A 144,179-nucleotide genomic window follows, 5' to 3' on the forward strand; every position below is an offset into this window, starting at 1 on the left:
TGCTCCCACAGTCCAATGTTCCTTTACTTCCATAACATACATCATACTTACAATCATGTGTCCAAATCCATCTTCCCCACTAGAGTGTAAGCTATGTTCCTGTCCTGAGCTTGATGCCTGGAACACAGTGAGCTTTCCTTAAAATTTTGATAAATGGATTAAAGAATAAATGCTTTTAAAGAATAAACATTCACATATATGCTGCTTAAAAGCATGGACTCTGGAATCAGTCTGCTGGGTTCATATCCCAAATTCCCAAGTTATTAGCAAGAAGACAAATTACTTAACTTTTTGTGTCTCAGTTCTCCCTTTATAAATGGGTATAACAATGCTATGTACTTCTCACAACTTGGAGGCAGTTATGACAACTGAACTAATTAGTGTGTGTAAAGCATTTAGGATGTTGTCTGGCACACAGTAAACACTCAACAAATATTAGTTATTAGTAGTATCTCATTTACCTGTGTCAAGAGTCCCAGAAGGAATTATAAATAGTTAGTAAATTGAGTGTCCAGAATTTGAGAATGGGGTAATGAATTTGAGAATGAGGTAAGGTCACTGTCTTGAGATGGAGCTACCAAAACTCAACATAAAAAAGCAGAACCTCAATCCTCAACTGGACTAGTCCTTTCTGCAGGGATGAACTGAATATAAGCTGTTGTAGATAAAGTTTTGGGAACCATCCAAATGAATCAATGTTGCAGGATGCATCTTCAGTTCCGGATTCCAAGGTTAAAGGAGATAATGTACATTAAGAGCATTAATGTTTGTGGTTGTAATTAATAGTAGACTAATTCTACTACCCAATCAATGATATCGTAATATGACTGTATGAAGCAACACAATTGTTTTTAATCACAAGGACCTATCAGAAGGGTTGAGGAACTGAACTGTTTATCCAGACCAGTTCAATCAAGAGAGATGCTCACAGGAGACAAAAGATATAAAATGCATGGAACAAAGTTTTTCCTGACAACTTTGCAAACACCTAGGTTCTAATTGTCTATGCTTATCAAGCCAGTACTTCTACATCAGTTTTTCAGATACCAGGAAAATAAGTAACTTGGATACTAATCACTAGAAAGTGAATAAATGTGTATTAATTTAGTCAGTCTTCAAATACTTCTTCAGCCCCTAGTATATAGTAGGCACCAGAGTGGTGATTTAGTAGTAAGTAGTTCATGCTCTGGTGTTACAGTCCAGAGGGGAGACTGACAAGGAATCATATGATAAAAACCTCTTGTGCTAAGTGCCATATTAGGCTAGAGCAGTGGTTCTCAACCTTCCCAATGCCGCTACCCTTTAATACAGTTCCTCATGTTGTGGTGACCCCAAACCATAAAATTATTTTTGTTGCTTCTTCATAACTGTAATTTTGCTACTGTTATGAATCATAATGTTAATATCTGATATGCAGGATGTATTTTCATTGTTACAAATTGAACATAATTAAAGCATAGTGATTAATCACAAAAACAATATGTAACTATATATGTGTTTTCTGATGGTCTTAGGCGACCCCTGTGAAAGGGTCATTTGACCCCCAAAGGGGTCGCGACCCACAGGTTGAGAACTGCTGGGCTAGAGGATTAGAAAAGGCTTTTCTGACACTTTAAGGGGAGCTAGGTGTTAACCAGATAGTGGAATGCAGGGAAAACTTCCAGACAGAAGGTGGTAAGGAGCTCAGGAGTATTCCAGGACCTGAAAGGCCAATGCAGATTGGAAAAGATTGAGGGAGAAAAAGGCCACATGAAATGAGCTTGGAGGCTGTGGAGGCAGTTAGGGTTTATTTTGAGTATAAAGATAAAATTAGACATAATGATATTGTGCTTTTTAAAAATCCTTCTGGTTGCTAAAGAATTAATTGGAGAAAGGAATTAAATTAACAATGAAAAGACCAGGTAGGAGGATTTTGCAACAGTCCAGTCAGGGGATAATGATAACTTGAATAAGCATGGTGGCTGTAGACAGAAGGGGACAAATTTATGATATTTAGAAAATAGTGTTAGAGAGTGAAAGAGGCTTCTTTCACATGGTGCCTTGGTGTAAAACCCAGCAACTAGTGTTGAGGAAAACAGGTCTTTATTTACTGTATTCTAACCTGGGGAGGGCAGCGAGTACTTCAGCTCAGAGCCCTGTGATCCCATGCGACCTAGAACTTCCCTTGTTCCCCAAAAGGCTAGAAGCCAAGAACATGCCCAGAAGTTTCCCATCCCTTATCTGTCAGCTCTCTCCTTCAGGATCTGGGGTACAATGTTGTTACAGAACCCCACAGGTTGTTCAGTTATGAGGGGCCTGATTGCCCGCCACCAGAAGCATAACTCTCAACACCAGAGTTTGGTGAAAAGATAAAGGATTGTTTATTTAAAAATTATGCAGATTTAGATCTGTGGAGTTCGCAACTTCCTTGCAAAGAAAGCATGGATCTCTCCTCTACCTCTCTGCAATACTATGTGATTCTCTTTCTCTCCCATTCTCTTTGTAAACCGCCTAATTCTCCTCCTCTACCAGTGCATGGAACTCTCTTTTCTCCCTCCCCTCTTTCCTCCCTCCCCTCTTTTCTCCCTCCCCTCTTTTCTTCTTTTCCTTTTTTCTTCCTCTCTTTTCTTCCTCCCCGAATGTCTGCTGCCCTCTCCTTAAATCCCTGACTGTGGCCTGTGATGCAGTAGGCATGGTAACTTGTTCTGACCATTCACAGAACCTTCCACAGGCCTTGCTTGTTCACTGCTCATTATTCCTTGGAGCTGTGGAAGAACCAAAGTCATTTACATAATTAAGACCCTAGTTACCAGCCATATACATGCAACAGCATCTTGAAAGCTGTTTCCCTTCCCCTATCCTCCAAACCACAGACTCTGGGGTTTTCTGGGGGACCCCACTCTGTAACAATTCTCCCCTCTCAAACTTAAGACCCTTTATAATCTTATAAAGGACAATGCGGAAAGGTCTCATTCTCTTCTAGCTGCTTCCTGCTGTACATGGCCCTCATCCTACCTATCCTTGGGTCTAAGAATCCCTAATAAGAGTGGGGGTGTGGAGGGGATGGAGGCCTTCCCACATGGGAAGGATCTTGTGGAGTCCAGGTCAGTTGGCTGTCCCCAGGCAGCAGCATGCTTGGTTTCCAAGGGTTGGCACTACTGGACAAGCTGACATCCTTATGTACTTCAACCACTTAGTTCAGCCAAACCATTGGGTCTCAGGAGGCAGCAATGCAGATAGGCTTAAGCAAGGCCTACATGTATAGACAATCACTCAAGCAATGAGATCATAGACTTATGCCTTATGAAAACAGAAGGAAGAACACACATGTTAATTCACACAATACAACCCATAAACCAGTCTCTAAATATGCGAGACTATCTTATTGTGAAGATATCCAGTGACAAGGCATTTGAAATTCTTCTTGCCTGTAAATTAAGCATCCTTGATGGTACAGACCTAGTTTAACTTCCAGGTGAAAACAAACTTTAAACAAAAATAAACTTAAAGGCAGCTGCACTAGTTTTAGTCTAATATTGAGCATTGTGATTTTTCCTGTATTACTATTTTTCTCTTTAAGATTACCCTCCTTGTTGTTAAAGGAACTGCAATAAGTCAAGTTTTAATTCAGCTTGTTTGTTTGCATAAATGCAACAAGAACAGCAATTGATCACATATAATCCTTACGTCTGTTTTGCTGGAACTTACACAAGGAACCTTCAGGTTGACTTTTAGTCTACCCTTCAAAGCACAAAACTGAGCCATGCACCTCACACCAAGCCTTGCCTGTAAACACCTGCTTTTTCCAAGTGCCTTAAGGTTCCTTCTAGCCATCTTTCAGGAAAGCAACCTCTGTTCCTTCCCTGGAAAGATTTTCATGAACCGCACAACCAATCAAGGTATCAGGCTTTTTTTTTTTTCCCTGTGGGTTTTTATGAGCTTCTAATGTCAATTCCTGTCCTCAGAGCTTTCTGGTAACAACCAGAGCCCAGGTATGCCATTTAGGCATGCCATTCCAGTCAAAATTTTGGTTTAACAAAACCTTTAACAACTGGTCTTATTAGTTTTATGCAAAGAACCTTATGTCTTTACTTGCTCCTTCAGAATGCCAAACTCTGGAGGGATCAGGTAGGGAGAAAAATATACCCTGTGAAGGAAAATTCTTGTTCTTTTAATATTCATTAGAACTGCATTACCATGCCTTATACTTTCTTTTGTTTGCTTTCCTGTTTGTGACATTTTAACTTTCCCTGTGAAACCTCAATTTTCCTTTCAGAGCATATACAGAGCAATAATCCAAAAACACAGAAAGCTAGGTGCTCTCACCAATATGTCTACTGGACTCCTAGAGAGATGTGCCCTTCCAAACAGACAGAGCTCTATAAACCAGATGGCACCTTACAGCACCAGATGCCTTATAAACATACAGAGCTGTATAACCAGATGATACCTCACAGCACCTAAAACCAGAAGATGTCTTTAGTTCTAGTCTCTTGGTAGAGACATGCTCACTTGCCCAGGCTGAAATGCTCATCAGCCCTGAATGACCCTTCCTGGATCCCAGGTGGCTAAGTCATTCTCCCTGACTGGTTTACAGATGACCTTTCCTAGATCACATTGGCCAAAAACAGATACAGAGAATTCCAGAACAGAACAGAGGCACCCTTTTTGCCTACCAGTTCACTAACTGGTCTCTTGGCAGAGGCATGTTCTCTCACCAGTCTACAGACGACCTTTCCTAGGTCTCATTGGACAAAACCAATACAGCAGTATAGTAACCATAAAATCAGACCACACGCAGTTGAGGTTTTCTCTTCCCAGGTTTAAAAACTTTCACAACTTTTCCATATATTTACCCATTCAGATTTAACCATAACTCATTTCCAATTCTTGTTCTTTTCCACACTGTGAAGGACTATACAGTCAAACTCAGTATTTGGCAGCGAAAAGTTCCTAGATTTGCAGAGATATATTGCAGTTTTCTGAAGCTTAGACCTTGCAAACATCCTGTCATGCAGCAATGACCTGAATGTCTAGACATATACCATTTTACAAACAAAGCACATCACCTGAAGCGCATACCTAACCCACCATTTTGCACACTTCAAAGATGGCAGCATTCATATGTACCACCCACAAGATGGTGGAGGACTTATATGACTCATCCACCATGGTGGAGCACTTACCTGGTTTAATCGGCTTGCTTCAAATTGGGAGGCTGCCTGAATATACTGGGTTCCATGGTGGGCTCTGGAGGGGGAGACCCACTCCTCCTCCTGCAGGGGTGGAGTCGTTGGCTTTGTGGTCACTTCAGAGGTCATTACCGAAAGGGATGGAGGGAGGGAAGTCCCTTGCATCTGCAGAGAAGTGGGTACTGCGGAAACCACTCCACCTGTGGAGGGGGTGGTGCCACAGAAGCCATCTCCACCCACAGAGGGGGCGGTATCATGGAAGCTGCCTCCACCTACAGAGGGGGTGGTGCCACGGGAGCCACCTCCCCCTGGGCGCAGTTTGGTGCCAAAACAGCTCCCTTTGTCTGCAAGTCTTTTCCCCCTGGATTCAGACCGTTAATGAGGTTTATTTCCTCATTCTCTCTTTCTTCTGGTGTTTTACTATCAGGAAGGGGCTTCAGGACCACCTTCTTTCCCTGTACCATTACTTGGTTCTCTAGCCCTATTAAGGACTCATTATACAACTCTACAAATATATTTATATAGTGGGCCTCTTCCCATTTTTCCAGTTGCTGGCAGTGCCTTTTCAATTGCTTAATGATACAGCAACTCAGGGAACCATTCACAGGTCACATTTCCTTACCATCCAAAACATACTTAGGCCAGACATTGTTACAATAATAAATCAATATCTTCTTAGACATAGGATAAAAACAGTACATATTCCAATTTTCCAAAATTCTCCCCAGTGGGCTGCCCTCAGGGGCTTGCCCAGAACTTCTTTTTTTGACCCAGAGATACAGGCCAATGGCTATAACCAAAAAAGTCCCAAGGACTAGAAAACATATATACCACTTAGGCATTCATAATTTCATTATTCTCAGGAGTACTCTTGATCAGACAAATAAATCTAGCACCCATGATTCCATTGTTTCAGAAATGCTCAGAAATAAATTTTCCGCCAAACGATCTTACTTCAATCCCTTTCCAGTTATGTTTTCTTTTCACCCTCCAGGCATATTTAGGCAGCTGGCACCCTTAGAAGGTGTCTCCCTCAGGAGGTCAACCTGCCACGGGCAATTATTGAAGCCCCATCTGGGTCACCAAATTGTTATAGAACCCCATGGGTTGTTCAGCTATGAAGGGCCCAACTGCCCACCACCAGAAGCATAACTCTCAAAACCAGAGTTTTGTAAAAAGAAAAAGGAATGTTTATTTAAAGATTATATGGATTTACCCCACCCCCTGCTCCCACGGTCAATGCCCATCCTGTTGTCCATGTCCATCGGTCCTTTATGCTTGTTCTTTGACTGGACCCTTCCCCATCTTTTCCCCATTATCCCCCTCTCCCTCCCCTTTGGCCACTGTCAATTTGTTTCTTATTTCCATGTCTCTGGTTCTATTTTGCTCATTTGTTTGTGTTGTTCATTAGTGTCCTGTGTTGGGTGAGATCATATGGTATTTGTCTTTTGCCATCTGGCTTATTTCACTTCACATGATACTCTCTGGTTCCATCCATGTTGTCTCGAAGGGTAGACGTTTCTTCTTTCTTTCTGCTACATAGTATTCCATTTACATTACATTTCTAATCTCATTTCATCCTCATGAGAGGCCAGGAGGAAGGTAGTCAGAGTGTGAACTTTGATCTCAGGCACAGAATTATGTCATGCACTTAGCTGAGGGATTCTGAGGCATTCCATGGCTCGGTAATTGGGGCAATGGATTGCATATTGTTTCTTGAGTCTCCTTTGGTGCCAATCAGACCAGGATCCAGAGTCCTCAAGAAGACCATGGGGTGTTCATGCTCCCACCATGAGTCAGGCTCCTGCCTTAGACCCTGCTCTCTGACTCTTCTCCTGCTCTATACCACTAGTGCCCAGGCCCCCAGCAGGCCTGTAGCAGACCATGACCTTCACTTACAGCTGGGCCGGGCAGCTATGCCTTCTAAAAGCCTGTTCTCTTCCAGGGGACAGGAGCCTGCTTCAGGCCTCACCCGGAGCTGGAATGGCATTTTCTATTCCTTGATGAAAACTCTGGGGACCCTCATAGCTGGGCCCCACCGGAAAAAAAAAAAGGATTATATGGATTTAGATCTGTGGAGTTCTCACCTTCCTTGCAAAGGAAGCATGGATCTCTTCTCTACCTCTCTGCAATACTATGTGATTCTCTTTCTCTCCCTTTTCTTTGTAAACTGCCTAATTCTCCTCCTCTGCCAGTGCATGCAACTCTCTTCTTTTCTTCCTCTCCTCTTTTCTTCCTCCCCAAATGTCTGCCGCCCTCTCCTTATATCTCTGACTGTGGCCTGTGACACAGTAGGCATGGTAACTGGTTCTGACCATTCACAGAACTTTCCACAAGCTTTGCTTATTCACTGCTCATTATTCCTTGGAGCTGTGGAAGAACTGAAGCCATTTACATAATTAAGACCTTAGCTACCAGCCATAGATATGCAATGGCATCTTGAAAGCTGTTTCCCTTTCCCCATCCTCCAAACCACAGACTCTGGGGTTTTCTGGGGGACCCAACTCTGTAGCAATGTCATCAGCCTCCGTATAACAGTTCAGGAAAACATGTGCCATGTTGCACTGGATCACACATGGTTCTCCCTGTCCCTTCAAAGCCACATGGATCTCTCCTCTCTGCAAACTGCATGGTTCTCCCTATTCCTTTTACCTCCTTGCAAACTATGTGGTGCTCCCTACTCTCTCTCCAAACCTTGTGGATCTCCTCTCATCTCTTCTCTTCTCTCTCCCCCGAAAAATGGTTGCTGCCATATTTTTAAATTCTTGACCATGGCCTATGGTGCAGTGGGTGTGGTTTTGACCATTCACAGAACCTTCTGCAGGCTCTGTATACTCTTTTCTCACTAGTCCATAGTCAAACCCCCCCCCCATCTCTTTGGGGCCTTGGGAGAATCAAAGCCATTTGCATAACTGAAACACTAGCTACCAGCCATAGTTATGCAAATGCATCTTAAAAGCTGCCCCCTTCCCGCCCATCCGTGACCCATAGACTCTGGGGATTTTTGGGGGGGGGGGAGGGAACCCTGTCTGTAACAATAGCATTACTAGGACTTGGTGATTGATTGGATGTAGGGGAGGAACTTGAAAGAGCAGTTTTAGGATTCTGGCTGTAGGAATTGGGTTGAAGTGTTGCCATCCAGTCACTAACATGAACAGGGTGAAAGAGAAATCAATTAAATGTGACTCTGTGTGTAAATATAGATGTTATGAGATAAACAAGCATTCAGTTTGAATATGTTAAGTTTAAGAAACATGTGAGATTTCTCAGGGAAAATGTCGGGTGGCCACTTTGATTTATGGCAATGAAGTTTAGCAGAGAGGTCTGTATTTCCTGGACATTTGGAGGTCATTGGTGTACAAAAAGCATTTAAAGCCTTGGATTAAGTAGGTCACCTAGGGAGAAAAGTTAGAAAAGAAGCAAAGAGAACCATCAGTTTCATAAGTCAGGTTCTTACAACATGTCAAGTCTAGGTGTGTTAATAAGATCGGGTTTCTGAACAGAAATGACTTGATGATCAGTTTTTCATCCATAATGATTCCAGTAAGGCAGTTAGCCAAACAAGCAGCAAACCATTCCATGTATGAGAACTCATTTCTAAAACACAACATATATTATTATCCCCATTATACAGAAGAAAAAGGAAGACTATGGAAGTTTAAGTGATTTGGTAAAATTGCAGATTCACTGAGTGACAGACAGGACTGAGACTAAATTCTGGGCATGTAATTACAGTAGGAACTCTTTCCACCCTTCAAGAATAGATCCCTACAGTCATCACAAGCTTGTTAAGAAATACAGAAGTCCATTATCCTGGTCAGGAGACCTAGAACAAAGAAAGTTATTAGGCAAAATTAAATTACAAACTTGTGGGAAGATGTGATCACCATGAACTCAAGAAGTGAATAAAGTCTATGGGTGTGTGGACTGTGAAGGCAAAAAAGGAGGAAGCGCAGTTGAAAGGGAGAGGTGGAAAACCTCTCAGATTTAAGGACAGAATGAGTAAGTTTCAGAGCACACCAGGATATAGAAAAGAACCAATGACAAATGGGCTTCATTTCACAAGTCTACTTGAATAGATTGGTGGTGGCTCAACACAGAAATTTAGCAAAGCCTGCCGAAGGCAGTAAATAAGGAAGTGGGGGCAGAGCATTATGGCTACCTTTCCCAGACTAGAGGATCTGTGGTGGCAACAAATAAAAACATATTTGGATAATCAAAGTCAGATCAGATTATTTCTGTCTAGAAAGTCAGGTCCAAAATATTGAATTTAGCTTAGAGTCCACAAAGAGTCTATAGATTGAAGAAGGAGGAAATATCTTGAAATCTCCAGGAAAATTTATATGTTTCTGGAGGTGTGCTGCCTAAAGCAAAGAAGGGGGTAAAAACTGGAATTCCAGCAGAAAACTAGAAAGCTGTCAGCTTGATGTAAGTTAGTGGCTTTTCAAACTCTTTTTTAAAGCTGGAAATTCTTTCTAAAAATTAAATCTTACGTGAAATTCCAATGTATAAAGCAGGGGAAAAAAAGACGTTTTTATTAGGACAATTTATTTTATAGTTTTAAATGTATAACATATGCTTATAAGGTGAACCAAAAGATAAAGGAAGTTGGTGAAAAAAACACAAAAGTTTTATCTCCAGGATGATAAAAGAGAGAGTTGCATTCTCTTATTAGCTTTAACATTTAAGCATTCAATCTATTTCTGAGTTTTATTTTAGTTTTATAGTAGCAAGGAAGCCCTGATACAGATTGATTCTCATAGATCAGTACTAGTATATGGTAATTTTGGTTTTTTTGTTGTGTGTTTTACAATTTGCCTACAGTCACGGGGTACTCTTCAATTAAACTAATCAAGAAGAACGTGTTGTAGGAATTATTTTTCTTCGTAAGAATATGAATATCAAGAAGCATCCAAAGTAATAAGTTTGGAGCCATGTATGGTGTGAGGTGATCATGATTGGCCATAGTATAGGCTATCTGTTACTGTACAATCACCATGGTATGAGAAGACCAAATGCATAAAAGAAGATCTTGAGTCTGGCCAGACAGTAAATGAAATGCAGTGTGCCTGCACTATAATAGTGTCTAAGGTTACAGTTTTGTATAAGTGGATGTGCACAGACTGAAAGTGAAAAAAGAGAGTTGTACTGAGGCAGGGGGAGAGAAAGAAGTGACAGATCTGAGACTTTTCTAGCTATAGAAGATGTCTTGTAATTTATTTAGTAACAGGCATGGGTTAACACAGATCATTTACAAACTAAAAGAGCACTTCCATTTTGTAATACGAGGTCTGTCTGGAAAAAGTCCAGCCATTGTTAATGTAATGAGAATGGTTTGCTCAACATTGATGTAACCTGGCAGCCAAGGAGAGTGAACTGAGATGCGCATGCGTGAACAATGACATCTTCACTATACTAGTCAGCAGTGGGGGTAGATGCCATTGAGTAAGTGTGTGTACTGTGTTGTCATCGTATTTAAAATGACTGAGCGAGCAGAGCAATAAATCTGCATGAATTTTTTTTGTTAATCTTGAGTATTCCTCCTCAGAAACTATTCGGATGATTCAGAAGGACTTCAGGGACAATGCAATGAGTGCAGTGCAAATAAAAGTGTGTCACAAATGCTTCAAAGATGGTTGAGAATCTGTTGACAGTTATCCATGTTCTGTTAATATTCTGGTTATTTGCTTAGTTTTTCTATTTTTGAGATTCTTTTGTTGATAGTTGTGAGTTTGTTGTCATTTTATTATTTTTTTAAATATGTTTTATTGATTATGTTGTGATAGTTATCCCCATTTCTTTTCCCTTAGTTCCCCTCCACCCACTGACCCCTCCCTCTCCATTTGTCCCCCCAACTTAGTCCATGCCCATTGGCTGGGAATATAGTTCCTCTCAACATCTTCTTGTCTACTCCACTCCCTCCTACTATGCTTCTTAATTTCTGTATCATCTCCCTCCCTTACCCTCCTCCCCCCTCCCTGTTGACCTCCCCCCCATAATGTTCCCCATACCTATAATTCTTTTCCCACTCTTGTTGCCTACTTAGTTTGCCTTTGTTTTGGTTCCTTAGCTCCTGTTGTTGGTTGTTGTGATACAGTTTTCATTTTAATGTTCATACTTTTGATCCTCTTTCTCCTAAACAAGTCCCTTTAACATTTCATATAACAGTGGTTTGGATCTGATGAACTCCTTCTGTTTTACTTGTCCTGGAAGCACTTTCTCTGCCCTTCTATTCTGAATGACAGCTTTGCTGGATAGAGTAATTGTGGTTGTAGGTTTTTGCTTTTCATTACTTTGAATATTTCTTTCCAGTCCCTTCTTGCCTACAGAGTTTCTTTTGATAAAACAGCTGAGATTCCTATTGGGACCCCTTTGTACATAATTCTCTTCTTCTCTCTTGCTGCTTTTAAGATTCTCTCTTTATCTTTATTTTTTGGCATTTTGATTATAATGTGTCTTGGTGTGGTTCTCCCTGGGCCCAGTTTTTTTGGAACTTTCTGTGCTTTTTAGGCCTGTAAGTCTATTTCCTTCCCCAAGTTAGGGAAGTTCTGCTTCATTATTTTTTCACATAATTTTTCAATTTCTAGTTCTTCTTCACCTTCTGGCAATCCAATGATTTGGATGTTGGCCTGCTTATAGCTGTCCCAAAGGTTTCTGAGCCTCTCCTCATTTTCCTCACTTTTTGTTTCCTCTTTCTGCACTGGTTGACTGTTTGTCCCTTCCCTATGTTCCAATTTGTCGGTTTGATCCCTGGTTTTCTTTCCCTCACCACTGGTTTCGTATGTGCTTTTGTTCATTTCAGCAGGACTAGCCTTCATCCTTTCCCCATCTTGTTTAAGATCTGCTGTTAGGTCTGTAGGCATTTTTATAACCAAAGCTCTGAACTGTGACTCAGAAAGGTTTCCTATCTGCTGCTTCGTTAGATTAGATATTTGCTGTCTGGTCAGCTGCATCACCGGGATCTCTATCATGATCTGTGCCATCCTGACAGTTTTGTGTTTACCTTTGCTTCCTGGGCAGGGCTGTCACACCTCCTACGCTATAGGGGGTGGAGCCCCATGCACTCGTCACAACCGGGTGACCCTTCTCACTACGCTGTGGCATTTTGTGTGGGGGTGGGGGTCCAAGATGGATTCCTGCTGTTCACTTTCTGCTGAGAGACTGGGAGCCTTCTCCTCTGTCCCCACCCTCTCCGGGCCTCCCAATCCAAGGCACTGGGGGTCTGTCTTCCCTGGCATTGGAATCGCAAGCTGACAGGTCTGGTCTGTAGCTGAGGGTGCTCCCCAGGTGCTTCTTGCCTCCCCTTAAATATGGGTGTCTGTGCTTACCGCTGTCCTGCTGCCATCACCACTGCTGCCGCCGCCAGCACAGTTTGACCTCTCTGCCCCGACTTCGCCACTCTTGCCCGTCTGGACAAGCACCACTTCTTTATAACTTTATAAATTGAACTTCCATTTTTTTCTGGAACTTTTGGTTATGTATGGTTTTCTGGTAGTTTTATTTCTTCTTAGTTGTGGAGGGAGATGGAGCATGTCAGTCTAGGCATCCATCTTGCCGGAAGTTTGTTGTCATTTTTTTAAAGTATATTTTATTGATTATGTAGTTACAGTTCCATTTTTTTCCCCTTTGCTCCCCTCTGCCCAGTATCCCCTTTCCCTCTAGCAATCCCACCCCACTTAGTTCATATCCATGGGTCATGCATATAAGTTCTTTGGCTTCACCCTTTCCTATATTATTCTTAACTTCCTCCTGTCTATTTTGTACCAACCAATTATGCTTCTTAATCCCTGCACTATATCCCCATTTCTTCCCCCACCCTCCCAGCTGATAACCCTCCAAATGATCCCCATATCTATGATTCTGTTCCTGTTTGATTTGCTTAGTTGTATTTTGTTTTTACTTTTTAGATTCAATTGTTGATAGTTGTGAGTTTGTTGTCATTTTAGTGTTCATAGTTTTGATCTTCTTTTTCTTAAGTAAGTCCCTTTGACATTTTATATAATAATGGCTTGTTAATGATGAACTCCTTTAGCTCACCTTGTCTGGGAAGCACTTCATCTGCCCTTCCATTCCAAATGATAGCCTTGCTGGTAGAGTAATCCTACTTGCAGGTTGCCTTTCATCACATTGAATACTGCTTGCCAGTCCCTTCCTGTCTGCAAAGTGTCCTCTGAGAAATCAACTGATAGTCTTACAGGCACCCCACTGTATGCAACTCTTCGCCTCTCTCTTGCTGCCCCTGGGACTCTCTCTTTATCTTTCACATTTCGCATTTCAATCATGATGTGTCCTGGTGTGGTCCCCTCTGGGCCCAGCTCACCTGGGACCCTTGTGCTTCCCGGACCTGTATGTTCATCTCCTTCGCAAAATTTGGGAAGTTTTCCTCATTTTTTTCAATTCTTGCCTCCTCATTCTGCATTGGTTGACTGTTTGTTTTCTTTCTTATGTTCCAAATCATTGATTTGAACCCAGGTTCCTTCCCTTTACCATTGGTTTTGTGTGGATTTTTCTTCGTTTCGTTTAGCATAGCCTTCACTTCTCTTATGTGTCTGCCATACTCAAGCATATCTGTCAAGCCTGTGAGCATCTTTATCACCAGTGTTTGGAATTCTGCGTCTGTTAGGTTGTCTATCTCCTCATCTGTTAGGTTGGCTATCTTCTCATCATTTAGTTCTCCCACTGGAACCTTGATACACTCTCCCTTTTGGGCCATATTTCTCTGTCTCCTCACTCTGAGAGGCTCCTGTGCTTGTTTGCCTCCGTGTCCCAGGTAGAGCTGTCACTCCTGTTACGTTGTAAGGGGCAGAGCCTTAGAGATTCATTAGTGCAGGGTGACCTGTTTTATCACATTGTGGTGCTGTATGTGGGGGAATGGTCCAAGAGGGAACAATGCCCACCCAGCACTTGCCCCTTTTCCAGGCACCTCTCCCACTTCTGCACAAAACTGGCACTCCTCTAGCTGCTGCCCTAGACGTTGTTTCCAGAGTGGGTGGGTCTGCGGACGTTCTAGGACTGTGGGGGCCCTTTAACCAAGTGGACTCTGCTGAGACACTGGCAGTTTCTGTCTCGCCCCAACCCCTACTGGTCTGCACAGTCAGAAGCAATGAATGAGGCTTGATTTCCCCCAGTGCTGGGACCATGAGATTCGAGATCCAGTGAAGAGCTGGGAACACTCCCCCATGTCCCTCCCAACTTTTTAAAACATGTGACTGCGCTTTCTGCTGACCTGCTGCTGCCACCGCTGCTGCCACCACCACACCTCATCCTTTTGGCCCCGGCTCTGCCCCTCCTACCTGTCTGCGTGAGTATTTCTTCTTTATATCTTTGTTTGTTGGACTTCCATGCAGGTTGATTTTCTGCAACTTCTGGTCATTTCTAGTTTTGAGGTAGTTGTATTCCTTCTTAGTTTTGCAGGGATACACAGCATGTCTGTCTTTGCCTCCATCTTGCCAGATTTTTGTTGTCACTTTAATGTTCATAGTTTTGATCTTCTTTTTATAAAGTAAGTCCTGTTAACATTTCATATAATAATGGCTTGGTGGTGATTAACTCCTTTAGCTTTACCTTGTCTGGGAAACACTTTATCTGCTTTTTTTTATTCTAAATGATAGCTTTGCTGGATAGAGTAATCTTGGTTGTAGGTCTTTGCTTTTCATCACTTCGCTTACTTCTTGGCAGTCCCTTATTGCCTGCAAATCTTCTTTTGAGAAGTTAGCTAATAGCCTTATAGGAACTTATTTGTAGGTAACCCTCTTCTTTTCTCTTTCTGCTTTTAAGATTCTCTCTTTCTCTTTAACCTTTGGCATTTTAATTATGATGTGCCTTGGTGTGGTCCTCTTTGGGTCTAGCTTGTATGAAACTCTGTGCTTCTTGGACTTGTATGTCTATTTCCTTCACCAAATTAGGGAAATTTTCCTTATTTTTTCAACAAAGTTTTCAATTTATTGCTCTTCCTTTTCTTCTTCTGAAACCCCTGATTCAGATGTTGGTATGTTTAAAGTTGTCCCAGAGGTTCCTAATGCTTCCTTACTTTTTTTTTCTTCAATTCTTGTTTTCTCATTCTATACTGGTTGACTGTTTATTTCTTCCTTATGTTCCAAATAATTGATTTCAACCCCAGCTTCCTCTCTTTCACCATTGGTTTCATGTAGCTTTTTCCCGATTTCACTTAATAGAGCCTTCATTTTTTCCCCTTATGTATTTGCTGTGCTCAATTATGTCTGTCAAACTTGTGAGCATCTTTAAAATCAATGTTTTGAACTCTGTGTCTGTTAGGTTGGTTACCTCCTGGTCGCTTAGTTTTCCCACTGGAACCTTAATCTGCTCCCTCTTTTGGGTCATATTTCTATGTCTCCTCAACTTGAAAGCCTCCTGTGTTTGCCTCTGTGTATTAGGTAGAGCTTTTGCACCTGTTACATTGCAAGGGGCGGAGCCATAAGTATTTTTCAGTGCAGGGTGATCCATTTCACCACGTTGTGGTGCTGTATGTGGGGGAGGGGTCTGAGAGAAAACAATGCTACTTGCTCAGCACTCACCCCCTTTCCAGGCACTTCTCCCACTTTCTGAATGGGACTAGCGCCCCTCCAGCTGTTGCCCTGGTTGTGGTTCCCAGAGTGGGTGGATTTCCTGACATTCTAGGACTGAGTGGGCCCTCTGAAAAAAATGGACCCTGCTGAGAGACCGGCAGTTTCTTCTGTAACTCCAACCCCCTCTGGTTTTTACAGTCAGAAGCAATGAGGCTTTATTTTCCCCAGCACCAGAACCATGAGCTGCACTGTCTGGTCTGAGGCTGGGATTGCTTCCCAGGTGTCTCTCCTGACTTTTATAATGTGTGACTGCACTTTCTACCAGCTGGCCACAGCCACTGCCTTGTTGCCATGGCCACTGCTGCCACACCATGTCCTTCTACCCTGGCTCCACCCCTCCTACCTTTCTGAATGAGTATTAATTCTTTATATCTTTGTTTGTTGGACTTCCATGCAGTTCTATTTTCTAGCAGTTCTGGTTGTTTTTCATTTTGAAATAGTTGTATTCCTTCTTCTGGTTGTGGAGGGAGGTGAAGTGTGTCTATCTAAGCCTTCATCTTGACCAGAAGTCTAGATAATAAATCTTTAGGGGTAGCAAAAACTATTTACACTCTTTTCTTTTTTAAAATGTTTTTGCTATTTTTAAATTTTAATCTTGTATTTTTTTCCATTACCACTTAGTCCACTTATACCCCTTTCCCCAAAGCAATCATCACACTGTTGTTCATGTTCATGAGTCCTTTTTCCTTTTTTCTCAGTTCCTTCACCCCTTAATCTCCCCACCCCTAGTTGTCATCCTGCTTTTCATTTACTGGTCTGTCCTCAGTTTCCTTGTTAGTTCAGTTTGTTCATTAGATTCCACATATGAGTGAAATCATATGGTATTTATTTTTCTCTGAGTGGCTTATTTCACTTAGCATAATGTTCTCCAGTTCCCTCATACTGTCTCAAAGGGTAAAGCTTTCTTCTTTTTTAAGGCAAAGTAGTATTCCATTATACAAATGTCTCATAGTCGTTTTATGCATTCATCTGTTGATGGACAATTGAGCTTCTTCCATATCTAGGTGATAGTAAATAATGTGTAATGAACATAGGGATGCTTATTTTTTTTTTGACATAGTGTTTTGAGTTCCTTCAAATATATTCCCAGAAGTAGGATCGCTGGGTCACAGGAAAGGTCTATATATTTTTTTGAGGTATCTGCATGCTGCTTTCCACAGTGACTACACCAATCTGCATTCTCACCAACAGTTCAAAAGAGTTCCCCTTTCTCCACATCCTCTCATGCACTTATTTGATTTATTGATGATAGCCATTATGACAGGTGTGAGATGATATCTCACTGTGGTTTTAACTTGCATTTCTCTGATGATTAGTGACATTGAGCACTTTAGCATATGTCTCTTGGCCATTTGTATCAATCAAGTAGTTTCTTGGAATCTTTGGGTTTCTCTATGTACAGTATCATGTCATCTGCAAGTAATAACAGTTTTACCTCTTCCTTTTCTTCCTAATTTGGATACCTTTTATTTCTTCTTATTGTTTGATTGCTATGGCTAGGACATTCAGTACTATATTGAATAAGAGAGATGAAAGCAGACATCCCCGTCTTGTTCCCAGTCTTAAGGAGAATAATTGAATTTTTTCCTTATTGTGTATAATGCTGGCAATGAGTTTGTCATATATGGTCTTTATTATGTTTAGGTATTTTCCTTCTGTTATCATTTTGCTGAGAGTTTTGATCATAAGTGAGTGCTGGCTTTTATCAAATGCTTTTTTTGCATCTATTAATATATGTATTTTTTCTTTCATTTTGTTTATGCGATTGGATCACATTTATTGATTTGCAAATTTTGTAACAACATTGCATTTCCAGAATAAATCACACTTGATCATGGTGTATGATCTTTTTGATGCATTGTTGTATTTGGTTTGCTAATAATATTTTGAGGATTTAAGCATCTATGTTAATCACAAATACTGGTCTATAATTTTCTTTTTTAGTAGCATCTTTATCTGGTTTTGAAATTAGGATAATGCTGGCCTTGTAAAATTAGTTTGGGAGCCTTCTCTCCTCTTGAATTTTATGAAATAGTTTGAGAAAGAGGAGTATGTGTTCTTCCCAGAATGTTTGGTAAAATTCACCTATGAAGCCATCCAGTCCAGGGCTTTTGTTTATTGGGAGTATTTTTAAATGACTACTTCAGTTTCACTAAGTGTAATCTGTCTATTCAGGTTCTTTGAGTCTCCCTGATTTAGTTTTGGGAGATTGTATCCTTCTAGGAATTTATCCATTTCATCCAGGTTGTCCAATTTGTTGGCATTTAGTTACCCATAATATTTTCTCACAATTTTTTATATTTCTTTGGTGTCTGTTGTTATTTCTCCTCATTCATTTATGTTTTTATTTATTTGTGGTCTCTCTTTTTTTCTTGATGAGTCTAGTTAAAGGTTTGTCAATCTTGTTTATCTTTTCAAAGAACCCGATCTTGGATTCATTGACTCTTTGCATCATTTTTTAAAACTCAATTTTGTTTATTTCTGCTCTGATCTTTATTAATTCCTTTCTTCTACTCACTGTAGGCTTTCTTTGTTGTTCTTTTTCAAGTTCCTTTAAGCATGAACTTAGACTGTTTATTTGAGATTTTTTGTTGTTGTTGTTTTGAGACAGGCTGGTAATGCTATGAATTTCCCTCTTAGGATTGCTTTTCCAGTGTCCCACTGATTTTGGGTTATTGTGTCCTCATTTCCATTTGTTTCTTTCTTTCTTTTTTTTTTTTTAGAGAGAGGGGAAAGGAGAAAGAAAGGGAGAGAAGCATCACTGTGTGGTTGCCTCTCACTTGCGCCCCCAACTGGGGACCTGATGTGCAACCTAGTTATGTGCCCTGACTGGGAATCGAACCAGTGACACTTGGCTCGCAGGCTGACACTCCACTGAGCCACAGCAGCCAGGGTTCATTTGTTTCAAGGTATGTTTTTATTTCTTTCTTGAACTCATTGTTAACACATTCACTGTTCAATTACATGTAATTTAGCTTCAATATCTTTGTGTGTTTTTCAGTGTCCTTGTGATTGATTTCTAGTTTCATAGCAGTATGGCCAGAGAAGATACTTGATATAATTTCAGTCTTCTTAAAATATTGAGATTTGCTCTGTGTCTTTAACACGTGGTCTATCCTGAATTTCTAGTCAAGATGGAGGCATAAGTAGACAAGCTCTGCCTTCTCACACAACCATAGAAATAATTACAACCAGATCTCAAAACTAATAATACCCAGAAAATAGAGCTCTATGGAAGTTGGACAACCAACGAATTATAGAATACACATTCATCCAGATAGGTAGGAGGGGCAGAATCATGGAGATGGCAGAGAGGCACTATAGCATGGAAAGGAAACAGCAGCATAAGAATGCCAGAAGGAGAAGAGGAAGAGCAAGAAATTGAAAACTTACTTGACAAAATAATGAAAGAAAACTTTCCTAATTTGGTAAAGGAAATAGACATACAAGTACAGGAAGCACAGAGAGTCCCAAACAAGTTGGAACCAAAGAGAAACACACCAAGAATCATAATTAAAATGACAAAGGTAAAATATAAAGAATCATAAAAACAGCAAGAGAAAAGAAGAGAGTTACCTCCAAAGAAGTTCCTGTAAGACTATCAGCTGATTTCTCAAAAGAAACTTTGCAGGCAAGAAGGGACTGCCAAGAAGTATTCAAAGTGAGAAAAAGCAAAGACCCACACCAAGATTACTCTATCCAGCAAAGTTATCATTTAGAATGGAAGGGCAGATAATGTGCTTCCTAGACAAGGTAAAGGTAAAGGAATTCATCACCACCAAGCCATTATTATAGGAAATGTTAGAGGGACTTATTTAAGAAAAAGAATATCAAAACTATGAATATTAAAAAGGCAAAAAATTTACAACTATCAAAAACTGAACCTTAAAAAAAAAAAAGCAAACAACTAGAACAGGAACAGAATCATAGATATGGAGGTCATTTGGATGCTTACCAAGTGGGAGGAGGATGGGAGAAAATGGAGAAATGTTGCAGGGATTAAGAAGCATAATTGGTAGAAACAAAATAGACAGGGTTATGTTAAGAATAATATAGGAAATGGAGAAACCAAAGAACTTACATGCACAAGCCTTGGACATGAACTAAGAAGAGGAATCACTAGAGGGAAGAGGGGTACCAGGCAGAGGGAGGCAAAGGGGGAAAAGTTGGCACAACTCTAATAGCATAACTAATAAAATATACTTAAAAAACATGTGGTCTATCCTAAAAAATGTTACATGTGCACTTGAAAAGTACATATATTCTGCTGCTCTGTGGTGAAATGCTATAAAGATATCAATTAAATCCATTTGATCTAGTGTGTCATTTAAGTCTACTGTCTCCTTGTTGATTGTATCTATACGTTGAAGTCAATGCAGTGTTAAAATCCCCAACTAAGACTGTGTTTCTGTCAATCTCTCCCATTATGTCCATCAGTATTTGCTTCACATATTTAGGTGCTCCTATATTGGGCGCATAAATGTGTACTAAGGTTATATCCACTTGTTGGATTATTCTCTTTATCATTAAGTAGTGTCCTTCTTTGTCTCTTATTATCATCTTGGTTTTAAAATCTATTTTATCAGATATAAGTGCTACTACCCCAGATTTATTTTTCTTTCTGTTTGCATGAAATATCTTTTCCCACTCCTTTTAGTCTGTGTGTAACTTTGAATCTGAGCTAGGTCTCTTGGAGGCAGCATATCCATTCAGCTACCCTATATCTTTCAGTTGGAGCATTTAAGCCATTTACATTTAAGGTGATTATTGATAAATACATTATCTATATGCATTTTTTTGTTAGGCCATTTTCCTCTTTCTTTTTTTCTCTTTTTCTTTTCTCTTATTAAAGCAAACCCTTTAACATTTGCTGCAGTACTAGTTTGATGTCAACAAACTCCTTTAGCTTCTTGTCTGGAAAGCTCCTTATTTCTCCTTCAATTTTAAATAATAGCCTTGCTGGGTAAAGTAGCCTTGGTTGTAATTATTTGCTTCTCATCACCTTGACTATTTCACACCACTTCATCTGGCCTGAAATATTTCTGCTGAGAAATCAGATGACAGTCTCATAAGTGAACCCTTGTATGTTACTACCTGCTTTTCTCTTGCAGCCTTTAGTAATCTTTCCTTGTCTTTATGCCTTGTCATTTTAATTATGATGTGTCTCAGTGTAAGCCTCTTTGGGTCCAACTTGTTTGGGACTCTCTGAGCTTCCTGGACTTATGTGTCTTTTCCCTTCACCAGATTACAAAAGTTTTGAGTCATTATTGCTTCAAATAGGTTCTTGATCCCTTGCTCACTCTCTTCTTCTGGCTTTCCCATGATGCAGATGTTATGCTTCATGCTGTCCAAAATGTTTCTTAAGTTATTCTCATTTAAATTTTTTTTTTGTTGTTGTTGTTGTTGTTTTTACTGCTTTGCCTGGGAATTTTTTTCTACCCCGTCTTCCAAATTACTGGTTTGATCCTATGTTTCATCTAACCTACTGTGTGTTCCTTCCAATGTATTATTTGTTTCAGATATTGCATTTGTTATTTTGGAGTGTTCCTTTTTTATGGTTTCTGTGTCTTTTTTCATGCTGTTGAGTACCTTTATAATCATTACTCTAAACTCTTTATCTGATAAGTTGCTTGTCTCCATTTTATCTAACTCTTCTGGAGAATTCTTCTGCAGTATTTGCCTGTTCTTTAACTTAGGGTCTGTTTCTTTGTATTTTCCTTTTGGCTACTTCCTTGTATTTGTTTCTATGTGTTAGGTAAATTTACAAAGACTCTGGTGTAGGTCTTAGTCAGACACTGCTTGTGACTGGCCCTGGTCAACCTGTTTGGAGCTATCAGCAATCCACAGCATGTGGTTCCCTCTACGGGGCCTCTCTGTGTGTGGGAAGAACCAGGCTATGCACTATAACTGGCTTTTATCAGCTTGGGCCCCTGGGAGGGTCAGCTGAAGTCTCACAGTGCTCCCAGAGATCCACCTTAGTTATTAAACTAATCAGTGATATAACCTCTAGCTGTACTCAGCCACCTGGCTTAAGCTCCACAGCATAGAGTAGACTAATACTTGTGGGAAGGATTATTACTTACCCTCAGGCGGATGCCATTCAGAGAGGAATGCTCTGCCTGAGAAAGATGACTTCTGTAGTATGTGGAATGACTCAGTACAGAGGTCCTTTGGCTGTTCCTTTAGTTCTCTTTCTAGATCTACCAATTCCAGACTCTCCTCAAGTGTCTCTAGCCCACTTTACCCTTTCTCTGCCAGAGACCTAGGTCAGTGGCTGCAAACAAAATTTTGTGTGTTGGCCCTTTAAGAGGCTCTCTACGTCTGCAGCCATCTCTCCCTGGCAGACAGAAACCCTGCTGCTTTTTATAGCTGGGTGTTATTTGGGTTCCTTTCTGGCACTGGTGATGTAGGCTGGGGAACCCTGCTTGGGGTTTAGACCCCACACTTCTCAGGGGGAATTCCCTGTCCCCCCACCACAGCCACTGAAATATATCTGTGAAACTTTAGCTGCCTTCCATGTGAGCCCAGCCAGACCTCTTGTGCCTCCTCCACACTCCCTACCAGTCTCATTGTGGTGATGTTGTTTCTTCTGTCTGTCTGTGGTTATAAGGCTAATAATGTTCAGTTGGTTATTCAGGATGATTTCTGTACAATTTAGCTGTAATGCCAGATTGGTCCTTGGAGGATGTTAGTGTGGCTTCCACTTCCTCCTCTGCCATGTTTGATCTCCTTTGAATATCAATTCTCCATTTTTCTTGCTTTTAAAGAAGAAGAGTAGAAGATCCAAACTTTGCAGTTTTTTTAATCCTTTATCACTCTTGTCATGTGATGTGCAGCTGTCCAGTCTTAGTGAGTTAAGTTTTATCAGCTCTGCAAGAACTCCATTAACCTGGGATTATATCTGAGTAAAATTGGATGTCCGCTGATCCTTTCAAACATGTGTCCCAGGAAAAGGGTGTGAGTTGTAATCACAGAAGGCTCTGCAGAGCACCATTCACCATGTGCTTGCTGCTCCCTGCATTCCAGCCACTGGTCTTCCCTGTGTCTGTTCGTCAGTCCCAGGAGACTCAGAGGGAGAAAGAAAGGGGTGTCCTTGTGATTGCGACCGGCTCTCAGTGGGGTGAAGGAAAAGGACTTAGGAGAACAGCTGAAGCAGCTACTGCCGCTTCTGCAACTGAGGCTGCCAATTCCCTGGAGCTGGAAGTGTCGAAGAGGCCATGTCTTCAGGATTGTGGCATGTGTAGCACAGCACTCGCCTTTGGCATTGAGACTGAGCACTGGAACATAGCTTTTTTTTTTTTTTATGTTTAATCCTTACCCAATAATATATTTATTGATTTTAGAGATAGAGAGAGATGGGGGGAGAGAGACATCAATGTGAGAGAAACATCAATCAGTTGCTTCCCATATGCGCCTCAACCAGGGACCAAACTCAAAACCTAGGTATGTGCCCTGACCAGGGATCAAATCCACAACCATTTTGGTGAATGGAACAATGCTCCAACCAACTGAGCCACCATACAAGGGCTTTTTTTTTTTTTTTTTTTAAATAATTTTTTATTTTTCAATTACTGTTGACATACAATATTATATTAGTTTCAGGTGTATAACATAGTGATTAGACATTTATGTGAATTATAGGTACCAATAAACCTGGTACCTATCTGACATCATACATATTCATCACAATATTATTGACTATGCCCTGGCTGGTTTAGCTCAGTGGATTGAGCGTCGGCCTGCGAGCTAAGTGTCGCTGGTTCGATCTTCCAGTCAGGGTACATCAGAGAAGGAAAACTCTGACTCCAAAAAACCTCCGCTGCCTTGCGGCATACCTCTTCAGGGGAAAGGCTAAGGGAGTAAACCCCGACAGAAAATCCGGAGCCGGAGTCCCTAAGGCGGTTTGACGTTATAGTCAACACCAGCAACTCCTGCGGCGCACCTGAACCCAAGCTGTATTGACTCCGTCTTTCCCTTGGATCCTTCAGCTGTGAAGAGAGGGGGGGTCTGCTGCATGGGCAACAGCAGACCCTCCATATTACCCTGCCCAGGCTCTGTAGCTTCAGCGTCATCGCAAGATGTCGATTCAACACGGGAGGAGACAGATACTACCATGTCACTCCCGAGTCGGACTGCACAGCCATTCTCGGCGGTGCAGATAGACTCTTAAGAAGCTACACCATCGTCTCTCGAGACGGACGGCTGCCGACGATTATTGACTATATTTTCTATGCTATACTTTACATCCCGAAAACTATTTACACTTACTGAAATATCAAACTAATATTTTATTTTTAAAGTTACAATTAGTAATTGTAATCCTATGGAATTTAAATTAGTAATCCTGTTATGTAATTTAAGAATCATTATCTCACTTTTCTTTGATTAATATTTGATTAGCTCATGTTAAAGAAACTAAATTAAATAGACAGTACAAATTTGGATAATTAAATCCCTTTAAACATTTAAACTTACTTATAAATTTGAGTCAATTTTTATTTTAAACATTTCAAATGCCTGCAGAGCAAATTTATAACTTAATGAGTACTTCCCCAAGTATTTAAATAACTTATAAATCTAATACATTAACTACATAAAGATGGCAAGTTAAATCTCTTAATCATTCCAATTCTTTGGAAAAAAGGAGTGTTATTACTGTAAGAAATGAAGGAATTGGAAAGAAAAGATAGTGTAATGGAGCATGCTGATATGACTCCTTAAAAATGTGCCGTAAGGAATTGGTACTACAAGGTCTGGAACTGTGATTCTCTGAAATTAGAATCACAGACATCCTTCAACATACATATGCCCAAACCCCACCCAAACCTACTTAATCTGATCTGCTGTGAATATTTTGAAAAGGCTCCCCAATTCCTGATGTTGGCCACATCTCCGATTCCCCCACCAGAACCCCATGCCTTACACCATCAGCTTGCTTATGAATCAGTCTGGAGTGCAGGTAAGAGATGTAGATTTGATAGTAATCACCTAAATAGTGTCTTCCTTGTAAGCAATTCCATGCAGCAAATGTTTAGAGTAGAGCACCAAGGCTTGTGAGGGGGCAGAAATAAGAGAAGCCTAAAAAAATTATGGAATTCTATATCTAACTATGACTTAGACAAATAATAAAGTCATAAAACTTACTTCGCACTTAGCACATATGAGAAACAAAGGCCTGAGTTTCTACTTCCTTTCCTAAATATGCATAAATATTTATTATCAAATGCCTTAGAATAGAAATATGGTACTAAAAACCTACATTTGAATTCTGAAAAGAATGTAGTGTGGGTTTAACATATTCATTTCAGGGTTCAGGTAGGAACTTTTTCAAAGGGGCTTTTGTTCTAAATGACAAAACAATTCAATTAGTCTCTTCTTTTCTTCTTCTTTCTCTCTCTCTCTCCTTTTTCTTTTTTTGTATGGCCAGCACTGAATGAGGCACTGTGGAAGTTATAGGTTATTGAAGAAATTCAGGTGATCTTCCTTTCCTCCAGACTGTTCAATTTAAGTGAGGAGATGAGTCTAACTCAAACATAATAACAAAAATTATATGAGACCACGTACAATAAAATTCTAGGTAGATTGTAACAATCTGTAGGTTGAGTAGGAGACTGAACAAGGAAAGTTTCTGAGATGCTTGGAGGGGCAGGTTGGGCTCCACAAAGATGCAAAGACATTAGTTGATGTTCACAGAATCAGTAGGACAGCTAGCCCAATACAGACACAGAGGCCTCCGTATACCTTAAACAACAGGTCCATTAGAGAAATATCCAAAATTATGAGACAGCTGACCACATTTTTCATAAAAATATAAGGACACATAGTCTAACAACAGGAATGAATACTTTTAATTAGGGCTGTCCCAGAAAATCTAGAACATATGGTTACTGTTTTTACAGGCCAAGAATATCTTAACTACAAGAGAGGGCTGAATTGACCAATCCTAGGTAGACAAGAAACAGCCACACCAAGCAAGAAACTGCTGAACTATTTCCAAAGTCTTCAGGTCATCAGTTAATGTTCTTCATGAAAGTTTCCGTTAATCTTTTCAGGTAAAAGTCAGTGCTTGAATAATATAAGACAAACTGGAGAACTTATATTTAGATTTCTCAAATTACATTCTTTAATATTCTCTTAATTGCCTCAAATAATTTTTGTAGTAGGCAGGGTATAAATAATAAATGCAAAAATGTTTCTACCACCTGGAGTAATAAAATAAAATTCAATTTATAGTTAGATTTCTATAAGAAAAAGAGAAAGTAAACATCCCAAGAATTTCCTAGGCATCTTATCAGAGACCCCATTTATACTGAAAAATATAATTTAAAAATACCAAGATTGTTATATGTAATTTTGCCCTTTATTTCCCTGATGTTTTTCTTGCTGTTTTAATAGCTTGCTGTCTGAAATAAAATACATGCCAGAAGCTTCCTTATCCAGTTTTGCAATTAAATAATCTTAGCAATTATTGGAAAAGAAACAGTTTTAAGGGCTTAAACTCAAGTCTTGGCAGGTTAAAGAAAACATCTTCCATTTCACCTTTCAGTGAATCCCAGAGTTCAGAGATCACTTGCCAACTCATTCTGAATATTATCAAGGATATACACATTTTTCTCCTTTTATGGTCAGTGAATATATTGACCAAGGTGATGTGATAATCATTGTCCTAAAACAAAAACAAAGCCACACATTTGAACAACGGTCCTTTGTTTCTAAAACAAAATCTTATATATGTCTTAAAATATATGTATTTCTGATAAAAGCAAAAATATATGTTTTTAATGAGACTTCCTGGATACTAGGCGTGTTTTTTTCCCAATATTCTATTTGTTCAGGTTTCAAAAAATCTGGGTACATTTAAAGACAGAGCTCAACTTTCATTAGTTAGAGTTACTAAAGAAGGGGAAACACACAAACACACAATAGAAACGGAATGTTTTGCAACCATTAAATTAAAAAATTGTATATTCAGCCTTAAAAAGAATGAATTCTGACACATGCTATGACATGGATGAACTTTGAAGACATTATCCCAAACTAAATAAGCCAGACACAAAAGACAAATACTCTATTATTCCACATATATAATGAGATACCTGGAGTAGTCAAATTCATAGAGACAGGAGTAGAATGATGGTTGCCAAGGGCTAGAGTCAGAAGAGAATGGGGAGAATGTAACCATATTTAATGGTTACAGCGTTTCAGTTTTGGAAAACTGAAGAGTTCTGGTGGTGGATGGTGGTGATGGTCGCAGGACAATGTGAATTTCTTAATGCCACTGATCTATACACTTAAAAATTATTAAGATGTTTTGGAGAATCCTGGTCCATGTGGCTCAGTGGATTAAGTGCTGGCCTGCAAACCATAAGGGTTGCCAGCTGGATTCCTGGTCAGGGCATATACCTGGGTTGCAGGTCACATCTCCAGTTAGGGGCATGTGAGAGGCAACTGATCCATGTTTCTCTCGCACATCATGTTTCTCTCCCTCCTGTTCCCTCTCTAAAACGAAATAAATAAAATCTTTTTAAAAAAAGATGTTCTGGAGATTAGAGTGGGTTCCCTTTTCATTTTGATGATGGTTTCTTTAGCTGTGCAGAAGTATTTTAATTTGATGTAGTCCCATTTGTTTATTTTTCTTTTGTTGTCCTTGCCCTAGGAGATATATTGGCAAACATAATGCTATGCAAGATAGCTGAAATTTTACTGCTTATGTTTTCTCCCAGGAATTTATATAGCATTGCAACTTATATTTAAGTCTTTTATCCACTTTGAGTTTATTCTGGTGTATGGTGTAAGATGGTGGCCTAGTTTCATTTTTTTCATGTCCCTGTCCAGGTCTCCCAATACCATTTATTGAAGATACTGCCTTTACTCCATTGCATGCTCTTGCCTTCTTTGTCAAATATTAGTTAACCATAACATATGATCACACTTATAAGTGGACTCTAATAAACACAAACTAATGAGCAAAATAGAACAAGGGGCATAGAAACATGGACCAGGTTGACAGCTATAAGAGGGTTGGAGGGAGGTAGGGACTGGTTAAATGAAGGTGAAGGGAGAGGAAGCAAGCACTTACAATGAGGTAAAGATAGTTTATTCAATAAGTGGTGATGGGAAAATCTGATAGATATGTGCAGAAAAATAAAACTAGACCATCTTCTTACATCACATACAAAAATAACTTCAAAATGGATCAAAGACTTAAATCCTAAGTACTCAATAAATGCCGATGGTGACAACTATTTTCCTTGATTCCTTATATAAGTAAATATCAATATATTTTAATATTATTTAATTATAATAATTGCAAAATTTCTTGAGTGTTTACTATATACTGAATACTAGTCTAAGTATTAAAATCCTAGCAAACCTATAAGATTTTATATATGAGGAAACTAGTTTCAGAGAAATAGTTTGATCTCCATGACCAGTACTAAGTGATAGATTTGTGATATTAATCACACCAGCCTGGCTCCAGGGCCCAAACCTTAAAGCAATAGTCTAAAGTAATAATTATCAACCTTTTTCATCTCATGGCACACATAAACTAATTACTAAAATTCTGTGGCACACCAAAATATGTATATTTTGCTGATCTGACAAAAAAAATTGATATAATGATACACTGACAAGGATTTAATCACCATAATCTATAAAGAACTTATATGACTCAATACTAGGAAGGCAAATAATCCAATTAAAAATGGGCAAAGGACCTGAATAGAAATTTCTCTATGGAGGACATACAGATGGCCCATAGGCAAATGAAAAAATGCTCAACATCACTAGCCATCAGAGAGAGGTAAATTAAAACCACAATGAAATACCACCTCACGCTGGTCAGAATGGCTATCATTAATAAATCAACAAACAACAAGTGCTGAAGAAGTAGAGGAGAAAAGGGAACCCTAGTGCACTGTTGGTGGGAATGCAGACTGGTGTAGCCACTGTGGAAAATGGTATGGAATTTCCTCAAAAAATTAAAAACGGAACTGTCTTATGACTCAGCAATTCCACTGTTGGGAATATACCCTAAGAATCCTGAAACACCAATTCAAAAGAACCTCTGCACCCCAATGTTCATAGCATTGCTACTTTCTATAGTCAAATGCTGGAAGCAGCCTAAGTGCCCATCAGCAGATGAATGGATTAAAAAACTGGTACATTTACACAATGGAATACTATGCAGTAGAAGGAAAGAAGAAAGTCCTACCTTTTTCAGCAACATGGAGGGAACTGGAGATGAAATAAGCCAGTTGGCAAAAGCCAAATACCACATGACCTCACTTATAACTGGAACCTAATGAACAAAATAAACTAAGAAAAAAAGTAAAACCAGAGACAGGGAAACATGGAACAGACTTATAACTATGGGAGGCGAGTAGGGAGGAGGAATGGTGGAAGGAAAGGGAAGGGATTAGTCAAAGAACATGACTCATGGACATGGACAATGGAGAGGGGATTGACTGTGAGTTGGGTGGAAGGTGACAAAAGGAAAAAAAATGGGACAACTGTAATAGAATAAAGAATAAAAAATTAAGTAGAGAAGAAAGTATGCTAATGTAAGTCAGCACAGTGCTGGTCACAGATACAAAAAGTGGTTTAATAAATCTTAGCTATTAAGAAATAGATATAGCCCTGGCTGATATGGCTTGGTGGATTGAGCACCGGACTGTGAACCAGACTGCAAACCGAAGGGTCGCTGGCTTGATTCCCAGTCAGGGCACATGCCTGAGTTGTGGGCCAGGTCCCCAGTTGGGGGTGTACTAGAGGCAACAACACATTAATGTTCCTCTTCCTCTCTTTCTCCCTCCCTTTCCTTCTCTCTAAAAACAAATAAATGAAATAAAATAAATAGGTATAATTTTGATTTATTCACAGCAGATGGCTATTGTTGTGTTGGCAATTGTCACTTTTTTTATTTGACAACCTAAGAAAAAAGAGGTCAGTGTTCTGCCTAAATAGTGAGGTATTGTATATTTTAAAAATTCTTGTGGCACACCAGTGTGCTTTTTGCAACACATTGGTTGAAAAGCCCTGGTCTAAAGTAGCATTTTGGAAAACAAAAGAGGTATTGTAAGTATTATTATTTTCATAGGTAAATCTCTTTGCTCAATCTTTCATTTCTTCAGTAAACATTTATTAAGCACTTACTATGTTCCAGGTAATGTGCCAAGTGCTAGAGATTAATAAAACTATAGGATATGGTCTTACAATCCAATAAAGAAAGAAAGTAATGAAAGATACATGAAGAAAGTGTGATAAAATACAGTCAGGCCACAAAGAAGGCTCAGTTCTACCTGGAGTGCAGCACTATTTTTTCTCTTTGTATTCTCTGAGAAACATTTCAACTTTTTTATTTCACTGGTATGACATATAAATAGATTGGGCAACAGAGAAAAGTAAAATAGGTATCAAAAGATATTAAGGATATGAGATACAAAAAGATATATGGTGTACATTATTAGCTACAAGGAGACCAGCTAGAAAGTCTGGGTCACAAGGTTGGGAAGATTAGGAGATTCAGAGGGAAAAAGTGATAAAAAACAAAGTAAGCAATAAGCACTATTTAGTGCATATAGTAGGATAAGGTACAAAAGAATTCATGTTCATGTGCTTTATTGTTACAATCTAGCAGAGAAAAGAGGTACAAATAAGAAACATTTTAAAGAAATAATTTATACAGACAAATTAACATAATGTAAAAGATATATGGGTAATAATCAGGGACCAGGCAGAAGAATAAAAAAAATAAGGTCCCAGAGATTTGGGGTCCAATTTGGAGATAAAGGAGGGATAATGTTGACCAAGAGGAAAAAGGATATTGTGAACTGGAAAGAGCCACAACAAAGCCCTGGATATTGGAACAGAGTCCCAGAAGCCTCACATGAGAACTTTAAGAAGGAGCAAGCAGTGAGAGTGACTATACAACAGGTGACTATTCACAGATGACATGGAGGGAATCAGGAGAATGAGAAATTTCTATAAGTTCACAAAAGGACAACTAAAAATATACTTCCAAATTGTATGAATTTAACTTTGCTAGTCATAAAAAGGGGAACCACTACAATTGTGTGGATCCAGCTAGCCAAAAGCTGAACTTCAAATAGGTCAGGTATTTCTTTTATGAAAATATGGTCAAACAGAAGAGCTCCAACTTGTCATAGAGCACTGACTCTGGACTCTGAACTAGATATTTAGTAACTGACAAGAGCTAAGTTTGAACATAGTGTGGGAAAGGAGTCAAAATGGAAAGTCTTCTTGGCAAAGTCTAACAATAACAGCTCTCACATGTACATGTCACTGTGCCCCAGGCATGATACTAAGGGATCTCTAAAGGTTCACTTATTTCATCTTCATGATCCTGCAGGAGGTGGAAAGTAATGCTCCTGCTGCCAGAGCTCAGGCCCTGAACCACTGCTGCCCTGTCTTTCTACTGCTTTGCAATGGACTACATAAAATTATGTCTGTTCTTGGAATAGAGGGGCAATTTGTTGCATATACTTGTATGACTACAACATAGCAAGCATTTTCCAACTGTGATCTATCCAGCCTCAAGAATCTGTTTTAGCCCTGACTGGTGTGACTCAGTTGGTTTAGTGTAGTACCCTAAAGTGAAAGGTCACCAGTTAGATGCCTGGTCAGGACACAGCCTAGGTTTTGGGCCAGGTTCCTTGTTGTGGGCATGCAAGAGGCAGCTAATCGGAGTTTCTTTCTAGCATTGATGCTTTTCTCCTCCTCTTTTTCCCTCCCTTCCCCTCTCTCTCGAAATAAATAAGTGAAGTCTTTAAACAGTAATCTTTTATTTTAATTAATTTAAAATGAATTTACTTATAGCCTGCCACATGAAGGATTTGAGACCAAAAATATATATATTGTATATGTTTAGAGGTGTACCCAGGAGCTGATGCTAGGAGTGCAAAAGAACTACTCTTGGCAAACATTGAAGAATTGCAAAAATTGGATGAAGGTGGAGGCATAGGTAAACATGCTTCATCTCCTTGCACAACCACAGAAAGAATTACAACTAGACCTCAAAAGAATAACACCAAGAAGTTTCAGAAAATCAAGCTGTGTGGAAGTCCGACAACCAAAGATTTTTAAAAACCACATTCACACTGATGAGTAGGAGGGACAGAAACACAGAGACAGGCAGAGAGATGGTGGCAGCAGAATGGCTAGTCCTACATTCATGTGTGATGGATAAATTTCAGGAGGGATACTTTGGGAGCAAGCAATCCGAGCTCCAGGCAAAACTGCACAGCCCAGGGTTCCAGCACCAGGAAGATAAATCTCCATATCTTCTAGGTGTAAAAAACAGTGGGGCTTGGGGTGGCAGAAGAAACTGTTGGGTTTTCAGAATATTCCACTTAAAGGGTTGGCATGGACGTAGAATGTACATAGATCCACTTTCTCTGGGATTCAACACCAGGGCAACAACTGGAAGGGCACCAGACACATACAAGGAGTCAGTGACATGACTGGAAATAGGGCCGGTGCCAGGCAAACCTCTAGAAGTCAAGGAGCAGCATTGTCCCTTCCCTGAGCCATTCCCCGACACAGAGCCACAAAGCAGTGAAGCAGGTTGCCCCACCTTAGCGATTACCTAAGGCTCTAACCCACACAATTTACAGGTACTTTTTCTACAATAGACCATGGTACTAAGACAGGGAGTCATAGCAGCTCTACCTAATACACAGAAATGAACACAGGGAAGTTGCCAAAATGAGGAGACAAAGAAACATGACCCAAATGAAAAAACAGAACAAAACACAAGAAAAAGAACTAAATGAAATGGAGATAGCCAACCTATCAGATGCAGAGTTTAAAAACTGGTGATCAGGATGTTCAAAGAACTCATTGAGTACAGCAACAGCATAAAAAAGATCCAGGAAGAAATGAAAGTTACCCTAAGTGAAATAAAATATATATACATACAGGGAACCAACAGTGAAGGGAAGGAAGCCAGGATTCAAATAAATGATTTGGAACATAAGGAAGAAATAAGCATTCAACCAGAACAGCAAGAAGGAAAAAGAATTCAATAAAACAAGGATAATATAAGAAACCTCCAGGACATCTCCAAATATACCATCTGAATCATAGGGATGCCAGAAGGAGAAGAGAAAGGACAAGAAATTGAAAACTTATATGAGAAAATAATGAATAAAAACTCCCCAAATTTGGTGAAGGAAATAGACACACAAGTCCAGGAAGCACAGAGAGTCGCAAACAAGCTATACCCGAAGAGGACCACACCAAGACACATCATAATTAAAACGTCAAAGGTTAAAGATAGAGAGAATCTTAAAAGCAGCAAGAGAAAAGCAGAGAGTTATCTACAAAGGAGTGCTTATAAGATTGTCAGCCGATTTCTCAAAAGAAACTTTGCAGGCAAGAAGAGACTGGCAAGAAGTATTCAAGGTGATGAAAAACAAGGACTTACAACCAAGATTACTCTATCCAGCAAAGTTATCATTTAGAGTGGAAGGGCAGAAAAAGTGCTTCCCAGACAAGGTAAAGCTAAAGTAGTAGTTCATCACCACCAAGCCATTATTATAGGAAATGTTAAAGGGACTTATCTAAGAAAAAGAAGGAGACCAAAACTATGAACATTAAAATGGCAACAAATTCACAACTATTAACCACTGATTCTAAAAAACAAACTAAGCGAATAACCAGAACAGGAACAGTATCATAGATATGGAGATCACTTGGAGAGTTATTTGCTGGGAGAGGGAAGGGGGGAAATGGGAGGAAAAGGTGCAGGAATTAAGAAACATAACTGGTAGGTACAAAATAGGGGGATGTTAGAACAGTATAGGAAATGGAGAAGCCAAAGAACTTACATGCATGACCCATGGATATAAACTAAGGGGGGAGTTTGATGAAAGGAAAGGGAGTACCAGGTAGAAGGGGCAAAGGGAGATAAATTGGGACAACTCTCATAACATAATCAATAAAATATATTAAAAATATATGTTTATAGGAAGTGGATTCTGAATGAGGTAATTTCCATAGATGGTATCATAAAAAGTATTCTTCTGAATTTTGAAAATGATTGAAAATAAAACCACATAGAAGTTATTAACTAGAGTTAGTTCCTCAGACAGACCACTGTTTATTTACAGCTCTAGAAGCCTAAAACCTTCATAATCAAGATACATGCTCATCTGGGAACTCAGCAGGTGTCAATTCACAACCCAATATGTTCCCTGAAAGATAATGAGTAACTATAATATCAGGCATGAAAGAATAAATATTCATTTTCTGACAGTCAGAAGTGAAGGTAAATTTAAAATGTCAGTTGCATTTCATCATAACTGATGAAAATGTGTTAGTTTCCTGTTAACCTGTTAAATAAACAATCTAAAAACATACAAACACACTGAAAAAGAAGACTAACAACAGCAAGTGTTGTAGCACAGTAAAAACTACAGTTCCCTAGGAACAATAAGTAAGTAGTGCTTAGAGTGCAGTGACAATGTTTAGTGTTTGAGCACAGCTTTTCCGGCCCTGGTACAATTGCTTGTTTACTTGTTACATGTTATAGGCTGAATTGTGTTTCAGCCAAATTCATATGACAACTTTCTAACCTCAGCACATTCAACTCCTCAGAAAGTGATTGTGTTAGAGATAAGATCTTTAAAAGGATAACTCAATTGAAATGAGGTTATGAGGATGTTCTTAATCCAATATAACTGGTGTTCTTATAAAAAGAGGAAATTTGGACAGACACACACAGTTTGATGATGTAGAGACACAGGGAGAAGGTGGCTATCTACAAGCCAAGGAGAGATAACCTGGAAGAAACCAGCCATGCTGACATCTGGATCTCGGACTTCTAACCTCCAAAACTGTGAGAATATTAATCTCTGTTCTTTTCAGCCACTTCGTCTGTGGTACTTTGTTATAGCCCTAGAAAACTAATGTGGTGTACCTTCCACTAGACTGTGAGCTCAGTGGGGACTGGCCTGTGTCTGGATGTCTTCTTCTTCCTTGTATCCTCAGTACATATCATGGCTGGATGCGCAGTAGATGCTTAATACATATTGTTGAATGAATGTTGTTGACTGTAGCTGGATGTCTTGATTTATTTTACTGGAGTACAAACTTGTAATGATTACCAAAAATGATCAAAAATAATTTTTCCCTTTATCAAAAAGTGCCTTTATGTTCACATTTTTTAAAATAATGCCCATCCATTGTGAAAAAATAGAGAGCAATGTAAAGAAGAAAAAAATCACTTAGAACCTTGCTGCTTAGAGATGACAATTTTATGTCTTAAAATTTTTAGTCTTTTTTTATGCAATCACATATTTTAACACAGTAGAATAATACCTCATCACTTACCATGTTCATTTTCCCACATCATTGAAAATTATCCATAAACATTTTAAATACCTATAAAATATATATCATGTGGATCTCTTATCATTGAAATCCTCATTTTCAGATGTGCAGATGTTTCTGATTTTTTTCCACCATAATTAGCACTGCAATCTTTGTGTGAAGAAGTTTTTATCCACTTTTCTAAATTCTTTAAAGAATGATATCATAGCACTATAATTATTGATTCAAAATGCATTACCATTTGAATCAATTGTTAAGGCAATTGATTGTCTTTTTAAAAAAAAATAAGCCAGTTTATACTCTCACAAGCAGTCCATGAGATTTCTCACCATACTTTACCTTTAAGTATGAGTTTTACTAATTTTGTTAAATTTGATAAGATAAAATGGCATCTAGGTGTCATTTTAATTTTCACTCTTTGAATATTAATGAAGTTTTCCATTTCTCTCCATGCATGAGCCACTTTTAATTTTGTCTTTTGAATTGTCTGTGTGTGCCTTTTGAAATGGGCTTTTCTGAACACTTTTTATGAAGTAGTTTTCTAGCTAAGCCCCTGCTGCAATATTGCCTGCACTTCAAAAGGCCAACACATTCTAGAGCTGTCCTAGAATCTTATCACTGGCTGCTACAGTATAAGGACATCTTCAGTCTTCTGAATAGACAGAGAAACTTGTTCTAATTATTCCCCTCCTACTAACAAAATTTTGTTACTTCAGGTGCATATGAATATATTTAACTTAACCATCTAAGTCTGAAAACAGGATTTTTTTTTTTTTTTTTTTTTTGTGGAATGAGAAGAAGTTCTCAATTTTTTAAAAAAAGTTTTTTGTGTGTGTGAGGAATGTAGGTAACTCTCTACTTACAACACAATTTTGGTATAACTGTGCCTATTTCTCAGCTGCATTTATTAATTCAAGACAGAGGAAATTACAGTAAAAATACATGTATTTGTCAACTGGTTTATTATAAAATTCACAATCATAGTAAAATAAAATGTTGTGCCTTGAATAAACCTTACAGGTCTTTAATCAAAGGCCTATATGTTCAAACCAGGGAAACTTCAACATTATTGTTTTTAAAATTGGTGGTTAGTAATAGCTCAGTTTTAGAGAACTTGACTAGATCAGTCAGATTTTGCAGCGATATGAGTGATAATGAACAGCTGAGGGAAACCAGTCAAGTATCATGCATTAAAGATTATATAACTCTTAATGCTTTCATCTGCTTCTTTTTGATGTCCTCACTTAGCTGATTCTTACTATCCTCACTCTCAGTGTCCTACTCACAGTGGAAGAGGTGTCCAGTGCCTTTCCAAGGATAACCCTTGCCCCTCCCTCCCTCCTTTCTTCATCCTCTCCCCTCACACCTCCGGATGTCATCTGTTTCTTCCCTGTCTTGTGTACTCATCCTTCCCTTTCCATCTGTTCCTCAAACCAAAAATACATTCGACTTTCCTTTTTTTAAAAAGCTTCATTCTAGGCTTTTCTAGCTATCATTACCTTATTTGTCCCCCTTCCAAACTCATTGAAATTTACACTGTGTTTTTCTTTGCCTCCAATTTCCTTCCTAAACACATATGTTAAGGTAACTGCTGCTTTGACTCTAACCCCACCTCCAATTAGGTTTGCCTGTTCTTGAACTTTGTATAAATGGACTCATAGTGTATACTCTTTTGTGTCTGGCTTATTTTATGCATTTATTCTTTTTTATTGTGGTAAAATACATATGACATAAAATTTACCATTTTAACCATTTTAAGTATATGGTTCTGTGGCATTAAGTACATTCACATTGTTGTACAACCATCACCACCATTCATTTTCAGAATTTTTCCATCATCCCAAACTGAAACTCTATATGCCTGAAACAATAACTCCATTCTCTCCCCACCTCCATCCTAGTAACTTCTATTGTACTTTCTGTCTCTATAAATTTGTCTATTCTAGGTACCTTATATAAGTGGAATCAGACATTTGCCCTTTTGTATCTGGCTTATCTCAATTAGTATAATAGCTTCAAGAGTTATCAATGCCATAGCATGTATCAGAACTTTGTTCCTTTCTAAGACCAAATAATATTCCACTGTATGTATATATCACAATTTGTTTATCTATCATACACAATGGACATCCACTTTTTGGTTACTATGAAAGTACTGTATAAACATTGGTAGACAAATACCTTTTTGAGTCCTGATTTCAATTCTTTTGAGTATATTCATATACCTAGGAGTAAAATTGCTGGATCATATGGTATTTCTATGTTTAACTTACTGAGAAATTGCCAAACTGTTTTCCACAGTGGCTGGGACATTCTACTTCCCCAGCAATGCACTTCTCTATATTCTTGCCAACACTTGCTCTTCTTCTTCTTTTTTAAAATAATAGCCATCTTAACAAGTGTCATTTGGTATCTTGTTGTGGTTTTGACTTATATATTTATTCTTAAAATGCTTTCCGTCTTTGGTTCCTGCCTTCATATTGCTTTCTTGTTTTCTTCATTCTCCTTGGCTGACCCTTCTCTCTCTGCCTCTTTAATGTGGGTTTCTGGGTTCCTTTTCAGAATCTCCTGCTTTCTTTGCATACTGTCCCTGGAGATTTTATCCATTCCCATGATGGAAGAATTATGCCCATGCTGGTAACTATCAAATTTTGCATTTCTATTGTTGGTACCTCTCTCTGAGCACAGTATATACCTTTATTTTTTTAAAACTCTTACCAAAATTACTTTTATTTGCATTTCTTACAGAGAGAGTGAGTGGTAATTCATGGCACTAGGTAATTTGTCCAGATACGAAAGCTGTCTTCTGTAAATGCCTTTTTGAAACATCTGCTCTCATAAACTCAAGATAGATCTGCTCAGCACAATTCAATACAACTCCTTTAGTACTTTATAAATGGAATTTTCTTCTACTTGTATTCATTTCCCGGGGCTTATGGACCCATTCATATTCTCCATATTTAGAATCAAAAGTTCCTTTCTAACATGTATAAATGACTCATGAACATGGACAACGGGAGGGATATGATTGTGGGAGAAGGAGTGGGCTGGGTGGGGGGGAGCAAGGAGGGAAAATGAGACAACTGTAATTGAAAAACCAATAATAATAATAATGATAATAATAATAATAATAATAAAGTTCCTTTCTGAAGAGATCTTAATTTTAAGGTAAAACATTGTCCTAGTTCCTGAATTCCCACTTTCTTTTCACTCTTGAATATGTATCTATGAAATCTGAAGAAGATATAATCCCGCTGATTGTGGAATGTGGCAACCTGCCTTTCAATAAACTGAGGATTATGGGGAAAGAGAGATGCAAACATCTGTCCAATAGAATGACCCAGGCATGTTGTAAAATTATTCAGAATTATTCCCGGTAAGTGTTCTGTGGGGTCCTTGCCTCCTCTCTTAATTTCTTTACGCAGACGAACACTGCTTACTTTAAAATGAGCAGTTGGTCCATTTGGCAAGTGACTCAGAATTAATCCATTTGGTGTTTTACGATCTTCATTAATAATGATCAGATCCGTGAAATCTCTTAAGATGCACTGTGGAATAATTTTTTTCAGAGCCAGTCCTCTTCTGTAATAAACATGGGAGTTTGGTATAACCGTTGAGAGCTGTTCACAGAGTCGTACTGTTCTCCCATGAGGTCTATCTGATGTTGTAATGAGAATCTTGGGAGAAGTCTGTCTGTTGAAGTAAGAAGCAAATTCATCTGCAGCTTCATCATAAGCAACCTCTTCATCAGTGGGGTCTACTGTGGTTTCATCATATACTTGCTGGTTGTCAGTGGTCTTGGGTATAGGTTTTGGTGGAGCCTTATCACCAAGAGCCTCTCTCTCTTTTTTAAGTTTTTTCTTAGCTGCCAACTTTTCCTTTTGCTGCTGCTGTTTCCACCGCGTGAACATTAAGTGTCGCCGCTGTTTGTTCTTGACCTCCGAAATGCTGAAGCCTGGAGGAAAGGCAGACACTTTTTGGGGTTGGACTTCGCCTTCCGTCGCCCCATCCTCAACAACTGCCGCCTCTTGAGGTTCTTGGGTAGCACCTTTGCGTTTCAGGCCTTTCTTTCGGCTGCCACCAGTCTTCTCCATAGTGTTTGCTCCCCGGCGTCTGTACGGACACGGAAACAGCCAGTATATACCTTTAAATCATCACTTTTGGAAAAGAAGACTGAAGTTTGAAACTTGGTTAAAAATATAGACACAATGGTCTTTGTTGCTGGTGAATGGGATTGGGCCGGGATTAAGGAAGACTTCCACATTCATTTATTGTGGTCGAAAAACAACAAAATTTAACATCATAATCATTGTTTTAATAGACTTTATTTTTCTTTATGAGCATTATCATTTCACAGCAAAATGAATGGAAGATACAGAGACTTCCTGCTTACCCACTGCCTTCACATATGCATTGTCTCCTCCACTCTCGAAGACTAGTACATTTGTTGCAATGAATGAACCTACATTGACACATCATTATCACCCAGAGTCCATAGTTTACATTAGGGTTCGCTCTTGGTGTTGTACATTCTATGGGTTTAAAAAAATAAACAGTGACATGTACTTACCATTATAGTATCATACCAAGTATTTTCACTGCCCTACCTATTTATCCCTCTCTTTCTCCTAACCCCTGGAAACCACTGAGTTCTTTTGTTTACTCTCTCCATAGCTTTTTACCTTTTCCAAAATGTTATATAGTAAGAATCATACAGTTTGCAGCCTTTTCAGATTAACTTATTTCACTTAGTAATATGCATGTAAGTTTCCTCCATGTCTTTTCATGGCCTCATAACTCATTTCTTTTCAGTGCCGAATAATGTTCCATTGTCTGGTTGTACACAGTTTATTTATTCATTCACCTAGTAAGGGACATATTGGTTGCTATAATCAAAGGTGTTCTAATCAACTGCGTGTAGTTTTTTTTCTGTGAACATAAGTTTTCAACTCATTTGAGTAAAATCAAGGAATGTGACTGCTGGATTATATGGTAAGTGTATATTTAGTTTTGCAAAAAAGTGCCAAGCTGTCCAAAGAGGCTATACCATTTTGATTTCCACCAGCAATGAATGCGAATTCCTTTTGCTCCACATCCTTGCCAGTGATTGGTGGTGTTAGTGAAAGACAGAATTGATAAGCTGGACTTCATTAGAATTAAAAACTTATATTCTCCAAAAGATATTGTCAAGAGAAGGAGAAGAGAAGTCACATATTAGAGAAAATATTTATAAAATATATATCTGATAAAGGACTGTTAACCAAAGTATACAAAGAACTGTTAAAACTTAACAGTAAGAAAACAAAAACAATTAAAAAGGGGCAAAGACTTGAACAGACACCTCACCAAATAAGATACCAAGCTGGCAAATAAGCATATGAAAAGATATGCAACATAACATGTCATAAGGATACTATAAATTAAAACAGCATTCAGATACTTCCACACACATAGGCTTGCCATAATCCATCATAACAATTTTTAAGTATACAGTTCAGTAGGATTAAGTATATTCACATTGTTATGCAACCAATCTCTGGAACTCTTTTAACCTTGAAAAACTGAAACTCTATACTTATTAAACAATAACTCTGCACTTCCTCCCTCTTTGCTTCCCCCTGGCAACTACCATTCTACTTTCTGTTTCTTTGATTTTTTGACTACTTAGTTATGTCATATAAGTAGAAGCATACTGTATTTGTTCTTTATAACTGGCTTATTTCTCTTAGCATAATGTCTTCAAGGTTTATCTATGTTGTAGCATGTGACAGGATTTCCCACATTTTTAATTTTGAAAACTATTAATGTTTTCAATTAGGTCATATATATTATGGCCCTGGCTGGTTTAGCTCAGTGGATTGAGCGTCGGCCTGCGAGCTAAGTGTCGCTGGTTCGATCTTCCAGTCAGGGTACATCAGAGAAGGAAAACTCTGACTCCAAAAAACCTCCGCTGCCTTGCGGCATACCTCTTCAGGGGAAAGGCTAAGGGAGTAAACCCTGACAGAAAATCCGGAGCCGGAGTCCCTAAGGCGGTTTGACGTTGTAGTCAACACCGGCAACTCCTGCGGCGCACCTGAAGCCAAGCTGTATTGACTCCGTCTTTCCCTTGGACCCTTCAGCTGCGAAGAGAGGGGGGGTCTGCTGCATGGGCAACAGCAGACCCTCCATATCACCCTGCCCAGGCTCTGTAGCTTCAGCTCCACTGGAGAGGACACTCCAGCATCATCGCAAGATGTCGATTCAACACGGGAGGAGACAGATACCGTGTCACTCCCGAGTCGGACTGCACAGCCATTCTCGGCGGTGCAGATAGACTCTTAAGAAGCTACACCATCGTCTCTCGAGACGGACGGGTGCCGACGACGACATATATATTATGCTAGTTGTTTGCCCTAACGGCTCCTCTCCACCCAAACACCTATTCCCTATTCTTCTCTCTTAGCTCTGAGTCCTAGAAGGCTGATGTCATGGATTGCCTCACCCTTGCCCTCTGATTTCTGGTTGGTTCAGGATAATGACAAGCACCACCAGGAGACTGGAGGGCATGAGGCATTTACTTATTCCCCCACACAGAGCACTCCCTTTCTGCCTTACTAGCAGCTGCTCTGCATTCCTCTTTCTGCTGTGGCTAGTCCGTGCATGCTTCACCATCCTTTTTTTGTTTTTGTTGTTCTTTTAACCTCACCCATACTATTGTAAATAATCTTTTTATTAAAGTCTCTTTATTAAACCCTTTTGGGTGTGCCATCTGTTCATATGATTTCTGCTGTGATCCTGAGTCAGACATGCAGCTATTTAAAAAAATGGTATAGATGTGAAAAATATAATTTGCATCTGTCCCCATAGCTCTTTATTCCCTTTCATTTCATGTACATTTGCCATTTTGGTTTGTTGGTGCTGTTTTTATTTGGGTTTTTTGTGTGTGGGCGGGGGGAGGGCATGGCAGGTAGGATTGACTTGACTGTGTCCCTTGGGTTAGCTTTAATTTGCCTCAGACAATATGTTAAATCCTTCTCCCTTCCTGGTTACTGGTTCAGAAATCCAGTTTTAAGCCATGGGAGTAGGTCATTTCCCTGTTCCAGGGATTCTGCTGAGAATGAGCTCCTGAGTTACTGCCATGATCCAGGCCAGACCAATGAGATGAAAGGGGAAGTTCCTGGCATGGAGCGGGGAGCACGGGGTGGGGGGGGCAGGTTCCTCTCAAGAGAACCATGCTTGCTTGGAAGTGAGACTCAGAACTGCTGAAACCAGTTTGAGGAGTCAGCAGAGGAGGCTGAGCCAGGAGAATCAAAGAAACAGAGAGTTGAGCTGCTGGATTAAGACACTAACGCCAACTCTAAACCCAATAGGCCTCTACACTTCCATTTATGGGATGTAATATATTTAATGTATTTCTGGTTACTTGCAACAACAACAAAAAGCACATCTTAACCAATACATGTATATACTTAAAACACACATACACAAAGGGGATTGTAGCACAGATTTTCTACTACAAATAACTTCTTTCACTAAGTCATATATTCTGAACATCTTTCCCAGATAAGCATACTTAGCTCTGTTTCATTGTTTTTAATACTGATGGTATTTGTTTAAGGAAAGCATCATAGTTTATCTTTTCCCCTATTGAAAAATATTTAGGTTGTTTTACAGTTTTTCCCTATATCAAACAGTGGCACAATAGCACATATTTTGGTGTGTCTATCTTAATATAAACATAGGATAAATTTCTAAAAGAATTGCTTGGTCAATAAGTCTGAGAATTTAAAATATTCATAAATACTGCTATGTTGTCTCCCAAAAGGCTACATCAATTCCCACTCCCACTAAGAAAATGTGAACATACTTATTTTCACACAGCTTTGCCAGCATTGGGTATTATAAAAACTTTAAAGTTTTGAGGAAGACTCCCAAACTCTTTTATGAGGCCTGTATTCCAAAACCAAGTAAAGACACAAGAAAGAAAGAAAATTAGAGGCCAATATCTCTGATGAACATAGATGCTAAAATCCTCAACAGAATATTGGCAATCCAGATCCAGCAATACATTAAAAAGATCATACACTGTGATCAAATGGGATTTATCCCAGGGATGTAAGGATGATACAATATTTGCAAATCAATAAATGTGATACATCACATAAACAAAATGAAAGATAAAAATCACATGATCATGTCAATAGAAAAAGCATTTGATAAAACCCAGCACACATTTATGATTAAAACACTCAGCAAAGTGGGAATAAAGGGAGCATTCCTAAACATAATAAAGGCCATATATGAAAAACCTACTGCTAATATCATACTATGCCCTGGCTGGTTTAGCTCAGTGGATTGAGCGTCGGCCTGCGAGCTAAGTGTCGCTGGTTCGATCTTCCAGTCAGGGTACATCAGAGAAGGAAAACTCTGACTCCAAAAAACCTCCGCTGCCTTGCGGCATACCTCTTCAGGGGAAAGGCTAAGGGAGTAAACCCCGACAGAAAATCCGGAGCCGGAGTCCCTAAGGCGGTTTGACGTTGTAGTCAACACCGGCAACTCCTGCGGCGCACCTGAAGCCAAGCTGTATTGACTCCGTCTTTCCCTTGGACCCTTCAGCTGCGAAGAGAGGGGGGGTCTGCTGCATGGGCAATAGCAGACCCTCCATATCACCCTGCCCAGGCTCTGTAGCTTCAGCGTCATCGCAAGATGTCGATTCAACACGGGAGGAGACAGATACCGTGTCACTCCCGAGTCGGACTGCACAGCCATTCTCGGCGGTGCAGATAGACTCTTAAGAAGCTACACCATCGTCTCTCGAGACGGACGGCTGCCGACGACGACGACGACGAATATCATACTCAATGGGCAAAAACTAAAAGCATTTCTCTTAAAATAAGGAACAAGACAAGGGTGTCTGCTTTCACCACTTATTCAACACAGTACTGGAAATCCTAGTCACAGTGGTCAGAAGACAAAGAAGAAATAAAAGGCATCCAAATTGGAAAGGAGGAAGTAAAACTAATTATTCACAAATGATATGATAGTGTACATAGAAAGCCTCTAGGCTTCACCAAAAAACTACTTGACCTAATAAGTGAATTTGGCAAAGTAGGGAGATACAAAGTCAATATTTAGAAATCAATGGCATTTTTGTACACCAACAATGATATATCAGAGAGAGAAACTAAGAAATAAGTCCCATTTACTATAGCAACAAAAATAAATAAATAAAGTACCAAGGAATAAATTTCACCAAGGAGGTAAAAGACCTGTACTCAGAAAACTATAGAAAACTGAAGAAAGAAAATGAGGATGATATAAATAAATGGAAACAAATACCGTGTTCATAGATTAGAAGAACTAATATCATTAAAATGTCCATACTACCCAAAACAATCTATAGATTCAACACAATTCCTATTAAAATACCAATTTCACAGAGCTAGAGAAAATACTCCAAAAATTTATATGGAACCAAAAAAGATCCCAGATATCTTCAGCAATCTTGAGAAGAACAAAGTAGTAGAGATCACTATACCTGATATCAAACTATACTACAAGGCCACTGTAATCAAAATAGTCTGGTACTGGCATAAGAACAGACACATAGATCAATGGAACAGAATAGAAAGCCCAGAAATAAACCCAAGTCTCTATGGTCAATTGATATTTGACAAAGGAGGCAAGAGCATACAATGGAATAATGACAGTCTCTTCAATAAATGGTGTTGGGAGAACTGGGCTGGTACATACAAAAAAATAAAATAAAACTAGATCACCATCTTACACCACACACCAGAATAAACTCAAAATAGATAAAAGATTTAAATATAAGTTGTGATACCATAAAAATTCTAGAGGAAAACACAAACAGTAAAATGTCAGATATATTATGTAGCAATATTTTTGCCACTATATCCCTTAGAGCAAGGGAAATAAAGGAAAAAATAAATGGGACTACATCAAATTAAAAAGCTTCTGCACAGCTAAAGTAATCATCATCAAAATGAAAAGGAAACTGACTGCATGGGAGAATATGTTTGCCAATGATGCACTAGACAAGAGTTTAAACTCCAAAATATATAAAGAAAGCTCTTTAGACAAACAATCCAATTTAAAAATTGCACAGGACCTGAACAAATGCTTCTCCAAGGAGGACATACAGAGGGCTTGTAGACATGAAAAAGGGCTCAATATCACTAGCCATCAGAGAGATGCAAATTAAAACCACAATGAGATATCACTTCACACCTGTTAGAATTGTTATCATCAATAAATCAACAAACAACAAGTACTGGCAAGGTTGTGGAGAAAAGGGAACTCTAGTGCACTGTTGGTGGGAATGCAGACTGGTGCAGCCACTGTGGAAAACAGTATGAAATTGCCTCAAAAAACTAACAACAGAACTGCCTTTTGACCCAGAGATACCCAAAGAATCCCAGAACACCATTTCAAAAGAAATTATGCATCCCTATGTTCATAGCAGTGCTATGTACAATAGACAAGATTTGGAAATAGCCCAAGTGCCCATCAGTAGATGAGTGGATAAAAAAACTGTGGTACATCTACACAATGGAATACTACACAGCAGTAAGAAAGAATTCATTCCTATCTTTTGCAACAGCATGAATGGAACTGGAGGCTAGTATGCTAAATGAAATAAGTCAGTCAGTGAAAGACAAATACCATATGATCTCACTTGTAAGAGGAATTGAACGAACAAATTAAACTAATGAGCAAAATAGAACCAGAGGCATAGAATCATGGAATAGATGGACAGCTGTAAGAGGGAAGGAGGAAGAGAGGGACTAACTGAAAGAAGATGAAGGGATTAGTCAAAGAACATATATAAAGGACCCATGGACATGGACAATGGTGTGGGGCTTGACTTGGAGGAGGATAAAGGGGGAAAATTGGCATATTTGTAATAGCATAAACAATGCTGTGTTTCAGCATTATTATCAGTCTTGATGTAAGTGTGGATTTCATGGTGAGAGAGAAGGATGTATTTGAGGAAATAGCTCTAGGCAGAAGTGAGAAAATGCCCCAGGGGGTTGGAACCTAGTGAGAAGGGGACTGAGTCAGAAGTACCAGTTTCTGCCTGAGACAGTGTCATTGTAATAAGCTCTAACTGACAGCTGGCTCTCAGCCTCCCAGGGCTCTTTCAGACCTCCCAGCTGCAGGATGCATTTACCGTCAGAGATGGGCAAGGACAGTATAGCCTATGATGTCTATGAGGGAGACCAACTCAGCAAGGACCAGAGGGCATAGGATTAAAAGTCCAGGCTCTGCAGACCCTGGGGGGTTCTAATTCCATCCATTAACATCAGTATTATGATGGAAAAATCACTACACTCCCCACAGCCTCATGAAAAACAAACAAAATTTTGATAATCAGATAAAAATTTCCTCTCATAAATGTATTAGTATTTTTTATTTATGAGCAAGATCACAGCATTTTATGGTTATTATATTTTGTAAACTATTCATCTTCTCTGTACTCTTTTCTATTTAATTTTATTTTCTTATTGATTTGAAGTAGCTCTTGATATATATTTTTATTTTAATTTTTTAATTTTTAAAGTGTATTTTATTGATTACATTGTTAAGTAGTCCCAATTTTTTCCCCCTTTGCTCGCCTCTTTCATCCAGTAATCCTGCACCTCTTAGTTCATATCCATGGATCATGCATATAAGTTCTTTGGCTTCAGCCTTTTCTATATTATTCTTAACTTCCCCTGTCCATTTTGTACCGGTCAATTATGCTTCTTAATCCTTGCACCATTTCCCCATTTTTTCCCTTTCCCCCTTCTCAGCTGATAACCCTCCAAATGATCCCCATATCTATGATTCTGTTCCTATTCTGGTTTTCTTAGTTGGATTTTGTTTTTATGTTTTAGATTCCATTGTTGATAGGTGTGAGTTTGTTCTCATTTTAATGTTCATAATCTTGATCATCTTTTTTTTAAGTCTTAAGTCCCTTTGACATTTCATATAATAATAGGTTGGTGATGATGAGCTCCTTTAGCTTTACCTTATCTGGGAAGCACTTCATCAGCCCTTTCATTCTTAATGATAGCTTTGCTGGATAGAGTAATCTTGGTTGTATGTCCTTGCTCTTCATCACCATGAATACGTCTTGCCAGTTCCTTCTTGTCTGCAAAGTTTCTTTTGAGAAATAGGCTGATAGTCTTATAAGCACCCATTTGTAGGTAACTCTCTGCTTTTCTCTTGCTGCTTTTAAGATTCTCTCTCTATCTTTCACCTTTGACGTTTTAATTATGATGTGTCTTGGTGTGGTCCTTTTTAGGTCAAGCTTGTTTGGGACTCTCTGTGCTTCCTGGACTTGTATGTCTATTTCCTTCACCAAATTTGGGGAATTTTCTTTCATTTTTTCCTCATATAAGTTTTTAATTTCTTGCTCTTCGTCTTCTCCTTCTGTCATCCTTTTGGTTCAGATGTTGGCAAGTTTAAAGTTGTCCCAGAGGGTCCTAAGCCTCTCCTCATTTTTTTCAACTTTTGTTTTATCATTCTGTACTGATTGACTGGTTTTTTCTTCCTTATGTTCCAAATCATTGATTTGAAACCCGATTTCCTTTCCTTCACCATTGGTTTTGTGTGGATTTTTCTTCGTTTCACTTAGCATAGCCTACACGTCTTCCTTTATGTGTTTGCCGTACTTAAGCATATCTGTCAAGCCTGTGAGCATCTTTATCACCAGTGTTTTGAGCTCTTCATATGTTAGGTTGGCTGTCTCCTCATTTGTTAGGTTGGATATCTCCTCGTCGCTTAGTTCTCCCACTGGACCCTTGATCCGTTGCCTCTTTTGGGTCGTACTTCTCTGCCTCCTCATCTTGATAGGCTCCTGTGTTTGTTTGCCTCTGTCTTAGGTAGAGGTGTTGCTCTTGCTTCGTTGTAAGGGGCAAAGCCTTAGGGATTCATCAGTGGAAGACAACCTGTTTCACCAAGTTATGGCGCTGTGTGTTGGGGAGAGGTCCAAGAGGGAACAATGACACCTGCTCAGCACTCGCCCCTTTTCCAGGCACTTCTCCCACTTCCATATGGGACTGGTGCCTCTCTAGCTGTTGCCCTGGCCATCGTTCCCAGACACAGTGGGTCTATGGACATTCTAGGACCATGTGGGCCCTTTAAACAAGCAGACTCTTCTGAGAGATCAGCAGTTTCTTCCTCTGCCCCAACCCCTACTTGTTTGTACAGTAAAAAGCAATGAGGCTTTATTTTCCCTGGTGCTGGGATCCGTGAGCTGCGCAGTCTGGTCTGGTGCTGGAAGTCCTCCCCAGGTGTCCCTCCTGATTTTTAAGAATGTATGACTGCACTTTCTACTGGCCTGCCACTGCCTCCACTGCTGCCGCCACCACATTGCATCCTCTCCATGCTGGCTCTGCTCCTCCTACCTGACTGGATGAGTATTTCTTCTTTATATCTTTGTTGGACTTCCATGCAGCTCAGTTTTCTGGAGCTTCTGGTTGTCTCTATTTTTGAGGTAGTTGTTTCCTTCTTATTTGTGGAGGGAGATGCAGTGCATCTGTCTAGGCCTCCATCTTGGCTGGAAGTCTGGTATAGATATATATATATATATATATATTTTTTTTTTTTTAAATAACTATTTATTATAGCTGTTACAAATTTATTCCACTGCTTTTGTATGGTATTTTCTTAAGAGAAAATTTTATGCAATCTAACATATTGATGTTTTCTTTCATACTTTATGCTTAGAATCTTTCCCTTACTCCAAGATTATCATTTAAATTCATGAGTGTTTTCTTCTAGTAATTTTATGGATTCACTTCAACACTTAAATCTCTAATCAAGTGAAAAGTTTTTGCTCTATACAGATATGTACTCTTCAATGTTTTTGTTACAGTGAGCATAAATCATTACTATAATTTTCTGATATATGGTCACTAGCTAGTATAGTACAGATATATCTTTCTTTGAAAATATTTTTAAAAATACAAAACTAATAACAGATGTAATTTGAAAAACATCAGTATGGTAAAAGAATGAAACAAGGCTTCCCATATATTTATTTAATTTAAAAGATCACCATATATGAGCCTCCTTCTGTTATGGTTAAACTCCTTTTCATGTGCACACAGTGTTCAGCACATGAAGACTGCCAGTTTGTTATTGGTGGCCACCCCTCCTTAGGCTTGATATCAATTCCACAGGGGAAAAAAAGGAGAAAAAGAAGAAAACAATAACAGAATAAGATATAAGTAACCTGTTGGAAACAGAATCAGCATTTGTTGCCAGGCATCAATTCTTTTTGGAACATCTGAATTATCCAATAATAAAATTGGTTTCTTGACTCTGGCCCAGTAGAAATTCTTCAGTTTCTCCAGCCCCAGTAGTCCATAGCCCAAAGTATCTCCACTACAAAGTTAAGAACACAAGCTCTGAAGCCAGACTACCTGATTCACACTGGATTCTGCATTTACCTGCTCTGAGATCTTTTCACATCATTTGAACATGTCTGTGTCTCAGTTTTCTCATTTGTAAAATGAAGATAATAATAATAACAATACTTACTTTACATAGTAGATTTCCTGAGTTAATAGTTATAAAGGCTAATAGAGTGCCTGGAATATATTATTGCTCAATAAATATTAGCTATATCTTTATCAGAGTCTAGTTAAGTCTATCTGAGTCACAAGTCCATTGTAGAAGTTCAAAGGAATATTAGAAAGTTAGGAATTCCAAGATTTTCTAATTGTTTTCTTTTTGACAGGTTTGGGAAGATTATGCAACATCTGCCTTTCCACTTTGCTAAGCTATAACGTGCAGATACTTAGTTCCTTATTACAATTACAGTTACTGTAGTAAATATGTGGTTTCAGGGCTACTATTATTAAAGTAGTTCTTATTCACCTGACCTATGACAAACTATTTTTTTCTCCAGCTGACTCAATGATCTACTCACTACTATTGTGCAATTAAGTTAAAGTTACTGAATCATTTCAAACCTGTTTATTGATCCCACTATGTAATGGAAAAAAAAAAAAAAAATCTTGGCCACACAGTAAGGCAATGGCACTGTGGTAGAAAGAAAAGTTTCTTTCTTGCTAAACTGTACAACTGAGGAACAGGCTCATTTTAGAAAACTGCACACTACATCTAAGTGTAGGTATAAGTTATTTATTTTTATTTTTGCAAAAAATGCATTAATAAAATTAAGATGCAATAATTTATTATTTTACTCCTTTTTTGTGCAGTATGTTCTGTCTCTGTCTGGTACACTCTATTATGGCAGAATTCTTTGGTTCATTTCTTACAGTTCACCAATTTATACTTTGATGTTCTATTCTGTCATATTGCTGAGATTATTGATTACACTTCATTTAAAATCTTATTTGCTTAGCTGTTCCCTTGGGCATTCATGATTTTATTTATTGAGTTTGGTGCCTGTCTTTCATGGTGTTGGTTTTCCTTAAAAGCCTGGTGATTCTTCATTTGGACATCCCTGTCTGTGGGAGCTAGTTCTGTTCCCAGGAGCTTGTCTCTGATCATTGTGGATGAGCCAGGGCAGAGGTGCTGAGAGGAGCCCCCCATCTCCTCCCATTCCTCCTGCAGTTCACTACTCTCTGCAGCAATGTTTCTCAACATTTTTGTCATTATAGTCCTCCTAAGAAGCCTTTTTAGACAGCGCCCGCCACCTTCACTGCATAAACGCAATAAAATTTTAATACCACAGGTATGCTACATATCTATTTATTTATTGTGGCCTTTGGGAGGGCCACAAACTATTGTGATATCTAAAAGTTTTTGCTTCCTCCCCACCCCACCCCCCTGCACCTAAAAACAAAAAATTTCCCCAGTGGAAGCAGTATTGTCCACCCCAGTAGAAAATGTGGGCTCTGAAGAATGTCCCTGTCTTTTCTGCACTGAATATCCTGGGGATCAGTGCTCTTACTGCCTTACGTTTACAAATCAGTTGCCCAAAGAACCTCCTACTCCTTTAGACAGTACCTGAGTTTAGAACATTCAATATTCCCTGAAGCACTCCTACCTCTAAAGTCTCTGATACACTAGGTTTTGTTGTTGTTGCCATTGTTTTAACCAATAGACTTTATTATTAGAGCAGGTTTAGTTTCACAGCAAAAGGAGCAGGAAGTACAGAGTTCCCACATACTCCCTCCCCACCCCACACAGGGCTTCCCCACCATCAATATTCTCAGAAGTGTGGCACATGGGTTACAATGTGTACCAGGTTTTAGACTAAGCTTTGCTCTGCTAATCTGATGATATATGCTTTCAATATTTCTGGAATATTTCAATAACTCAGATCTATTGATAGCACTATTTTCAAGCAATAGTATGGATTCTTTTTTGTCTTTATAACTTCTGAAATTTTGAGGAACTATGGCAGCTGGGTAAGGGGGGAGGCCTTTCTTCACAGTCCATCTCAAGTCAATTTCTTAGAGAGATAGTTCTAACAGGACAAAAAAAGGTGGGAGGGGAATTAACTTTCATAGGCCATTATTTTAAATTGTTCCAAAGATACTTCAATTGATAGCCCAATAATTCTTCTAATAATAATAGGCAAGCAAATTATTCTTAATTAAATATTCAACATTTAAAGTAAATAATATGTATTAGTATCTATATGATAAAGTAGCATGGCTCCATTTTTATGAGTCCTTTCTTTAATGTACTATATATATGATTGTTGGAACTTGTAATATATTTAATTTATATAGTATATTTAAATTACTTATTAATACTATACATTTAAGCAGTTTGTGGAAAAAAAGAACACAAATGCCACTAATTTGTATTTCTATTGCTTCATGTTCACTTTTAATCTGTCATTATATATGTATAAATATTATACAGTTATACACATTATACAGTTCTAATATTTTATGCTTACTAATTTTGTACTGCTTAGTTTATTCAGTATGTGTGTGTGGTGGGTATGTGTTCCAGGTCTACAAAGTTGCCATTTTTACTACCAATGCTTTCTATATAATTATTAAAAAGATGGAATCATATTTACTGACATCCTGTAAGTATTAAGAATTAAGACTATTTTTATGTCGTATCAAACAATATGAATATTCAAGTAGCTTTATAAAAAACTTAAACAAATTTACAGTGTACCTTCAGCTCTACCACACAATGGATTCAAAATCTGTAGTTCTTTTAGAAGTTTTAAATTAGCATTTAAAAAAATTGTGACTGCATTTTCCCACTTACTGACTTCCTATCTGTATTCTTGCAGGTTTAAAAGGGTTTGCAACAGGTTGTATTTTCCTTATCTGTCTGTAACAACCAAATCATCGCATACCCTTTTATTTAACACTCCTTCCATTGACAGTGGCTCTTCCCTTAGATTTGGAGTCACCTTGTGACTCTAGCAGAAGTGACATTGTGTGACCTCCAAGGCTAAGTTGTAAAATGCAATACAGCGTCTGTTGTGTCAAAAAAAAAAGTGTATCAAAGAGATACAATTGCTTGGAAAACTAAGTGATCTTGCTGTGAAAAAGCCCAAGCTGCAACCACTAAAAATAAAAGTTATAGTTGAAAGAAAGAAAGAAAAGAGAAAGAAAGAAGGAAAGAAAGAAAGAAAGAAAGAAAGAAAGAAAGAAAGAAAGAAAAGAGAAAGAAAGAAAGAGCAAGTCCAAGGAACTATGAAGAAGGCCATGTGGAGCAGAACTGAGGACCTCAACCCACAGTCCTGGCAGAGATCAGTACAAAGCCAGTATCAACTTGTTAACCATATGCATGAAGCAATCTCGACTAACTAGTGACCAAACGAGCCACCCCTGCTAATGGAGATGAGACTGAGCTCTGCCCAAATTAAAGATTTATGAATACAGTAAATATATGTATTTTTTGTTTTAAATCCAAAATTTGGGCCTGGTTTGTTACCCAGTAATAGATAACTGACACGGTGTACATATATCTCTTTTAACTATTTATCAAATGTAATTTGAAATGTTGACATGTATTTGTTTGATTCTTTATTTGAAACAGTCAGTAGTCATTTTTTAATCAGAGAGAAATATAGAAAAGTGAGAGGCAATATTCCATAATATTGCACTCTAGAATGCAACTACCTGGGGTCACATCCTGGCTCTGCCGATCATGAGCAAATTATCAATAGATACTTTGTCATCTAGTAAATGAGAATGAGAATGGTAACTACCTAATTAGAAATATTGTGAGGATTAAATGAGTTAATGCACATAAAGTACTCAGCCCAGTGAGCACCTCACAATAAAACCTGTTTAAATGTTAGCCATTCCTAGCAGATACATATTTTCACATATGTTCTCTATTTTGTTGCTTAAAAAAAAAAGACATATACATTTTCATTATTTTTATACTTGATATTAGCCAGGATCTGTTTCAATACAATAACAGAAAACTCAGTAAAAACTTATCTAAGAAGAAATAGCTTAACTGACTTAGTAAGAGGCCTGGATAGGGCAGGATCTTCAGTTGGTTAGCTTATCATTTCAATAATGCCATCAAAGACCCTCCCACCACCAGGTTCTAGTTAGCATTTAGATTTGCTAATGTTGATAACAAAGTGGTTAAGTAATCCCAAGCACCATATTCAGATATGGCAAGTCTGGAAGAAGAAGACCATCTCACCTTTTGAGTCTCTCATAGAAGCAAGAAAGTTTTTCTTCCCAGACTTATGTTTATTATCAGGCAATGGGTATGTACCCAATTCAAAACCAAATTTCTTCCAGTGTGATTGGAGTGGAATAAAAATTGGACTATCAACCACAGCGTTCACTGAACATTTTTAAGAGTATATACAACTTGTTTCTGGTAATATTCAGGGGTGAGCAAAAGTAGGTTAATAATAATAAATAATAATAAAATAAATAAATAAATAATAATACAAAAATAAACTGTGTTTCACATACTCACAACTGTAAATCTACTTTTTCAAATCCTGTACCTATTTCAATAGTTCTTATTTCTTCTCTGTACCAGGTGTTATTTAAGCAAGTGTTTTGTGTTTTCAGGTAGTTGATTACTTTTCAGTTCAACTTTTGTTACTGTATTGTAGAAAAATGACATGTTTCAGAATTATGGTCTTTTGTGTTTTCTATGCATCTTTGAATCTCATCCTATTTCTTAAGGAGAAAATCTGCTCATTTTGCTCCATGTCTATTAATTCTATTTCATTGTTCAGCTATATAATTAATTATTTAATTGATCTGCCATTTTCTTGGGATATTTAATGTTAATATTTTATGTGTTAATATAATTTTTTACCATCATGTAGTAATCTTGTTATTAAATTGTATACTGTTTTACTTCCAAACCTACTTTTCCTAATACCATAATAGTAACTCTGCTTCTCTCTCTCTTTTCACTCTCTTTCTCTCATTTAATTTTGCTTCCTTTTGGGGCAAACATGTTGAAAGTCAGACTGTATCTTAATAGCCTTCTTTTTTCTCCTTTTGATGGCAATAATGGCAATAAAAACTCTTAGCCTAGAAAAGTACAAAAATAGCTATTGATTATATTTGTCATAGTTATTCTAATTTCTTGGAACTCTGAGGATCTATGAGCCTCTGAAATTTGCATGTTTGAAGAAATTTATCTTTTACAAACCAATTTGTACGTCATTATGGAGCATCATCAACCTTGGTATGGTTAATCCCAGACTTTCTGATAATGAAGGTGCCCTGTTGGATAAAAGAATACCCCCGCAAGCTTTTGCAAAAGTCAATAATGCAAGTAAGGTATATTATCATGCAGTATTTTACTCAATACTATTTTGTAAATATTATAAGTAATTTTATATGGAATTTCCTAAATAGTGAAAAACATGGATTATCTCTGAACAACTGAAGGCTTTTAAATTCTTTGTATTTTCTATTCTTTTAAAATAAATATCTCCTTTCTTTGAACTTTATAGCATTTATAATCTATACCATTTGAATATCCTCTGTCTTGTAGAGTTCCCATTTATTTCACTTGTGTATTAGTCTTGTCTTTCCAACCATATTTGTCTGTTATACTCTGAGGTAGGGATTGTTTCATACTCCTTTTTTTTGCTAATGCAACTTGGCACAGAGAAGGTGCTCAGTAAGTACTTATTAATTAATTAGTTATTCAAGTAGCCTAGTGATGACTCCTAGAATAATGTATTATGTTTTACCATATATATGAAGTAGACTAGAGTGTATGCCTATAGTAGACTGAATAATGGCCCCAAAGATATTAGGTGCTAATCCCGAGAATATATAAATATTACCTTATTTGGAAAAATAGTCTTTGTAGATATGATTAAGCTAAGGAAATTGTCCTGGATTATCTAATGGGCCGTAAATGCCACCATAAGTGTCCTTATAGAGACATGAAGAGAGAAATTTCATTCACAGAGAGAGGGAGGAAGAAGGCAAGGAGAAAAGGGAGTATAAAAAGATTTGAAAATGTTGGCCTTGAAGATTTGAATGATGAGACCACAAGCCCAGAAATGTCAGCAGCTACCAGAAGCAGGAAGATGTAATGGATGGATTCTCCCTTATAGCCTCTGGAGTGAGCGTGGCCTTGCCAACACCTTGATTTCAGTCTGATGATACTGGTTTAGGACTTTTGGCATCCAGATCTGTGAGAGAATATATTTCTGTTGTTTTAAGTTGTCAAGTTTGAGGAAGCAAATACAACGCCAATCTCATTGTGAACTATGTAAAGGAAACCACTCTGCAACACCCTTAATTGCATATACAATAATAAGTATGTAGAATAGCAGGCATTTTTCCATCCACTGCCCCAATCATTTCATATAGGTTGATTTATAAGGACCTGTCCACCTCTCAAATTCTGTGATCTATCAAGAGAATACCACTATAGCCTTTAGTGATATACTGTGTGATGATAGCAGGGTTCCTGGATTTAGTACTAATACCCATCTTTGGTATCTAATGTGAAACCAAAAGAATGTATGGAAGTGACCCATGGTAAAGTAGGATGCCTTCAAACACCCGAGTAGATTCTGCTAGCTACCTAAATAAAATTGGCTTTGATTATCTAATTAAGAAGAATATAGAAACATTCTAGTTTCATTAAAACTTGAGTTGAATCTATAAAATGCTAATTGAATGAAATCTAAAAAATGAAATACAGCTACACAGGTAAGGCATACCATTTCTCTGCTCACAGAGAGTACCCCTTGGCAAAGTGTCTTCGTGTTTAGGTTCCTTTGGAACTAGCTGGGGGTCCCATGGGCACTAGAAGCAGATGCAATGCCTTCACTGTTTTTCATATGTTTATTTTTATAGGTTTCTTTGTTTCCTTTTGTTTCTAAAACCAGGAAAGTAGCCTGAATTTCCAAGGTCAGTGACTCCCTCACAGTTTTTCTTCGAGACCATATTGTTTTGTTTTTCTTTAACCTAGGAAAAAACTCAACCACAAATGTAATGTTTATCTTTCAAAATAGTAGCTGGAAACAGCACAGGACGTATGAAACTGAAAACACTCCTGTGACTTCCTCTCCTCTTGTGTGTGCATGTGTGTGTGTGTATGTGTGTGTGTGTGTGTGTGTGAGACTTTCCTCAGGTCCTTCCCAGAGCATAAGGGAAAAAGCTCCCCAAATGAGAGCAGCCCTCATCACCTTAGGAGCAAAACTTGTCTGTTCTGTGCATTTTGTCACAGGATTAATTTCAGTTCAGCAATGATTCTCCTCTATCTTTTCTTCTTCACTATGTTGTAACTTGAAGTGTATTCTTGTTGCTTCTCTCCTCAATTGTTTGAAGATACCATTTGATTACGGATACCAGAGCTTGTTGGGTTTCTTTGGGAACTCTATAAGGAAAACTTCTTGGAAATCTGTCTTCAACTGAGTAGTCTATTTTCTTTTTTGTTGCATTCCATTAGACCAGGGGTCCCCAAACCCCAGGCCATGGACTGGTACCACTCCATGGTCTGTTAGGAACCAGGCCAAAGAGTAGGAGGTTAGTGGTGGGTGAGTCAGCCCAGCTTTGCTTGCATTACCTCCTGTCATGCCTCCAGTCGGCACCCCCAATCCATGGAAAAATTGTATTCCATGAAACCTGTCCCTGGTGTCAAAAGTTGGGGACTGCTGCATTAGACAATAGGATTTATTAGTTTGAATTTTTAAAAAATAATATTTTATTTCTTTTTAGAGAAACATTTATGTGAGAGAAAAACAACAATCAGTTGCCTTCCGCATGCATCCTGACCACACACCAAACCCACAACCCAGGCATGTGCCCTGAGTGGAACTGAACCAGCGGCCTTTTGCTTTGTGGAACATCACCCAACCATTTGAACCATACTGGTCTGGGCTATTAGGTTGTATTCTTGCCCCACAGAATTACCTGTTCTTAATGACATGTGCCATTTCTTCTACTTCTCATATCCCATTTCCTCTTTGCTCAATTTCTTCTTCTTTTATTTTCTGTATCTTCGCAGTCTTCTGCAACCACCCACTGTTTTCTGTTAACAAGGGATCTTTCTCACCACCATGATTTTGGATGTGACTTTTATAAAGTGTGCAGGCACTGAGGCAAATTGTTCTTTAAAAATGTGAATTGAATTGTTTTAGGTGCCATTAAAACTCCTTTCAGCATTACATATGTTTGTTTCTGTTATACACACTCTAATTCTTTAGAAATTAACTCTGGTGTCTCAGAATGATGGTCATGCTATAACTTGTTAATAACTATAATGTAATGTTTTATTTTGTTTCCAAAGTATCATCTTTCTCCTTGCAAAATATAATTAATCCGCTTTCAGAAGAAATGGGTATCAAAGTTTAAAAACTGACTAATTCAAAGAATGGAAAACTAGTTATGGTATACCTGGGGCAGCATGCACCACTGGCAGTTTGACCCACAGCACTGAAGGACCAGGCATTGAAAGAGTCAATAAGGACAAGCCATTCTCTTCCAAACGTACCCTAGTTCTACTGAGGTGTTGCTCCCCTTTTAGTGCCAGAGGGGGCTTTCACTGAGACTAGACTACTTTAGGAAAGTTGCTGAGTATCAGGTATTTCTTGAACTACTGGCAGTTTTTGTTTCTTTTCTGTTGACTAGAGGTTTATTCACAGTTCTATGTAATTTTGTTCTTTCAGGGGTTATCTTACCATATTTGTACTTTCAGTCCTTCTTTGCCTAAAAGAATGGCCTAGAGCTGAGCACATAGGAAGGGGAAGAAGATACTATTTTTTATTCTTTTGCTCCTCCTTGGTATATCATTTAGCATCTTATCAGATATATACCTATATATCTTCTCTTTGTGTAATCTCTTAAAGAAAATGACAGTTAAACATGCTATTCTGGCATAGGTCAAGTACTATCCCAAGAATATCCTAAGGAGAAACTTATGAATTCAATATACTTAACACATCTGATTTTCTGTTGGCCTTCAGAGACTATATCCTGACTCTACTCTTATTTTATCTATCTGAAACATCCTTTAAGAAAAATGACAAAAATACAAAAGAGGTTTTTACATAAATATTTGAATCTTGGTTCTCTGGAGGTTTAATAAATCAACCTCTCCTTTTCTTAAAATAAGCCACAGGGTCACCGGCCAAGATGTAGGTGTAAACAGACACGCTGCATCTCCCTCCACAACTAAGAAGGAATACAACTACCTCAAAACTAGAGACAACCAGAAGTTTCAGAAAACTGAGCTGCATGGAAAGTCCAACAAACAAAGATATAAAGAAGAAATACTCATCCAGACAGGTAGGAGGAGCAGAGCCAGGGCGGAGAGGATGCGGTGTGGTGGCAGCAACAGATACGGCAGCGGCAACAGCAGGCCAGTGGAAAACGCAGTCACTTTTAAAAAGTCAGGAGGGACACCTGGGGAGCACTCCCAGCACCAGACCAGACCACACAGCTCACAGCCCCAGCGCTGGGGAAAATAGAACCTCATTGCTTCTGACTGTGCAAACCAGTGGGGGATGGGGTGGAGGAAGAAACTGCCAATCTCTCAGCAGAGTCTGATTGTTTAAAGGGCCCCCATGGTCCTAGAACGTCTGCAGAACCACCCACTCTGGGAACGATGGCCAGGGCAACAATTAGAGAGGTGCCAGTCCCATATGGAGGTGGGAGAAGTGCGTGGAAAAGGGGCGAGTGCTGAGCGGGTGACATTGTTCCCTCTCAGACCCCTCCCCCGCATACAGTGCTGCAACGTGGTTAAATGGGTCATTCTGTACTGATGAATCCCTAAGGCTCCGCCCCATACAATGTAACAGGAGCGACAGGTTACCTAAGATGCAGAGGCAAACAAATACAGGAGACTGTCAAGATGAGGAGACAAAGAAGTATGGTCCAAAAGAGGGAACAGATCAAGGTTCCAGTGGAAGAACAAAGTAATGAGGAGATAGCCAACTTAACAGACACAGAGTTTGTAACACTGGTGCTAAAGATGCTCACAGGCTTGACAGATATACTTGAGTATGGCAAATGCATAAGAGAAGTGAAGGTTATGCTGAGTGAAACAAAGGAAAATCCACACGAAACCAATGGTGAAGAGAAGGAAACTGGGTTTCAAATCAATGATTTGGAACATAAGAAAGAAAAAACAGTCATCCAGTACAAAATGAGGAAACAAGAATTGAAAAAAATGAGGAGAGGCTTAGGAACCTCTGGGACAACTTTAAACATGCCAACATGCGAATCATAGGGGTGCCAGAAGGAGAAGACGAAGAGCAAGAAATCAAAAACTTATATGAGAAAATAATGAGGAAAACTCCCCAAATTTGGTGAAGGAAATAGACATACAAGTCCAGGAAGCACAGAGAGTCCCAAACAAGCTATACCCAAAGAGGACCATAACAAGACACAGCATGATTAAAATGCCAAAAGTGAAAGATAAAGAGAGAATCTTCAAAGCAGCAAGAGAAAAGCAGAGAGTTACCTACAAAGGGGTGCCTATAAGATTGCCAGCCAATTTGTCAAAAGAAACTTTGCAGGCAAGAAGGGACTGGCAAGCAGTATTCAATGTGATGAAGAGCAAGAACCTACAACCAAAACTATTCTATCCAGCAAAGCTATTATTTAGAATGGAAGGGCAGATGAAGTTATTCCCAGACAAGGTAAAGTTAAGAGAGTTCATCATCACCAAGCCATTATTATATAAAATGTTAAAGGGACTTATTTAAGAAAAAGAAGATCAAAACTATGAACACTAAAATGACAACAAACTCCCAACTATCAACAACTGAATCTAAAAAATAAAAACAAAAATCCAACCAAGCAAACCAGAATAGGAACAGAATCATAGGTATGGGGATCATTTGAGGGTTATCAGCTGGGAGGGGGGAAGTGGAAGAAATGGGGAAATGGTGCAGTGTTTAAGAAGCATAATTGGTGGTACAAAATAGACAGAGGGAAGTTAAGAATAGTATAAGAAAGGGTGAAGCCAAAGAACTTATATGCATGACCCATGGACATGAGCTAAGGGGTGGAATTGCTGGAGAGAAGGGTGGTACTGGGAAGAGGGGAGCAAAGGGAAAAGAAATTGAGACTACTATAACAACATAATCAATAAAATATACTTAAAAAAATAAGGCACAGGAAAACTAGATGGCATATTATACAAAAACAATCTCTTTAGGTGCTTTCCTATTCAAAGTACAAGGTACTTTTCTCTTGGGCATAATTTCTCCTTGTTATGCAATGATTCAACGCAAAAGGAAGTTGATTATACCAGATTCAAAGTAAAAATTGTGGGCCCTGAGAAGAAAAATACCTACTAAGAAGAACTCCAGGTGACTAACTGGACTCAAATTTTAAAAAACAGGGTCTAGCAGTTATTTCTGCACTGGTGCCTCTCATGTAAATTGTCCTTCAGGGAGAAGTCTGCACTAAGCTGCCTGCCTCCTGCACTGACTGCCTTCCCTCACTGTGTTTCAGCAATCAGAGCCAACCCTTATAAAGGAGTTCCTGAAATTCCATTTCAACCAATAGAACTGAGACTTATCCTCCAATCAGAGCTGTAAAGCTATAGTCCCATGAGCATCTTCGCAGATGACTCAAAATGCCTCCATTCTGATCAGTAAGGACAGTGCCTTTGAGCCAATCAAACTTCAAGTGTTTGGAGCCCTCATTTGCACAAAGATGGGCCATTCAGGGACCAGGAGCCAGACCTTCTGTTTATGTATCTATCACTCCCCTCTGGCACAGGGAGCACACTTTCCCTTTCTACTCCAGAATGGCCAGAGCAGATCAGCATTCAGCAGTGGAGCAGAGCTAAGCTGTCTGGCCAGGACCACCTTGCCTCAGGGCCTCTTCACAGCCACAGTGTTTTCATATTCCAGTCTGCTTCCTAATTGAGCTATAATACTATTAAGCTGTTCCATAGCCTCGCTGTTCTGACAACAGTGCCATATCACAGTTGAGCACTGAATAAAGTTTCCTTCTTCACCACACCCTAAATGGGGTTTGGAGCCCTGTAACTTCTGGTTTTTCCCAAAACTAAAATCACCTTTGAAAGGGAAGGGATTTCAGACTGTCAATGAGATTCAGGAAAATATGATGGGGCAGCTGATGGTGACTGGGAGAACTGTGTGAGGTCCCAAGGTGCCTACTTTGAAGGGGACTGAGGTGTCATTGTTCTATGTACAATGTCAGTAAATGTCTCTGTTTTTCATAGACATGGCTGGATACTTTCTGGACAGACTTTGTGTTATCTATATATTTATATATCTATATCTACATCTATCAATATTCTCCTCTTCAGCATCAAAAAATATCTTAGAAATTTTAAAAATACAGAGTATTGGCCAGAACCCAAGAGAAGAAATTAGCTCATTTCACCAGCCCAAAGATTTTGCAATTTTCACCAAGTTTAAGAAACATAGTTCTCAAGTACAAGCCCTACCTCTGCTTGCCCTAGGAGTTCAGTAACAAGAAGTCCGATCTGGACAACACAGGTTAACCTTGCCAGTCAGTTCTAAGGGTATATTTGTCAATAACTCGTTGTGGGATCTTTCCTAGGTCTTTGTGTCAACTGAAGGCTGGGAGTACAGTAAAGAGTTTTAGCTAGGCCTAGACTGTCATATTGATCTAGGAAATGATCTCTTAGTCAATAGGTAATGGCTTCCTCCTCAGTAGCTATGGCTATGTTTGGACTGAGCTATGACTTGCAAGCTATGAAGACTAAGTGCGAAATAAAGCTCTTACTGTTTCTACCCATTAATTATGCAGCTTTATGAAAGTTTTTCTTGCTTAATAATTATTGCCAAATGTAATGTATCTTGGGGTCCCAAGTTGGAAAGTTTACTTTAGTGACCTTTGATCAAAGTCCATTGACCACAGTTCTGCAGGAGACCAAAATAGTTCAAGTTTTTCTTTGTTTTTTGAATATTTTTGTTTAATGATCATAAGAAAAGTAATTTTATTGTGGCTTTAAAAATTCAGCCCACCTAAATAAGCATGACGCTCCAATTAGATTTAATTACACTCTGGTCTTGGACTAGGCAGAAAAGAACTGTAGAAGACTTCTTGAAGTCCTTTTCCAGAACTTTGTTTCTAATAGCTAGAACATTGTTTGAACACAAGGCAAAGTCCTCTGGCTATTAAGTCTGATAACATGACATTTCACATTTATGGTTTTCAGAAATTTGAGTATTCCAAGATAGCCAAGTTTGTTTTTTGATTTCCTGCCCAGCATTTTTTTTTTTTCTATTTTGACTTAGGTTGAAATTGCACATATGCTTTTGATATAATTAATAAATATATATAAAATACAAGATACAATGTACAAAAATATTTAGAGATGTGATATATCAAACCATAGTTAGACTATTTCAGTCATTCTCATAAAGGTTCCAGACAAATTAATTTAAAAAAATTTTTAGTAGTTAAGTTTATAAAAATATTTTCAGGAGATAAAAATATTGCCATATATTCCATTAAGAATTCATCTACACTTTTAACAATATTTTCAGAGTCATATTCTTTTCTTAAGTTCATTAAAGTGCTAGAATGTTAAATAATTCACCAGAATTCAAAGAAAGTTAGCATTGTTTTTATCTCAGCTGTGAAGAAAAGGTTAAAAAATAAGACAGGAAAAATATTTAAGGATCACATGGGGATTTTAATTAGACCCTAGGGTAATTAATACATTTTTAAAAATCAGTGTTAGATGAAGTCTGCCTTCAGGGTCTCTACATAATCCATGTGTCAGATTTATCTCATTTTAGAAAAGTGCACAAAACATGGAACTAACTATCCAGATGGAAATTTAGTCAAACATTTAAGAAACTCATGGAAAGAAATTTCTTTGTACTAACTTCATATTCCTTTTCTGTTCTAACAAAATTGGATTTGAAATGGCAAATTGCCTGCTTTCTCTGTATTAATTAGAATAACGATTTTGATAAAAATATAAGCAGAGAAAATTCCTATCCTTAAGGCTGGCCAGAATAGAGTGGAGAGAGAATGCACTGGGAATATAGGTTGGCTTGGTGATAGAGGGCCTTGAAAAGTTTAGAGTATACACATACACTTACAGCTTCACACATACACTGTGGAGTAGGGGGAGTGTGCATATATGCAGTCATGACAAAGTATTAGTGCCTCTACCCATAATCCATGTTGCCAAAATAATGGTTATGACAACAACACCTCTGTGCTGTTTGCCTGAAAGTCCTAAGCCCAGTAAACACTTGGTAATTTTTAAATGAAGTAGGGCAAATTTTTTATATTTGGCCAGCCTTTGTGCGTATATCTTTTACCTTATTTGACTTATAAACACACATACTCTATTATACATTATTATTAGTGATGTTAGTTTATATAATATCATTTATTCTAACAAATACAAGAGCATTATAAACATTAATCCTCAGTTAAAAGAGAGAAGCTATTTCAATAGTCTTGATATTTCTGTCTTTGCTGATTTCTACTTTCTCATTAACTTGGAAATTCAGATTAATCTCTATAGAGCAACCTTCAAAAAACAAACAAACAAACAAACAAATAGGTTATTTGCAGAAACTTTTAGCAATACCTGGCAGGAAAAATTCCACACTACTCATTCTAACAGACATAGAGGTTTGTGGCTCCACATTCTCAATCCAGCTTTATTCCCCACAATTACTCAGCATGTACCCTCCTCCAGATGCTGCTTTTCTCTAATGGTCTTAGTCTTCTTCATGCTATTAGTTTCAGTCAGGTTCTTCTTCCTCTTCTTTTCTCTTCATCCAAATCCTTTCCACTCCAACTAAAATCTTATCTCCTCTACGAAACCTTACCAGGCCACTCCAGGTCATTCTAGACTCTACTGTCATGGTATGAAAAGCTGGTTTATTTGTTGACTATTACTAATGAAATATGAAGCATAATGAAGTTTAAGCAAGACCAGATTTCAGGTCTTTGAGTGAATTCTGTTCACTGGACTATCTTATTGCATTTCTGCCATTTCTTTCATTTTCTTTTTAAAAATATTATCTTTCTCATCTTATCTCTCTTTTAAATGTGAAGTGATATATTCTAAGCATGGTTCTTAGAAAACCATGCTTGGAAGAGAGAAGCCAATAGGTGGCACCCAGTATGGAGCCACAATAAAAACAAAGCAAAATAAAAATTCCAAATGCCACAGTCAATCATATCAAGAGAGAACTGCATTTATTATTAGGACAGTTTTCAAAGGGTTGGTATATTACAGCTCAAGATTCTGAGAGGGAAAACAATAACAAAAACTTCATCTAGCCAGTTCACCATGGGAAATAATGACATGGTATGAAAGAAAATAACTGAAAAGCATATATAGTATCAAGGTAGGGAGGCTATAGGAAATTTAAACTTGGAAGCTAAGAAATTTAGAAACAATAAAGGATATCTGAAGTTATAAAGAAGAAAGAAAAGCAGTGCTTGCTTAATTCTGAAAAGAGGCAAGTTGAAGCTTTCAGCTTTCACTTAGAAGAAAACACTTTTAAAAAAAATTAAAAACTGAGACAAAGCCACAAGATGCCCAACTACAGTAACACTTTGAGTTAAAAGAGCAGGCATTAAGAACACATTTCAAAGAGCATTTTCTGTGATGTTGTTTCACTAAGAGCCTCATATTTGCAAAAATGTTTTTCCAATCATCCTGCTAAATCTGAAGGAGGTGTGGGGATAGAACCTAAAAAAAGAAAGCCCTGTTCAAGCATATCACACAAACCTAAATGATCTAAGATTCTTGAATTTACTTGGTTGGCTCTATTTTGTCCTCCTTACTGATTAGGTAGAATAACAAACATGGAAATCAAGGTGAAATGTAAAACTATGATCACTTTAAAAATAGTCTTCTTATTCTCTCAAAATCAACGTGGAAAGAAGAAAAACAAAGATCTTCTAAAATTCTCTTACATTAAATAGTTAATGGTAACTTATGACTATATTTTTAACTTTCTTTGTTGAGTCATCGACTCTCCTTCCCCACTCCTTAGTTTCCAGGGTCAACGGGCAATGTTTTTATAAATCACGGGACTGGATTTGCTATGTTTGGTCTTGATTCAGCTTCTTTATTATCTTTGCTGTTGTTCACTACAGTTCTGTAGACACAGTATTGAAAAAACAAAACCAGATTATTCCCAGACTGTTTGCCAACTGATTTTAAACTGTTGCTGGTACACAAAATTTTAAACTGCTGATACACAAAATAATGAATAATAGTCTTTTATTCCCGAATCTTTTAGATTAGAAATTGAGAGGGGGGATTCCTTTTCTACCAAACTCCTTTGTTCCTCCTTTGCTTCAGTTTTCTGATTTGTTTAATAGTGTTCAGAATTTTTTCTTCCCTAATTCTATCTAGTACAAAATGCCTTGAGTATGTTTTCACCATTTCATCATAACAAAGAGAATCAGGAAGGATATATGTAAAGACATTTATAACCCTCCAGAGATCTTGCTTCCAGCATTTCTTACTTCACAATGGTAGTGTCTCAGGAAATCTGTGAAACCATGCCAGTTCACAGTCAATCCCAAAGAGGTGATTCCTGGACAAGCGACACCCAGGGAGTTTAAGTAAGTTGCTGCAAGTAATATGGATAGCCAAAGTCAGAACTCACTAGAACTAGAACCCAACTCTTCCTATTCTCCATTGAACACAAATCATTTTCACTGGAAATTCAGAATGCCTAAACAGACACAAGGTCTGAAATGGGTTTCTAGTTCAATCCAGGGTGACTCTCGGAGACAAATGATAGGAAAGATTCTGAGATCTCGGACTAATTCTATGGAGAGTCTAAGAGACCTCACCTCCTCCTTGAGCCGAGCCAGTCCCTAAGGACCTCAGACTCAACCTGCTTTCTTTGCGGTTTGACCCAGGGCAGAGCTGGTACAGCTGAAACATTTTAGACTACATGCATATTTCTGGTTGAACCAGGACAGAGTCGGGTGGGAGAAAGTTACAGGATTAACCATTTGTCCAAAGGGCCATCTGTTGACACAGTCATTAACTCAATAACAGTGCAGGCCAGTATCCTCTCTTGAATTAGGTGTAAGTGAAATCTCTTCAAAATATAATTTTGTTTTATCCTTAAAATTTTTTCCCCCAGAAAACTACTAAAGATTCATCATCATCTAGTGCCTTGCCTCAAATCACAAATCAGGCCAGTATGCATGCCGGTTTTGTCCAAGACTGCGTTAAGAGTGGAACATTTTGTTTTCGGAATGTGAGATATACGAAATACAAATTTGCCAAAAAGCATCCTCTGAATTGCTCCGGGACTAGGCAGGTTTTAACTTTCTGAGGGACCTGGTGACGACCAGGCAAGTCTGAGTCAGGTAACGCCCTTGGGTGAAGTCCGGGGAAGATAAAGAATTGTGAGCACAAAGATATAACCCATTAAACATTTCTGTGCCCCAATGAGCCAGTTTCATAAAGAAAATGCTGGTGTGGACGCCCCAAAATTTCACGGCCTTTAGGCTCGCAGCGGGATCAGCAGGCAGGCGAGGACTGGCCTGGTGATTCCAGAGGTTAATTTACCAGGAAAGTGCACCTGATTTTGCTACAAAACTGCAACACTGAGCCTAGGAAACTTGTTGGAGGCGAATTCAGAACTGGAAAATCCAGGTCCGCACCCAGGAGCAACCCTCCCTTTACTGCCGGAGCAAGTGTGAGGACTGAAGGCGAGGGCAGCGCCGAGATCAGCTCCGGGATCAGCTCCTCCTGTACGCCCACCTCCTGACCTGCCGCGACCCCCCTGTCGGCCCCGCCCCCATTGCCCTCGCTCCTCTGCGAGTCCTGTCGGCCCGGCTCCGGCTTCGGCCCCGCCCCCGCCCCCGCCCCGGGGCTGAGCGAGCAGGCTCCTCCCCCGCCCGGGAGCTGGGAGGCTGCGAGAGCTGTGCTGCAGTTGTTAGCTCAGCTTCTGCGGAACCGCCTGGTCGTGCTTAGCCGCTGTTGAAACCCACTCGGGACCTGGTCGAGGAGCCGCAGCCCGTACCTCAAGCCCGCCGCTGCCCTCAAAGGGCACCCCAGGCTGCGCCATGGTGAAGGTGACGTTCAACTCAGCTTTGGCCCAGAAGGAAGCCAAGAAGGACGAACCCAAAAGCAGCGAGGAGGCGCTCATCATCCCCACTGACGCCGTCGCGGTGGACTGCAAGGTTCGAGAGCCTGGGAGGGCCCGGGAGTGGGCGCTTGGCTAGGCCGGGGCAGCTGCGCTGCGCTGTTGCGTCTTTGCGCGCCGAAGTGGCTTGGCACCCGGCCTGGGGTGCGCGCCCTAGAGGGAGCCGAGCTCTCCCTTTTTCTCGGGCTGCTACCCTTCTTCTGCCGCAGCTGCAGCTTTGTAAGAAAGTACGTGTACAGGAAGCGGCGCCTAACACAGTATTGGGGGCTTGGTAGGCCTAGAGAGAGAGGGATTGAAGAATTGTGCCGAGTTCATGGTCGTTGGTGCAGTTGGGGGAATGTTCGTGGGACCAGGACTGGTTTCGTTCGACTTGGAGACCAGCGAAGACAAGCAGAATCACAAAAACAACAGTTTGGCACTTCCTCCCAGTATAACTAATGTGCCTAAAATGGCTGACGTCTTTACAAGCCTAAACCTCTGTTGCTTCCTACTTTTCGTTTCTAGGCCGAACAGTACTTGGACTAAGTCCAGCTACTGTAAGCCTCTTAATATTAAAAGCATTTTCTTCTTTACCTCCTTTTCCCTTGTCCCTTCGGTATTGGCAGGTGAACTTAAGGGTGGGGTTTGGAGAGGGAACAAGGAGAGGATCGGGGAAACCAAGGTGAAGGCGTTCAGATTAGCGGATCAGGGAAACCAAGGTGAAGGTGCTCAGATCAGGTTCTGAATGTTGATTTTAGTTATAATCAACATTGCAGGTAAAGATCCGTAATTACTATGTGATGTTAGTGTAAAACCGACAGTTGGCTTTTAAATTATATCAACATCTTTATAGGACCCCTTGGGCTCAGTGAAACTAAATGTAGGAAATTTGTCCTACGCCTCTTATAAAATTCTCCTTTATTTTACAGAATCCCTCTTTTAGCCCTAAGTAAAATGCGGAGTGAAACCATGATTATGCTGATTTGTTAGCATTTTTCAAGACCTGTTATCCGTAGGGTAAACTTAGTTTTAACTTGAAAAACTCAGTAATCTATGTGTGCAGATATGAGTAATAAGCATTATTTTATATAGTCTAATGAAAATTACTACTGAAAAACAGGCTGAAAAATAGGCCACCAATATACTATAAAAATGTTTAAGAATATGATCTTAATTTGAATGTAAAAATGTTAGCCTGTACTTATATTTGGAAGTGTTCTAGTTGAAGATACAAAGGTCAGGGGTTGATTTTTTAAATGACTGCCTTGCCTTGAAATAGGAACAGTAAACTAATTCCCTGAAAAGGATTGAGAGGTTGGGTATTGGTATTATTTTTCTGAATTTATTGCAAACAGTTTGGTCTTCAAAGAAAATGTTTGGAACGCAAAGGCCATAATTCCAGCAGCAAATTATTATCTTATCTTTATATTTATGTAACATTCATTGTACCTGTAATAGATTGATAGTCAAGTGACCAGTCACAACAGTCTCAAATACATAAACATAGATATGTTTTAATTCTGTTATATCTCTTTTTAAATCGTATAAACAAATATGATTCCTCTCATTTAAAAAAAAATGGGAGAGGGGGAAAGCGTCGATCTCATGTAACTTCAGACAGCTTTACTGTGTTCCACTGTATTGAAGGAGATTTGAAACTACGCAGAAATTAGAATTAATTTGCTGGGTAGCTTTAAATGTAACTTTTACATTTCCTGTCATTTCTGAAATGATGACCTTGTTTTTAGATCCTCAGACTTTCTCACAATTTCACCGCATGCAAATTTTGTGGTCATAGCAGCGGTAAAAACGTAACCATTCCTAGCTCTGTGCTTTGTTTTCCGTTTCTATTTCCTCAGATCCCCATATGCAAAGAAAAATAATGGAACTAAGTTGTGAGGGAGAGTTTTCCTTTGTGACCATTCAGAAGTCATGGATGAAGGGGCAGATAAAAAAATGAGTAATTCTTTTTATAGCTATACGCTCAAAGACTTCAATGAGTGACAAAATACTGTTTCACATTGAAAAGCAGAATCCTTATAATCAGTCCGTTACTTAATGATAAATGAAAACCTTTATAACAGACATTTGTGAAAAAACTGTCTCTTCCTCTTAGAGCTTGGGCAGTGATTATATAATGTTCTCTGGCTCCCTGGGGTGGCTGTACAAGTAACTGCCGAGTTTTGACTGCCTGGATTCTGCACAGAATCACCCTTCTGAGGCATTGCCTTGACTCCTTGGTTGAGAGGATCAAGTAAAGCTAGTTATGGACCAGAACTCTCGAACAAGAATTTGTAATACCTTTAACCCTGCTAGACCACAATATCCTTAAAAATGTACTGTTGTATCATCTTAGGATTCTGACTTAAAAGTACAGATTTCACTGCTTTATGCTTCAAGAATTCTATTACTCCAGTCAGTGGGCTTATGTAACACATTCCAGTACTTTACACTGCTCTTATCTTTTGCTAGTTCTTTAGCTCTTCCTTCACTTCAGGGTGAGAACCCCTGGAAGTGGTTCTGTTGCCTCATTTTTCAATCTTGTCTTCTCAGTAGCTGCTAACTCTAATCCTTGTCTATTGATTACTTTGTCTCAACCAACTTGCTATTTATGCTTTTCCTATATTTTTCCCTTAAGATTCATCTTCCTCCACCTGTCCCAGTTAGCACAAAGCTCTTAGAAGAATATAAACAGTAAATAGTACTATGTATGTTTTGTGTAACAGGTGAATTTAAAATTATATGCAGTTTTACGTTATAGGCAGAAATTCATTTATGTTTTTGTTTGTAACGTTGAACTTTGAAAAACTGTTTACTATAGATTTGCAAATATCAAAGAATATTTAATATTCTGAGTCAGAAGTCCCAGTTCTGTCATTATTTAACTGTTTGAACTTTGGCTTAAGATTTTAGTTTTGTTTTTTTTTTGTCTGTAAGATGAGAGGGTTGGTACCAAATGGTCTGTAAAGACTCTTCCAGCTTTAAAATTCTTTGAAGATGCTAGGATTATATATTTGGCAGGAATTCATTTGTCTTCATTGTGAAAAATAAGTATCTCCTCACCCTAACCAGGCTGTTCCCTTTCATCCTTCCCATGTTGAACATGTTATATTCCTTCCTCATATTAAGTAGCAATATAAGTCAAAGAGAAGGAGATGGATAGAGATATTGTGTAATATATCAAATACTCATTTTGTGTTACCTCACTGTAGAACAATAGTTATCAACAACTCATTTTGTTGTAATGCCTAATTATGAAACATCTTTCCCAATTCCTGACCTCAAAAAAGCTATTCTCATACAGCGTTTTGCTGATAAGTTGTCTTGTCTCTTCTCTACCTATATTGGAGTTGTAGACGTCTTAAAAGTAAAGTGCTTTGTAGGGGAGAAGATGGGGGAGGACGGGAAGCTTGAGAAAAAGTGAAGGACTACTAATCTGGTAAGGTCTGAGTTGCCCATCACAAAGTAGCTATTTTCTTTACACTTCCTGGCATTTCCTGTGCTGGAGGGTTTGGTAATATAATTTTGAGGTGGCGGCGGCGGCGGTCGTCATTGTTTTTCTGGTGTTTTTTTTGTGTGTGTGTGTGGGGGTGGGGAGTGGAGGAAAGGAAAGACATAAAATACATGATGACATTTACTAGAATGTGATACTCTTTAGTGGGGAGTGGGAGCTAGGTTCTCTTTAACAAGTGCTTGTCATTCATTACCTAGTATTTGTAAACATCACTCAGTAAAAACTTTATAGTCATTACATTTTGGTTCTCCATGAAGTTATTGATACCTGAAGTGAAGTTTTAGTACTGGGAGATAAATTAATTGTTCCATGCATACCATGTGACTTGGCAGGACCTCTTGTGTACACATGCCCCACTGGCTGCTGCTACTGTTGGTGCTGCTATAGAGAATGGACAAGGTTGCATATTGTGTAGTTGGAGGACAAGTTACCTGCTTAGGGTATTCCCAGTGTCATCTTAAACATATTTTCTCCGGACTAGACAAGCAAGTATATTATCTCTGGCAAAATCAATAAGCCTTTAATGACATGGAATTCAACTCTGCCATGTAAGAGAGGTTTAAGTGAGTAGAAAAGTGTTTAACTAGAAATATCTCTTGGAACACATAGTTACAAGCTTTTTGAAGTTGATTTAGAATTTAACTTGAGGTTTTTCATTATGTATTGCTGAAACTTGTCTTGCTTACAATGTACATTGAAAAATGTTCTTGGTATTAATTGTGGGACATTTTATTTTTCTTAGTTCTATCATATCCAACTTAAATATTGAAATGTCTGTTTGAAAGGCATTTTGGTTTTTCAAAAGGAAATATTCACATTATAACTAAAGTTTCGTGGACTGCTTTGTCTATCATTATCATCAATAGCGGAAGAGCCAGGAAAAAATGTTTTTTCCTCAGATGTATTGATGAATTTATATTCTTTTCAACTTTCTGGTAAAGTTGGTACTTCTTATTAGTGCCCAGGCTGAAGGAGCATCGAAGAATTTCTTCAGGCCACGACAGCTACCTGTTAAAGGATTTGACAGTTTTGAGCTTCTGAATGAGGTTTTTGTCTTTACATGTAATTTTGGATCTGTGTTTTCAAGAAGCTTATATTATGTGTAAAGAGTTATTTCTTGATTCTCTTATGTTCTTCGCACAAAGATTAACAATGCGAATCTTTTACAGGGTAGACAGCTGAAAATTGGAAATTTTATTACAGATTTGACCCTAAGAAAATTGTTGAAAAATTATTTAATAGTAATTATCCCCGTAATCAGTATTTGTGATATATATTTTTAATAGCTTTAAGGAAATTGACAATATAATTATTCCTTTTGTTACCAAAATTGAATAAACAAAATGACTTTAAACAATTGAAGATTTTTTACATTCTTAAATTGGTTAATGGTGAAAAGAACTTTTATGAAATATTTCTATAGTTCTGCCATTTGGAGAAAAGTCAGGAATATTCTGAAGCAGAAGAATCTGAGTCTTTAGTTACAGAAATGGGAGCCCTGGCTGTTGTGCTTCAATGGATTAAGTGCCATCCTGTGAACTCAAAGGTCGCTGGTTCGATTCCCAGTCAGGACACATTCCTGGGTTGCAGGCCAGGTCCCCAGTCGGGGGCATGCGAGAGGCAACCGATCATTGTATCTCTTGTACATCAATATTTCTCTCCTTCCCTTCCTTTCTTCCCGTCTCTAAAAAGAAATTAAAAAATAATAATAATAAAGAAATGAGGAAATTCTTTTTATTATAGAGGGATTTTTTTCATTTAATGTTTTATCTTTTAATGCTGATGAGTTTCCAGCAGTAATTTTATGACTTAGAGCTCATGTAAATATGTCAGAAAAAAATTAATGTTGGAATAAAATATGTACAATTTATAAACACTAATATTTTGAAGTTAAATATCTTGGAAATTTATTGGGAAATTGACACCAAGTATGGTGTCAAATATTTAATACTTTGAGATTTTGAATATTTGCATAAGCCTTCTTTGGCCTAGTTTTGATGGATTTTTGTAATTTGAATGTTTAACTTTTAATGGCAGAATTATTTTTAAGAATTTAAGTCTATGTTTTGCAGAATAGGTTAAAAATGAAGCCTAAATGTTGAGGGCTTTTTTTGTTTGTTTGTTTGTTTGTTTTTTTGCTTTAAATATGATTATAATGTTTAAAATTATTTAATATGGAGCCAGACAGGTAAGTAAGTTGCCTTGTTAAATAAATCACTTGGATCACTGCGGCATTCAAAAGAAGACCCATCTTTATGCTGGGAAAAATTATTTTAAGAGCTAGTTGATCTAAGATCTGCATTTCTTAAAATATATTAGCCAACTTTTCTAAGTATTTCTGTACTGCTGTATATACTGCTCCATTAGATTTTGTAGAAAAAATTGTCATTTTCTTGCTTTCATTTAAATACTATGAAAAATATTTCCCAACTCCATCAGTTTTAGCTAGTGCAATGCTAGTCATATTAAGCAGAGAGTAAACTCAGTGTCTTCTGGGCCCAAGCAGATGAATTACTGAAGCTGGGCTCTTTGCATATTAAACAAGTTAGAACATTCTTCATTTTAAAAAAAGATTTTATTTATTTATTTTTAGAGAAAGGGTAAGGGAGGGAGAAAGAGACAGAAACATCACTGTGTGGTTGCCTGTCATGCGCCCCCACCTGGGCATCTGGCCCACAACCCAGGCATGTGCCCTGACTGGGAATCGAACCAGTGACCGTTCGGTTTGCAGGCTGGCGCTCGATCCGCTGAGCCACACCAGCCAGGGCTGTTTTTCATTTTTAGTAAAAAAAGAAAATCGATTCAGTGTTGCTTGACCGTCTCATTTTAAAATGCACACTAGAATCAGGATTTTTAATTGAAATCAGCTAATTTATGCAAGAATTTTAGCACTAAAGACCTGACATAGACCACTGTTTTTCTGTCTCCTTTATAGTGAAGAGCAGTGCTGGCAAATTATGGTTCATGGGCCCAAATATGGCCTGCTGCTGCTTGTTTTTATATGGCCCATGAACTGAGAATGATTTTTACATTTTTAAATGGCTGAGGGGGTGATCAATAGAATATTTTTCCTTTTTGCCCCAGTCCCCTCAAAGAGTAGAGAGGTGCAATTCAGGAAGAAATATTATCTAGTTACTGAGGACTCAAGACAATATAATTCAGTTTAAATCCTGCCTCTACCATTTACTATGAAGCTTGGGTTAGTTACTTCAGCTCTGTCTCAGTTTCTTCATACACAAAATAGGAACTATGATAATCTGTAAAATTATCACAATGGCTTTAACAGAGTAGGACTCAATAGATACTAGCTACTATTATTATTACTCTGTTACAATTATTACAACTACTAGTTGGTCACAGGGTTTGGCATTCATAAAACAGTATATGATGTGAGACAAATGTAGTATTTACCCAGGTTTCCTTTTTGCTTTGATTCAGCTTGGCAGATGTCACTGTTTTAAGTAAACTTATCTTAAAGATTTTTAGGAGTAGCAGACTTCAAGATAGAAAAAATTAAGCAGAACATTACTCATTTTTTGTTTTTATATATTAATGCCTCAAGTCTAAAGCCATTTTCAGGTAGTGTTAGATTCTGCTGGCAAATGAGATAATATTGTGACCTGAATGTTAACTTGGGCAAGTTTGAAATCCTTCCAGTCCCATTTCCTCATTTGTAAAATACAGTAAAGTGTTGGGGTGATAACAGTGCATTAGAAACTCATCAAATTTGAGTGCTTTTGCACCATCCCTATCAGAGTCCCACTTTATTCCCCTCATTCTTGTTTTTGTAATATTACTTTCCCTCACATGTCGATTAGATAGTAGTATTATTGCTATTTCACACATAGTCCCCCACTAACTGGAGAGGATGCATTCCTGCAATATAAAAACTCTTTAGCACAGTGATTTTCATCTGATGTGCTGCAGCACACTGGTGTAAGAATTTTTAAAACATGCACTCAATACCTGACTATTGAGAATCACAGTTTTAGCATTCAGTAGCTAAGAGTAACCTTGTTTTACACTTTTGTAGAACTCTTTACTGAGTAGGGTAATAGAAGACGGCTGGATTTGCATATCAGGTTCTATAGGCAGCCTGTTGTAGTATCACACATTTAGCCTTTGGAACACTCCCTGTATACTAGGCAGAGAATGAGAATGAAGAAAACAGTGCCTTGGTTTTATTATAAGAATAATTCTGACCTGTGGATCCCCTGAAAGGGTGCCCCTGAACCACATTTGGAGAATTACTTTAAATACTTGCTTATACTGCTGTTTCATGGTTTCTGTTTATTTTTGGGTGTGGTGTGTTTTTGTTTGTTTGTTTTTTTGGCACTTCTGTGTATTACCTACTGGCTTTCTAATATTAAAAGTAAATATTTAGTTTTTCTATGTATTTTTACATATTACACACATAATCTATTCTCCTGGCATAGTTATATTAGTTTCTGGTTAAATTGATATTTTTTGCTTTTATTATAATTGACAAACATTATTTACATTTGCATAGAATACAATGACTTTATACTTCTTCCTTTCTCATACAAAACTTTTTTATTGATGATTGCTCCTTAGGGTGAGGGAAGGCTGCTTATTTTTCTGTGTATTTATTGCTAATTCATCAGACTCTCTGACAGCAGTATAATTTCTTTTCCGTATATACAAACTTACCAGATAGCTTATCATATTTCCTGTTTTTTTGGTAATATTCCACTTGTTATTTTTCAGTCTTATCATCTGGACTGGTTGCATTCCAGGCATGTTGCTATGCAGGTGCCCTGAGAGTAATTACATTCCTGGTATTGAATTACCTTTTCTTCCATCCCATGTTAGAGCTGCAGTTTTATGAATCTGAAAAAAAGTGTCTGAGATAAATTTTTTTAAAACTTGCTTTGCATGTCTGAGAATCTTTATCTTCACATGTAATTAATAATTTATCTGGGTATAAAATTCTAGATTAAAAGTAATTTTTTTCCTTCCAGCGTTTTGATGGCAATGCTCCTGGTTCTTTGTGGCCAGTTTTGTTATTTCCTTCTAGAAGCTTGAGACTTTTCCTGAAACTTTCAGCTTCCAGAATTTTTATTGATACAGATTGTCTGTTGTCACTCGTTTTAATTCTCGGGCTTAAGGTTTATTTATTTGTTTATCCTTTTTTTAAAAGTATATTTTATTGATTAGACTGTTACAGTTGTCCCAATTTCATTTCCCTTTGCTCCCCTCCACCCAGCACCCCCATTCTCTCCAGCAGTCCCCCCATCCCCTTAGTTCATGTCCATGGGTCATGTATATAAGTTCTTTGACTTCACTCTTTCCTATATTATTCTTAACTTCCCCCTATTTTGTACCTACCAATTATGCTTCTTAATTCTTGTACCATTTCCCCACTCCCCCCCCCCGATAACCCTCCAAATGATCCCCATACCTATGATCCTGTTCCTTTTCTGTTTTTTGCTTAGTTTGTTTTTATTTTTTAGATTCAGTTGTTGATAGCTGTGAATTTGTTGTCATTTTAATGTTCATAGTTTTGATCATCTTTTTCTTAAATTAATCCCTTTAACATTTCATGTAATAATGGCGTGGTGATGATGAATTCCTTTAGCTTTACCTTGTCTGGGGAGCACTTTATCTGCCCTTCCATTCTAAATGATAGCTTTGCTGGATAGAGTTTGTAATCTTGGTTGTAGGTCCTTGCTTTTCATCACTTTGAATATGTACTTCTAGCTAGTCCTTCCTTGCCGCAAAGTTTCTTTTGAGAAATCAGCTGATAGTCTTATAGGAACCCCTTTGTGGGTAACTCTCTGCTTCTCTCATGCTGCTTTTAAGATTCTCTCTTTCTCTTGAACCTTGGCATTTTGATGATGTGCCTTGGTGTGGTCCTCTTTGGGTCTAGCTTGTTTGGGACTCTTTGTGCTTCCTGGACTTGTATGTCTATTTCCTTCACCAAATATGGAAAGTTTTTCTTCATTATTTTTTCAAATCAGTTTTCAATTTCTTGCTTTTCCTCTTCTCCTTCTGGCATCTATATGATTCAGATGTTTGTATGTTTAAAGAGTTTCCTAAGCCTCTCCTCATTTTTTCAATTCTTGTTTCTTCATTCTGTACTTGTTGACTGTTTATTTCTTCCTTTTGTTACAAATTGTTGACTTGAACCCGTTTCCTTCCCTTCATCATTGGTTTCATGTGGATTTTATTTTGTTTCACTTAGCATAGCCTTCACTTCTGCCCTTATGCATTTGCTCTACTCAAGCATATCTGTCAAATCTGTGAGTATCTTTATCACCAGTGTTTTCAGCTATACATCTGTTAGGTTGGTTATCTCCTCGTCACTTAGTTCTCCCACTGGAACTTTGATCTGTTCCCTCTTTTGGACCATACTTCTCTCTCTCCTTAACTTGACAGGTGCCTGTGTTTGCCTCTGTGTCTTAGGTAGAGCTGTCGCGCCTGTTTTTGTAAGGGGCAGAGCCTTAGGCATTTGTCAGTATGGGGCTACCCTTTCAGCACGTTGCAGTGCTGTATGTCGGAGAAGGGTCTGAGAGGGAACAGTGCCGCTTGCTCAGCACTTGCCCCTTTTCCAAGCACTTCTCCTGCTTCCCATATGACTGGTCCTCCTCTAGATGTTGCCCTGGCTATGGTTCCCAGAGTAGGTGGGTCTGTAGATGTTGTAGGACCTTGGGAGCCTCTAAACAAACTAACTGTGCTGAGAGACCGGCAGTTTCTTTCTCTGCCCCAACCCCCCACTTGTTTTCACAGTCAGAGCAATGAGGCTTTCTTTTCCCTGGCGCTGGAACAATGTGAGCTGCACAGTCTTGTCTGGTGCTGGGAGCACTCCCCAGGTGTCCCTCCCTACTTTTTAAAATGTGTGACGGTGCTCTTCACCGGCAGGCCACAGCAGCTATTTCTGAGTCCTCTCCACCCTCTCTGTCCCTCCCTCTTTGCCCATCCTACCTGTCTGGATAAGAATTTCTTGTTTATATCTTTGTTTGTTGGACTTCCATGCAGCTTGATTTTCTGGAACTTCTGGCTGTCTCCAGTTTTGAAGTAGTTGTATTCCTTCTTAGTAGTAGAGGAGGCGCAGGGTGTCTACCTATGCCTCCATCTTGGCCTGTTGTTTGTCCTTCTTACTATTACCCTATCTAGCTTTCAGGAGGAAGTAAAGATTGATGTTTAACTGGAAATCAATAGTAGGACTTTCAACTTAGCTATCTTGATAGCTTTTTAAAGATTTATTAGAATATTTCCTTTAATATTAAAAGTAGACTTAATTAATAATAGATAACAATGGAAACCATCTGCATTATTATTAGCACTAGTTTAAGGTCAGACAAGATGGCCTAAAGAAAGATATATAAAGCATTTTCTGTTCTCCCTCTTTAAAGTCCTCAGACTGTCTCTTTCATGAGTAATTTTAGAGCAACAGCTCACTATCAACTTTGTGGTTTTGATTTGTGGCTTTATTACTCTTACCTTAGGTTTTGTTTCATAATTAATATCTTTTTCATTTATTTTGAAGTACTTTTATACTGATGTGCCTGAATTTCTTTTTCTTTATTGCTTTGGTTCAGTGCATATGATTCTAATACTTTTTGTTACTGTGCTTTGTAATTTGATAAATAAGTAAAAATCTAAGACGTTGCTCTTACTGTATCTGTGGTTCGATTGAAGTAAACTCATTATGATAGCAATTCTGTAGGAACTCAGGCTGTTTTTGTTTGTGTGTTAGTTTGTTTTGCTGTTGTTGGATATAAGTATTATCCAGTTGTGACATGGTGTCACTTTACCTATTACCTGAGCTATTAGGTGGTTGACCTAATTAATAGCTTCATGCTTTTCCTTCCTTAAGGTGCACATGGAGTCAGATGATATTTAAGCCTTATTAGTTCTATGATAGTGCACAAATAATCTTACTTAGCTTCTCTGGCTTTCATTGTATTTATCTGTAAAATGATGTATTGGACTTTTCATGGTCCTTCCACACTGGATCTTTTTCTTTCTGAAAACTAAACTGATGATATATGCAGAGGCACCTCCTGCATGGCCAAACACTAGACTAGGAATTTTAAAATTACTAAGCACCATAGCATTCAAGAAACAACTAGCGTAACTCAGACAAACTAATTAGGTAAACCAAATTAATCACAACCTACTTAAATGTCTGTGTCTGCTTTCACAAGAAAACAACACCCCTGGATCCAAGAGCTAGGGGAGTGGTGAAATAAGTGAACAAGATCAAATGACTACAGAATATTTATTGTACGTGCATTTGGTACCAGGCATAGGGTTCAAAGCACTTTTTACATGTTCACTATATGGAGACAAATATCCCTGATCTCAAGAACTGGAATTACTTTTCTAGTAGTCATCTTGTATAACTTACAAAATTTTCAACTTGGACAGAAGATAAAACTTGCCACATTCAAATTATTTTATGCTCTTGGAACAATATACTTGGAATTTTCTTATTAAAAGTTCTGCATTTTAAATGGATTATTCATATTTGAATATGAATGTGTAATTATCTTGTTGAGTAACATTAAGATCCAAGGTTTATACACAAATGAGTCGAGAATAGGTTGCTCTTTTTCTGCCTTCTAATCTTGACACTAATCCACGAGTTATCTTGTGGTAACTGCTGCAGCTGCCATCTTGGAGAAAACAGGAAATGGATTAAAAATATGTAGAAAAAAGAATGGGAGATTTTAAAGGTACGTATTTATATGTTAATATTCTGCTTCGACCAGATACTCTGTTTATTCCTGATTGTATAAACGTGATTAAGTTAAGTTCTAGCACTAAAAGCATTTCAGCCTGATTATTTATTTATTTTTATTTTATTATTATTTTTATTAAATTTATTGGGGTGACACTGATTAAAAAAATTATACAGGTTTCAAGTGCACAGTTCTTCAACACATCATCTCTACACTGTTTTGTGTGTTTACCACCCCAAGTAAAGTCTTTGTCCATCATCATTTATACCCCCATATCCTCCTCTACTTGGACCGCCATCACCACACTGTTGTCCCTGTCTATGAGTTCTCTTTTTTCTTTTTCTTTTTCGCTCAATTCCTCCCCCTCTCCTGCCCTCTCCCCCAGCTGTCAGCCTGCTCTCTCTGAGTCTCTCATTTTTTAGTTCTGAAGTTCTGACCTATTTTTTAAACCTAGGCCTGTGCTAATTTTATGTAATTTCAGTAGTTGGTCCAGATTTTATAGATTTCTCACAATAGATTGTTATGCAATGGCTTTGAATTTTAATTTCTTTTTGTGCCTGTGTTGCTGCTTGTATATTGTAGGTTTGTTAACAGTAGTAGATGTTAATGAGAAATCTATTTTGTAGACATGTAATTTGCATTTTTAAAACCTTCCCCTCTTCCAAGGACAGACTAATGCAATAACTGTTATTCCTGTAAATGGTAATCACTTGGAAAACTGCTTCCTTTTGGTATGTCAGATGTGACATTTCCGCTATGGACTTTGCCACCATAGTTGAGATAGTATCAATCTTATTTGAAAAGTCAAATGAGAAAGCAAACTTCAAATACTGATTTAAATGAATGAGAAAATGCAAACAAATGTTTGATTTTTTTAATGGCTTAATAATAATAAGTTGGCGCAATCTTCAACATAATTTTTGTAGTTCTAAGAATATAGTCAATAAAACATTTTGGAAATTTTTAAAGTAAATTTTAAATGATAATCAGGGTTTTTGTTGGTTTATTTTAAAATTCTTACCGGAATAGAAAGTGATTTAATTTTGCTCTTCAGTAATGTAAGTCTTTTTCCAATTGGCCTTTCATTCTGCTGTAGATTGCTTTTTATTGGCTTCAACCTTAGCAGATACTGGTTTCAGATTACCTTTCCCAGCTAAGCCATTTGGTGATGGGAATAATAATAGCTGTCACTTATTAAGCATTTCCTTTTTACTATGTACCAAACAGTGATTTAAATGCTTCACATACATTTTTTCATTAATTCCCACAGCAACCGTGTGCGATAATCTACATTTATGATGAGGTGTAACTAAGATGGAGAAATTAAATACCGCTTGTCCAACTTTTCTATTCTCCAGAATTTTAACATTTATTTTCTGCTATCAATCTTATTTTTCTCTTCTCTTTCTTACAGTTTTATATATTTTTTCAGCTTCTTTACTATCATTTAATGGGTCTTGGGGGTGGGGGGGACCTGTCCTAGCTGCTCATAAATTGGGAAAGAGAAGGAATTTGAGTTTACCGGAGTGTTGAATACTGAAATATTTAGCCTTTTTAAGGCATACAGTTCTGGTAATTTTGACAAATGTATATAGTCATATGCCGAATATTTTCCTCACACCCCAGAAATTCCACCATACCACTTTGTAGTCATTCCTTTCTCTCACCTCCTCCCTGTTTTCTGTTTCTAGAGCTTGCCTTTTCTAGAATGTCATACAGATGGTATTACAACATAAGTGGCCTTCTGTCATTCTCGTTTTACCTTTTCTGGGAAACAGCTCTTTGATATCTGTAGCCATGGGACTAGGGTTTTCTTTGGACTGATCCAATTCCTGCTCCTCTCTGCCTCCATTTTTGGTTTGCTGAGGCCAACTGTTTAGATTTGTTATTTGCAAAAAAAATGCCTGTTCTGTCTTTTAAATGATTAAGGTGTTTTATTAACCATATTAATCCAGTCCCTAAAACCCAGAACCCAAACTCCTTTATATGGGGAAAGTGGTTTAGACTAGTGGCTTTATAAAAGTAGGTTCTCAGAAGGGAGCATATCTAGTCATAGATGAAAATAAGGATCAGAGTTTAAAACCATGTGATGTAGACAAGAACTTAGTGTGTTTTGTTTTCAACTGGGGACAAAAATGATGAGAAAAGAGTTGAGAAAACTAGACCATTAATCAGAAATCCATTTTTAAAAATTTGAAGATTAGATGTTTTAAGTGTTGTCAGCTAATTCTATATTTTGGAGAACAGTATACACTCCAAACAACACATCCATGGGCTGCTGGCCAATGCATCCCCATATTTATCCATATTACCAAATATGTTTTCATATGTACATGTTTCTAAATCTACTTCTGAAGGTTCAGTAGTTCATGCTACTGTGAGTTGAATAAATTGTATTGATTCTTTTCTGTATTTCTGTTATTTTTACACCTGAAGTGTTTTTATGATATTGCTTTTTCTTTTCCTTCCTTTTTTTTTTTTCTTTTGTAATATAATTTTTAATCTTAACAGATTTAGTATTCTGGTTCTTAAAGCATTGTTGCATTTGCTATAGTAATGCAAAACAGTATATTTGAGAGCTTTGAAAAAATGTCTCTTCAATCATCCTTAAAAGAAGGGGATATGAAGTACTTTGTTAATATGGGAACAGAATAAAAATTATATGAAAACCCTTGTATTTTGTCTGAGTTTATAATTGAAGCACATTTCTGAAGCTTCTTAAGGAACTGATTGAGGTGACCTAATTCTTAAGTAATTGGAGTACCAGAACAGAATTTGTTCTTCATTTTGCTTAAAATGTAATTAAAAGTTTTACTTTTATCATATGATAAAATTTATTTGGACCAGAAATTAGTACAGTGCGAGAGAGAGGATGCTTTTGAAAGTCATGGTTTTCTATACCTGCTGTTGAGGGGTGACTAAGGGCCAGTATGTGCTTAAGTGTCTTCATTTATAAACTGGAATAAAAACTTGAGGTTTTGGAAAGATTAGAAATGGTAATTGTACAGCACCTGTGGGAGATCTTTTACCTCATCAGCATAATTTAAAGTGCATCAGTTTTATTGCAGTACCTGGAGAGGGTATGTTTATGTAACTTATTTTAAATTAGGCTAGATAAAGTTTGTGTACCCCAGTGAAGAAGGTCTTGTTCATGAGCGATTTTCCTTTTTCTTATTTATTTTTGTTGTTCTTTTATTAAGAAGTAATCCAAGCATACAAAAGAGAACCTGTAATACCATTTTATGTTTTTAAAGTCTTAGGTATCATAGACTGTATGTATTAGCCAACTTGCCTTGCCTATTTTTTTTTTTTTGTATGTGTTTTTTTGTTCAGCATTATGTTTCTGAGATTTATCTCAAAATCAAGTGCTAGTTGATTTCATTTTCACTTTTTAAAAAAAAGATTTTATTTAGTTTTAGAGCAGGGGGAAGGGAGGAAGCCACAGAGGGAGTGAAACATCAATGTGTGGTTGCCTCTCGCATGCCCCCAACTGGGGATCTGGCCCACGACCTCAGCATGTGCCCTGACTGGGAATTGAACCAGCAACCCTTTGGTTCATGGGCTGACACTCAGTCCACTGAGCTGCACCAGCCGGGGCTATTATTATATGAACCTGTAATAATTAATTCTCCACTTGATGGACATTTAGGTTATTTCCATGTTTTTCTCATTAACAATTCTGCAGTAATCATTATTGGACCTATCTATGTATATGTACAAAAGCCTATCTGGACTATAGTCCTAGAAATGGAATTGTTGAGTCATAAGAGTATATATCTTTCATTTTATTAGTTGCTGCCAAATTATTCTCCAAAACAGTTGTACTATTGTCAACTGTATGAAAGGTCCCAATTCTTATTATTGCATACTTTCTCCAGCACTTAGTGTTGTTGGACTTTCTTTTATTGCCTGGTATGTAGGACCTCAGTTGATTTTTTCCCTCACTCCCCATATTGAAATATAATTTACACGCAATAAAACTGACCCATATTATGTGTACAATTTGATTGAATTTGTAGTAATTGTATGAAGTAATATATTCACCACTACAAGAGATACGAAACATTTCCACCAGGCTCAAAGGTTTCCTCATGTGTCTGCTATCTTCCCTTCACCAGTCCTTGGTCATGGCAGCTTTTTGTCATTATAGCTTTGCCTTTCCCGGAATGGAATCATGCAGTGAGTAGTCTTTTGTGTTGGACTTCTTTCACTTACATGTTTTTGATTCATTATAACTACCAAATTTTATACAGATATATCCATTCATAGTGAGAGGATATATGTGTTGTTTCTCATTTGGGGCAATTATGAATGACTCAGTTGATTTTTTTTAAATTACTGATCCTCAGCAATCTCACAGAACTCTAATTTGAATGATCTGACTTCCTTGGATTTTCAATAGACAGTTATATTACTTACACATGACAGCTTTGTGGGGTTTTTTTTCTTTTTCTAATCTTTGTATCTGTTCCTATTCTTATCATTTGTATACTAGCTAGGATCTCTAGTACAATATTGAAGGGATACAAAGAATCAATTTTAAAGAACATCCCTCATATTTCTAATTTGAAAGGGTATAGTGTAAGTCTGAAGTATAACCATTAAGTATGAGATTTGCTGTAAGTTGTTGATGTTTAGCTTTATTCATGTTAAAAACTTTCACCTCTTCCTAGTTTGCAAAGGGATTTTATTATGAATGGGAGTTGGGAGGTTGTCAGATGCATTTTCTACATATTTTGAGATAGTTGTGGGGTTTTCTTCTTAATCTTTTATATGTGGCTTTTTTTCTTTAAGCTTACTCTTTCAAATATTAATTTTTTTATTAATTTATACATATGTATATATATTTTTAGATTTTATTTATTTTTAGAGAGGGGGGAAGGGAGGGAGAAAGAGAAGCATCAATGTGTGAAAGACATTCACTGGTTGCCTCTCGTGAGCCCCCAACTGGGGACATGGCCCCAATGCAGGCATGTGCCCTGACTGGGAATTGAACCAGTGACTTTTGGTTCACAGGCCAGCACTCAATCCACTGAGCCACACCAGCTAGGGCTCAAGTGTTAAATTTTAATCACTCCAAATACATTTAATAAATTGCTTAGATTAAAACTTTTCTATCTTGAAAAATTTTTAATTCCTCTACATGACTCAGGTTGTATGATATGTCATCTACTTGTCATACATAATGTTATTTTTGGCTGTAAATTGCTTAAGATATGAACCATGTCTTAATCACACTTGAATTTCCCACAGGATCTAACATAGTATATTGCAAATAACAGGCCCTTAATAAATGTTGAACTGGGTTAAGTAAGTACTTAGGGCTAATTTCTTTGCTAAGTAGCCACTGTTTGTCGTGAATTCTTATGTTGCTCCCACCCATATTATTATCATACTGGCTGCTGATGTAACTTTTATGGGTCATTAAAAACAACAACAACAAGGTTTTTTTTTTAAATCTGAATTTCATTCGTTCATCAAATATTTGTTGAATACCAACTAAGTGCAAGGTTGGCTGTGAGCTACCGGTATAGCCTAATGATGGGGAATCCATGCTGAGAAATGTGTTAGCGATTTTATCATTATGTGAACATTATAGAGTAGGGATTTTCAACCTTTTTCATCTCATGGCTCACATAAATTAATTACTAAAATTCTGCAACACACCAAAAAAAAATTTTTTTTTTTTTTTTTTTTTTTTTTGCTGATCTGACCAAAAAAAAAAAGTATAATATCGAACATTCACACAGATAGCTATTGTTGTGTTGGCTTTAGTCATTTTTTTACTTTGACAATCTAAGTGCCCCTGATTAGTCAGGTATTGCATGTTTTAAAAATTCTTTGGCCTACCAGTTGAAAGTCACTGTTATAAAGTATACTTAAATAAACTTGGATAGAATAGTCTACTACATACTTATATGGCATAAGCTATTGCTCCTAGGCTACAAACCTACACAGCATGCACTATACAAAACTATAAGAGATTAAATCATGCACAAGAGAAAATGATGCAATCAAGAGATGAGGTAGACAGGAGATGTATGAGGCTTTTTTCAGTATAACATGGCATAGTGTTCTACAGCAAACTTTTTTTGTAGGGGGTGTAAGTATTGGGTTGACCAAAAAGTTCCTTTAATTTTTTTCCCTAATATGGCTCTAGTAGTGCTTAGTTGTATTTAACTTCATTTGAAACAGTTTTGTTAGATTGTATCTTTACAGCTGCCATATCAGCCTGCATTTAAAAAAACACACATCAAAATTGGTGAGGTTTTGTGTAGCCATTTTAATATTGAAAATGGAAGAAAATATGCAACATTTTCAGCATATTGTGCTGTATTATTTCAAGAAAGGTAAACACAGAACTGAAACACAATAAAAGATTTGTGCAGTGTATGGAGAAGGTGCTGTGACTGATCAAATGTGTCAAAAGTGATTTGCGAAGTTTTGTGCTGAAGATTTCTCGCTGAATGATGCTCTACAGTCAGGTAGACAAGTTGAAGTTGATGGCGATCAAATCGAGACCTTACAGCAAGGTTATTGGTGAAAATGAAAAATGTGTTTTATTTTAGAGAAAAACTAAATGGACTTTTTGGCCAACCCAGTAAAAAAGAGTGCACTCTAAGATAAAAATAAAAAGTATACTGTTAAATACATAAACTAGTAACGTTTATTATCATTATCAAGTACTATGTACTGTACATAATTCTATATGCTTTACTTTTATTCAGCTGGCAGTGCAGTGGGTTTGTTTACACCAGTATCACCACAAACACAGGAGTAACATGTTGCTTTATGACAACTGTGAAGTCATTACCCTATAGCAAATTTTCATCTCCATTATAATCTTGTGGGACCACCTTCCTATTTGCACATCCTTGACAGAAATGTCTTGCAGCACATACCTGTATGACTGTAGTATTTACAAAATGAATATGAATGGATACTTAGAAGAACCTTATAGCTTAGTAGGGAGAGATAAGATCTGTATGTGAGTTAATTCTAATGCAAGGTAGAAAATGATTACTATAAATTTAGAGAGAAAAGAGATTAGTTTAACTTTGAATATCTGATAAGATTTCATGATTTTGGGTCTGTTTTGGCTATTCAAAGATTTTTATTTTCTGATTCTTAAGCCATGGTTCACATTGTTGAGGTGTTGAACAAATGGCTCGTGGATAAGTAAAGTATTTTTATAAATTAAATTCTTGTAGAAATTTAAATTTTTTGTTTTATTGTCATAGTCTTAAAGTGTGTTTTTTGTTTGATTGTTTTTTCGCTTAAACAAAAACATTTATGTTTTATAGTCTAGAAGCTGGGAAGTCCCATGCCAAGGTTCACTTCCGGTGAGAGCCTGCTACCTGCTTTGTAGATGGCTGTCTTCTCTTTATATTCTTGCATGATGGAGAGCAGAGACCTAAAATGTAATTTTTGAATGAACATGAGAGTTCAAACTCCATAGCATGGCATACATAGTCACTTTTTTTAAGTTAAAAGTTTTCATTCATTTATTTATTTTAGAGAGGGAAAGGGAGAGAGAAAGCAAGGGAAAAAAACAATGTGTGGTGCCTCTAGAGTGTCCCTAACTGGGGACCTGGCCTGCAACTCAGGCAGTGCCCTGACTGGGAATCAAACCAGCGGCCCTTTGGTTTGTAGGCTGGTGCTCAATCCACTGTACCCCTTCCTACCATATTGGGCACTTCAGCCATACCATATGTGACCGTTGGAGATATGTATTCTAGTTCATGATTTCATTCATTTTTTGCCCTACATATAATGCCCTTTAACTCTGTCTTCTGTGTGGGTAATGAATATTTGTCCTTCAACATTATATTTCAGTACTTTCTCCCCTGAGGAGTCTTCCCTAAACAACATCATCCCTTCTTCTGTGCTTTCTCCACTTTCCTGTTAGAACCCATGCCATGCCTATCTTCTTTTTGCATATTTGTTTTTCAGGCTGATTTTAAATGATCTCTTCTTGACAAAAGCTATATAACCAATGCCTAAAACATAGTATATGTTCTTGAAATCATTGTTTGCTGACCAGTTAAGAATGATATACCAAAAGGCCTAGAAACTTGTCATCAATTTGATAGGGCTGCATATCTTTTACAAGTGTCTGCCCATGATCGTTGGCCATTCGCTTATGTGCTACTAGAAAAGAGACCCTGCTAAATGGTGGGTGTTGTACACACATCTGACTGTCTCAACAGCTGATACCGAATGTTTGGAAGTGACTATTCCCATACCTCCACTCTGTCTCCATCCTATTATGCGAGGAACTATTTTTTCTCTTTTTTTAGGGACTATTTCTTAACTCCCTGGGTATTTCTGTCAGTCACATAAGGGCTCAAGCAAAACACTGTACTTTATCATTCACTTGTCGAATTACCTATGACTTTATGGAATTCTTTTAACTTTTTATTCACAGGTAGAATATCTTACATGGAATTGTAGTGTTATTTTCATTACATACTACTCCTCTGCAGTGTATTCATCTTATGTATCCACTATATTGATAAGTATGCCTACTACAGCAAAGTATTGTAGAACACTCTCACAGCTTACTGGTTAGACAATCATATACTTTGCAGTGTTCTCCCTGATATTTCCAGTACCTACCTGGCACCATATAGTTATCGCAATATTGTTGACTATATTATTTCTTGAGCTACTAATAATGTAATGCCAGCAGCTAATCTCCTTTGGTGTTTGCACATAACACTGGGTACAAACAAGAAATTAGCTATTACTCTGAAGTGACAAAGTGGAGGGACTGTGTTTGGAGGGGAAAGGGAGTATTTCAGAACTTGACAAATAATTATATCCTGAAGATGTACTATATAAGGCTGAGCACCATAATATTGCATAACAAAGTTGTGTTGTAACCTTTTCTGAATTTTTATATGTTAGGAGGCATATTAATCATCAAATGTACACAGAAAATAGAAGTTATGGAGCATAGTATTGCTATAGAGATATGGGTAGCAGGTGGGGTATTGGGAGTTACAAGACAGAACCCTCCCAAAGAACTGGTTTCTTAGCTCTAGAGCCATTATGATGAGTCTTAGCACCACCACTTTGATCTTAATTAGACACCTGAGTTCTTGGTCTTTTTATTTTTGTTTATAAAACAATTTTGAAGATTTCTTTCAGTCCTAACCTTTCTGTGATTCTTACTGGAAATGTGATGTTGACCATCAGTCTATTTTTATATTTTAGGACCCAGAGGAAGTAGTACCAGTTGGCCAGAGAAGAGCCTGGTGTTGGTGCATGTGTTTCGGACTCGCATTTATGCTTGCAGGTGTCATTCTAGGAGGAGCATACCTGTACAAATATTTTGCACTTCAAGTAAGTGAGAAAATGCTGAGAACTTTTTTGCTTTTCCTTAGAAAGTTGGTCCTAACTTGCTCTAAGCGTACACTATTTTCTGTGAGTTTTTAGACAGAGTGGTGGTCCTATTTTGAAGCTGTGTTTAAAAGTCTCCTCAACCTGTTACTGACAGCCTTTTAGACAGAGGAATGCGCTGGAGTACTTCTCTCATCCTCTGTCAGGTATTAGTTTGTCCAAAGAATTGTGTGACTTCAGCAGAAATGTTGAAGTAACTTAAGATGGAGGTTATTTGAAACTTAGGTATTTAATAATAATTCTAGTGGGGTTAATTCAGATTTTTCTCTTGATCATAATTATGATCTCTGTTTTGTGATATATTTTTCTGGGCAATAATTCAGTAGGTTTTTTTTTTTTTTCTCCTTGGGGAATCTTGAGATATGAGCTTTATAACTGACTACCTCAAATGCTTTAATATTTTTTAAATTTAGAGAAAATGTTGGCAAATAGATTTTATTGAAATAATTTAAATAACTGATTTTGAACTATGCTGCCAGAGGATGTATAAATTTCATGTTCATTTTCTTTGTTTTTCAAGATGATGGTATGTTAATAGACATTACTGAAATACTACTTATCCTTGTTTAATGCAGTTTTTATGACATATATTTAATAAAGGAAATGTCATTTGTAGTTTTACTGTCCAGAGATATTTGCTGTCTTAATGTTTTGTTACATACTCCTGGTCTTTATTATATATGTATACTTTTTATAATCTTTATAATTTGGTTTAATGTGATATTTTCCACTTAATTGTGATATATTTTAAGGAAAAAACTAGACCTTTGTATACCTATAGAAATTTCAGAAAAATTATCTCTCGACTAATCTGAGAAAAATTATCGAATCAGTGAATCATATCTCAGGCGTTTTAAAATTGTGTTCTTTCAGAAGAAACATCCATAATGCCTATTGGTAGAAATAGTCCTGTGTTTCTTCAAATTTACTTGTCACTAGGTGGATAATTGCTTTTATATTCTATTTTTGTGCATCACAAAAAGGGGAAATCAGCTGCTTTTCTCCTTCTGAAGCTGTTTTTAATAATACTTCAAAACCTGATCTTAAAGAATGTGAATTCTGTAATTAAACTGTCTGACTTGTCATATAAAAGTAAGTTTGCAAGCAAACTACTATTTAGATAGAGGTGGCAGCTTACGTAATGCTTACATTTAAAAACTTGTCTCCCATTGAATTGCTGAAAACATGTTTAAACTCTCTGTAGCCAGATGATGTGTACTACTGTGGAATAAAGTACATCAAAGATGATGTCATCTTAAATGAGCCTTCTGCAGATGTCCCAGCCGCTCGTTACCAGACAATTGAGGAAAATATTAAGATCTTTGAGGAAGAAGAAGTTGAATTCATCAGCGTGCCTGTCCCAGAGTTTGCAGATAGTGATCCTGCCAACATTGTTCATGACTTTAACAAGGTGAGCAAGCTGTCCCAAACTGTAAAAAGAATGCAAGGCCTTTAATTTATTATGCTTTTATAGTTTTAATTTCTATATTTGCTAATTTATTCTGTTTAGAGTTTATTTCTTACTTAAAAAAATAAACTTGGTTTTCTTCTGTCCTACAAAAATAAACTGTCAATATTCAATGGGCTCGTTAATCTATTTTTAAGTTCTCATCCTACATTTCCCCCCAGCTAATGAAAATTGTTATGTAATGCAGAAAAGTTGATTTCCCAAATTCTCCACCTGGTTACAAAATTTTATCATTTTCTTCATCTATGTTTTTCACATTTGATTATTAACCCCTAGATACATAAGCTCTTATCTCGTAAAAATGAGGATTTCATCTGCATATCCACATAATTATCACATCTAAGAAAATTAACATGGTAGCATATATTATTTAATATTTAGTTGATATTTACCTTCTCCCAGTAATTTTTGTCTCAAGAATGTTTTGTTTTTTCAAACCAGGATTCAGAATTTCTCATGTTACTTGTACAGTTTATATCGGTATATGTTTGCCATTTTAAACATTCAGACATCACTGAAGTTAGCTTTGCAAACATTTTGTTCCTGATAAAATAATCTGATGAATGTTTATAAGCCAGTTTAAAAAGTTACTTCAAAGTAATAAACCTTGTCCAAAGCAAATAGTAAATAGTAATATCTAACACTTAACTGAGCTCTTAAAATCTAAGAGTTTATTTACATGGTTTAGTTAACTCATTTGAACCCTCAAAACCATCCCGTTGACAGTCTTTCTAACCAGGGTTTCTTACCTAATCACAAAAACACAGATAATCATTCAATTGACTATTAAGTCAATTCTCTAAGGATGGTATTAACTAATAGTATTCTAGATGCATAGGCGAGGAGTTTATTTTTACACACAGTGGATGCCTTGGAGGGCATTAGGGTTTATAAGTGAGGGAACTAACTAAATCTCTTAATCAGGTGATAGGTTATTTACAGTTAATTTTAATAGTTTATTATCATTTACTATAGAAACAAACCCCTGATAAGAATTTTACATTTTATTTATTTAATTTTAGAGATGGGGGAAGGAAGGGTGAAAGGGAAAGAAACATCAGTGTGCAAGAGATACATTAATCGGTTGCCTCTCACACGCCCCCAGCTGGGGACCTGGCCTGTAATCCAGGCATGTGACCTGACTGGAAATCGAGCCGGGGACCGTTCAGTTCGCAAGCTGGTGCTCAATTCACTGAGCCACACCAGCCAAGGCAGAATTTTACTTCTTAGTCGCAATAATTTTTCTTCTCCCATTACTACTTCCATTCCTATCCCAGCAAAGTCTTGATTTATTGATGTACAAGTGATTTACACATTCTAAAGCCAACCCATTCTAAAGGTAACAGATCGTTCTTTGAAAAGCCCAGTTCTTACAGCCTGTGTTATAAATATTAATCTAACAAAAATGCATCTTTTTCTTCCCAGAAACTCACAGCCTATTTAGATCTCAACCTGGATAAGTGCTATGTGATTCCTCTGAACACTTCCATTGTTATGCCACCCAGAAACCTGCTGGAGTTACTTATTAACATTAAGGTATAAAATTTTAAATACTTCTTATTAATGATGCTGCTATAGCATCTTGGAATTTTATTTTTTTTTATTTTTATTTTTTTAGAAACTAGCCCTATAGAAGCCCATTTTACTGGAAGTACAGCTAAGAGGAACTAGAACTCATAGTTTTAGATTTTTTTCCCCCTTTTAATTTTGAAATTAAAATATAATCTTTATATTTAAGCTTTCCTAAAGGGGCAGGTGATAAATAGGAGATTTTCAAAAAATAAGATTTTTAACAACTGTTCAATTCTGATGCCATAGACAATATGTAAACAAATGAGCATAACTGTCTTTCGATAAAACTTTATTTATTAAAACAGATAGTGGGCAGTAGTTTGCCAGCCTCTATTCCAGCTATAATCTCTAAAAATTTTGTTTATTTTCCTTGTCTGTTCAATGTAGGCCTTGAGATATTTATTTAATATGTTCTTTTCCAACTGTAGGCTGGAACCTATTTGCCTCAGTCATATCTGATTCATGAACACATGGTTATCACTGATCGCATTGAAAACGTTGACCACCTGGGTTCCTTTATTTATCGACTGTGCCATGACAAGGAAACTTATAAATTGCAACGCAGAGAAACCATTAAAGGTAATACTTTTTAAAGTGCTGGTAGAAAAGTTTGTTTTATTTCATTGCATTCAACTAGATTTAGATATAGGCTGGTTGTTGTCACCAATATGCTTGTCATGAGAGGGAAAAAAAAAATCTATTTTGTCCTTGTTATGTTTGTAGATTTGTGAAGAATCATCTTAACTCTAAATCTACTCTTCAGATAGAACAGGTGAATGTGACATGTCAATGCCTTGAGATGCTGGAGGGTTACTTTCCGTGTAGTCACCCAGTCCCACTTTCCATCCTACCCCTTTGGTACTGCAAGGATTCTTTTTATCCAGAGGGTCTCTGGAGAAGCTCGTCAGGTGTATGCTCAGGGATCTGGATTCTAAGCCCTCTCTTTGCCTTTTGGATCTCATTGAAGATAATCACAGTTAGGTTAATTACTAAGGAATTTGGCTGAAGAATTAAGAGCATTGACACAAGTAATATAGCTTTACCAAAATCACTTAATCTTTGCTTTCTCACCTGAAAAAATAAGGATGACAGTATCTTCCCATTTCCTTTGAAGACTATTAAAAAATTAAATGAAATTACATGTGACAGAATGTATGAAAGGAAGAAATGACATTCATATACACTATGGTGTGATTTCTTTGGAACTGCAGCATCCAGTAAAAGTGCTTTCCTGGCTTTTATTAATTAACACTTTTAATAATACTGTTCTCTTACCTCAGGCTGATGAGTCACCTGAAACCTCCCCCTTGATTCCTTACACTTTTAAATTATCTTAGTGGTTCACAATTTTTTTTTAAGTCAGACTGATGCATATAATGAAGTACTCTCTTTTTAGTGTGAAGTTTCAACAACTCACCACCATAGTCAAGATACATTTCAAAATTTATACATATGGCATTGTTATTGTTGCTAAGATCTCTTAAGACATTTAGTTCATATAAGAGGCAGATTATTTTCTTTAATGTTAAGAAATCAAGCTAGAAGTTAACGGAATATAGAGTAAAATATTTTCATGTCTAAATAATAGCAATAAGGATGAATATGTGTAATGATTACTAAAGAATCAGAAATTTAAAAACTTTCCCCTCCCAAACAGGTATTCAGAAACGTGAAGTCAGCGATTGTGTTACAATTCGGCATTTTGAAAACAAATTTGCTGTGGAAACTTTAATTTGTTCTTGAACAATCAAGGAAAACATGGAAAAATTTAATATCACAGCATAACCCTACCCTTTGTGTTTTGTGCAGTGATTATTTTTAAAAATCTTCTTTCATGTAAGTAGCAATCCAGGGCTTCACTATCTTTTCATCTCATTAATTCAATTAAAACCATTTCCTCTTTAAAATCTTTTCTTCTTTCCAAGTGTGGTGTCTTTTATCTTTGAATTGGTAGTTGTATAAAGTCATAGATAGTAGTATACTTCACCATATATCTTAGGTATAAAATTTTATGTTTTAATTATGCATTTTCCAGAGAATAATCATATAAATGCATACAGAAAGATAGACCACTGTGACCTATTTGTATTTGTTAGTTGCCCTGCTATTTAGTTGTTATAGAGCATTTGAGCACACAATTTAATTTTTCTCTAAAGTATGCAGTATTTTCAGTGTCATATTTAACTATTTAGAGTATGAGTTCCATCTCTACGTTTTAATATCCTAAGCATCTGCTGTAATAAAATTTTAGAAATGTTTGGAATTTAAAAAATAACTTGTTACTAATTTGTATAACCCGTATCTGTGCAGTGGAATATAAATATCACAAAGTTGTTTGACTAAAGTCCTGTGTGTTGTTTTTATCATGTAATAAAGCCACAGAGTAATTTGGTTCTTCATATCTTAAGATATAATCATGTAAAGGAAGAAACTTTTTTAAAGATCTAGTTTTCTATATATAGTGAGTAAAATCAGATTTAACAAAAAGAGTAAGCTTCCTAAATAACTATATACTTCATGAATACTGTTAAAGTAACATCTAAGACCCAACTTTAAAAGATGCAGTTTTATACATTTTAAAATAATGTTTTTGTATTTAATGGAAGGGCTATTATTAAATCTAAAGTTTCCAAGTAGCATAAAATACAGTGCTTCTCTGAGAATGTCTCCCCACAAGTAGAATGTTTTGAGTTGTGGTGGTGATTTTTATTATATCTAAGGTTGCTTTTTATGCAAAATAATTCAGAATCCGCCACCATTTGAAATACCTAAGAATAACTTTGTTGCAGATATCCAAGACAAAAAAATTATTTCTGAATTCAGGAAGTCAGAATTTTTAAAGTCTCACAAACCCTTAAAAGACTTGGTCTAGAAACCAATTCTACTCCTAAAGAATGTTATTTGATTCCTGGCTCTTGGTTTCATTTCAGTAATATTATAAGAGCTTTAGACTAGCCAGTCAGATATTCAGGGATTGGGATTTTATTTTAGAAGAGAGTATGTTCTGATAAATGGAAGTTGCTTTTTCCTGCCTTCTAGGCTATAAAATTTCATGGTATTTTAGGAGGCTATGAACATTTATGAGCACATTTGTTTATTCAGCAAATACTTACTGAGCATCCATTATATGCCTGGCACATGAAGTGTTAAGCTTTGAAGATAGATCTATGAAGAAGAAAGACTGCTACTGCCTCACTGGACACTCACAAAGTGGTGAAAGGGACTGATGAATAACAAACTAATTAGTACACAGTTGTGATTAGTACTATAATAGGGAAAAACACGTTCAGGACTTGGGTGAGCAATGAGGAGGGACAGTGAGATTTTTAGATGTAAAATGCATGAGACCAGATCATGGTGGACTGTGTATGCTGTGCTGAGGACGTCATTCAGTAGGTCATAGGGCCACTATTAAATGTTTGTATTTTGGAAGGAGTGTTTTAGTTTGTTTCCCACTGATAATACATATTTAATAATGCTGTATTAGTTAGGATAGATGAACTGCTATAACAATTGCAACATCTCAGTGGCTCTATCATATTGCAGTGTGGCAGGCTCCAGGTTCCCAGGGATTTAGACTTCTCCACTTTGTGACAGTGCCAGCTTTTAATCTCCAAACTTGCTCTGGAAGGAGATGAGCTGGAATTATGGCCAGGCCTGACAGGCATACATCACTTCTCCCCTTTTCCATCAGCCAGTGCTTAGCCAAACAATTCCCAACTTACGGTAAGGGAGATGGGGAAATGTAATCATCGTATGTGTTAGGAAGAGAACCCAAATGATTTGATGAACAAATAGCATTGTTTTTGCTGCAAACAGACATTATGAATGAATGAAGGAATGAATGAATGAATGATAAAATAACTTGGAAATAAAGATCAGCCATAATTCCCTCACCCAGAAAAAAAATCACAAGATTTTAAGTAAGTGTGTTTAATAATTCATATTTAAATATTACTATAATAGCAATACACTCTTGGTAGATTTGGAAAAAGAAAGAAAATTATATATTCGTTACCACCAACTCATTGTTTTTTGTTGTGATTTTGGTATATACACTTGATTTTTTCTGTGTCTTTATATTTAAAGTGGGTTTCTTACAGAAAAACATGTAATTGGATTGTGCTTTTTTTTTTTTTTTGGTATATTTTATTGTTTATATTGTTACAATAGATTCAATTTTTTTAAGTATATTTCACTAATTATATTGATACAATAGTTCCAATTGTTTCTCCTTTGCTCCCCTCTGCCCAGAACCACCCCTCTCCCCCCGCCCCCAGTCCATGCCTATGGGTCGTACGTACATATTCTCTGGCTTCGCCCTTTCCTATATTATTCCCTTTTTTAAAAAATAAATAATTAATTTTTTTAACAATAAAAAATAACAATCCCTTCTTCTCAGACTTAAGACCCTTTATAATCTTATAAAGGACAATGGGAGAAGGTCTCGAGCTTCTCTAGCTGCTTCAAGCTGGACATGGTCGTCGTCCTACCTACCCTTGGGTCCAGAAATCCCTAATAATAGTGGGAGTGTGGAGGGGAGGGTGGCCTTCCCAAATGGGGAAGGATCGTGCAGACTCCAGGTCAGTTGGCTGTCCCCGGACAACGGCATGCTTGGTTTAACAGGCTGGCATCCTTGTTGTGTTCTGGGGGCAACAGATTTGGCGAAAAGGGTTAAAAGACATCATTCATGGATTGTTTTTTGAATCACTAACAATCTCAGTCTTTTTTTTTAAAGTATATTTTATTATGTTGTTATAGTAGTCCCAATTGTTTCCCCTTTGATCCCCTCCACCCAGTTACCCCCCTTCTTTCCAGCAATCCCACCCCCCTTAGTTTATGTCCATGGGTCATATATTTTAGTTCTTTACCTTCACCCTTTCCTATGTTATTCTTAACTTCCTCCTGTCTATTTTGTACCAACCAATTATGCTTCTTAATCCCTGCACCATTACCCCTTTCTCACCCTGCCCCCTCCCAGTTGATCCCCGTATCTATGATTCTGCTCCTATTCTGGTTTGCTCAGTTGGGTTTTGTTTTTATTTTTTAGGTTCACTTGTTGATAGGTGAGAATTTGTTATCATTTTAATGTTCATAGTTTTGACCTTTTTCTTAAATAAGTCCCTTTAACATTTCATATAATAATGGCTTGGTGATGAGGAACTCCTTTAACTTTACCTTGTCTGGGAAGCACTTCATCTGCCCTTCCATTCTAAATGATAGCTTTTGCTGGATAGAGAAATCTTGGTTAGTTCCTTGCTTTTCATTACCTTTAATACTTCTTTCCAATCCCTTCTTGCCTGCAAAGTTTCTTTTGAGAAATAGGCTGATAGTCTTATAGGCACCTCTTTGTAGGTAACTCTCTGCTTTTCTCTTGCTGTTTTTAAGATTCTCTATCTTTCACCTTTGGCATTTTCTTGGTGTGGTCTTCCATGAGTCTAGCTTGTTAGGGACTCTCTGTACTTCCTGGACTTGTATGTCTATTTCCTTCTCCAAATTTGGGGATTTTTCCTTCATAATTTTTTTATTTAAGCTTTCAAGTTTTTGCTCTTCCCCTTCTTTCTGGCACCTCTATGATTTGGATGTTTGTATGTTTAAAGTTGTCGCAGAGGTTCCTAAGCCTCTTCTAGTTTTTTTCAATTTTTGTTTCCTCATTCTGTACTGGTTGACTTTTTTTCTTTCTTATGTTCCCAATCATTTATTTTAATCCTAATTTCTATCTCTTCACCATTGGTTTTGTATTGATTTTCCTTTATTTCATTTACCATAGCCTTCACTTATTTTATTTCCTTATGTTTTTGCTGTACTTAAGCATATCTGTCAAGCCTGATAGCATTTTTATCACCAGTGTTTTGGACTCTACACCTGTTAGGTTAGCTGTCTACTCGTTTGTTAGGTTGCTTATCTCCTCGTCGCTTAGTTCTCCCACTGGAACCTTTATCTGTTCCCCCTTTTGGGCCATACTTCTCTGTCTTCTCCTCTTGACACACTCCTGTGTTTTTTGCCTCTGTGTCTTAGGTGGAGCTGTCACACCTGTTGTGTTGTAAGGGGCGTAGCCTTAGATATTGGTCAGTACAGAGCGACCCGTTTCACCACGTTGTAACGCTGTGTGGGGGAGGGGTCTGAGAGGGAATAATACTACTTGCTCAGCACTCGCCCCTTTTCCAGGCACTTCTCCCACTTTTGTACGGGACTGGCGTATCTCTAGCTGTTGTCTTGGTCATCGTTCCCAGAGTGGGTGGGTCTGCGGATGTTCTAGGATTGTGGGGGCCCTTTAAACAAGCAAACACTGCTGAGAGACCAGCAATTTCTACCTCTGCCCCAACTCCCACTGGTTTGCAAATCAGAAGCAATGAGGCTTTATTTTCCCTGGCACTGAGACCTTGAGCTGTGCAGTCTGATCTCATGCTGGAAGCGCTCCCCAGGTGTGTCCCCCCGACTTTTTAAAACGTGACTGCACTTCTCTCTGGCCTGCCGCTGCAGCTGCTGCTACTCCTGCCACACTGTGTCGTCTCCTCCCTGGCTCCTACCCTCCTACCTGTCTGGATGAGTATTTCTTTATTTCTTCGTTTGTTGGCCTTCCATGCAGCTTGATTTTCTGGAACTTCTGGTTGTTTCTAGTTTTGAGGTAGTTGTATTTCTTCTTAGTTGTGGAGGGATACTCAGCGTGTCTGTCTAAGCCTCCATCTTGTCCAGAAGCCCAACGATCTCAGTCTTAATTGGTGCATTTAGACCACTGATATTCGAAGTGATTTATTGATATATAGTTGGACTCATGTTTACTTTATTATCATTTTCTGTTTATTGATCTTTTTTTCTTTTTGTCTTTCAGTCTTTTTCTGCCTTTTGTGGTTCTAATTTCGCAGTTTATATGATTTTATTTTTTCTCTTAATATATCAATTATACTTTTTTAAGAACCTTTTTTTTTTAGCGGTTTTCCTAGAGTTCGCAATATATGTTTACAGCTAACCCAGTTCACTTTCAGACTAACACTAAACCATTTCATGGATAGTGTGAGTACCTTATAATAACGATAATCCTAATTCCTTTCTCCTGTGCTTTGTATCAGTGCCATCACTTAATTCATACATATACAAGCTTATGCCCTATAAAATATATATGTAATCAAATTATGTATATCTACATTAAGATATATACATTGTTGCTATTATAATTTTTATGTTTTATTGGGTCAATTAATGAAAAGAAAATGTTTTATTTTACCTTGTTTATTCCTTCTTCAATGCTCTTCCTTTCTTTTTGTAGATCTTAGTTTCTGACATTGTTTTTTCCCTTCTCTCCAAAAAACTTCTCTTAATATTTCTTAACAGCCATGTCTATTGGTAACAGATCCCATCATGTTTTGTCTGGGAAAGTATTTCTTCTTCACTTTTGAAGGATAATTTCGCAGGATACAGAATTCTAAGTCATGTTTTTGTTTCGTTTTGTTTTGTTTTTCATCAACACTTAAATTTCACTCCACTCTGTTCTTGCTTGCATGCTTTCAGAGAAGTTGAATATAATTTTATTCTTGTTTCTTTATCGGTAAGGTGTTTCTTTTCCCCTCTGGCTTCTTACAGGATTTTTTCTTAATCTTTAATTTTTTTGTAATTTAAAAGTACCTGCTCCTGTGAGTCTCTGCTCTGGTAAGCAGTGACTCCCTGTACTCTCCTGACTGTATCTCTGATTTTGGAGGCAGCTATTTGTCCCAGGTCCTCCCTTCTCTTATGGATCCAGTAAGAGTTGATTTTTCAGGTGGTTCAGCTTTTTACTTGTTAGGGCAGAGTGGGAACTTCTAAGCTCCTTATACTTGAAACCCTTATATCTTTTTAAAAATATCATTTATCATCTATTATGTCAAATAAGACTTTATTCCTTATATATTTGTTTTTCTTCATACATATGTATGTACACACAACTTACACAGGCCCTTGTCTTCTCATACTCCCAGTGTAGCAACAGCAAAAATTTTACTTAAGTCAGTCATCAGAATTTATATTACTATGATGATATTCAGCTCAAAGCTAAGAAGCGGTATTATGGTACCCCTTTTTTAGATTAATTACCTTTTTTACTTTAATAATCTCTAATAAATTGAATCATAAATTCTAATCTTCTCTGTTAGAGAAGACATGTGTTCACTAGTTTTTTCTTCCCCAATACTGACATATGCCAATTGCTCTCTCTTATTTTTCTTTTTTGTAGACTTCCTATACAGTTCTCAGTACTGCTTCACTCTGAACTAAAAGCTTTTATATGTCATTTTGGCTTTTTACCACTTTCCCCAGGTGTCTGTTTACTAGATCCAGTATTTATGTGTGAGTGTGTGTGTGTTCACGGAGTTGGATTGGTATAATTTTCAGTTGGCTTCCTCAGACAGTGTTTTCTTGGTATTTACATGATAATTCAGATTTCCAGTCTGAATATGGAAAATTTCTACTTTGAATATGTATGACACATTTTTTTATTTTAGAATTTTTTAAAAGATTTTATTTTTAGAGAGGAAAGGGGAGGAAGAAAGAGAGGGAGAGAAACATCAGTGCATGAGAGAGAAACATCAGTTGGTCTCTTGCATGCACCCCAACTAGTGACCAGGCCCACAACCCAGGCACATGCCCTATGTCTTTTTACTTCATGATGATACACTTCGTAAGTTTTCAGTTTGTGAAATGTTCTTATTTCTTCAATTTATTTTTCCATTCATTCTTTCTGGAATTTTTATTAGTCTTTTGGACCTCCTAGATTGATTTTCAATGCATCTTTGCTTGACTCTCTTCATACCTGCTTTACTGTTCTTTATGGAGATTTCATTGATTTCACTTCTCAGAGTTTTTTCTCTTCAGTTCTCTGTTTCTGAATATTAGTGTTTGTTTTGTTGTTGTTACTAATTCCTATTAGTATCCACAGGTCTTTTTCTGGAGTCCCTACATCACTGGAAACAAATTTTTGATTCTGCCTTTTGACATTTTCAGCTGGAATTTTTATCCTCTTATCCCAGCTACCAGCCTGGGTAGATATAGGATGTTCTCATGCCCTTACCTGTCCAGAGGCGGATTTAACGGCGAGTGCCCCAGGCGTGCACCATGGGCCCCGACTTATGAAGGGCCCAGCAAAACCAATGTATTTTTATTTTCCCTGTCTCTCTTTTTTAAGGGTCCCAATATTTTCTGTGCCTAGGGCCTCCACCGACCTTAATCTGCCTCTGTACCTGTCTGGCAACCTTTTCAATCACTTTTCTCTACCTTGCCAGCATGGACTTCTTTCCCCAGCACCCTTGAATTATTAGGCCTTAAAGTTTATTGATGCTAGTAATTGAAATGACTACTTAAATTCAAAAGACAACATAATGGTTTCATTAGAATTTTTCACAATTTTAGTATAATCATACTATAAAACACTTATTCCAAAAATTTACAGTAATTGATTAAACCAGAGTGGTCTAATGTGGTACCCATGATTTTACTTCACTTCCACCACTAGTAAGACAATTTCCCTTATTAAGAGTCAGTAGAATAGAGGTGCCCTTCTCACCCAAACCTTGTTTGATGTCTCTCAGGAATTTTGGAACTTCAACTGAGATCCTGGGGTACACCCTTTGAATTCATATGCCATGCCCGAGAGTGCAGTCTCAGTGTGGCCATGGTCTAGAGTGTAGAAATGAAAGATGATTAGGAATCTGGCAGGCAGAGAGGACTGCTCCGTTACCGAGTAGGTGGGGACAGAGGAGGAGGCTCCCGGTCTCAGCGGTGAGTGAAAGGCAGGAATCCATCTTGGACCCCCACCCCCGCAGAAAACGCCACAGCGTGGTGAGAAGGGTCACCCAGTTGTGATGAGTGCATAGGGTTCCGCCCCGTATAGCGTAGGAGGTGTGACCGCCCCACCCAGGAAGCAAAGGTAAACACAAAACTGTCAGGCTGGCATAGATCATGATAAAGATGCCGGTGATGCAGCCACCTGGGGCAAATAGGTTAATAACCTGGGAATTATTTCCTAAAACAATGTCAGGTAGGTGCAATTGCATTCAGTTTTCTACCATCTTGTATTGAATCAAGTCTTATTTAAAGCTTCATCCTTAAATTTCAGATTTGAAAGAGACCTCAAGGGTCATTATTCCACTTTTCCCCCATCCAATTTTACATAGATTTTCAGCAGTCAAAATTAAATTCATTCTTGGTGCGTTGATGTATCTTTGATTCCATGATCTTGGTTGTAGACTTACTACATGCACCCATTTATTATTTCAAACATTTATAATAATTGTATTGTTGAGTACTTACTATATGCCAGGCCAGAGCTCAGCTCTTTATCTATATCTATTACTCAGCTATACTTCCTTAAGGTACTCCATCTTGTGTATGTGTGTATTTACTAAGAGATCTCTAATCCAGTTCCTTTCCAGCAACATTCTATTCCTGTTGCACTGGTTGAGAAAAGCACAGAAGTCAGAAGATTAAAATCTTTGGCAAGTTATTCGGGCTCTGAGCATGACATGAGTGAGAATCTTGGTCTCAAAAGGTGACAGAAGATGAAATAAAATAATGTATATTAAAGTGTTTTGTACAGCTCTGGAAAGTTGTGGACAATTAATGCTTTTTTGGACCCTCTCGCTGCTATCTATTAACAAGTAAACACATCTCACTTTTTAATGCAGAGTTTTGTTTCTGCTTTCTCTTTATTCCTTTCAGTCCCCACATTCATGATTACTGAGTGGGATACAAACAAACAAACCCCTGCCTCCCAAAAAACCCAGTGTTCTAAATGATATTTATCTAAGTAGCAGTGGGACTGTAGAATGTAAAGAAACTCAAAGACAGTTTGATAATATATACGAAAAGGAAATGGATTATTGGCATGAAAAGGTCCCAGTTCCACATTTGCATGTCATGAGATCATACTGGCTGAGTCTGTTAAGAGTTAGTAGCTACCCCCTCCTCTGCCTAGTGAAAGATTTTGTTGCCCAGAATTGGTTGTTGGACACCAATCTTCACATGCTTGACTCTTTGAGACTTAGTTTTCTAGATAGAGACTTCATATGTATCTTTATAAAAAGGACAACGTCTCATCTCCACAAAACTGGAGTTCAGTTTGTTAAATGTTTCTTTCAAAGTCTTTCAATGTACAACATGAGGAAGAAGCACAGTTTAGTCTTAATTCTCTTACTGTTGATCATTGTTAGCCTTTAATTTATTGAGAAAATATGATTCATGATTCAAGATTTTTTATTTTATTTTATTTTTTGTAGATCCTACTCTTAATTCTTCCACCCTATTACAGATTAGTCATGAGAAGCAGAATGAGTGGGAGAGGGCCCTTGAGTGCTCACAGTCCATTCCTAAATTGCAAAAAACAAGGTAGTCCTAGCTCTCCTGGTTACATTTGTAAATAATTTGATAGGGTTTCTATATTCATATTTTAAACTTTAGGTTTTTGTAAAAATCAAATAATGCAGTTGATGATATAAAGTGAATGTTTCCCTCTTTATACACCATCCTCTCCAAGTCCCATACTCCAAGGGAGACCATTGTTAACAGTTTAATGTATATCATAATTTTTGACGAGCTGGTTTTTGTCTTACTGAGTAAAAAGGTAAATACCTTCCTCTGGTCAGATAATGGGAGTATGTTTAGGAAGAACCAGAAACCTCACATTCTTCAGTCACCAAGTCCTCTGCCTCCCAGCACATTTACCTGTCATGGCTTAACCCATTTCACAACATCCACTTCACCCCTACAATTCATTCTTCACACTTAAGTCAACAATCTTTCAAAACACGAATTTGATGTTTTCGTTATCACACCTCCTGGTTAAAACATTTTCAGGGCCCTGACTAGTGTGGCTCAGTGGGTTGGGCATCATCCTGCAAAGCAAAAGGTCACCAGTTCAGTTCCCTGTCAGGGCACGTGCCTGGTTTACAAGCCAGGTCCCCAGTTGGGAGCATGAGAGGCAACTGACATTTCTCTTCCACATAGATGTTTCTCTCCCTTTCTGCTCCTCTCTAGAAATGGAGAGAGAAGATCTAAAATATTTTTTACAAAAGAACATTTTCAGGGCTTCTCCTGGCTCTTGGGATAAAGACCAAAATAGTTAATGCTGCATGATCCAGTCTCAACCCACGTCTGCAACCTGATGTTAATCACACCACCCTTTGCTCTTTGCATCTTGCCACACTGGCCATTTTACTGTTTCACAGTAAATACTGTTTATTGTCCCTTCATCTGTTCTCCATTATGCCATTTTACATAGCTTGTAATCAACCTCCAGAATTCAGTTCAGATTTTCCTTTAAGGGAAACCTTTCCTGAAGTATTAGGAAAGTTTCTTCTGTTTCACAATTTCATAATGTCATGTATTTCTCTTTTGTGATATTGAATACGATTAAAACTTTATATTTTATCGTTGTTGCTTGTTTGGTTAATATATTTCCCCTGCTAGGTTCTTCAGTATCCTTGATAGGGTGCCTGGCACCTAGTTGGAGCTCATAATTGAGTGACTAAATCATTCCTCTGTACCACCTTATCTGTATACTGGATAATATAACATTTCCCAGCCAATTGTCTGAATGTCTCTTCCAAAATCTATGCTGGCTTTCTCATCAAATTTGTTCGCTCTGAATCTGAGTAAGATGCCCTAAATAGAAATTTGATTGTCTTTTATTATAAAATTCTATTATTGTATTCTGCTGTACTTAGGAAAAAGTTTCTTCCAAGCCTTAAATTTCTCTCACTAGACTTTCACCACTTTACTGTTTTTGCTTTAACCTCTTCTTTGTATTTTGACCTTCATATAAGCTGTTGGCACTGGCTGAAACAGTTTTCTCTCTCCCCTCCATCCATATGCACACAGAAAAGCATGTAGTTAACTCCTATTCATCTTTCAGATCTCAGTTTAAAAGTTGCCTCATAGAGTCCATCATAGGTCTTTATTAATCTGTCCTCCTGAAATCTTCCACTAAACAGTGATTTTCAATTGGTGTGCCACAAGATTTTTTAAAACATGCAATACCTGACTACTTAGTCAGGGCCCTGACTTCTTTTCCCTTAGACTGTCAAATAAATGACAATAGCCAACACAGCAATAGCCGTCTGATGTGAATGAATCAAAATTACACTTATTTTTTTAGTCAGATTAGCAAAAATTAATTTTTTGATGTGCCACAGAATTTTAGTAATTAGTTTATGTGTGCCATGAGATGAAAAGGTTGAAAATTGCTGCACTAGACTTATTAGTAACACTTAGCACTGTGTCTCCTCCACTTGGCACATAATAGGTCTTAATACTGAATGAAGAAATAAATTCTTGGTCAATTGTAGATAGGAAGAAAAATTCAAGATCAACTTCATTAAAACCGAAGTTTTTATTTTTAATTTTTTTAATTCTTTATTTTTTAAATTATATTTTATTGATTATATTGTTACAATAGTTCCAATTTTTTCCCCTTTGCTCCCCTCCACCCAGCTTCCCCCTTCCCCTAGCAATCCACCCCCCAAGTCCATGCCCAGGTTCATACATACAAGCTCTCCCACTTCACCCTTTCATATATTCTTTTCTTTTAATAAATGATTAATTATTTTAACAAAAAATAACAATCCCTCCCTCTCAGACTTGAGACCCTTTATAATCTTATAAAGGACAATGGGAGAAGGTCTCGAGCTCATCTAGCTACTTCAAGCTGCACATGGTCCTCATCCTATCTACCCTTGGGTCCAGAAATCCGTAATAAGAGTGGGGTGTGGAGGGGAAAGTGGCCTTCCCACATGGGGAAGGATCGTGCAGACTCCAGGTCAGTTGGCTGTCCCCAGACAACGGCATGCTTGGTTTAACATCCTGGCATCCTTGTATTCTGGGGGCAACAGATCTGGCAAAAGGGTTAAAAGATATCATTCAATCCATAACCACTAGATAACAGAAGGCAGGTATTAATTTTTCAATGTCCCACATTAGGGGAAAAAAGGGCTTCTTTGGAGGAAGGTGTGCCAGGCACGTCTCACTTGTCCAAAACCCTTTTGCCCATTATACTTAGTTTGGGCTCAGGGAAATATTTTAGGTCCCCCCCCCCCGCTCGGACCTCTGGGGCCCTTTCTGTCCAAGCCATTAGGATAGAAAAGAGAAACCAGTTTTAAAGTGAAGCCCACAGACCACCCCATTCTTCACCAACCCAGCCACTTAGTTCAGCCAAACCATTGAGTCTCAGGAGGCAGCAATGCAGACAGGATTAAGTAAGGTTTATACGTACAGACAATCACTCAGGTAATGAGATCATAGGCTTATGCCCTTTGAAAACAGAAAACATTAATTTATGTAACATAACCCACATACAAGTCTCTAAATCTGTAGGACTGTCTTATCGGAAAGACATCCAGTTGCAAGGCATTTGACATTCTTCTTGCCTGTAAATTAAACATCTTTGATGATACCACAGACATAGTTTAAGTTTCAAATGAAAAACATTTTAAATGAAAAGAAACTATAAAGACTGTTAGCTGCATTACTTTACAGTCTACCACTGATCATTGTGATTTTCCTGAATAACAATTTTTTTCCCTGAAATTACCCTCCTTGTCGTTAAAGGGACTGCATTAAGTCCATTTTTAATTTATCCTGTTCATTTACAAAAACACAACAAGAGCAGCAAACGATCACTTATGATCTTTAGTTCTGCTTTGCTGAAATTTACGCAAGGAACATTTAGGGTGACCTTCAGTCTGCCGTTTAGGGCACAGAGGCTGAGCCACATACTTGCCATTCAGCCTTGCCTGTGCACACCTGTATTTTCCAAGTCCTTCTTGTTTTCCATTGTGCCTTAAGGTCCCCTCTAGCTATCTTTCAGGAAAACAACCTTCATTCCTTCCCTGGAAAGATTGCTGTGGACCACACAACCAATCAAGGTACCAGGCCTTTTATCTCATGGGCTTTTTTTTAACCTTCGAAAGTCATTCCCAGTTCCTCAGGGCTTTTTGGTAAAAACCGGAGCCCAAGCATGTCTCCTTTAGGCATGACATTCCAGTCAACATCTTGGTCAAAAAAATCCTCTATTAAAAACTGGTCTTATTAGTTTTATGCAAAGAAACATGTCATTACTTACTTCTTTAGATTGCCAAACTCTGGAGGGATCAGATAGGGAGAAAAATATACAGTGTGAAGGAAAATCCTTGTCCTTCTAATATTTACTGAACTTGTATTTCCATTCTTTATATTTTTATTTTTTCCCCCACTAAACATTTTTTTGTTTCTTTTTCCATTACAGTTGCCCCACTTTTTCCCCCCTCTTGCTTCCCTGCACCCTGTCCCTCTCTTCCCCCACATTCAGCCCCCACTCAGTTGTCCATGTCCATGTGTCATCCATACATGTTCCTTGACTAGACCCTTCCCCTTCTTACCCCCTTCTGTCCCTCCCTCCTCCACCCTTGTTACTGTTAGTCTACTCCTTGTTTTCGCCCTGGCTGGTTTAGCTCAGTGGATTGAGCGTCGGCCTGCGAGGTAAGTGTTGCTGGTTCGATCTTCCAGTCAGGGTACATCAGAGAAGGAAAACTCTGACTCCAAAAAACCTCCGCTGCCTTGCGGCATACCTCTTCAGGGGAAAGGCTAAGGGAGTAAACCCCGACAGAAAATCCGGAGCCGGAGTCCCTAAGGCGGTTCGACGTTGTAGTCAACACCGGCAACTCCTGCGGCGCACCTGAACCCAAGCTGTATTGACTCCGTCTTTCCCTTGGATCCTTCAGCTGCGAAGAGAGGGGGGGTCTGCTGCATGGGCAACAGCAGACCCTCCATATCACCCTGCCCAGGCTCTGTAGCTTCAGCGTCATCGCAAGATGTCGATTCAACATGGGAGGAGACAGATACCATGTCACTCCCGAGTCGGACTGCACAGCCATTCTCGGCGGTGCAGATAGACTCTTAAGAAGCTACACCATCGTCTCTCGAGACGGACGGCTGCCGACGACTCCTTGTTTACATACCTCTGGTTCACTTTTACTCATTTGTTTGTGTTGTTCATTAGTTTCCTTTAATAGGTGATAGCATAAGGTATTTTTCTTTCGTTGCTTGTCTTATTTCACTAAGCATAATTCTCTCTAGTTCCATCCAAGTTGTTGCAAATGGTAGAAGTTCCTTCTTTCTTTCTGCTACATAGTACTCCATTGTGTAAATGTACCACAGTTTTTTGATCCACTCATCTACAGATGGGCACTTAGGTTGTTTCCAGCATTTGGCTATTGTAAATAGTGCTGCTATGAACATAGGGGTGCATAGGTTCTTTTGAATTGGTGTTTCAGGATTTTTCGGATATAATCCTAGCAATGGAATTGCTGCTTCAAAAGGCAGTTCCATTTTTAGTTTTTTGAGGGAATTCCAAACTTTTTCATAGTGGCTGCTCCAGCCTGCATTCCCACCAGCAATGCACCAGGGTTCCCAATTTTCCGCATTTTCTCCAGCACAAGTTGTTTGTTGATTTGTTGATGATGGCCATTCTGACTGGTGTGAAGTGGTATCTCATTGTGGTTTTTATTTGCATCTCTCTGATAGCTAGTGATGTTGAGCATTCTTTCATATGTCTATGGACCCTCTTTATGTTCTCTTTGGAAAAGTGTTTGTTCAGGTCCTTTGCCCATTTTTTAATTGGGTTGTCTGTCTTCTTGGTGTTGAGTTGTATGAGTTCTTTATATATTTTAGAGATCAATCCCTTGTCTGAGATATCATTGGCAAATATATTTTCCCACATGGTTGGTTTCCTTTTCATTTTGCTGATGTTTCTTTAGCTGAGCAGAGACTTTTTAGTTTTATGTAGTCCCATTTGTTTATTCTTTCTTTTATTTCCCTTGCCTTAGGAGATATATCAGTGAAAATGTTGCTATGTGGGATAACTGAAATTTTCCTGCCTATTTTTTCCTCTAGGACTCTTACGGTGTCACAACTTACATTTAAGTCTTTGATCCATTTTGAGTTTATTCTGGTGTATGGTGTAAGTTGGTGGTCTAGTTTCACTTTTTTGCATACCCCTATCCAATTCTACAAACACCATTTGTTGAAGAGGCTCTTTTCACTCCACTTAATGTTCCTTCCCCCTTTGTCAAGTATTAGTTGGCCATATAGACCTGGGTTTATTTCTGGGCTCTCTGTTTTGTTCCATTGATCTATATGTCTGTTCTTATGCCAGTACCAGACTGTTTTGATTACCGTGGCCTTGTAATATAGTTCGATGTCAGATATTGTGATTTCTCCTACTTTGTTCTTCTTCCTCAAGATTGCTGTGGCTATTCGAGCTCTTTTTGGTTCCATATAAATTTTTGAAGTATTTGTTCTATGTCTGTGAAATATGTTGCTGGTATTTTAATAGGGATTGCATTGAATCTATAAATTTCTTTGGGTAGTATGGACATTTTAATGATATTGATTCTTCCCATCCATGAGCATGGTATATGCTTTCATTTATTTGTATCTTCCTTAATTTCTTTCTTCAATGTTGCATAATTTTCATTGTACAGGTCTTTTATCTCTTTGGTTAAGTTTATTCCTAGGTACTTTGTTTTTTTTATTGCTATGGTAAATGGGATTTTTCTTTTAGTTTCTATCTCTGAGATTTTATTGTTGGTGTACAGAAATGCCTTCTATTTCTGCATACTGACTTTGTATCCTGCTGTTTTGCCTAATTCACTTATAATGTTGAGTAGTTTTTTTGTTGAGTCTATAGGGTTTTCTATGTATACTATCATGCCATCTGCAAATAATGACAGTTTTACTTTCCTCTTTTCCAATTTGGATGCCTTTTATTTCTCTTTCTTGTCTGATTGCTGTGGCTAGAACTTCCAAGACTATGTTGAATAGGAGTGGAGAGAGTGGACATCCTTGTCTTGTTCCTGACCTCAGGGGGAATGCTCTCAGTTTTTACCCATTAAGTATGATGTTGACTTCAGGTTTCTCGTATATGGCCTTTATTATGTTGAGGTATGCCCCCTCTATTCCCATTTTGCTGATAGTTTTCATCATAAATGGGTGTTGTACTTTATCAAATGCTTTTTCAACGTCTATTGATATTACCATATGGTTTTTTTTCTTCATTTTTTTTATGTGGTGTGTTACACTTATTGATTTGCGAATATTAAACCATTCTTGCATCCCTGGGTTGAATTCCACTTGATCATGGTGTATGATCTTTCTAATGTGTTGCTGGATCCGGTTTGCCAATATTTTGTTGAGGATTTTAGCATCTATGTTCATCAGCGATATTGGCCTGTAGTTTTCTTTCTTTGTTGTGTCTTGACCTGGTTTTGGAATTAGGGTAATACTGGCTTTATAGAAAGAGTTTGGGAGTCTTCCCTCTTCTTGTATCTTTTGGAATAATCTGAGGAGAATAGGAGTTAGTTCTTTCCTAAGTGTTTTGTAGAATTCACCTGTGAAGCCATCCTGTCCATGGCTTTTGTGTGCTGGGAGTTTTTTGATTACTGCTTCAATTTCACTAGTTGTTATTGGTCTATTCAGTCTTTCTGCTTTTTCTTGATTCAGTATTGGAAGACTATATGTTTCCAGGAATTTGTCCATTTCCTCTAGCTTGTCAAATTTCTTCCATAAAGTTTTTAGTAATAATTTCTTACAATCCTTCGTATTTCTGTGGTATCGGTTGTGATTTCTCCTCTTTCATTTCTGATTTTATTTATTTGGGTCCTCTCTCTTTTTTTTCCTGATGAGCCTGGTTAAAGGCTTGTCAATTTTATCTTTTCAGAGAACCGGCTCCTACTTATGTTGATCTTCTGAATTGTTAGTTTAGTCTCTATGTCATTTAATTATGCTCTGATATTGATGATTTCCTTCCTTCTACTTGATCTGGGCTTTGCTTGTTGTTTTTCCTCTAGTTCTTGTAGCGGTAGGGTTAAATTTTTTATTAGAGATTCTTCTAGCTTTTTTAGGGAGGCCTGTATTGCAATGGACTTTCCTCTCAGGACTGTTTTCGCTGTATCCCATAGGTTTTGGGTTGTTGTGTATTCATTATCATTAGTTTCCAGAAACTTTTTTATTTCTTCCTTGATGTCATTGTTAACCCATTCATTATTTAATTGCATGTTATTCATTGTCCATCAGTTTAAATGTTTTTGAGTTTTTTCCTTGAGGTTGATTTCCAGTTTTAAGCCATTGTGATCTGAGAAGATGCTTGATAAAATTTCAATTTTCTTGAATTTGTTGAGGCTTGTTTTATGTCCTACCATGTGGTCTATCTTTGAAAATGTTTCATGTGCACTTGAGAAGAATGTATATTTCGCTTCTTTGGGATGAAAAGTTCTATATATATCGACTAAGTCCATTTGATCTAGAGTGTTGTTCAGTTCCTCAATATCTTTGGTGTTTCTTTGCTTCGAATATCTGTCCATTGTTGACAGTGGGGTGTTAAAGTCCCCTATTATGAGTGTGTTGCTGTCTATATCTTTCTTGGAGTCTTTCAAAACTTTCCTTACATATTTGGGTGCTCCTAAGTTGTGTTTATATATATTTATAAGGGTTATATCTTCTTGATGGATTTTTTCCTTAAGTATTATGAAATGTCCTTCTTTGTCTCTTTTTATGGACTTTGCTGTGAAATCTGTTCTGTCTGATATAAGTATTGCTACCCCATCTTTTTTTTTTCCATGTCTATTTGCTTGAAATACTTTTTTCCATCCCTTCACTTTTAGTTTGTGTAGATCTTTTGTTCTAAGATGGTCTTTTGTAGACAGCATATATGTGGGTCATGCTTTCTAATCCATTCAGCTACCCTATGTCTTTTGATTGGAGCGTTTAATCCATTTACATTTAATGTTATTACTGATAAGTACTTATTCATTGTCATTTTCCTCCTTTGTTCTTGTGTTCCTGTCTGTCTCTCTCTGTTTCTTCATCTTCTTAAAGCAGACCCTTTAGCATCTCTTGCAATGCTGGTTTGGTGGAGATGTATTCTTTTAGCCTTCTTTTGTCTTGGAAACTCCTTATTTCACCTTCCATTTTGAATGAGAGCCTTGCTGGGTAGAGTATTCTTGGTTGTAGGCCTTTGTTTTTCATTGCTTGGACTATTTTCGCCATTCCCTTCTGGCTTGTATTGTTTCTGCTGAGAAATCTGATGATAGCTGTATTGGAGCTCCCTTGTATGTTATTAGTTGTTTCTCTCTTGCTGCTTTTAGGATTCTCTCTTTGTCTTTCAATGTTGCCATTTTAATTATGATGTGTCTTGAAGTGGGCCTGTTGGGGTTCATCTTCATTGGGACCCACTGTGCTCCCTTGACTTGCATGACTCTTTCCTCATATTAGGGAAGTTTTCTGTCATTAGTTTTTCAAAAGGTTTTCTATCCCTTGCTCTTCTTCTCCTTCTGGAATTTCTATAATATGGATATTATTACATTTCATGTTGTCCTGCAGCTGTCTTAGAACCTCTTCAGTCTTATTCAGTCTTTTTCCATTTTGTTGCACTGTCTGGGAGTTCTTGTCTACATTGTCCTCCAGCTCGCTGATCCGATCTTCTGCTTCGTCTAGCCTGCTTTTAATTCCTTCTACTGTGTTCTTCAATTCAGAGATCGTATTCTTCATTTCCTCCTGGTTCTTATTGATAGCTTCCATGTCCTTTTTCATGCTGATGTAATTCTCAGTAAGTTCCTTATAGTTTTTCTGGAGTTCTTTGTAGTTTACACTGAGCTCATTGAGCTCCATAATCCATGTTTTGAATTCCATATCTGATAGTTTGCTCCCCTCTATTTCATTTAGCACTCTTTCTGGGGATTCTACCTTTCCTTTCTATGGGGGCTTGTTTCTCTGTCTTCCCATTTTTGTGACTCCTATTGTATGTTGATGCTTCTTAGGATGATCTGCACTTCCTGGATCTGCCCCTGGTGGCATCAGATCATGTACAGGTCTGGCGCTAGGCAGCCTGTTGGAGACTTCCAGGGATCTACTGCCTTTGTCTGTCTTCTTTAGTTGTTAATCTATTCAATCTGTGATTAGCCATCAGGCTTACAGACTGTGGGTGTGGCAGCTTAATTCCTGTAGGCAGGGCTTTTGCTTCCCCTCAGGCTGACGCCACTTGGGAGGGGTATGGTCTGCCTGCAGTGCTGTGGATGAGTCAGCATTGGGACCCAGTTGGCTGCTTCCCCAGTTCTCCCCTCAAAGCCACCGCGCCAAACTCTTCTCAAGTGTCTCCAGTCCTCTCTGCCTTCCCTCTGCTTGAGCCCAGGGTAAGTGGGGGCCAAAATATTTTTGTATGTGATCCACTTAAGAGCTCTTTTTTCTCCCGCTGTTTCTCTCCAGCTAGCAAGAAACCCTGTGGCTTTTCGCTTTTCATAGCTGGATACTATTTTACTTTCCACTTTGTTGCTGTAGGATGGGAAGCCCAGCTGGGAATCCCAGCTGGAGGTTTAGACCCTGCCCTTCTCAGGGGGAACCCCCGGCTGCTGAGCTGTTCCTCAGTCCCTTCAGCTGCCACCCATGGGAGCCTAGTCAGCCCGTCCGCATCTCCGCACTCCCTACCGGTTGTGTTGTGTTGTAGCGGCCTTTTCTGTGTCTCCGTGGTTATAAGATTTCTCTCCACCTAGTGTTCTGTTGGTTATTCCAGATGATTTCTCCAAAATTAAGTTGTAAGTCCAGACTGGTCCTGGGAGGAGGTTAGTGTAGCTTCCACTTACTCCTCCACCATCTTTGATCTCTCAAAACCAAAGTATGTCCTAACAGATAATCTTCAGCATTTGAATGAATAATTAATGTTATTTGAGTGAACTACCTTTTGAGGATCAACTCATTCAGCTGGTGAGAGTATTTTTTTTGTAGGCTATTTTATCCTAGCATGCTCATGCTATAGATGTAGCACCATTCTAAATAAAATGTTCTATGGGGGCCATGTTAATGTTATTTATATGTGTTTCAAGCCAAGATTGTGTCTTTTTGCATGCTTTACAGAGTGGAATTTGGGGCCAGAAGCACTTCCACATTCAAAAGGATAGCAACATGCTTTTAAGACTGAGTGATTAACAAAGGGGTAATAGTAAGTTTTATAATATGGAGCAAATATTTGGTTGTCAGAAGAACTAGGGATGCTATTTGTACTTAGTGGGTGGGGCCAAGGATGCCAAATACCTTAAAAGGCGTGAGTCCTGCACACAAAAAGTATTGTCCTGCTTAATTCGTCAGGTATATCTCTGCTGGGAAACATGGATGGAGACTCAGAACTGAATTTCCAGAATGCCAGGGATCAAGGCATCCATTAATTCACCCAACTAAGTAGAGCCAGGCATGGTTTTTCATTTGGGGATGAAAATGGCAGTTTCTTAGGGTGTTTCTTAAAACATAATTAGTCAAATACAAGTTTAGTAGCTAAACTCCACATATCTAGTTTTAATCAACTCCAGAGAACATTACACTTTAGTTAACCTCTGATAATCTGATATCCAACTCCTGTCAGAAACCTTGCTGAAGCATCAAGGAAAGGTGAGCCTGTGAAATCTGAGAAACCTGTATTTCTCTAGCTAGTTGACACTCTAGAAAGCTACTTACACATCTGCCTTGAATGCCTTCATTTAACTCCTTATAGAAAACTCTTCATAGAACCATGACTTACTCTTTTTTCTTGAGGAGTGATAGAAATGAAAAAGAACCTTCAACCTTTATAAAAGTATCTTTTTGTAAAAGATAAATATGTTTCTTCAACTTTATGAAAATGCTAGTGAAGATGTTACATAATAAGTTTCTTATCTAAATATTCTTAAGTTTACTGTTAGAAAAAAATTTCTAATACATGCTGATATTATATAATAGAAAGAAATAATCTGTCTTCCTTTTGCTTTGGTTGTCAGGAATCTTGGAGCTAAACTCTATGCTCAATTAGATTAATTACTTTTTTTTATTGTTATACACTTTTATTTTTTTAAATATGTTTTATGATTATGCTATTACAGTTGTCCCAATTTCTTCTCCCTCTGCTCCCCTCTACCCAGTGACCCCTCTCCCTCCAGTTGTCCTCCCCCCTTAGTCCATGCCCATTGGTTGTGCATATAGTTCTTCTCAACATCTTTCTGTCTACTCCACTCCCTCCTACTATACTTCTTAATTCCTGCATCATCTCCCTCCCTTTCCCCCTTCCCCTCCCCGCTGACCTCCTCTCTATATATTCCCCATACCTATAATTCTTTTTCAATTCCCGTTGCCTACTTAGTTTGCCTTTGTTTCGATTCTTAGCTTCTGTTGTTGGTTGTGATACAGTTTTCATTTTAATGTTCATAGTTTTGATCCTCCTTCTTCTAAACAAATCCCTTTAACATCTCATATGACCATGGTTTGGATCTGATGAACTCCTTCAGTTTTACTTTGTCCTGGAAGCACTTTCTCTGCCCTTCTATTCTGAATGACAGCTTTGCTGGATAGAGTAATCATGGCTGTAAGTTTTTGATTTTCATTACTTTGAATATTTCTTTCCAGTCCCTTCTTGCCTGCAAAGTCTCCTTTGAGAAATCAGCTGATAGTTTAATTGGGACCCCTTTGTACATAATTCTCCTCTCTTGCTGCTTTTACGATTCTCTATTTATCTTTAATTTTTGACATTTTGATTATGATGTGTCTTGGTGTGGTCCTCCCTGGGTCTAGTTTGTTTTGAGACTCTCTGTGCTTCCTGGACCTGTAAGTCTATTTCCTTCCCCAAGTTAGGGAAGTTCTGCTTCATTATTTTTTCACATAATTTTTCCATTTCTAGTTCTTTTTCTTCACCTTCTGGCAACCCTATAGTTTGGATGTTTGCTCTCTTATAGTTGTCCCAGGGGTTTCTGAGCTTCTCTTCATTTTCCTCACTTTTTGTTTTCTCTTTCTGCACTGGTTGACTATTTGTTCCTTCCCTATGTTCTGATTTGTTGATTTGATCCCTGGTTTTCCTTCACTCACCACTTGTTTTGTATGTGTTTTTGTTCATTTCAGCAGGACTAGCCTTCATTCCTTCCCCGTCTTGATTAAGTCCTGCTGTTATTTTTGTAATCTATCTTATAACTGTAGCTCTGAACTGTGCCTCAGAAAGCTTATGTATCTGTTCTTCTGTTAATTCATGTATTTGCTTTCTGGTCAGCTGCATGATTGGGATCTCTATCATTATCCTTGCCATCATGGTAGTTTTTTTCTTCCCGGGCAGGGCTGTCACAACTCATACACTATAGAGGGCAGAGCCCCGTGCACCTGTCACTACCGGGCAACCCTTCTCAGCACACTGTGGCACTTTGTGTGGGGGCAGGGGTCCAAGATGGATTCCTGCTGTTCTCTCTCCGTTGAGAGACCGGGAGCCTCCTCTGTCCCCACGCCCTCTGGGCCTCCCCGTCCGAGGCAATGGTGGTCTGCCTTCCCCACCATTGGAATTTTGAGCTGATGAGTCTGGTCTGTAGCTAGGGGTGCTCCCAGGTGCTTCTCGCCTCCCCTTAAATACGAGTGTTTGTGCTTACTGCCGTCCCGCCACCATCGCCACTGCTGCTGCAGCTGCCAGCACAACTTGACCTCTCCGCCCCGGTTCACCCCTCCTACCTGTCCGGACGAGCACCACTTGTTTAAAACTTCATACGTTGGACTTCCATGTAGCTTTATTTTCTGGAACTTCTGGTTATTTCTGGTTTTGCAGTAGTTGTAGTCCTTCTCAGTTGTGGAGGGAGATGGAACATGTCAGTCTAGGCCTCCGTCTTGGCTGGAAGTCTATATTAATTACATCTAGCAGAGATTTTTCTGTATATAATCCTTTCAGTAGTTGGTTCCTGTTTTGTTGTGTATTTTAGATGGAATTTATCTGCAATAAAATGCACATAAGCCATGGCTGGTGTGGCTCAGTGGATTGAGTGCCAGGCTGTGAGCCAAAGGGTTGCCAGTCAGGGCACGTGCCTAGGTTGTGGGCCAGGTCCCTAGATGGGGGCATGTGAGAGGCAACCACACATTAATGTTTCTCTCCCTCTGTCTCCCTTCCTTACCCTCTCTCTAAAAATAAATAAAATCTCTTTAAAAATGCACATAAGTATTTAACTCAGTGAATTTTGACAATTTTATACAATCATTGGAACATTCTCCTCACCCAAGAAAGTCCTTGTGACCCTTTCCAATCAACACCTCCTTCTTTTGTTGCAATTACTTTCTGGTTTCTATGACCATAGATTACTATGACCATAGATTAGTTTTTGGCTACTCTTGAACTTTATTTGGATTGAATCATATAATATGTAATCTTTTAGTTTGGGTTTTTTCTCTCATTTCTGACATTCTTCCATGTTGTTGCATGAATTGGTAGCTCTTCCCTTGCAATTGTTGAGTAGTATTTCACTTTTTTAATATACCACAATTTGTTTATTATTTCTTCTGTATATGGATATATTGGTGCTTTCTAGTATTTAGCTACTATGAATAAAGTTGCTATGAACATTCATGTACAGTCTTTGTGGACAGCTCATTTAAAAAAATCTTTGTTTAATAATATACTTGTGAAGGCATCTTTATTGTAAACCTCGTATCTTTATGAAGTGGGAGTGGGTAAAGTATAAATAATAAATACATGAAAATACAGCAATCCTAGTATGATTAGATTTATAGTCACAACTTAAACACTAAAACAACTTACAGTTTTAATTTGCTGTTGTTTTAGAATTAACAATCAAGTTAGATATATAACTTCTGCAGTCTGGATACTTCTTCTCATTTAAATTCCCCATAAGGTATATAAATAGGTGGGCTATCTTCTCAAATCTCCATTTTCCTTGACCAGCAGGCAGATCAGATTTAATATATTCAAAGCTAAACTTGATTTTATCCTCAAACCTAGCCCTCCCATGGTTTCTCTAACCCAACCCACCCCCAGTTTCTCAGGCTAAAAATGTGGAGTTATTCTTGATTCCTCTTTTTCATTAACTTTACATCTAATCCATCAGCAAATCTGGTGTACTCCATCTTCAAAATACAGATTATCAGGAATTCAACTAGTTCTCTCTATTGCTAACCTACTAGTCAAAGGCACTATCATCTCTTGCTTGGATTAGTGAGTAACCTCCTAACTGGTCTTTCTGCTTCTATATTAGTCCCTAGAACCTATTCTAAACAGAGCAGATAAGAGTGGTCATTTGTAAATTTTAGTGACATGTCACTCCTCTGCTCGAATTTCAACACTATTCAGAAGAAAAGCCAAAGTTCTTATGGTGGACTGCAAAGCCATAGGTAGTCTGGTTTCCAAGAATATCACCTTACATCAACTCTTACCACTCAGAGCCTTTGTGTTGTATTTTTACTTAGCCCTACGAAGGCCAGACTGTGAAGACTGCTTCAAGTTCAAGATGGGCAAAAATGATGAATAGAACTTGGCTCGAGATTCTTGAAACAGCTAATAAGCAATGCAAAGAATAAACAAAGTGAATGGGGACACTTTCCCATAGTCTCCCTTCTTTGTTTTCTCATAAAGTTTTCTCTGGGATTTAGTGATCTCGACAGCATACTTCGAGTGAGATGTTCACCAGGGTAGAGGATCATAGAACAGTGGGCTCTGCCTCGCTTCCCAACACCCAGTCATCCAACAACCAGAAACAAACTACTGTTTTATCATTATTCTTCACACATTGAGACGGATCGATGAAGCATTGTGCCTGGGTGTCCGTGTGGCTTTGGCAATCTCCCCTTACTTATGCCTGCACTAGCTCTAAGAGTTTTCCAGTCGATTCCCTTAGTGGCTTTTCTGGCCATTACCTACCACAATGCCTTATTTTCTCCATGGTTCTTATCACCTGACCTATATCTGTTTCATACTTTACTGTTTGTTTCCCTAAGTAAAATATAAGTTCCCTAAGAACAAAGACTTTACTCTTCATTCCTGCTTAAATCCCCACTACCAAGAATCACACCTAGCACCTAGTAAATACTCAATAAATATTTACTGAATTAATTTTGTTCAGTGTGTTTAACGTGATTCTATGTAGTCTGAAAAAAATGACATGGTTGTATAGAGTTTGGTGGCTAATATCAAACTAAGCCAGACTTTTCTTTTTGTTATTTTATTTTCTTAGCTACAGAATTTTATTTAGGGGTTGGAATGGTCATGGGAATGCAAGTTGCATACACCTCAAATTTAGTACTAATTTTGTTGCCGTGTTAAGAAAGTGAGCTGGACGTTGTATCTTCAGTAGCCAAAAATCTATTTCCTTATTTTAATATCTAAAGTTCCAATTACATCTAATATAGGGATTCTGTGAATGTGATAATGCTGAATCACACTGGACAATGAAAGAGGCAAAGAATGTATTGAAATTCAGACTGATTAACAAGTGCACGTCCTCTCGGGAACAGCAAGTGTTTCATATGTCAGATACCCACTTCAAATATGCAGTCCTGAGATTTTTTTTTTTAAGTCTACTTTGTCTCTAAAGTAAAATATTTTCTACTAGATGATCCAGACAATCCAACTTCCTGGTGATCAATAAGTAACATTCAGTGAACACCCATGTGCACAGATTGCAGAACTAAACTGCCCAAGGAGTTTGCAATTTCAGCCTGGGGGTAGTGGTTGAAAGAATAATAAGCATGACTGTCTTCCTCTGTAAGTCTAATTGCTTCCAGTGAAAGAAAAGATGTTGACTAATAAAAGTGTTTTATGGGTCATCTCTTTTTGTAATATGTAAACAACAAAAATATGTTTTGCAGATTTTGATGGGATATTTGATATTGACATAATTATGTAATCTCAGTTTGGAGCCATGTGTGAGGTTCATGCCTAGGAGGGTTTTGAATCTTGAATATCTGACTCATTCTCCCTAAATACTCTTAAGACCATAGTTGGGAAGACAGTTATTATGGCTCTTTTAAAAATGAGAACATTCTACTTCAAATTCTGGTCAGAAATAATAAATATGAAAAACTACTTTATTTTATTAGGAAGCCACATATACATAAAAACTAAATCTTCTAAGTCAAAAATTCATGTGGCTCCTGTGAAGGACTGCTAAATTAAACATGTCTGGTAAAGATCAATTCTAGGCATAGAGGTTTCAGCCAAGGATGAGGAGGGCCCTGACAACGGCCAGTTCTGGTCGAACATAGAGCCACACACATGAGGCATTCTTGGTAAGGAGAATTTAAAACAGAGCAGAAAAGTCAGATAGGGGTTCAGATTTTAAAAATATACCCTAAGTTAAGAGAGACTCTGGGTCCCTCGGAATGGATGAAGAAACTACTCAGAGACTCACCATTTGAGGAAGGAAGGGAGGGTGTTTTCTCTGAGGAATATCGCCCCTGTTTCTTTATTAGCCAAGGTTTTTATCTACTTTATACATGCAGAAATACATAAGAAAAACATGCAGCCTTCACCAAATGGTTGGGAGTAATAACAAAGGGAAATGCAGATCAATACAGGGTTGAAATGCCCAGGTGTTTTACACAAGTTCAAAAACATTTCTTCTTAATCTGTCTTTCAGATTCTACTGACAAGAACTCGGGGCTATTCAGAGAAAAACAGGGCAGGTTCCCTTTACCTTAAAAGCCACTTTGCATTTCTATTCTACCTTTAAAACCTTCCCCCCCCCCCCCCCCCCCCCCGCCGAGGGTGGGATTCATAGCAAGCATGAAAGACAAAAACCAGCAGCTGGTTAAGACCCGGGTTCCCGTTTTGGGGTCCAGGCTCCACACAAGCGGTTGTCAAAGTCTTTTGAACCGTGTCTGCCTGTCTCCCACACTAAATAACACAGCAAAAAGTACAAACAAAAAACCCACAAAAAATAATAAAATAGAAAACAAGGTAATTGACAGAAACTGCCTTGTTTCAGCATTGATGACTGTCAGTACAGTTCACTTAAAACAATGAGCTTAAGATAAGACCTGTTGACCTGTTATTTCACAAAAATTGATCCTTACCAGATTGACCCTGCCATTCCTAGATGTGCACCAGGTGTGTGAGCAGAACAGAGGACTATGCAAAAAGCAAAGCAAGGAGAGAGCAAAAACAGAAGAGACGCATTTGCCAATCAACCACTGCCTTTTTGTTTTTTAAAGATCACATGCATCTTTGACTTTTTGTTATGGAAATTTTCTCACATAAACACAAAATAGTAACATTAGTGTAATAAATTCTCATGAGACCATCAATCAGCTTTACCAATTAGCAATATTTTGTGTTTCTTATTTCATTTGTGGCCCCTTATTTTTATTTGTGCTGGAGTATTTTAAAGCAACTGTCAAATATATTATTTCACCCATACATACTGCAGTACAAATCTTTTTTTTTTTTTTTAATCACAATACCATTAAACACATCCATAACAAAAGTAACGGTAATGCTTTTTGTCATCTAAAATTGTGTTCATATTTCTCACTTGGCTCAAAAATTGCTTTTTATACTTAATTTGTTTGCTATTCCCTTAGATCTATTTTAATCTATAAGTTCCTCTCCAGCTCCTCTCCACTAACATTTATTGATTAAAAAGTTGGGTCATGTGTCCTGTAGAGTTTCTCAAATTTTGGATATTTCTGATTGACTTTCCATGGTTTCATTTTAAGTACTCCTGTATCCCCTGTATTTTTTGTAAACTGATAGATTTGGAGGAAGAATTTAATTCAGGTTGTTTATTTAAGCAAGAATACTTCATTGGCTGTGCTATAATTTTCCTATTGTATCTCATCAACAGGAAGTGATGTGCAGCTTGAATAATGAGTTCAGATGGGTTTATATAATTTTATTTAAAATAGATTACCAAGGACAGCAATGGTCTGACACATTTTATTCAGCCTAACAATACTGCAGGCAAAGCAAAGTAGTGAAAATAGTCCTTAGCTCTGGTTTCATTCAGATAAAACCTTCAATTCTGGTTACTTGTAAACTATTGTGTTAAACCTAATCAGTTTCATTTAGGTCAATATAAAAATAGTGGTACATGACCACTTTTATTATATAAATAGAAAACATGGCATTTGAGAAAATGTTCATAATATGAAACAATTACAAAATCAAGAAGCAAAATAATATACAGAATAAGATCCTAGCTTTGCTAAAATATATTTTACTGTAAACTATATATACGAAAATAGAAACAGTTTATGTAGTGAGGATAGGGGAGATTTTCTTATTTATATTTACCTTTATATTATAATTTATTTTACAATAATTAACCAAAATTATTTTTATAATCATAAAAAAATTAAATGAATGTTACTTGCAAAGAAAGAAAAAAATTCAGCAATAGCAGTAAACATAACCTATTTTAAAATGTTTAATCATTCTAGGTAATGGTTTAAAGAACATGTGTTATAAATAAGCAAGTCTATCAACAACTCTACTGGAATTAGGGCCTATATTAGAAAGAAGTATATGAATGCTGCTTATAATTAAAGACAACAATACAAAAGCATCTCCCTAATTTTGTGGCTTATGATTCATAAGTAATCATTTTCTTATTCAACATTAATAAATACTCCTAAAATTACTCTTGTATTAATAATTAGAAAAATGTGAAGTCCAGAGTTATTGTTTGCCTCGGTTTTATGAGAGTAGTCCATCACGTCTCTCTGGTTCCAGACACCGTGGAATAGAGCCAACGTAAGAATTTTAATAAAGAAAAAATACTGAGCAAAATAAAAAAAATGTATTTAAAATCTTAAATAGTAATACAATATGTTCATTGTGGGAAAATTAGAAAATATAGGTTGAAATAAAGAAGAAAACAGGGAGGAAGTATATTCCCACAATCCAAAGATGACTACTGTTTACATTTGATATCTTCCTCTTTCTATGTTTTTTTCTGTTTTGGTTGATTAATCTTGAAACTTTCTCCTTTCTCTCCCTTATTGGACTGAACTCTCCTGTTAAATATCATCCAAATAAGTCTCTTTGGGGATGAAAATATATTGGAGTGTCTTTTGTGTGTGTGTGTAATACTGGAAAGAAGGAAGGAAGGGAAGGAGGGAGGAAATACAATTTGAGCATCTGCTATGTGGCGTTGCTTTTACATTATTTTTTACTAATCTTCACAGTGACCTTGTCAGAGAGGGATTTTATTCCCCTTTTATAAAAGATGAGATTGAAACTCAGATCTTTAGGTGTTTTTGAACTCTGAGTTCAAAGAGATCTGAATTCTATCCAAAGTCCTAACATTCATTTTCTTCCTGAATTTTGTGGTACTGATACCAAACATGACTGACCATTCTATCTAGTCAGTTAAGAATGTACTTGATGGGCATGAAAAAACTTAATAGTTGCGTAAAATGCTTGAGAGATTTTATTTGATATTTAGCAAGGCAAACTCATTTAGGCATATGGAAACAAAGTATAGAAAGTTCTTCATTTTTCAGAGATTAAAATAATTGTGCATGTTTTCCATTATCTACTTCATTTTTACTGTTTATCTTTTCTTGTGGTACTGGCAGTTAAAGTCTTTAACTTAAAAAAGCATGAAAAAGTGGGTAAAATCTGTGATAGAGGAGACTGTTTTTTGGGTTATTTATAAATCTTGTGTCATACCAATTCTTAATCACATGAGTTAATTCCAAGAAGTGCAGAATTTTAAAACTGGAAGGTGCATTAAAGATCATCTTCTGGAACATTCTCAATATACAATGAAGAGTATAAAGTCCCAGTCAGTTCAGTGACTTTCCTCGGGTCACTCAACAACTTTAAATCAAGGCATGGCTTGAATTCAGTGTCTTTGACATTCAGTTGAATATATCGCCAGTGTGTGAATTTAACCCATTTTGAAAAAGGTTTTCTCTATGGACAGAAGGAAATGTTTTAACAATCTTTTCATTACACTTTTAATGTGGGTTATGGTTTTACCGGATTCAGAAGTCCTACAGTTGTAAAACATGTGCCAAGAATGGTTTCCTACTATTGTGAAAGCTGAGAGCAATGGTACAAAGAAGGACTTCAGAAAGGGAAAGAAAGCACGTTTTAAATTATGCTATATTTTTCTAGAGTTTCTTTAATTCTCTGTAGGAGAGTTTAAATAAATGTGCCTTTCCGAGCCATTCATTACTTCAATTGCAAAACAAAGGCAGAAGCACGATAAGCTTGCTTATATTACTGATCTCACTTAAAAAAAAATAGAAATACTTGAATATAGAAAGGTACAAATATGTAAAACTCAGGGGAAATTTAAGCAAAATATTTTATCATGCTATACTTTAAAATGCAAATATAAAAGAAATAAATGATAGGAAATAGCTAATTGTTTAGTTAGTTAACTAGCTCTTGGGACAGTGGTTTGAAGCAGCTGGATGATGTATTTAGTAACCAGTTTCCTACCATTTTGTATAAAACCATTGCCTCTGTTTCCTTCATGGATAAATTTAACCTAAAAAGCAGTCTCAGTGTCCCCAGTGCTGTCCTGTCTGTAGGGCAATAATCAGACCACCATTTTTTTTTTGACACTTCATGGCTTACAGGCTATCCTTCAGCAGACAGACATGGGCACTAGTTACCATTTTCTAATGATCTTTCTGGACTTCATAAAGGGACTAGTGGTACCATGTGGTATATGGCTATTTATTCTGGCTTCTAAGCATTTGAGATGCAGAGAATTGTTTTGTTCCATGGTACTTGACAGAAGGGAACAGATTTGCTAGACAAGGTTGAAAACAAGCGAGTCATTGTGGGCTGAGAATAAATTGGGATAAATGTAGTATCATTTCTATTTGCATATCCAGTAGTAAAGAATAATATCAGAAACCATTCATGTTGAAGTCAAAGATGTAGTTTAAGAAATACAGAATAGGGAAAAAAAGGAACTCTGCCCATCAACTAACTTCAATAATGATCTGCTCATGGCTAATCTCATTTACCCCAATCTGTTCCCCCACCCTGAATATGTAGAAGCCAATTCAGTACATAAAATTATTGTATCTATAAGCATTACAGTATTTATCTCTAAAAGACAGGAACTCTTTATTTTTTAAAGACAACCACATACCATATAACACTAAAAAGAGATAGCCTATAATAACTTAATTCATTAAACATACAGTTACTACTGAAATTTCCTGAACTGTCTCATAAACATTTCTGTGTTATTTATTTTAAGTTTGTATGTTTGAATCACTGTTCAGGTAAGATTTATACATTGCAATTGACTATTTTAAAATCATTTTTAATTAAACATTTTATTTTTAATTGTGATAAAATATACATAACTTAAAAATTTACCATCTTAACCATTTTTAAGTGTACAGTCCAGGAGTGTTAAGTATATTCATTGTTGTACAACAATCACCACCATCTATCTCAAGAACTCTTTTCATTTTGCAAAATCAAACTCTATATTCATTAAACAACTCCTTATTACCCTACTTCCTAGACCCTTGGCAACCACTATTGTACTTTCTGTCTCTATGAATTTGACTACTCTATGTACCTCATATAAGTGCAATTACACAGTTTTTGCCTTTTTGTGACTGACTGGCTTATTGCACTTAGTATAATATAATGTTCTCAAGGATCATCCATGTTGTAGCATGTGTTATAATTCCATCACTTTTTAAGGCTGAATAATATTCTATTGTATGTTTATACCACATTTTATTTATCTGTTGATGGACAGGGATTGCTTCCACCTCTTGACTGTTGTGATAATGCTTCTCTGAACATCAGTGTACAAATATCTTTTTGACACCCTGCTTTCAATTATTTTGGATATATACCCAGAAGTCTATTTGGGTAATTCAACTTTTTTTTTTTTTGAGAAACCACCATACCATTTCCTTAGGGACTACATTTTACAATCCCATCATAGTGTATAGGGTTCCACTTTTCCCACATCTTTGCAACACTTATACGATATTTTCTAGTTTTTATGTTTTTTATTTTATTTTTAAAATAGTAACCATACTAATGGATGTAAGGTAGGATTTCATTGTGGTTTTGATGTGCATTTCTCTAACACCTAATGAGCTGCTTTTTTTTTTTAAGTATATTTCACTTATTATATTGTTACAATAGTTCCAATATTTTTCCCCTTTGCTCCCCTCTGCCCAGCATCACGCCTCCCCCAGAAATCCCACTCCTACCCCAGTCCAAGCCCATGGGTCATACATATAAATTCTCTGGTTTCACCCTTTCATATATTCTTCTTTTTTATTAAATTAATTAATCAATTAAATATTTTTTTTAACAATAAAAAATAACAATACCCTTCTCTCAGACTTAAGACCCTTTATAATCTTACAAAGGACAATGGGCGAAGGTCTCGAGCTCCTCTAGCTGCTTCAAACTGGACATGGTCATTGTCCTACCTACCCTTGGGTCCAGAAACCCCTAATAAGAGTGGGGGTGTGGAGGGGAAAGTGGCCTTCCCACATAGGGAAGGATCATGCAGACTCCAGGTCAGTTGGCTGTCCCCAGACAACGGCATGCTTGGTTTAACACGCTGGCATTCTTGTTGTATTCTGGGGGCAACAGATTTGGCAAAAGGGTTAAAAGACATCATTCAATCCATAATCACTAGATGACAAAAGGCAGGTATTAATTTTTCAATGTCCCACAATTGGGGAAAAAAAAGGCTTCTTTGGAGGAAGGTGTGCCAGGCATGTCTCACCTGTTCAAAATGCTTTTGCCCATCATACTGAGTTTGGAATCAGGGAAATATTTTTGGTTTCCCCCTTCTCAGACCTCTGGGCCTTTTCTGTCCAACCCATTAGGATAGAAAAGAGAAACCAGTTTTAAAGTGAAGCCCACGGACCACCTTATTCTTCACCAATTCAGCCACTTAGTTCAGCCAAACCGTTGAGCCTCAGAAGGCAGCAATGCAGATAGGATTAAGTGAGGCCTATATGTACAGACAATCACTCAGGTAATGAGATCATAGGCTTATGCCATTTGAAAACAGAAAACAGATGTTAATTTATGCAACATAACCCACAAACCATTCTCTAAATCTGTAAGACTGTCTTATTGGAAAGACATCCAGTTGCAAGGCATTTGATATTCTCTTTTCCTGTAAATTAAACATCTTTGATGATGCCACAGACATTGTTTAACTTTCAAATAAAAACAAACTTTAAATGAAAAGAAACTTTAAAGACAGCTGCACTATTTTATAGTCTACCACTGAGCATTGTGATTTTCCTTGGATCAAGATTTTTCTCCTTAAGATTATCCTTCTTGTCATTAAAGGGACTGCATTAAATCCATTTTTAATTTATCCTTTTCATTTGCATAAACACAAAAAGAGCAGCAAATGATCACTTATGATCTTTAGTTCTGCTTTGCTGGAACTTACACAAGGAACATTTATGGTGACCTTCAGTCTGCCCTTCAGGACACAGAAGCTGAGCCACATACCTGCCATTCAGCCTTGCCTGTAAACACCTGTCTTTTCCAAATCCTTCATGTTTTCCATTGTGCCTTAAGGTCCCTTCTAGCCATCTTTCAGGAAAACAACCTTTATTCCTTCCCTGGAAAGATTGCTGTGGGCTGCACAACCAACCAAGGTACCAGGCCTTTTTTCTCGTGGGCTTTTATTACCTTCTAAAGTCAATTCCAGTTCCTCAGGGCTTTTTGGTAACAACCAGAGCCCAAGCATGTCTCCTTTAGGCATGGCATTCTAGTCAAAGTCTTGGTCAAAAAAACCTCTGTTAATAACTAGTCTTATTAGTTTTATGTCATTACTTCTTCAGATTGCCAAATTCTGGAGGGATCATGTAGGGAGGAAACTATACAGTGTAAAGGAAAATCCATGGCCTTCTAATATTCACTAAAATTGCATTTCTATTCTTTATATTTTCTTTTTTCCCCCCCCACTAAAAATTTTTGTTTTTCCATTACAGTTGTCCCACTTCTTATCCCTATTGCTTTCCCGCACCCTGCCACCCTCTCTCACAGTAAGTCCTCACCCAGTTGTCCATGTCTGTTGGTCATTTATACATGTTCTTTGACTAAACCCTTCCCCTTCTTACCCCCTTCTCTCTCTCCCCCCTCCCCCCTGGTCACTGTTAGTCTATTCCTTGTTTACATACCTCTGGTTCAGTTTGCTCATTTGTTTGTGTTCATTAGTCTCCTGTAATAGGTGATAGCATAAGGTATTTTTCTTTCGTTGCTTGGCTTATTTCGCTAAGCATAATTCTCTCTAGTTCTATTTATGTTGTTGCAAATGGTGAAAGTTCCTTCTTTCTTTCTGTTACATAGTACTCCATTGTGTAAATGTGCCACAGTTTTTTGATCCGCTCATCAATAGATGGGCACTTATGTTGTTTCCAGTGTTTGGCTATTGTAAATAGTGCTGCTATGAACATAGGGGTGCATAGATTCTTTTGAATTGGTGTTTCAGGATTTTTCGGATATAATCCTAGCAATGGAATTGCTGCTTCAAAAGGCAGTTCCATTTTATTTTTTTCAGGAAATTACAAGCTGTTTTCCATAGTGGCTGCACCAGTCTGCATTCTCATCAGCAGTGCACCAGGGTTCCTTTTTCTCCACATCCTACCAGCACAAGTTGTTTGTTGATTTGCTGATGAGGGCCATTCTGACTGGTGTCAGGTGGTATCTTATTGTGGTTTTTATTTGCATCTCTCTCATGGCTAGTGATGTTGAGCATTCTTTCATATGTCTGTGGACCCTCTGTATGTCCTCTTTGGAGAAATGTTTGTTTAGGTCCTTTACCTATATTTTAATTGGATTGTCTGTCTTCTTGGTGTTGAGTCGTATAAGTTCTTTATATATTTTGGACATCAATCCCTTGTCTGAGGTATCATTGGCAAATACAGTTTCCCATACAGTAAGTTCCCTTTTCATCTTGCTGATGTTTACTTTTGCTGAGCAGAAACTCTTTAGTTTTATGTAGTCCCATTTGTTTATTCTTTCCTTTATTTTTCTTTCCTTTGGAGATATATCAGTGAAAATGTTGCTACGCGGGATATCTGAAGTTCTCCTGCCTATGTTTTCCTCTAGGACTTTTATAGTATCATGGTTTACATTTAAGTCTTTGATCCATCTTGAGTTTATTCTGGTGTATGGTGTAAGTTGGTGGTCTAGTTTTATTTTTTTGCAAGTCCCTGTCCGGTTCTCCCAACATCATTTGTTTAAGAGGCTCTTTTCACTCCATTTGATGTTCCTTTTTCATTTGTCAAATATTAGTTGACCATATAGACCTGAGTTTATTTCTGGGCTCTCTGTTCTGCTCCATTGATCTATATGTCTGTTCTTATGCCAGTACCAGACTGTTTTGATTACCATGGCCTTGTAGTAGAGTTTGATGTCAGGTATTGTGATTCCTCCTATTGTGTTCTTCTTCCTCAAGATTGCTGTGGCTATTCGAGCTCTTTTTGGTTCCATATACATTTTTGAAGTATTTGTTCTATGTCTGTGAAATATGTCATTGGCATTTTAATAAGGATTGCGTTGAATCTATAAATTGCTTTCGGTAGTATAGACATTTTAATGATGTTGATACTTCCTATCCATGACAATGGTATATGTTTCCATTTACCTATATCTTTCTTAATTTCTTTCCTCGGTGTTATGTAGTTTTGTGGGTAGAGATCTTTTACGTACTTTATTTTTTTGTTGTTGTTGCTATGGTGAATGGGATTTTTCTTTTAATTTCTATCTCTGAGATTTTATTGTTGGTGTACAGAAATGCCTTCAATCTCTGAATATTGACTTTATATCCTGCTATTTTGCCGAATTCACCCACTAGGTCGAGTAGTTTTTTTGTGGAGTCTATAAGGTTTTCTATGTACGCTATCATGTCGTCTGCAGATAATGACAGTTTTACTTTCTCATTTACAACTTGGATGCCTTTTATTTCTCTTTCTTGTATGATTGCTGTGGCTAGAACTTCTAAGACTATGTTGAATAAGAGTGGAGAGAGTGGACATCCTTGTCTTGTTCCTGACCTCAGGGGGAATGCTTTCAGTTTTTTCCCATTGTGCATGATGTTGGCTTCAAGTTTCTCATATAAGGCCTTCACTATGTTGAGGTAGCTCCCTCTATTCCCATTTTGCTGAGTGTCCCTATTATAAATGGGTGTTGTACTTTGTCAAATGCCTTTTCTGCATCTATTGATATTACCATGTGGTGTTTGTCTTTCATTTTGTTTATTTGGTGTATTACATTTATTGATTTGCAAATATTAAACCATCCTTACATCCCTGGGATGAATCCCACTTGATTGAGGTGTATAATTTTTTTAATGCATTGTTGGATTTGGTTTGCCAATATTTTGTTGAGTATTTTAGCATCTATGTTCGTGAGCAATATTGGCCGGTAGTTTTCTTTCTTTGTTGTGTCTTGACATGGTTTTGAAATTCGGGTAATACTGATTTCATAGAACGAGTTTTGGGTTTTTCGCACTTTTTGGATTTTTTGGAATAGTCTGAGAAGGATAGGAATTATTTCTTCCCTAAATATTTTGTAAAATTCACCCGTGAAGCCATCCAGTCCAGGGCTTTTGTGTGCCGGGAGTTTTTTGATTACTGCTTCAATTTCGCTTGTCTTTATTGGTCTATTCAGGCTTTCTGCTTCTTCTTGATTCAGTTTTGGAAGCTTATATGTTTCTAAAATTTGTCCATTTCATCTAGGTTGTCACATTTCTTGTGTTCAGTTCAGTTCCTTTCTTGTGTTCAGTTGTTCGTAATAGTTCCTTACAATCATTTGCATTTCTATGGTATCGGTTGTGATTTCTCCTCTTTCATTTCTGATTTTATTTATTTGGGTCTTCTCTCTTTTATTTATTTATTTTTTTCGATGAGCCTGGTTAAAGTCTGATCGACTTTGTTTATCTTTTCAAAGAACCAGCTTCTACTTTTGTTGATATTGTGAATTTATAGTTTAGTCTCTATGTCATTTAATTCTGCTCTAATCTTGATGATTTCCTTTCTTCTATTTGCTCTGGGGTTTGTTTGTTTTTCTTCTTCTAGTTCTTATAGCTTTAGGGTTAGATTTTTTATTAGAGATTTTTCTATCCTTTTTTAGGCAGGCCTGTATTGCTATGAACTTTCCTCTCAGGACTGCTTTTGCTGTATCCCATAGGTTTTGGGTTGTTGTGTGTTCGTTATCATTTGTTTCCAGAAACTTTTTAATTTCTTCCTTGATGTTGTTGTTAACCCACTTGTTGTTTAATAGCATGTTATTCATTCTCCATGAGTTTGAATGTTTTCGAGTTTTTTCCTTAAAGTTGATTTCCAATTTTAAGTCATTGTGATCTGAGAAGATGCTTGATATAATTTCAATTTTTGTTGAATTTATTGATGTTTGTTTTGTGTCCTATCATGTGGTCTATCTTTTAAAATGTTCCATGTGCACTTGAAAAGAATGTATATTTTGCTTCCTTGGGGTGAAATGTTCTATATATATATCGACTAAGTCCATTTGGTCCATGGTGTTCTTTAATGCTTCAATATCTTTCTTGTTTCTTTGCTTCGAAGATCTGTCCATTGTTGACGATTGTGTGCTAAAGTCCCCTACTATGAATGTGTTGTTGTCTATATCCTTCCTGAAGTCTTTCAAAATTGTCTTTACATATTTGGGTGCTCCTATGTTGGGTGCATATATGTTTATAAGGGTTATATCTTGTTGATTGATGTTTCCTTTAAGTATTATGTAATGTAGTTCTTTGTCTCTTTTTATGGCCTTTGCTTTGAAGTCTATTTTGTCTGATATAAGTATCGCTACCCCAGCTTTTTTTTCATGTCCATTTGCTTGATAAACTTTTTTCCATCCCTTCACTTTCAGTCTGTGTAAATCTTTTGTTTTGATGTGTGTCTATGGCAGACAGCAGATATGTGGATCCTGTTTTCATATCCATTCTGCTACCACATGTCTTTTAATTGGAACATTTAATCTATTTACATTTAAGGCTATTATTGACAGGTGTTTATTTATTTCCCTTTGTACTTGGGTTCCTCTCTTTCTCTTGTTTTCTTCTTTTTCTTACAACATTCTCTTTAGCATCTTTTGCAGTGCTGGTTTGGTGGAGATGTATTCTTTTAGTCTTCCTTTGTCTCAGAAACTCCTTATTTCACCTTCCATTTTAAATGAGAGCCTTGCTGGATAGAGTATTCTTGGCTGTAGGCCTTTGTTTTTCATTGCTTGAAATATTTTTTCCATTTCCTTCTGGTTTGTAGTTTTTCTATTGAGAAGTCTGTTGCTAGTCTTATCGGAGCTCCCTTGTATGTTATTTGCTGTTTTTCTCTTGCTGCTTTTACAATTCTCGCTTTGTCTTTGAATGTTGCCATTTTAATTATAATGTGTCTTGGGGTGGGCCTGTTTGGGTTTATCCTCCTTGAGACCCTCTGTGCTTCCTGGATTTGCATAACTTTTCCTCTCATCCAGTTAGGAAAATTTCCTATCATTACTCTTTCAATCAGGTTTTCTATCCCTTTTTCTTCCTCTTCTCCTTGTATCCCTATGATTCTAATGTTGTTTTGTCTCATGTTGTCCTCCAGTTCTCTTAAACTCTCTTCATTCTTTTTTGGTCTCTTATTGTTTTGTTTTATTGTCTGGGAATTTTTTTCTACATTGTCCTCTAATTCACTGATCCGATCTTCTGCTTCATTTAGCCTGCTTTTGGTTGATTCTGCTGTGTTCTTCAATTCACAGATTGTATTCTTCATTTCTTCCTGGTTCTTATTAATATTTTCTATTTCCTTTTTTATGCTGGTGTAGTTTTCATAAGTTCCTTGTAGCTTCCCTGCAGTTCTTTGTAGTTTCCTTGGAGTTGTTGGTAATTTTTCCGAAGTTTGTGGTAGTTTTCTTTGAGGTTGTCAAGGTCATTAAGTTTCATAATAACCATGTTTTTGTATTCCATGTCTGATAGTTGGCTTATGTCTTTTCTGTCCATCTCTCTTTCTGGGGATTCCTCTTTTCCTTTCATTGGGTGGTTGTTTCTGCATCTCCCCATGTTGAATTCTTCTTTGTTTTTGTTTATTAGATTTGTCTGCTCTGATTTCTCACTTTTGTGATATGAGATTCTTTATAGGAGATCTGGGGCATTCAGTGGTGCAGTTTCTTTCATCTTCTGAGACTGATGCTTTTGTGTTGCCCTTTATGTTATTTGTTTAATCTGTCTGGTTGTATTTCAGCTACTCTTTGGTGGGTCTTTTCCTCTGGTTAGTTGATTGAGAGTCATTCTGTCCATCTTGTCTTGAGTTCTTTTGTGGAGATACTGTTAAAACATAATCACACAACCCAGGCAAGAAACCCACACTCTCCAAAATCTCCCCCAACCACAATTCCACTATTGGCTGCAAATGAACCAGTATTAATATCCTTGTAGAGATATTAAGACTCTTATTTAATAGGAGAAACAGATAGGAGTTGTTTTAAACGAAGGAAGGGTGATTTTTGAGAGGAGAGGTGAGTGAGTGTAATAATATTAGCAATTAGGGTCAAGTCTATGCAAGACAGCAATTAACATTTACACTGTATGTTTGAAAAGGAGGAGAGGATTGCAGTATGGAGTTAGAAAGCGGAAGTGTATAGTATTAGGTTTATATAGTAGTTATAAGCTGTATGCTTAGTGTGGAAGGGAGGATACATACAACAGACATCCAAGCAGACAGACGACCAAACTTTGAAGCAGAGGGATATGGGGGTTAGAAGGTAGGAAACAGATTAGAGAAAGAATTTTTCAAGAATAAAAATACAGAATAGAAAATAGCCAGAAAGAGAGAGAGAGAGGAGAGAGAGAGAGAGAAATTAGAGAAGGGGAAGGAACGAAAGAGAAGGAAAGAAGAAGGGAAGCGAGAAGAGGGAGGGGAATAAATTAAAGTTAAAATTAAAAAAGTTAAAAGATTAAAAAATGATAAAATAGAGAGAAAGAAAGAGAGAATAGAGAGAGAGAGAAGAATAAGAGATGGGAAAAGGAAGAAAAAATGAATGGAGAGGTAGAGGAGGGCAAAATAAAAAAATTAATAAAATTAAAAGTACTTAGAAGGAAAGAAGGAAAGAAAAAAGAAGAGAAGGGAGGGAGGAAGACAATAAGGGGGAGGGAAGGAAATAAAAAGAAAGGAAGAGGAGAGAGTAGAGAGGGAGAAAAATTGAAATTAAATTAACAAGAGACAGGATGAAGGAGAAAAATGCAAGATAAAGAAGAGAAGGGGTGGGGAGGAAAGAGAAAAAAGATAAGGGGAGGGAGGTAAGGGAGGGGATAGATTAAGATTAAAGTTGAAAAATTAAAAGATTAAAAAATGAAGTATAATAGAGAGAAAGAAAGAGAGAATAAAGAGAGAGGAGGAAAAGAAGGGAAAGGGAAAAGAAAAAAACGAATGGAGAGGGAAGGGGTACGAAATAAAGAAAATTAATAAAATTAAAAGTACTTAGCACAAAAGAAGGAAAGAAAGAGAAAGGAAAGGGAGGATGAGGATAAGGGGCAGGGAAGGAAATAAGAAAGGAAGAGGAAGGAAAGGGAAAAAATTTAAATTAAATAACAAAGAATAGGATGAAGGAGAGACATGCTAAAGAGAGAAAGGAGGGAAGATGAGGGGAGAAAAGAAGGGAGAATAAGAAAGGGAGGGACAGTAAGAGAGAGAGAGAAATAAAAGAATGAAAGAATTTTAACTCAATTCAACTTTTAGGCACAGTCTCTAGTTTTTTGTTTTGTTTTTTTTTCTTCCTAGGTCCGCCCCTAGTCAAAATTCCACAGGTTTCAAATCTTTTCTGGTTGGTTGGCTGGCTGTGGGAAGATCCTGCTTGATTCTGGGGTTGCTAGTCCTTTATTCGTGGGCCTATTGCAGCTCTGCTGTGAGCTGCATTTAGTTGTCCCCTCCTGTGGCACCCTCAGCCCTCCTCAGACTTGTCCAGCAACGCCTTTTCATTGTTAGGCCAGCCTGTGCCTGCCAGCAATCTCCGCTCTGCCTCCAGTTATGTCTCTATTGCCAAGCTATAGCTTCTGCTCACTTCCCCATCTATACGCCTGCGCACGCTACCTCTCTCCCTGTCCCCAAACCGTCCCTTTGTTCTGCAGGACTCTGGCACAATTGGTCAGAGTGCTGGGCCCAGCGGCACTCTTCTGACCAGGAGCTCTCCCCCAGTCTGCAGCTCCGCAGCGGTTTTCCCATGTGGGCTCCTCTCCTTGCCCCCAAACTGTCTCTATTCCCAAGTTACAGCTTATGCTCGCTTCACTGTCTATACGCCTGCGCACACTATCTCCCTCGGTCAAAGTGCTGGGCTGAGTGGTGCTCTCCTGCCTAGGAGTTCTCTCCCCCCACCCCGTCTGGTGTTCTGCAGCCGCCCTTTCAAGCCAGTCCCTCTCCCCACCCCAAAACCGTCTCCACTCCTGAGCCACAGCCTCCACTAGCCTCCCTGCCTACACACCTGCACGCCACCTCTCTCCCTGCCCCAAAACCGTCCCCCTGCTCCGCAGGACTCTAGCGCAACCAGTCAAAGCGCGGGAGCCAATGGCTCTCTCCTGCCCAGGAGCTTTCCCCCCATCTGGAGTTCCACAGCGGCTTTCCCAGCAGCTCTCCCATGTGGGCCTCTCTTCTTGCCCCTAAACTGTCTCTATTCCCGAGCTACAGCTTCTGCTCATCTGCCCATCAACTCGCCTGCGTGCACAACCTCTCTCCTTGTCCCCAAACTGTCCCTTTGTTCTGTGGGATTCTAGCGCGATCGCTCAAAGCACTGGGGGTGAGCAGCACTCTCCTGCCCAGGAGTTCTCCCCCAGTCCGGAGTTTCGCAGCAGCTCTCCCATGCGGGCCCATCTCCTTGCCCCAAAACTATCCCTTTTTTCTGTAGGGCCCTAGCGCAAGTGCCGCCCGCGCCCTGAATGCTGAGCTTTTGGTCGGGGGTTACAGCTGAGGAGGTTTCCCTCTAGACTCAGATCACACAGTTTCTTCCAGTCCTGGTTGTTCACTGTTTTCCCACGCCTCTGGCTTTTTCAGCCAAATCCTCTCCCTAACTCCCTATGAGACTTCACTGGTTGGTGCGCCCCTAGTAGGGGGAGCCTCCAAGCAGCTCCCAGCTAATGAGCCCTTGGGCATGGTACAGCAGACCTCTGGGTCCCAGAGGGACTCAGCCTGTAGTGCGCAATAGACCCCTCCGTCCCCCTCCATGCTGCTCCCACGCTTCCCTCCCTTTTCACGCTATTCAAAATCCACACTCACTCAGTCAGTCCTCTTCGTGTTCGCTCCTGAAGTTCGTCCGTTAACAGGAGCGAGCAGAGAACACTGCCCCTACTCCGCCGCCATCTTCCTCCTCCCAAAATTTTTATATTTAGAATTAGCTAGCTTGACTCAGTTTAGATGATCCCAATTTTGTTGGCAACATCCAAAGTATCATAGTCTGGAACCAGGCAAACATTGCCTTCTTCTCTCCATCAGGCCTGATCAGGGTGTTGACCTTGGCCATGTAACGTCATAGAGCTTTTTCACAACGTGTTTGATCTGGTGCTTGTTGGCCTTGACATCCACAATGAACACAAGTGTATTGTTGTCTTCTACTTTCTTCATGGCTGACTCAGTAGTCAGAGGGAACTTGATAGCATAATGGGCAAGCTTGTTTCTCTTGCAAGGCTATTTGGGTTGCCTTCAGAGCCGCAGTGTCTTAGATCTCCAAAGGTGGGTGATGTGTGGATTTTCTTTTCTTTTCTTTTTGTGACTGTGGATGCCTTTTATCACTGATTTCTTTGCCTTCAAAGCCTTTGCCTTAGCTAGCTTCAGCTTTGGGAGGGGTAGGGGCTTCCTTCTTCGCTTTGGACGCCATCTTTGTGGAAAGCACAATTATTATTGTTGAGTTGACTATTTCTCCCTTTAATTCTGTCAGTTTTTACTTCATGCATTTTGGGGCTCTGTTGTTAGAAGGATATATGTTTGTATTTATTGTAGCTTCCTAAATGATTGACCCTTTTATCATTACAAAGTGCTCATTTTTTAATAATAAATGATTTTGGTTAAAGTCTCTTTTGTCTGATATTAATGTATCCATTTCAGCTTTATTATGGTTGTTGTTTGTATGATATAGCTTTCTATCCTTTTATGTTTACCTATTAGTATCTTGAATTAAAAGAATCTTGCAGACAGTACTTGGACCTTAATTTTTATTCAGTCTGAAAGCTTTTCTTTGAATTGTTTAATTTATTGACGTTTAATGTCATTGTTAATATAACTGAATTTAAACTTGCCATTTTACTTTTTTTTTAAATGCCTCATGTAGTATTTCTTCCTCTATTCCCCCTTTACTGATTTTTTTTTACATTCAGTGGATATTTTCTAATTTATAATTTTAATTACTATGATTTTTCATTATCTTTTTTAGTTATTTTCTTAGTGTTAGCTCTAGCATTTACTTTACCTTATCTTGGTAGAATCTACATCAAACTTACACTAACTTAGACTTCTGGCCAAGATGGAGGCCTAGACTGACATGCTCCATCTCCCTCCACAACTAAGAAGAAATACATCTACTGTAAAACTAGAAATAAACAGAAGTTCCAGAAAATAAAGCTACATGGAAGTCCAACGTATGAAGTTATAAAAAAGTGGTTCTCATCTGGATGGGTAGAAGGCACGAAGCTGGAGCAAAGATGTCTACCTGTGCTGGCGGCAGCAGCTGCAGCAACAGCGGTGGGACAGTGGTAAGTACAGACACCCATATTTAAAAAGAGGCGAGAAACACCTGTGGAGCACCCTCGGATGCAGACCAGACCCATCAGCTTGCGATTCCAATGCCAGGGAAGGCAGACTCCCATTGCCTCAGACTGTAAAGGCTGCAGTGGATGGGAACAGAGGAAGAAGCTTCTGGTCTCTCAGCAGAGAGTAAATGGCAAGAATCCATCTTGGACCCCCGTCCCCACACACAAAACACCACAGCTTGGTGAGAAGGGTCGCCTGGTAGTGACCAGTGCATGGGACTCTGCCCCCTGTAGCATAGGAGGTACGGCAGCCCCGCCCAGGAAGCAAAGGTAAACACAAAACTGTCAGGATGGCAGGGATCATGACAGAGATCCCAGTCACGCAGCTGACCAGACAGCAAATATATGATCTAATGGAGAAGCAGATAGGAAATCTTTCTGAGGCTCAGTTCAGAGCTTTGGTTATAAGAAAGCTTACAGACCTAACAGCAGATCTTAAACAAGACAGGTAAGGAATGAAGGCCAGTCCTGCTGAAATGAACAAAAACACATACAAAACTAGTGGTGAGGGCAAGAAAACCAGGGATCAAATCAATAAATTGGAACATAGGGAAGGAACAGTCAACCATGCAGAAAGAGGAAACAAAAAGTGAGGAAAATGAGGAGAGGCTCAGAAACCTATGGGACAGCTATAAGCGGGTCAACATCCAAATCATAGGGTTGCCAGAAGGTGAAGAAGAAGAACTAGAAATGGAAAAATTATGTGAAAAAATAATGAAGCAGAACTTCCCTAACTTAGGTAAGGAAATAGACTTACAGGTCCAGGAAGCACAGGGAGTTCCAAAACAACTGGACCCAGGGAGAACCACAGCAAGACACATTATACTCAAGATGTCAAAAGTTAAGGATAAAGAGAGAATCTTAAAAACAACAAGAGAGAAGAAGAGAATTGCATACAAAGGTGTCCCAATAAGACTATCAGCTGATATCTCAAAAGAAACTCTGCAGGCAAGAAGGGATTGGCAAGAAATATTCAAAGTAATGAAAATAAAAAACCTACAACCATGATTACTCTATCCAGAGAAGCTGTCATTCAGAATAGAAAGGCAGAGAAAGTGCTTCGAGGACAAAGTAAAACTGAAGGAGTTCATCAGATTCAAACCACTGTTAAATGAAATGTTAAAGGGACTTGTTCAGGAGAAAGAGGATCAAAACTATGAACATTAAAATGAAAACTGTATGACAACAACCAACAACAGAAGCTAGGGAATCAAAACAAAGGCAAACTAAGTAGGCAACAAGAGTGGGAAAAGAATTACAGGTATGGGAAACATATTGGGGGGAGGTCAGCTGGGAGGGGGAAGAAGGGAAAGAGAGGGAGATGGTACAGGAATTAAGAAGCATAGTAGGAGGGAGTGGAGTAGATAGAAAGATGTTGAGAAGAACTATATGCACAACCAATGTGCATTGACTAAGGGGGGGGAGATAAGTGGAGGGAGGGGGATCACTGGGTGGAGGGGAACAAAGGGAAAAGAAATTGGGACAACTGTAAAAGCATAATCAATAAAGCATATTAAAAAACTTACACTAACAAATGTAGTTATATAAAAATATAAAATACTATAAAATTTTTTAAATTTTTATTTTATTTATTGATTTGAGAGAGAGAGAGAAACATTAATTCGCTGTTCCACTTATTCATGGATTCATTGGTTGTCACTTGTATATGCCCTGACTAGGGATCAAACATGCAACTTTGCTGTATCAGGACCACACTTCAATCAACTGAGACACCCAGCAAGGGCTAAAAGTTTATTTGCTCCCCAATTTGTGCTATTATTATTAAATATTTATTGTAAATTCAGTAATATATTGTTAAAATTATTACTTTATACATACTTTTATATCTTCAAAAGAAGCTCTCATTTACCATTTCTGTTTCTCATCATTTGTTTCTGTAGATTCAAGTTCCTGCTAGTGTCATTTTCTTACTGCCATGCAGGTTTGCTCCTACCCACCTTCTTTGTATTGTTATTGTCAAATATATTATATTTATATATGTTATAAGGACAATGATATATTCATATATATTTTATGAAATTATTTTTAACTCAGAGAGAAGAGAGAAAGGGAAAAGAAATAACATCTATAGTATTTTTATAGTAAGACAATTATGTTTATGATGCTCTTTGCTTTTTGTATGGTTTTGAATTATGCTTTCAGCCTAAATACATACCTTAGAATTTCTTATATGTAGGTCTGCTAGCAAGGAATTCTGTTTTTATTTACTTAGAAATGTTGTTGACTAACCTTCATATTTGAAAGATAATTTTGCTAGATATAAGATTTTTGGTTGACAATATTTCTCTTATAGTTATCCCACTACCCTCTGGTCTCCAATCAGCTGTTAATCTTATCGAGATTCTCTCATACTGAATGAGTTTTTTTTCTGCTTTCAAGATTTCCGTTATTGGCTTTCAACAGTTTGATGTGTCTGGTGTGGATGTCTTTGAATTTATTCTACTTAGAGTTTATTCAGTTTCTTTCATGTGTTCAAGAATAGTCATTTCTTTGTTTTTGAGGAGAGCTTTGATGCTTTCTGTTCTTTTGGCCTGCCCCTTCCCCTGAGTAAAATCTCTGAGCCACTGCTCCAGGGCTGTAGATGAGGACAGAGGCCTACTTCTCTAGAGTGATACTTCTGCATAACCAGTGGAGTATTCAACAGGAGTGGTAGCCTCTAGTCTTCTTGGCTTGCATCTTCTAGAATGAACCTCCACCCTATAAAGCAAGCTACGATGAGGGGGAATAGGGCCCCAGTATTCTCAGTCTGGCATGCCTAGAATAGAACATACACCCTAAGAATGAGGTCTGGGTAAAGGAAGGAAGTCATTTGCCTCTCAACTCTACTTATGTTGAATTTAGCCTATGCATTATGGAGCCAGGGGGTAAGAAATGGTAATGACTTAACCCTTCAGGGATGATACTGTAGCTCTTGACTGAAAATTTTGGGAGAAGGATGTTTCATCTTCTTGGCCACATCTACTCAGAGTGGAGTTTTCTTTACACTGAACTGGAGAGGGGAAGAAGGGACTGGGCTGTGGCTTAAGTGCCACAGACTCTGACTTTTCCTACTGAAATCTAGATTTTCATGATTTGCTGTATGCCCTTTGGACAATTTACAAAGACTTTAAATGTTATTTTTTAAAAATAACTTAATAATTATGGTGTTGCAGGTTGGCAAAACTCCTCATCCTGCCATTTAGAAATTATCTCCTTATTTAAGTCTTGATTATAGAAAATTTCATACATATATAAATGAAAAAGAACAATATAATAAACCTTCAAAGCTATATATTTATCTTTAACAATTAGCTTCTATCTTTTACTCCTTCCTCCTCTTGATTATTTTGAAGCAAATACTTAATATCATATAATTTCTTCTAAAATTACTACTTTTCAAAATCATTTAGTCCCCCCCCACACACACACATACCCCTCCATTCCTTATTGCTCTGTAGTCTCAATTCTATAATATATCAAATGTCCATATATGTTGCAGTTTGCTTCTGGGCTCTCTATTCTGTTCCATTAGTCTTCTTATTCATTCCTGTGGCAATATCACACTGTTTTGATTTTTTTTAGCTTTGTAATTTTTAACATTTAATAGACCAAATATATCCACTTTTGCCTTCTTCAAAAGTGTATGAACCAGCTTTTGTCCTTTTCATTTTCATATAAATTTTAGAAAGTTTTATCAAGTTTGTCAAGTTATATGCACACACATAAACATATAACATATACACATAGTTGAAATTTGAGACTGGGATTTGTTATATCTATAGACAAACAGGAAGAATTAATATCTTTACTTTATTGAGTCTTCTAATCCATGAACACTGTATGGTTTATCATTTATTTAGGCTTGTTAGAACACAGACAGCATTCTAGAATTTATGATTCAGTAGGTCTCAGATGGGGTCTGAGAATTTTCATTTCTAATGATATCCAAGTAATGATGATGATTCTGGTCCAGTGCTATGATTTGAGAACCACTGCCATATAATTTTGAAGATTTAGGAAAATTTGGCTAATATTTATCAAATTAAAAAACAATAGAGCATATGCTATTATTTTTATTTGACCACAATTTATTTTAAATAACAGAATTAAAATTATATAGTCTAAAACAAAATATAGAAATATATTGATAGGTGTTTCCAACTATAGTACATATACTTATTTATGTTATTTGTCAGGCAGTCATTGAAATCAGGAGGCAAATAGCTGCAAATCAACTTATGGACTTTTCAGAAGGAAAAATTGAAGGGTCGTTTATCTCCCTCCAGCCTCTAGTTAAAATTTTGCATGCTGGACATCTGCCAAAAAGGGCAATTAGAGAGATTTTTAAAATTTAGCATTGACTTACAGGGTAGTAAGCTGAATGAAGGGTGATTTAAGTATATGCATCATATAAGATATAAAAGCTGATTCAAATGTGGTGCATATTAGGACTTACTAAAGAACTCCAGTGAAGGGGAATAGAAAGAGTTCATTGTTTTATCTATTCCACTCCTCTTCCCTTAGTTTAAATATAATTGAGCCCCCGATAACAAGTGGGATATCTTTTCTAGATTTTGGGTTTTATCTAAATGTTCGTTAAAGAGATATATTTTATTTTTCTGAAATGCCTAGTGTTGAAGTGCTTAATTTTGTTGAACCTAGCAGGTGGGCTATGAAAAACTAGAGTTGTTTTATGTCAATTATTGATCTTTATTCAGAGTGTTATATAGTTCCTCTTTCTTCTTCTTGAATAACACCGTGAATTTATTTGCCACTTGCTCTGAATGATATCTGCCAGGTCCTGCTTCTTGCTAGGACATGTGCTATTTGCCAACTCCTCCATTTCTCTGGGATAAAATTGTAGAGAATCTAAGCACATATCTAGCTACCCTACATGTGGGAAAAGTTCTGTGTAAGCACAAAGAAAAGACTTGTCCACAGGCCCATAGTTCTGATACAAGACTTCCTGGCTGATCTACCAATAGCCAAACCCTGTGTGCAGTACTGAGCAGTTTAAAATTTCTATAGTCCTTTATTTAGTTAACATGTGGCCCTATGTACTATAGCTGTGAACAAACTCTTACAAATAATCTTCTGTTGTGGTAAAAGGAAGATTGTTGGCATAACTTGAACTTCTGATAGAGACCTTTGTTTAGGTTTTGGCAGAAGTTTTTCAGTGATCCATCATAACTGGTTAATGGTCCCTAGTTCTATTCACCAGAGTTATATAAACTTCATCTCCTGGAATCAAACAGGTTGGAACAAACTTCACTGGACTAATTTCAGAAGTAATTCATGGAGCCCATCCACAGCAATTGCAACAACTCTCCCAATGAGACCAGCTGGAGTGAAAGTTTGACATCAGTTCAAGTTCCTTTTATCCAGGGACCTCAACTACTCAATGATGATATCCCTAATCCTCCATCTCTAAGGACCCCATGCCTAAAACCTGACACTCAGGAATGGTCAATGTAGTCCCACACCACGAATTACAGGAGGCCCAGCTCTATCTCTATCAAGTGGTCTCAGCTCCACCCACAGGGGGTCCCTGTCTCTCTTCCTTGTAGCTGTTTGGACTTAGGCACTATCTTTCCTGCAATCCATAGGCAGAACTCTTGTATCCCACAGAGTTTATCTGAGATTTGGGTGTACAAAGGAACTTCATTTTTCTGAATGACTGACTGCCAATGAGTGCCAGCACTGATCTGGTGACAGGGATCTCCTGAAGGCTTTTTCTCTTGGTGAGACCCATAATTCAAACCTTGGGTTTGAAGTTCCAGACAACAAAACAGGAGGATGTTTGTTTCACATCAGGCAGTAATGCAGTGGTCTCCTAAATGGTCTCTTCATGTCCATTCTTTTCCTCTTTTTATTTCCCCACAGAGCAGTCCGGAAATATGATTGTTTCCTTTCTTTTTTAAAAACTCTTTCCTGTCTCCCACACTGTGGCCTGCAAATCCTTTGCCCATTTCAATATCTTTAGTCCCATCTCATGCCTTCTGCACCATACTTCAATTTCCTTTTAGTTCCTCATATATCATGCTCCCTCCTCCCTTGAGGCCTTTCCACATGCTGTTCTCTTTGATTCCTCAAGTTATTATTCCTGCTTATCTTTCAGCACTCAGTTCAAAGGTCACTTCCTCAGGGAAGCTGTCCTTGAGTCCCCAGAGCAGACATACTCCAGCATTATACCCTTTATAGCTCTACATCCCATTCCTTCTGAATTTGCAATTATAAATCTGAGTAATTTTTAATGTCTGCCTCCAAATCAGCTTGATAAGCTTCATGAAGGCAGAATCTATGCTTATAAAGTTTCCCTCTGGATCCTGAGCACCATGGTAGGTGTTTGATAAATATTTACTATGGTAGGTTTTACCA

The 144,179-nt window shown here is 37.8% G+C and overlaps 1 protein-coding gene and 1 pseudogene across 1 annotated transcript; one reads left to right on the forward strand and one right to left on the reverse strand.

The window, feature by feature from the left end:
* Window positions 1-5,443: 5,443 nt before the first annotated feature.
* On the reverse strand, window positions 5,444-39,207 carry LOC149996158 (ribosome production factor 1 pseudogene; annotated as a pseudogene).
* A 28,163-nt stretch (window positions 39,208-67,370) lies between these two features.
* Window positions 67,371-94,609, forward strand: ITM2B (integral membrane protein 2B). The gene is made up of 6 exons (XM_090258476.1): window positions 67,371-67,656; window positions 89,040-89,168; window positions 90,430-90,636; window positions 92,119-92,229; window positions 92,694-92,844; window positions 93,923-94,609. The coding sequence occupies exons 1-6, from the start codon at window positions 67,540-67,542 to the stop codon at window positions 94,006-94,008; spliced, it is 801 nt and encodes a 266-aa protein (XP_090114602.1). The 5' UTR covers window positions 67,371-67,539; the 3' UTR covers window positions 94,009-94,609.
* Window positions 94,610-144,179: the final 49,570 nt, after the last annotated feature.

Source organism: Furipterus horrens, unplaced genomic scaffold (assembly GCF_987537825.1).
Source record: "Furipterus horrens unplaced genomic scaffold, mFurHor1.1.pri manual_scaffold_12, whole genome shotgun sequence".
NCBI lineage: Eukaryota > Metazoa > Chordata > Mammalia > Chiroptera > Furipteridae > Furipterus > Furipterus horrens.

Excerpts from the sequence above, each read along its gene's own strand:
- ITM2B (XM_090258476.1), top strand. The coding sequence starts at position 67,540 with ATGGTGAAGGTGACGTTCAACTCAGCTTTGGCCCAGAAGGAAGCCAAG. Across the intron at positions 92,230-92,693 it reads AGTTACTTATTAACATTAAG|GCTGGAACCTATTTGCCTCA; the intron begins GTATAAAATTTT and ends TTCCAACTGTAG. Across the intron at positions 92,845-93,922 it reads ACGCAGAGAAACCATTAAAG|GTATTCAGAAACGTGAAGTC; the intron begins GTAATACTTTTT and ends CCTCCCAAACAG.